General features: G+C 56.0%; 2 protein-coding genes across 5 annotated transcripts; both read right to left on the bottom strand.

Moving 5' to 3' along the window:
• On the bottom strand, nucleotides 1,857-122,273 carry LOC106503599 (monocyte to macrophage differentiation factor 2). Of its 4 annotated transcripts, XM_018040753.1 has the most exons (15): nucleotides 55,981-56,088; nucleotides 51,368-51,966; nucleotides 20,095-20,330; nucleotides 18,856-19,488; nucleotides 17,670-17,707; nucleotides 13,130-13,290; nucleotides 9,493-9,605; nucleotides 8,875-9,112; nucleotides 8,234-8,406; nucleotides 4,971-5,121; nucleotides 4,052-4,242; nucleotides 3,601-3,952; nucleotides 2,683-2,822; nucleotides 2,453-2,592; nucleotides 1,857-2,153 (listed from the first exon to the last, which is right to left on the bottom strand). In XM_018040753.1, exons 2-15 carry the CDS (start codon nucleotides 51,900-51,902, stop codon nucleotides 2,048-2,050), a joined length of 3,207 nt encoding a protein of 1,068 aa, XP_017896242.1. In that variant the 5' UTR covers nucleotides 51,903-51,966; nucleotides 55,981-56,088; the 3' UTR covers nucleotides 1,857-2,047. The 4 variants fall into 4 exon arrangements, with proteins under 4 accessions (XP_017896242.1, XP_017896245.1, XP_017896244.1 ...); XM_018040755.1 differs by lacking the exons at nucleotides 1,857-2,153; nucleotides 2,453-2,592; nucleotides 2,683-2,822; ... (10 more) ...; nucleotides 51,368-51,966; nucleotides 55,981-56,088 and adding exons at nucleotides 62,907-63,252; nucleotides 63,606-63,694; nucleotides 75,215-75,284; ... (3 more) ...; nucleotides 87,021-87,102; nucleotides 122,171-122,273; XM_018040756.1 differs by lacking the exons at nucleotides 1,857-2,153; nucleotides 2,453-2,592; nucleotides 2,683-2,822; ... (9 more) ...; nucleotides 20,095-20,330; nucleotides 55,981-56,088 and adding exons at nucleotides 75,215-75,284; nucleotides 76,290-76,391; nucleotides 81,427-81,501; ... (1 more) ...; nucleotides 87,021-87,102; nucleotides 122,171-122,273 and having other exon boundaries at nucleotides 51,812-51,966.
• Nucleotides 37,275-41,595, bottom strand: PAPOLB (poly(A) polymerase beta). Its single transcript, XM_013974792.2, has one exon. It carries the CDS (start codon nucleotides 41,406-41,408, stop codon nucleotides 39,489-39,491), a length of 1,920 nt encoding a protein of 639 aa, XP_013830246.2. The 5' UTR covers nucleotides 41,409-41,595; the 3' UTR covers nucleotides 37,275-39,488.

Genomic DNA, 123,196 nt, shown 5'->3' with positions numbered 1-123,196 from the left:
AGAACTAGTACATGGGTTTTGGGGGGATCTTGCTTCCTCACACTGAGCCAGGGCCCCTCCGCAGTGTCCCCTTAGCACTCTCTTCACAGGGTGGACTTTTGTGGCGGCTGAGTACTTGAATGACCAGAGTTCAGATCCTTACTGCCGCCCAGGTGGAGGTGGCGATTACGCCCCATCCTGCTCTGGCCTCGTGTGGGGAGCGTGCGCCCACTCATCGGCAGGGCCAGGCGGCCCGCAGGGCGGCTGCACCACCACAGGTGGACGCTGCGGGCCGGGGAGCCTGACCGAGCCACGGTGTGAGGTCAAGGTCGAGGTCTGCGTGCCCACAGAGCACTCACCTGAGGCTGTGCCCACGCGCAGAGAGGAGGGTGGTGGTGGCTTGCAGAGACTGGGTTCTGTGGGGTATCCCGTTATTCTGGCGCTCACTTGCCCAGACAGAAAAGCACAGCCCCACACACCCCACGTTCACCTGGAAGTGAAACGAGAACATGTTTGAGGGACTGTCGTGTCTGACTCTGCAATCCCATGGGCTCTGCCCGTGAAATTCTCTAGGCAAGAATACTAGAGTGAGCAGCCATTCCCTTCAGTGGGGTAATAGTACCCGCCTCAGAGAACGGCCTGAGAGTGACCTGGGCACTTCGCCACAGACAGGTGGCAGCTCCCACTCCCTGCGAGAAGAGGAGCCCCGAGGTCTAACCCCACACCCGCCTGACTGCGGTGTGCAGGCGCCCCCCAGCCAAGCAGCACCACGGAGGTGGGGGGAGGTCAGCAGGCCTCAGGCCTCATTTCAACCTGGGCTCTCAGAGTTCCTTCTGGGTTCAAGCATACGTTTCAAATGACTTTTTCTAAAAGCACGCTTCATCCGGGCACCCTGGTGGCTCGGTGCCCCTAGCGCCTGTGCTCCGCAACAAGACGCTGCCCCGGAAGCCCCTGCTCCCCGTGGAGAGCAGCCCGGGCAGCAGCCAGACAAATTCAGGGAAAAAAATGCATCTCACCCAGCACCTGCGGAGCTGCTTCAAGGCATCCAGAATCCGATGCCGACACAGAGCAGCCAGCAGGGCCACCCAGCCCACCCGCCCCACTCACCCCACTAACCAGGGTGTGGCTGGGAGTTCGTGGCACTTGAGCCCCAGGGCCTGGGACCCACCTGGGGCTGACCGGGCTGCTGCTCCCTGCAGGAGACTCCTTTCCACGTAGGCGGTGTCTGTAGCGGACTGGCCAGGACCCCTCGTCCCCAGAGTCTGTGTGCCCATCAGAGGAGGACACAGGCCCAGAGCCCGGCCCCAGGCTCTGAGCCTGGTGAGGACGCGGCCAAACCTGCTGAAGACGGTCAGCACCTCACCGTGACACCAGCACAGCCCTGTGTGTGGCCCCGCTGCTGGGGCAGGAGGCGGGCCGGACACCGGGCGGATGCCAGATGGAGAGCCCGGGGGGTGGCCAGGCTGGTGTTAGGGCCCAGCCACGGCAGAGAAGACACGGAGGGGCGTGAGGCCCTGGGAGGCCTGGGCACCCACAGTGGGTCAAGACTCCCACTTTATAGCCTCCCGAGGTTTCTAAGCCATTTCTTCGGGACTGCTGATCGCGGCACCCCGAGCGCAAAGCCCACTCTGAGGGGTGGGCAGCTCTCGCACTCTCCCTCCGTGGCAGGGGGCTGCCTGGCACGGCCTGCTCCTCGTCTGGGGCGGGGGGAGGGCAGACGCGGAGTTAGGCAGAGCCATCCCACCACCCCCAGGATCCCGTGTTGTCACCGGTCTCCCAGGGACAGTGCTGGCAGGGACGGGAGCAGATCCAGGAGCCCCTGTGGCCCCTCCAGGGACCAGCATGGTGCCCCCCAGATGCCATGCCCTGCCACCCTCTGGAATATGAAAGATAGTTTATTGAATCTATATTTTTCCATTAAAATCTCCAAACATAAAAGCTCTGTAACAAACATCACAACGTTATGTCATATAAATAGAACATACAGGAAGGGACTGCAGGGGGCGCACCCGCGAGGAACAGCCTGGCAGAAGAGACGTGCAGGCGGGCGGCCCACCGCCCAGGGCGCCTAGGGGGGCGGCGTGCGAAAGCGGACCTTCCTGGCCGTCTCCACGTCAGACTTGGCCACCAGAAACCGCATCTTCTTGCCCCCGTGTCGGATCAGATCCACCGCCCTGAAAGCAGCCAAGGGACGCGGCCGGTGTAGACGAGCCCGCCCAGGGAGGAGTAACCCTAAGCCGCCCGAGTGGGACGGAGCTCCAGGATCTCACAGCCAGGACGCCCGCTGCCACTCCAGAGCCTGAGGCACCTGAGCCCCTGGGTGGGGACTGCGGTGGCATCAGGGCGAGTGAGGGAAGGAAGGGTAGGAGGCGACGCTGCGCCTCACTTCCTCATCTCCAAAGCGGGTAGTGACAGGGCCGCTGCTGGGCTTTGAGGTGGCTGCCAGGCTCGTCCCCCGGGGCGGGGCGCGTACCTCGGGTAGCTCACGCCCGCCAGGCTGCTGCCGTTCACCTCCAGGATGCGGTCTCCCAGCGCCAGCCGCCCGTCGGCCGCGGCGGGGCTGCCCGGGAGCAGGGTCTGGATGTAGAGCCCAGGGGCGCCCAGGGGCGTGTGCTGCGGGAGAGGGGCAGCCTCAGGGCTCCGTGGGGCCCCCGGCACCAGCACCTCCACACCTCCCCAGCTGGGCCCGGGGCGGCCACTCACCATCCCGTCAATGAGGCCCATGCCCAGCCCCGAGGGGCCACGCTCCAGCTCCACCACGAACATGTAGCAGAAGTCATCGGTGCTGGAGCTGCGGCTAGACGGGGCCGGAGGGGGCCCGTCCTCTGGGGCCGCACAGTCTCCTGTAGAACGGGAAAGTGCCGCGGGCGGGTGAGGGGCGGCCACTCAGGCCTCTGTCCAGACTCCCCCCAAGTCCGGGACCCGCATCCAGCTCAGCTGCTCCAGAGGACACTTGCTCCCGAAGGTCCAGGGGAGGCCTGCTGGGGCCATCCGGGGGACGGGGACAGGCAGGCTGCCTGGTGCCGCCGCTGAGCTCCACCCTCTCAGGAGGCTGAGCAGGGCTCTGCTCGGTCTCACCCGCCTCCCTCCCCAGCCTCACACCCCTCAGCGGTTGAGGGGTGGCCCGGCCCCGGCCCCTCCGAGCTGGGGCCCTGCTGCTCCCCACCAGGATAGCCAGTCCTCCCCACAGGGCCAGCCGTGCTGCCCACCTGAGCGGTGTCCTGCCTCAGGCGCACCCACCCCAGTGACCCTGCCCGCGGGCCACCCACCCAGCTCGGCTGGACACCGAGGACTCGCCAAGGCTGCCCCTCAGTGCCCTCAGCCTGGCCAGCGCCCAAGGCTCCACCTCCCCCATCCTCCCAACCCGCAGGCCTTGCACCAGCTCCGGGGCAGAACGCACATCGGGAGCTGTCCATTCCCCCCCGAGCCCCCTCTCCGGACCCCCCACCCTGTGTTCCAGGGTGTTCCCCCCAACCCCAGGCCCAGCTAGGGCCCATTCTGGGTTCCAGGGTGACAGGCGCTCGGGGCAACTCTGACAGCCCAACCAGACATGCTGCCCTACTCCGCAGGGCAAGGACCCTGAGGGAGCCGCCGGGGCGCAGGGCAAGCTGGTGGGCTCACCTTCCCGGGAGGCGCCCCGTGGGCCGCCAGGTCCCGTCCTCCGCCCTTCCGGGAGCGCCCTCCCGCAGGCACTGCTGCCTTCGAGCCAGTCGGGGGCCGCAGGCTCCAGACCGAGTGGCGTGCCTGGGGGTGTGAGCAGGCATGAGGGGTCCCCATGTGGGTCTGCAGCGTAGGGGCCCCCGCGGCTCGGGCAGCCGGGTGGCCTTCCTGGGAGGCCCTGTGCCCAGGGACCCCCCACGGAAGGGAGAGGGTGCTCCAGGCCAGCCTCCTGGGCTCCCCCACCGGGGTCCCTGGAAGGCGGGGGGCAGCTCTGGGCCTCAGGGTGGCCCTCGGGACTGGTGTGGTGTAGGCCCTAGGGAGACGAGAGAGAACTCAGCCCCAGCGGCGGATGTGAGAGGGGGAGCAGGGGCCGCCCCGAGCCACGGGCTCCCCGCGGTGGCGTCCCCGGCACCTGGAGGCCCTCAGGCCGGGCGGGCGCTCCGCTGGGGCCGGGCTGGCTCCGCAGGCCACACAGGAAGTGGCGGAGGTAGAGGAGGTGCTGGGAGACGCGCTCGTCCGGGCACTCCGCGTCCAGATCCACCTGGAAGCCCTCGCTCGGCAAGACGATGGGCGGGGGGTTTTCGTAGGACTCCAGGACCTCCTCTGGGGGGGGCAAGGGGCTGTGACCTCGGCCAGGAGGCGCTGCCTGCGACCTGCCTGCCGCCACAGGACCCCAGGGACCGGGGGGCGGGTCCCAGGCCGGCCCAGCCCCAGGGGCCACCAGGATGACCCAAGCTCCGCCAGGGGGAACATGCGCCCCACGCCCTCCCCGGCACCCCCGGCCCAGCACCCGCCCACACTGGGGGGCGCCCTCAGCCATGCTGACAGCACTCCGCACTGTCACCCACGGGGCACGGCCCACCCGACCCCCAGACAGAGCCCCCCGCAGGCCTTGGACGTGACCCAGTACAAGGGGGGACTGTCCAGAGTCCAAGCCCAGGTGATGAGGGGGAGACGGGGCAAAGCCCCTTCTGTCTGCACCCCCACCCCACACTGTCTGTCTCTGTGTCACACGGCTCACGACGAGAGCTCGGCCAACTCATGAAGAGCGTGTGCACGTATGTGCATCTTTCCCCGTGTGCATGAGCGTGTGGGCACGGCAGGTGTGCCCAGGACCGCGCTGTGTCGAGCTGCCCAGTGTGGACAGCCTGCCCCTTCCCTGGTGGCCGAGCACTGGGCAAGGCCTCGAGGGGCAGCAGGGACCCGTTACCGAGCCCGGACCTCGGGGGCCAAGGGGAGCCCCAGCCCTGGGCCGCCTTCCTCCTCAGGGGTCCTGCCCTGCCCCCACGGGCGACGCCCCAGCTCCCAGTGCCCCCGCGGAGGGGCCTCACCTGACTTGAAGGCAGCAGGGCCGTCCTGGGCGCCCGGCTCCCAGGCGCTCATGGGACCCATGGCCGAGGCCAGCTGGTACTGAGTCAGCAGCCGGTGCAGCTGCGCGGGGCTCAGGGCGGGGAACGCGGCCCGCAGGCTCGCCCAGCTCATCTGCGACAAGAAGCGCTCCTGGTCAGAGGCCGCGGAGCCCACCCCATGCAAGGGGGGCCAGCCTGCCTTCCGGGGAGCCCCCGGGGGCCAGGCGGAGAGCGAGGTCCGTAAGGGGACCGGCTCTGGCTGTGATGGGGACCAGGGAGGGCTCCCGGAATGCTCAGACCACCCCTGCCTTCTGTGGGGGGAGCCCTTCCGAGGGCCGGGGGTGGGAAAGCACCCTCCGGCCACCAGGGCTCAGGACTCCAGGCGGGAGGCCCTCACGGGGAACCTGGGCGGCAGCTGTGCATCAGCTCCTGAGAAGCAGGCTCCTCCCTGAGAGCCCGCGGGGGCGCGTCCTGCGCAGGTCCTGGCCCCTTCTCTCTGCCTCCCTGGCCTCCTGCTGCTAGGAAGCAGGTGTCACTGCCTGTCCCCTACCGTCCTCCTCTCCCCCTTTGGCGCCTCACTTCCCTGCCAACATCAGAGGCCTGGGCGGGGTCACGGGGGTCCTGACCTGTGTTGGGGGCGGCCCCATCCTCACCGCACCCCGCACCCCACAAGGCCTTGGCTGCTTCTCCAGGGAGGGAGTCAACGGGCGCCCGACGGCCGGGCACCTCCTTCCCATCTCACGGGCTCTGCTTTCTGAGAAATTCCCTGAACTTCAACTTCCAACTCTGCGCCTCTGCTGTCGCAGCTTTAACTTCCAAGAAGTCTCGCTGTTCTCCCATACACAGCACCCGGTCATTACGTCATGGATGCTCTGCCTCCTCTTTACGAGGGTGTCGACGGTTTTTTAAACAAGCTGCTTCTCCCCAAACAGCCTGTCTCGAGGGTGGCCAACGACGGTGCCGGGCGGCGAGTGACAGCCCAGGGCAGGACGGCGGGTGGCAGGGAGCGAGCCCATGGGGCTGCTTCTGCCTTCTCTTCCTTTTACGGAAGCAGAGTTGACTGACAGTGCTGCTAATTGCCGGCACAGGTTTATACACACAGAATCACCCACCTGCGGCTCCTTCAGACTCTCCCATCGTGGTTTACTGCAGGGCATTCTATGGCCCCTTGCGCTGCATGGAGAATCCCTGTCTCCCTACTTCACGCAGAGGCGTTTGCACCTCTTAATCCCAAACCCCTAACCTCCCTCTTCTGCCTCCCCCTCTGGCAACCACGCGTGTGCTTCCTGTGTCTGCAAGCCTGCCTCTGCTTCGTGAACAAGCTCCTTTACGTCTTATTCTGGATTCTGCACACAAGCGACATCACACGGCAACCGTCCTCCTCTTTCCGACTTGCCTAGCATGATGCTCCCTGGCTGCACCCATGTCGCTGCAAATACCGTTATTCCATTCTTTCTAATGGCTCAGCAGCATCCCACTACACACAGGTACCGCGCCTCCCTTCCCATTCCTGTCTGTGGACGCTCAGGCTGATCCCACGTCTTGGATGTTGTAAATAGTGCTGCTGTGAACACTGAGGTGCGTGTCTTTCTGAATCAGAGTTTTCTCCAGCACCACAATTCAAATTCATCAATCCTTCAACACTAAATCTTTATGGTCCAACTCTCATATTCATACATGACTACTAGAAAGACCATAGGTTTGACTCTATGGACCTTTAGCTGGCAAAGTGATGTCTTTGCTTTTTAATATGCTGTCTAGGTTCGCCATAGCTCTTCTTCCTAAGAGCAAGCATCTTTTAATTTTGTGGCTGCAGTCACCATCCACAGTGCTTTTGAAGGCCAAGAAAATCTGCCACTATTTCCACTTTTTGCCCATCTATCTGCCACGAAGTGATGGAGCTGGATGCCATGATCTTAGCTTTTTGAATGTTGAGTGTTAAACCAACTTTTTTACTCTTCTCTTTCACCTTTAAGAGGCTCTTTAGTTCATCACTCTCTGCCATTAGGGGGGTGTCATCTGTGTGCCTGAGGTTGGTGGTCATTTCTCCCAGCAACCTTAATTCCAGCTTGTGATTCAGCCAGCCTGGCATTCTGCATGAGGTCTGCATACAAGCCAACAAGCAGAGGGACGATATACAGCCTTAACGTCCTCCAGTTAATTTCGAACCAGACTGTTGTTCCATGTCCAGTTCTAACTGTTGCTTCTTGACCTGTTTACAGATTTCTCAAGAGGCAGGTAAGGCGGTCTGGTATTCCCATCTCTTTCAGAATTTTCCAGAGTTTGTTGTGATCCACACAGTCGAAGATTTCAGCATAATCAATGAAGCAGAAGTTTTTCTGGAATTCCCTCACTTTTTTTTATGATCCAACGGATATTGGCAACTTGGTCTCTCTCTGGTTCCTTTGCCTTTTCTAAACCCAGCTTGAATATCTGAAGTTCTCAATTCATGTACTGTTGAAGTCTAGCTTGAAGGATTTTCAATATTACCTCACTACCATATGGATTAAGTGCTAATCGTATGGCAGCTCTGGTTTTGATCTTTGAGGATTCTCCACACTGTTCTCCAGAGTGGCTGCACCAGTTTACACTCCCACCAACAGAGGGCCCTCCACGCCCTCTCCAGCATTTCTTTGTTTGGGGCTTTTTAGCAATGGCCGTCCTGACAGGCGTGAGGTGATACCGCTTTATAGTTTTGATTTGCATTTTGCTAATAATTAGCAACGTCGAGTATTTTTTCGCGTGCCTTTGGCCATCTGGATGTCTTTTTTGGAGAACTGTCTATTTAGGTCTTCTGCGTACTTTTGATTGGGCTATTTTTTGATACTGAGCTTTATGACTTGTTTGTAGATTTTGGAAATGAAGCCCTTGTCGGTGACATCATTTGCAAATATTTTCCCAGATTTAAGGACTCATGAGCTTAGATGGAGCCACCAGGTGACTGGGGTGACCGCCCCACCTCAGGGTCCTTCACCTCCGCCTGTCAGCAGGGCGCCCCTGTGGGTCAGGGACGAGACACAGACGTGCTGGGCAGGGTGACAGCTGGGCATCAGGGGCTGCAGCTGGAGGAGGGCACGCAGTGCACTCCTGGATTCCTACCTAGAGAATCCCCATGGACAGGAGCCTGGTGGGCTATGGTCCACGGGGTTGCAAAGAGTTGGACAGGACTGAGGCGCGCTTTGCCTGCACGCAGGGACTGCAAGCTGCTGAGCCCAGAGCAACCACCACCCCCTAGCCCCTCTCACCTGGATGAGCTGGGCGCTGGGCGTGGCCAGCAGGTTGAGCGTGCAAGAAAGCTTCCGGAAGAAGCGCTCCCCTGCCTCTCCGAAGCCGGCACTCCTGACCCACTCCAGGAGCTGCTGCAGGCGGGCGCAGGCCTGGACGCCCCTGGGCCAGTGGAAGCAGCTCAAAGAGGGGCCTGCGGGAGGGATGGCGGGAGGGTGATGCGGAGCCCTCGCAGGGCGCCCCCAGGGGAGACAAGCCCGGCAGCGCCCCGGCCTCTGGACAGACAGGAGGCCTTCCATTACTTTCCCAGCTTCCCCACCTGCTTCCAGACCCCTGGGGGAGGCGGCAGGAGAACCCATGGGCCTGCCCCCCTCGCCCGGCCCTGTGCCCCAGCTCTGCCTCGGCCAGAGATCCCGGTGGCCCTGAGCCTGGGCCAGGTGACGGAAGAGATCTGGGCGCTGGTGAGGCCAGGTCAAAGGTCTCGCCAGTTCCCTGAGCCTGATCCTTCCTCTCAAGGGCCCGGGGCTGAGTGGGGATAGCAAGAGCCAGGAAAGGCCGGAGGGCCCCCTGCACACGCTGCTGGGGCGCCTGCCCGGGTCCAATGCAGCACGATGGCCTCCCCCGAGGACACGCGTGGCGCCGGGGGTGTACCCGCCCTCACCCTTGTCCAGCAGCTGGTTGAGCAGCAGCGTGCCAGAGAAGAAGAGGAGGTAGGCCAGCACCTGCGCGGCGACCTCGGGGTGCACGTGCAGCCGCCGCAGCAGGTCCAGGGTGGCCTGGTACACGGCCACCACGCGGCGCAGCTCCTCAGGCAGCAGGGGCCCCGTGCTCCAGCTCTCCCGGCACTCTGACTGGAACGGGGGGCACTCCAGGAGGGCTGGGAGGCAGACGTACAAGGCCTGGGAACCAGAGGAAAGCGCTGCCAGCAGAGGCCCAGGGCCCACCCCGGCCACACCACGTGTCAGCCCCACAGGAACCGCAGGGGTGTGGGAGGCTCAGGAAAGCTCCTGCGGAGGCGCAGAGGGCACGGGCGGCGGGGGGCCTGGCAAAGGGGTCAGGACGGGCAGGGCCGCTGTTTCCCAGAGCAGCGAAATGGAGGGCTGTCTATGGGAGGGACAGCGAGCAAGGGGACAGAGGGGACAGAGTGGGGCCGGGGGGCCGGAGGGGCCGGGGGCCGGGGAGACAGAGGGCGAGGCCGGGGTGGGGGGACCGAGTGTCGGGGCCGGGCCGGGGGGCCGGGGGGCGGGCGCTCAGGCCCCAGGCGCACGTGGCGCGGCACCTTGGAGACGTAGTAGACGCACTGCTGGAAGGCATACAGGACCACCTCCTCCAGCATCGCCATGGCCTCCTCGCTGGCCGTGAGGGCGCAGGAGAACAGGGACTCCTTGGAGCCTGCGGGGAGAGCGGCACTATCACCAGGGCGGGGGGTGCACGGTCGGGGATGCGGACATGAACCTTCCGGAACCGCCCCGTGGCCTGAGTGCTCCGCCCAACGCCTCCTCTTGGGCTTGGAGAATGAGATAACCCAAAGCCAGGGGGCGACCCACCCTCCCGGAACCGGCCCGCCACACCTCTCCAGGGCCCCGGCGTCCCGAGGAGCTGGCCGAGGCGGCCAGGACCCAGGCCCCACGCCTCCTGCCCGTGGACGCTGAGCCGCTGCGAGCGCAGCAGGCGCTCGTGAACGAGTCGATTCGGGACTCAGTCAGGACCCAGCGCCCGCGACGGCAGATCCGGTCCCAATCACTTCTCACTGGGACCCAGGTCAGAAGGCACGGGCCAACGCTCCTCCAGAGACCGTCACTCGGGAGAGCAGCGACGTTTTCCAAGAAGAGCCCACACAGCCCCCAGCGCCCCAGTCGCCCCGCAGGAGCTGCGCTGTCCCAGCACAGGGCAGAGGCCCCGGCCCTCGGCACCTGGGGGCTCGGGTCCAGTGGGCAGCAGGCAAGTGGTGGGCGGGGCTTCCAGGCTGGGCGGCGGCCAGGGTGGGGGTGTGAGCGGTTCTGGGCGACTCCCCCCAGGAGGGGCTCCGGTAGAGCCAAGAGCCAGGCTGGCCACGGGGTCCCCAAGAGCAGAGGCCCCAAAGGGTGGGGCCCCCGAGCGGCCGTTCAGACGAGGGCGCACGGTGCCCTGGGGGCAGAGCGGACCAGACGGGACCCCACCCCGGTCTGCACGCTCAGCCCCCGTCTCTCTACGAGGACAGAAGGCCGCCCGCACGGCTGTCCTCCCACTGTACGCCCTGCACCGCCTTCTAATTAGCACACATCGTGAACTCACGTCCGGGAATCTCCTCTCAGGCGGGAGGGGCCCAGGAATCAACCTGAGCCCTAAGCCGGGCCCCTGGGAGTACGGGGCTGGGGCTACCAGTCAAACGGAGAGCAAGCGGTTTGAGTCCATCAGAAACCCACCCAGCAGACCACGCCATCAAGGGCTTGGGCCCCAAGAACCCACCCGACCAGGAAGCCAGAGGCCAGCCTGCGGGGCCCCCCAGGGCCCATCCCAGAGTCTGGCCTGCAAGGTCTCATTTGAGAGCCTCCCTGGGCTTCGGGAGGGCCTGAAACGTCAGTACTCTGGCCACCTGACACGAAGAGCTGCCTCATTGGAAAAGACCCTGATGCTGGGAGAGACTGAAGGTGGGAGAAGGGGACGACAGAGAGCGAGATGGCTGGATGGCATCACCAACTCGATGGACACGGGTTTGGGTGGACTCCGGGAGACGGTGATGGACAGGGAGGCCTGGCATGCTGCAGGCCATAGGGTCGCAAAGAGTCAGACACGACTGAGTGACTGAACTGAACTGGGCTTCGGGGGAGAAGCCAGTGGGGCAATTTGAGGGCCCCAGGCCTGCATCCTGCAGCCTCGGATGCCGCCCGCTAGTCTTAGAAGATGGACCTACACCCCCTGCGTGGGCACCGGGGCTCCAGTGGGAGGAGCCAACAGAGAGGCGGCAGCTGGGGACCCACAGAGCACAACCCCAGGGTGGCCCCCAGCAGATGCCCAGGAACCCCCCGAAGCCCCGCCAGCCACAGCGCAGGCTCTGCCGGTGCTTCCGACTAAGCCAACGCCCCCACGAGCCTGTCGGAGGGCCAGGAGCCTCGGCTGCTCCCAGCTGCGTCCTGAGCCCCTGGGCCCTGAGGACACCCCTCCCATCTCGGATCTGAGGCACAGCCTCCAGGTCTCACAGGAGAACTTTAAATGACTAACATGAACACCCCCAGATAAGTTTTATCTGCCATGTGAACGGGCCTTCTGGGTAAGAGCTTCAAGCAGAAAAGGGTGTTTGGGGAAGAAAAACTCTTTCCAGCGCTCAGGACATGACGTCCTGCCCTAGCGCTCTTCCCACAGACGCTTCCTGCTGGCGGGCAGGTGGCCGGCACACCCTCAACCTGCCCTGGGCGCCTGGCTGGTGGTGCTCCCTGCTCCCTGCAGGCTGCACGCCCCCAGGCCGTGTTTCTGGGGCTCAGGCCCTGCTGTGGCTGCCCCGGTCCCCAGGGTGGGCGGAAGCTGGACCCCCTCTCCCAGCGTCGACTGGGCTACACAACATCTGGGCCTTGGATCAAAACTAACTCCCTCCTGAGAGCAGAGGCAGCGGCCGAGGGAGCGGAGCACCCCCGCCTCCCGCTTTATGAACGTCAGCCGGACTTGGGGTCCCTCTGCAGGTCACAGCGTCTGAAATGATCGGACAGGAAGGGGCGCCAGTGGGACTCGCCTGTGAACACCGCGCCCAGAGTCTGGGGGTCAGGTGCGGTCGGGGAGCCTGCCTCCAGGCTGGCGACCTGCAGCAGCCCGGCGGGGCGGGGTAGAGCGCCCAGGAACCACCGGGCAAGGCGCACGGTGTCCACGCAAGGAGGACACGGGCAGCGCACCAGGCCAGCGGGCCCAGACACAGACCAGCGGACACAAAGGAGCCACGGCTTCGTACCACGCGTCCACGCAGGCCCAGGACCCCCGGCCCCCAGAGCCTCAGGAACCAAGACGGCCACGGGAAGGAGACGCACCCACCTCCCCAGCCCTGGCGGGGTCCGCCCAGGGCCTGAGCCCCCACGGGCTCGGCTCGGCCAGGCCTCCAGCCCCACAACCGTCTCCACAGCCGGCTCCCTGCAGCCAGCTGAGCAGAGTGGACTGTGAAGCCTGCCCACGCCGCACACCATCGGCCACCACGAGCCTGTCCTCCAGGAGCTGGGCTGGTTGGCATCGGGCCTGGCAGCAGCATCGGGCCCAGAGCCTAAGGCCGACTGTGAGCCTGGGGCCATGTCCCGGGAAGCAGGAATGGGTCAGTCGCCCGGCACACCCTGTCCCATCAACCAGCCTCCCCACAGCCCTGCGCAGCCGGGTCTTGGGGCAGTGCCCCTGGGGAGCAGCAGCTCCAGGGAGGCTGGCAGGAGTGAGGGACGCGCGGTCCTGTCCAGGCCAAAACCGAGCTCTTGCGGCCCGGCCCGCACACGCAGCCCTGGCGGTGTGCCTGGAAGAGCTGGACATCACAAGTGAGCTGTGTGCCAGCCCCTGCCACGCGGCCCCGCTGAGCTCCGCTGCAGGAGCTGGGCTGCGCAGGGACCCAGGGTCAGCCTGCCACTGCGTCCCAGGACCCGCCAGGGCCCCCAGCCCCGGCAGACACACGTCCGCTGAAACCCCGCACGCCTCGGAGCCAGGCCGACCATCACCTTCCCGCTCGAAGCCCTCCCAGATGGCCCCCTCGGAGCCCCTTTCTCACTGAGCGTCTTCAGCACTTCACGCCAGCTTCATCAACTCTCCGACGCACGGTTTTGAGCCTCAGTCTCCAAGTTTCCCATCACACACTCTCACGGGCAGCACGCCTCTCTGAAACTCTGCCGCGTGTAGGAGGGGCCGTGGCCGGGGGCCGGCAGTGCCCGCAGCAAAGCTCAGCAGGGCCGCGTGGCAGGGGCCAGCACACAGCTCACCTGTCACGTCCAGCTCCTCCTCCAGGCTCTGCATGTAGAGCGGGCACCTCTGCTGGACAAAGTAGAGGAGCTCCACCGAGTTGGACATCCAGAAGAGGACGTGCTGCAGGTCGGGGGCCAGGCCGGCCAGGGAGAAGCTGGTTGCAGACGGCGGCTCGGGGCTGCCAGACAGAGAGACCCAGGGTCACCGGGAGGCTGGCCCGCCCCTCCGCTACCCCCGGGCCGCCACACCCCACCAACACCCCGCCTCGGGCTGGGCAGTTAAGACTCAGACCCCTGACGGCGAAAGGCACGTTGCCCACGAACCTCATGGGAGGAGTGCCTGCAGCCCCAGAGCAAAGGCCTCTGGCGGATTCGCCGTCTTCACGCCTTCTCTCAGAGTTAGGTTGCACGGGGAGGGGGCTGCGACCGATCAGATAAGCAGCAGGGGTCACACCCCTGGTGCTAAGGAGCCAGAGAGAAGCGCCGCGTTCTAAGCTCACAGTGGAGCTAACGGAACGACGGCGTGACTGCTCGGGGGGCGGGCAGACAGGGCCGGCTAAGCGCAGCAGGACCCGAAGATGGTGGGCAGTCAGTGGGCCAGGAGGAGGGGTCACAGGGGTCACTGGAAGATTTAACCATCAGGAAACACCACTGGCCCCAGGTCGCTGACACACGGCTCAGCTCGCGCAGAGGCACTCGAGTCCCCGGGGAGGCAACGCAGGCGGGGCCCCCAGGCAGGGAGCAGGGTCCCATCACTCTCCTTGGGGCCGGTCCCACGGGTGGGGAGACCCAGCACCTCTCCCTTCCCGGGGACACTGCGCACTGTGGGGCCCCCTGCCTCCGCGGTCAGGCGGCTTCCGCCCGTCTCGGGCCCTTCCTCCCCCACCTCCAGAGCCAGGACCTGGGGCCCAGGTGGCCCGCACTGTGACAAGCTCCCGTGCTGTCCTCGCCAGCCCCCGTGGCCCCTCGTGTAAACGGCACCCCAGCGTCCCTGTCTGGCTCCTGCCCCGCAGCAAGCCTGGCTGGGAGACATCTGTCCCAAGAGCATCCTACACTGGGTCCGACCACACCTGCCGAGGCTCCCACAGGCGAGCAGGGATCCTCGGACAAGCAAAGCAAGCCCCCCGGAGACACACTGGGTCTGTCTGCGGTGACCGCAGCTGTGCCTCTCGCTGGCGGGATTCCAGGGGCAAGGTAGGCGCTGCGGACATCATGCGAAGACAGGGCCGACACTGGCTCTTCATCCTGCCTGGGGGACTTCCAGGAACCCAGAGCAGCTCGCAGACTCCAGCTGTCGCGGTGACCGCCAAGCTGGGGGTCCTGGGGGTCAGACCACAGGCCCGGGCAGGAAGCGCCAGGAGGGCTGGGTCCCCCTTGAGCAGCGAGCCTGGGCCCGTGGCGCCTTCCCACGCCCAGCTCTCCTCGTCCCTCCTGCTGATCTGGCTCCTCTCGGCCGTCCTCCTCGCTGGTCTGAGTTGCACACACATCTGTGCGCAGGAACGGAGAGCGCTGCATCGTCGTTGCTGTTCAGCTACTCGGGGCTGTGTCCATGCACTGCAGCACGCCAGGCCTCCGTCCTTCACCACCTCCCGGACTTTGCTCAAACTCCTGTCCATAGAGTCGGTGATGCCATCCAACCATCTCATCCTGTCGTCCTCTTCTCCTCCTGCCTTCAATCTTTCTCAACATCAGAGTCTTTTCCAGTGAGCTGGCTTTTCAGAGCAGGTGGCCAAAGTACTGGAGCTTCAGCTTCAGTCCTTCTAGTGAGTATTCAGGGTTGATCTCCTTTATGATTGACTGGTTTGATCTCCTTTCAGGCCAAGAGACTCTCAAGGGTCTTCAACACCACAGTTCAAAAGCATCAATTCTTTGGTGCTCAGCCTTCTTTATGGTCCAACTCTCACATCCATACACGACCACTGGAAAAACCGTAGCATTGACTATACAGACCTTTATGCCACTACAAAAGGATTAATCTGTTTGTGTGTGCAGGCAAAGCTGCTTCAGTCATGTCCGACTCCGTGCGACCCCATGGACTGCAGCCCGCCAGGCTCCTCTGTCCACGGGATTCTCCAGGCAAGAACACTGGAGGGGTGGCCAAGCCGTCCTCCAGGGAATCCTCCCGACCCAGGGATTGAACCCAGGCCTCATGTCTCCTGCACTGGCAGGGGGGTTCTTTACCACTGAGCCACCTGGGAAGCCCATTAATCTGCTTGTCAGAACCCAACTCCATTTTGTTTCCACACGTATCGCCCTTCTCAGTCTCACCCAGAACTCAGCGGGACAGACACGCCTCCACGTAGGAACAATCCACCAGCTAAGCCACAGCCACCAGCAGGGCTCTGGTGTTGGGTCCTGGTGTGGTTGGCGCTGAGGTCTGTGCCCCGCCAGCCCGGGTGGCGCTCTGGGGCCCCAAGGAGGCGCTGCAGCCTGGCCCACCGTCCAGGAGAGCCTGAGTGGGGCCAGGGCCAGAAAGGCACCGGCCACAGAGCAGAGACCGACCAGTGGGGTCAGACCAACGGGGAGGCGACCGCTCACAGAACGAGAAGGCGGCCGACGGATGGGAGAGAGAATGTACAAGCCGCGTGCCCGCTGGATGGGGCGGGCCTCCAGTGCGCACAAGGGACCCGCACACTCCCGAAGCAAAAGCCCCAATAACCCGGTTCCGGACGGGCTAAACGTGAACAGGTGTGTCTCCAAGCAGACCAACAGCGGGGGCAGGAAAATCCTCAGCCTCCCTGAGCACCAGGGAGACACAGGTCAGACCACGGGGTGTGGCCACCTCACACCTGCCAGATGCCCGCAGCGGGAAGACAGAGACGGGACCTCCGGGGGCCCAGCGGTCAAGAACCCGCCCTGCATGGCAGGGGGCGCGGGCTCTATCCCCGGTCAGGGAACTAACCCCCACCTGCCGCAGAGCCACTGAGCCCCACACAACCAGGGCATCCGTGCGCCTCAACCAAGGATCCTGCCGGATGCGACGAGGACCCCGCGTGCAGCGCCTGAGCCCTGCTGCAGCCAAGCACATAAATCAGCACTTTTTAAAAAAGACCCAGTCCAGTGAGTGTCGCAGAGCACGTGGAGAAACCGCAACTCCTGCGCACCGCCAGTGGGGATGCAAACTGGCACAGCCGCTGTGGGACAAAGCACGGAGGTTCCCCAAAAAAATAAACCAGGGCTTCCTTATGACCCAGCAGTCCCATGTCCGGGCCAGCGCTGCTTGGATGCCCACAAGCCCCAGGGCGATTCTGTTCACCTCAGCCCAGCGGGAGCCTCGCTGATCAGACCCCGGCTCCCAGCTCCATCCCTCTAGGTCCCAACAGCAATGTAGGAAGGAGGGGGCGATGATGCTTCCTCCTGCTCCCCTTACAGGACCTACCGCAGGTGGACGGCACCCCGCAAGCACGACAGCAGGCATGCGCTTTATAAATGGACCCTCTTCACTCGACATCTTCACACGAACAGTTCAGTTCAGTTGCTCAGTCGGGTCTTTGCGACCCCATGAACTGCGGCACACCAGGCTTCCCTGTCCATCACCAACTCCCGGAACTCGCTCAAACTCATGTCCATCGCATCAGTGATGCCATCCAACCGTCTCATCCTCTGTCATCCCCTTCTCCTGCCTTCAATCTTTCCCAGCATCAGGGTCTTTTCCAGTGAGTCAGTTCTTTGCATCAGGTGGCCAAAATATTGGAGCTTCAGCCTCAGCATCAGTCCTTCCAGTGAACATTCAGGACCGATTTCCTTTAGGATAGACTGGTTGGATCTCCTTGCAGTCCAAGGGACTCTCAAGAGTCTTCTCCAACACCACAGTTCAAAAGCATCAATTCTTCAGCGCTCAGCTTTCTTCACAGTCCAACTCTCACATCCATGCACGACCACTGGAAAAACCATAGCCTTGACTAGACGGACCTTTGTCGGCAAAGTGATGTCTCTGCCTTTTAAATGCTGTCCAGGTTGTCACGTGAACGGGGATGAGGCAAACCCCTGCGGACCGCAGTGGGACTTGTGGCCTCAGGAGCCCCGCACCCCCGACGTGCGGCGGCCGCATGCAGCGCTCCTCCAGGGGGCGGGCAGCCACAGCTCAGGCATGTTTGCGAAGGCGGTTCCCTGCAGTGTCCACTCATCTCTACCGCCGATGCCAAATGGTTTTCCCAAGTCCTCCAGCGTCGAGTGAGAGTAGATCCAGTGCTGCTGGTTGGAGAGCCAAGACCGGCTGCCCCATCTGGACCCTGGAGGGGTCCGTTCCCCCGAAGAAGCCGGTTCACATTAACACGGTCATTACGGGAGCCAGCGAGGAGGTGGCTTCCGAGAGGGCCGCGCCCACTCTGTGTCACACACTCCCCTGACAGACAGTTCTGCAGGTGGTGACTGCAGACATGGAGAGAGCCCCCCAGAGACAGACACTTTAGGACGGGCCGGCTGGATCTCCTTGCAGTCCAAGGGACTCTCAAGAGTCTCCTCCAGCACCGCAGTTCACGGAAGCACAGAGCAGACCCCAGTGGGGGTGGGGGGAACCAGGGGCCAGGGGTGGGCACAGTGACGGGGCCATACTTACAGCTGCGCCTGCTTCTCTGCCAGTTCTTTGGTTTTCTCCTACAATCAGAAACGGAGAAAGCAAGATGAGATGAACGGGCCAGCACGGCTGTGCGCCGTCAGACCACCACCGGCTGCAGCTCCGCCCACGTGCGCACGCGGCCTCCCTGCCGGGGCGCCCTGTGCCCGCTGACCTGCTCTGAGCCACACCGGAACCTATCTTCCCATTTGGTCGGACCTCCCAGCACAGAAGGAACATTTCACACCCAGCTCTCTTACGTAACAACCGGCCAGGCAGGGATGAGGAAAGACAGGCCAAACCTTTGACAAGTCTCAGAATAAGGATTCCAGCAACTCCCTGATGGTGAAGCTTCATAATCGCACTTTTAAAAGCCAGCCCCCGGGAACAGCGAGCAGGTGCACGTGGGCTTGCGTTTGTACAAATACACTTCAACTTGCCCACAGGGATTCAGGTCTAGCCAACATTTTCTGTCCCCTTCAGTCAAGAAATCATTCTTGGACTCTCCTGCCAGTCCAGTGGTTAGGGCCCCTCACTTCCACGGCAGGGGGCTCATGTTCTGATCCCTGGTCTGGGAACTAAGATCCCACGTGCCTTGGGGACGGCCACACGTACATACAAATAAAAAAGGAAACCACTCCTGCTTTAGTGAAGGTGGCCCGGCGGGCCCTAACGGACCCCTCGCAGGCTCTTAGTCACTCCCGGCGCCTGAGCTGAGGAGACTTGTGAGCGCTGGGTGGCGGCAGGGTGAGGGACTGCTGATGCCCCCAGAAGAACAGACAGCAAAGGAGCCTCGGGAGCTCGAGACAGACCCATGCGAGACTTCTCACCCTCGGGGAAGCAGCTCGGGACCACCCAGCCCGGGACCCCGGGAGAGCGGTCCACCACCTCCACAAGCCTGCTCCACGCCCGCTCGGGGGCGGGGCCCTGGGGCCGGTGCTACGAGCTTTGGGGGGAAGCCAAGGGTCAGGCTCGGGCTCAGGAGACGCGGGTCTCTGCCCCAGTGCTCTCAGCTGGGACATGGGACTCCCACGCTGTCGGGGTGCTGTGAGAATGGAATCCAGCAGCGGCGGATGACTACACCCAGTGTCTGGCAGGGGGCAGACTCGGGAAAGGAGGGTCACTCGTGGGATTCGGGACCTCTGAGCATCTGGCCCCTCCACCCGCACGGCCCGGCCCCACCACTGACCCAGACGGTCTCGCGGATCAGCCGGGCTATCTTGAGCAGCAGCTGCCCGAAGGAGCCCGGCTCGAGGCGGGTGGCCGAATGCTGGATGCAGAGGCAGAGGAGGAAGGCGGGCGTCAGCTGGTGGTCATCGCTGCCTGGCTCGACCAGCGTCATGATCCGCTGCAGCAGCGCGTCCTCCACGTCGGGCTCGAACTCCAGCTGCAGCAGCCGCGGCCTGGGCAGGGCAGGCCGGGCCGGGGCGGGGGCGCCGCGGGCCCGCAGCAGGGCGCCGCACAGCCGGCAGCTCTGCGGCGCAGCCCGGAGGCGGGCCAGGGCCTGGGCGGGCAGCGGCTGGGCCTGCGCCGGGTCCTTAAACAGCAGCAGGTAGTAGAGGCCCAGAGACAGCAGGTCGCCATGCCTCAGCGCCACCGGGCGGGTGCCCACCTCCGCGAAGTTGACGGCGACGGGCGCCCCGGGCAGCGGCTCCAGCAGCAGCTGGGCCCCTGCCGGGCCCTGGCCCGAGGGCTGGTGCCGGCGCAGGGTGCAGTGCAGGGGAAGGATGTCGGGGGCCGAGAGGCTGATGCTGGGCTTGCTGGATGGGGTCCTCTGGCCCACCGTGTGGCGCTCTCGGTTGAGCACGTACACCAGGCTGTCCTGAAATGCAGATGCCAGAGCTCAGCAGCTGGCCGCCACGCCAGCAACTCCGTTCCCAGCAGCTGAGCTGCCCGGGGCACCCACCCTGGAGCGCGGCCTGACCCGCGGCCTGCCCCCAGCCTGCCCACCCTGGGCATCCACCCCGACTCCCAGAGACCAGGGCGACTCCAATGGGGACCTGAGAGGTGGCCCTGCACACACTTGAGGCCACAGGAGGCAGGGGCGTTGGCCCAGGGGAACCACTCCCTGGGACCCGCCAACCCCTCCACCGCGGGGAGGCGGCAGGTCCCCCCCAAAGCCAGGCAGGCAGCGGCCTAAGCGACAGGTGGGTGGGGCCCAGGATCAGGTGAGCCCTGGCTGGGGTCAGTCAGTGAGGAGCTGGGGGTCCCTCCCAGGGCCCTGCTGCCTCCTACTGCAGCCTGCACCAGAGAATGTTCTGGAAGCAGAGAACAGGGAAGCCTCTACTCTCCTCCAGAGTCCAGGACCGACCAAAGCCACCGCAGCCCCTGGCCCCAGCTAAGGCCAGCTGGAGGTGTCCACCTGAGAGCCCCTAGCCCCCCGCCCCCCTGGTCCATCTGAGAGCCCCCCACCCCAGTGAGGGCTCACGTGCTGCTGGCTGTAGCCCTGCAGGAGCAGCAGGTGGGGTGACTCGTAGAAGGAGCAGCGCATGGCGTCCTGGCCAGGCTCCTCGGGGTCCCGGGTGGAAGCCGAGCTCAGGCTGGCCTCGCTGACTGTGCGGCGCAGCAGCGGTGGTGGAGGAGGGCTCCGGGCGCCCCCTGCAGCCAGGGCCGGGGTTCCCTTGGCACGGCTCCGCTGCAGCCGCCGGGCTTGGGCGTTTATCCCTGAAAAGCAGCCGTGCGAGGTGAGCAGGGCCCGGGCTCAGGCCTCAGGAGCCACTCCCTCATGCCAATCACTGCTCCGTCCAGCAGGCCTGCAAGGAGCCACAGGACTCTGCCCACTGACCGCATCCTGGAAGGCTGGGCACCTTGGGGGCTCCCCCAGGAGCCAGGCAGCCCAGCCATCTTGAACCCCAAACACCCCCCAGGAGCCTGGCGGCACGCTGCAATCAGCCCCCTGAGGGATGCCAAGCCCACCTCCAAGCCCAACCCATCCACCCGACCCATCCTGGCACCCCGCATGAGTGTGTGCGCACTGGTTAGATGAGAACCGCTCATCCGCCCCACATTCCACAAGAAGGAAGCCACCAACTCGCCATGGCACCCCAGCCCACCTCCCGGAGCACAGCCGCGCCTTCTCAGGCCACCTCCAGCACGGCAGGTCAGAGGTGCGCTGTGCCCACTCATGCACACACCAGCACCCCCCAGGAAAGCCTTGGACAGACCTCTACGGGTGGGAAGCACTCTTTCCCAATAAAGCCACACGAAAGCTGAGAAGCCACCCCGAACTCGAGGCTGGTCTCCTGTCACGGCCGCATCCCCGGCCAGCCAGGGCTTCCGCTCTGAGCCCTCCGAGCGCCCTCCGCAGCCGCTGTCTGCAGCGTCCTGCCCACGACCACTCCAAACAGAAGCAGACACTGCGGGGGGAAGGGAGGGGGCAAGCGGGGCCAAGGGCGCGGCCTTACCAGGAGCTGGCAGCCAAGCGGGAGGGAGACGGACCTGCTTTTAGCAGGAGAGGAAAGCCGGCTCCTCTGCAGCCCACAGGGGGCCGGGGCTGCGGAAGGGAGGCTGCTCTGCTCAGCCCAGCCGCAGTGCGAGCGTCAGCCGGGACCGCGGCTGCCGCAGAGCCGGGTGAGGGGGCCAGGGGAGGGGCGCGGTGGGGGCAGGAGACAGGCATGAAGGAGGCAGCCCCCTCAGCCCTGTGTCCCGGCTGGGGCAGCGCCGCCTGAGCCCCGGGCCCCCCTCCTTCCATAGAGGACGCGCCCAGAACCGCCTTCCAGAAGTGGGCTCCCAGGCAGCAACAGAGCCCAGAGGGTCGTCCTTCCCTCCTGGACAAGGAACGAGGCCTGGGTGCCCGGAGCCAGGGTCCCCTGGGATGCACAAGACGGGCGTGGGCGCCAGCTCCCAGCCACCAGACCCTCAGCTGGGGTCCCGCCCCCAGGCCACACCAGGGCCTCTCACCCGCCCGCGCTCAGAATGGCCTGGAGTGTGGAACAGCGCCGCGGGCCTGGCTCCCAGGGCTCCTCCGAGGGCCCCCGGGGGGCGGGGCCAGGGCTGTTGGCGGCAGGGTGGGGTGGAGGCAGGGGCAGCTAGAGACCAGGGCCACTGGACTGCCGACACAGCACGGCCAGCACGCAAAGCCAACTCCAACGCTGCACACCCCACTGGGGCACAGCCAGGACGACCCTCGCATGCAGACACCAAGCAAGGACAGGCACTGGGCCCCCGTGAGCTCCACGGGGACCGTTCACCCGGCAGGATGGAGCCACGGCCGCTGCCCAAGGGAGGCCGGCCCTGAGCCTCACCGACAGCAGGCAGAAAGGCCAAAGGGGGCGGCGCAAGGGCAGGAGACCCTGTCCGCACGGCAGCCGTGCGGGAAGCACCCCTGCGTGTGCCCGCGGGTGGATCCACAGACACGCCAAGCTGCTTGCAAAAGCAGACAGGAAGCACGCAGCAGGTTCTAGAACTAGCCGGCTCACAGGTCGGGGGAGGGAGCCCAGGGCCGGCCAGCACACGTGGAACGCCACACGTGCACACACGAGGACACGCTTCACGGGCAGCTGTGTGTGCCGTCTACTCACTCATAAAAACTCAATAAACAAGGTTTTTCAAGTGTCAAGGTCAACTCTGGAAGGGAGGTACCCAGGTGTCAAGTATGTTATTGTCTATCCTTTGTATTTTAAAACTTTCTTAAAGTAAAAGTCGTAAACACCACTCGGTCCCCTCCTGCGTGAGGACTCTGAGCTGCCTCGAGGTGGGGGGACCGCCGGGCAGCCAGTAGCTCCGAGGAGGTCGTGGCTTTCGGGGCTGACGCACGCATCCCAGTGGCGTGCAAAACCAGGGCAGCTCTGACCCCCTGAGCAGACCCTCCTCGCTGAGCCTGGGACGGGGACGCGTGCCCGCACAGAGGGAGGCAGGACACAGGGGCAGCCTCGCTCCTGGACGGGGTGTCTCTGACGGGGAAGGGGGCCGCGTCTGCGGGAGGGGTCCTTGACGGACAGAGGGGCGGCGTGTCCTCCAAGCACAATGCTTGCGGCTCAGGGAAGGAGCGGGCTTCTCCTCTCACCGCAGCACTGCAGGGTGGGACCCGAGTCTCCCATTGGACGCTCCGGGGCAGGCAGCACGGGCCAGGGGGACGCCCCACCACACGGAGGTTCCTGTGCTGGCCCAGGCATCCCCATCCTCTCTGCCGGGAGAGAGCAGAGAACCCTGGACACGGGAGAGGGGACGTCTGCTGGAAGCAGCTGTCGTCAGGGCTCCAGAGCAGCCCTGGAAAGAACAACAAGGCCTTTCCTGCCTGTCAGGACGTTCCAACAGCAGACAGGCTGCAGGTCTGACCCTGGGCCCGTGTGAGCCTCTCTCCCCGGAGCCGGAGGGTCTGAAACAAGACACACAGCTCGGAGCAGCCCCTGCTGCCACCCCCACCACCGGGGCAGGGGCAGGACTCGGACTGATTGAGATGGGGGCTGACGAGGCCAACGAGCCTGCACGGGCGAGTTCTGCTGAGACGGGGCTGACTGAGCCGACTTCAGGGCCCTGACAACAGCTGGGGATGTGCTGCTGAGACACTCGGCCGTGGCCGTGGTGGAGTCCTGAGTCAGACCTGCCTTCAGCACGCCCGCTGGACTGGAATGCTGTTTCCAGGTCAGCAAAGGCTGCGTGACGAAGCTCCACGACAACCAAGCAACCCGTGAGCTTAACCTGAAGCTTTCGTGTATTTGAAATGTACAACAACAGAGACCTCAGGATCGTCCGGACAGCACCTGCCTCCTACACGGCTGGCCTTATTTCCACGCACTTTGCATTTAACTCCATTTCACTCTCGTATTATAATAAACGCTACATGGGACTGCAGTGAGATAAGAATATGCTACCTGGCTTTCCAGGCTCACTCTTCCCATGGGCAGACACAGTTCTAAACAGAAGCCTATGCGCAGGCCTGCCTCCCCGCGAGGAGCACACCCGAAGGCCTGCCGGCCACGTCGGTCACGCGGCACTGGGGTCCTGACCAGTATAGTCATGTCCGAAACAAACACGGGCTGCAGGAGAACTGGAAAGGGGAAGCTGTAATTATGTTACAGACGACGTGATTGTGTACAGAGAAAACGCAAAACAATCTATGGGCAAGCTCTGAGAAGAAATGAACTTGCTCAGCAAGGGGCCTATACACCGTAAGTAAAGAAATGCAACACTGTTTTTAAATACTAGGAACAAAGCAAAAGGGGCATGTCATTACAAATGGCGCCATTTACAGCAGCGCCAGGAAACACGAAAAGACTAAGGAATAAACCTTCCAGAAGCTGCGCAAGACCCACACCACTGAAAACCACGAAGTGCTGTTGGCAGAAATGAAGGAAACCGAAGTGGAAGAAGCACCATGCGCAAGCGAGGAGAGGGAACCGCCAGCCCCTCCGCACGCTGCCCGGCAAGGGAACCGCCCGCGCCCCGCACGCTGCCGGGCGGCGTGGGGGCCAACCAGCAAGCAGCTGGAAGACACTGTGGGGCCGCATCTCTACCACTGGCTGTCAAGGCCGCTCTGAGGTGGACGCGACAGGGACATGCACAGCAGGGCCACTGCAAACGGGCCCAAGCTGGAGCCTTTACTCACCTCCGCCAACAGCAGGATGACCAAGTCTGCTGCTCCACAACACGCCGAAACGACGCAGCAGGCGCTGACGCCACCGGAACGCACTTCAGCAGCGTGGACTCTGTTAAGCCAGTTTTATTTCCATTCTTTAAATCAGGCTTTACAGACCCTCATGTGAAAGGCAAGACCAGAAAGCTCGCCAAAGAGAACGAGGGGAACATCTTTATGACCCCGGAGACAAGGAAGGATGTGTTACCCAAAGCTGAAACAGAAAAACACTGACCGTAAAGAAGAGGATGAACAAATCCAACCACGTTCACGGATTTACTCATCAAAAGATGCTGCAAGTAGAATTCAGAGCATCAGCTCACAGATCTGGAGGAAATGATCATAACACGCATCGCTGACGAGAGGCAAGAGTAAAGGACGCCCGCAGAGCAATACAGGGCTTCCCCGACAGTCAGCTGGCAAAGACTCCGCCTGCAGTGCAGGAGACCCTGCTTCGATTCCTGGGTTGGGAAAAAATCCGCCAGCAATGTAGGACCCTTGGGTTCAATCCCTGGGTTGGGAAGACCCCCTGGAGAAGGGAACGGCTACCCAACTCCAGTATTCTGGCCTGGAGAATTCCATGGACTGTATAGTCCATGGGGTCGTGAAGAGTTGGACATGACAACCAACTTCCACTTTTCTCATTTCACAAATCAATAAGGACAAGATCAGACCATAGAAAATGCAGAAGAGCAGCCCACGCTCTTGAGGTGGCCAGTGGGTAGTGGACCAGGAAGCTGGCCTCATCAGGTAGAGTGAAAATGCACACACTCAGGGTCCAGCCAGTCCCCGCCAGGCGCACACCGCAGAGGGGCTGCACACGTGGGCACCAGGATGCTCACAGCAGCGTGGCTCCCAGACTCATTCGCGAGGGACAGGCCACGGCTGGGAGCAGCATGACGGAGGAGACGTAAATCCACGCGCGCAACTCAAAACAAGCAAAGCCAAACTCGCAGGCAGAAATACACGGGCGATAATGCTACGAGCAGAACTGAGAAGACAGCCGTTACAAAATCACGACAGCGGTTCCGGAGAGGGTGGCGCTCAGGGCGGCCCCGGGGGACAGCAAGCCGAGTCCACGTGCCCTCCTCAGCCTTGGGACCAACCTATGGGTCCACACAGGGTGCCTCCAACGGCCCCACACCCGACCGAAGCTTCAGGACCTGCCACCGTACCTGTCTGGGCGGAGGGCACCTGGAGGACACGGCGGGCACCAGAGCCCCACGTCTATCCCACCGAGGGCCCTGCCCCCTGCAAGCGGCCACAGGCTGCAGTAACCCGAGTTCCAACCAGCATCGAGGATGCGTCCTACACCAGCCGCTCCGGCAGTTGGATGCTGCCAACCCTGCGGCTCCATCTCTCCCCAGCCCCATGCCCAGCACGAATCTCCGCCCGCCACCCAAGGAGCTGACAGATGTCCGCCTTCCCGCCAGCAGCCCAGGGGCTCCAGTCCCAGGCGAAACGCAGACGTCCTGCACCTCCCAGCCTCCTCTCCAGGGCTCGGCGGAGAGCCAAGGACACCTCCCCGGGCCACGGCCCCGCCCCTCCCGCCGCACCCCAGCCAGGACGTCTCATTTCTGAAGCTGGGTCACGGGTGCACAAACAGGTCACTGCATTACCCTGGAACCAGTCCTCTGCTTAAAGTATTTCAAAACTAAGACGAGGAAAGCGACGGGAGGCGGGTACCGACTGTCAAGCACAGATGGCTTGTGTACAGTCTAAAATCTACTCCGTCTCACAAACTAACATCAGGAGTGTGCTTCCCTGTCCAGTCGGCAGAGACTCTAAGCCACATGAGAGCGAAGGCGAGGCGAGACGGGCACACGCAGAAACTGCCCGTGGGGGCGCCACCCAGCGTCGCCAAGGTCGAAACCAACCAGAGGCACGGCACCAACCACATCCTGTTAGACACGCACAGGCCTGCATTTAAAAACGCCTCTAGCTCTCCACGCTGAATCCCACCTTTAAGTTCCTATCCTCCAGAAATAATCAGAAAAGAATCAAAGATGCTTACATAAGCATTACTTACAGACAGAAGTGGGAAATATTCTGAAGCTTCACTAAGGACACAGTCAGGCAGACCACACCCCACTAAGCGCTAAACATGACGCTCACAGCATAAGTGAGTACACCGAGTTAAAAAGCGTAAAGAGCTCTGCGCACAGGTTGATTCGAATTACGCAAGAAAATAAACTTGATAGTAAGAAAAGGAAAGGCACCAAAATGTTAAAAGCAATTCTCTTTTGGAGGTAATTTCACAGACGATTTTTACTCTCTGTATACTTTGTCTTATTTTCCAAACTTTCAACAATAAAAGCATTTTAAAGTACCAAGGAGGGGCTCCCCTGGCGGCTCAGCGGTAAAGAATCCGCCTGCCAGCACAGGAGACACGGGTTCAAGCCCTGGTCCGGGAAGATCCCACCTGCCGCGGAGCAGCTCAGCCCCAGCACCTCGACACTGAGCCTGCGCTCTCAGCCCGGGAGCCGCAACTGGGGAAAAGCCGGAACGGCGATGAAGAACAGATTAATCAAATCTAAAACCTGGTTTTTTTTTTAAAAAGAACACCCTTAAAGTACCAAGGAGTATTATCTCCGTGGTAAAACCTAGACCTCCTCCTCCTAATTAGGGCCTTAATCAGGAAGAGCAGCGTCTCCGGGAGGGCTAATAACCTAATTAAGGTAATGGGTAACTGAGCAGATCAAATGCTTCGGCCACTCGTCAGCCCGTCACAGATGGAGACGGGCCTCCCAGAGCCGTGCCGGAGACAGATCGGCGCGGCAGAGGCTGGATTTTTCTTCAGCTGAAACCGAAGGCCCCGTCGGATTCCCCGGAGACTCCTCGAGCCCTCCCTGGAGGGGACCCTGGTAAACACAGCACCCGCCCAGCCGCGCCCCAGGCCTCGACGACCCACGGGAGGGGCTCGCCCACCGGCGGCGCTCAGCCGGGGACGCGCACTGCGCGGCCGAGCTCAGCGCCGGCTCCGCTGCTCCGCTAGGAGAGGCCTCCTTGCCCCGAGGCCACGCCTCCAGACGCCTGCACGGCTGCCCACGAGCACGCAGGCCGGAAGCCAGGAGGGGAAATCACTGTGAAAATCGAGCGAGCAGACAAAACAGAAGCTAGGAGAGAACACATCACGGGAAGACGGCCGCCCGGGAGGCACCGAGCCCGGGTAAGAGCAGGCCCGGCAGGGGCGATCCGAGGACCGGGGTGGTCCTTCAGAGAACGTGCGTTTTTAGGGTGAAATGCCCATTAAAAGTCGCTAAACACAGCAGAGATTAAAAATGCATAAAGGGCCAAAATCCGCAAACAGAAAACTTTAATAACCTTCATAAAATAAGAGAACATGGACTTTATAAACAAATGTGATAACTGATGCTGGAGTAGGAAGTGGCAACCCTCTCCAGTATCCTTACCTGGAAAGCCCCATGGACAGAGGAGCCTGGTTGGCTACGTGCATGGGGTCTCGGAGAGGGGGACAGCACTGAGTGACGGACAGACGGCGCAGGATGACTGATACAGCCGTCGTTTTTACATTTAAAAAAGAAACCTGACACAGAGGATGCAGACGCACGCTGAGCCTGTGGCAGGAGGCTGGGGGGAGACACTGTGTTTCCAGGGGAGAAGGCGGGGATTAAGTCCAAAGGAGCGAGAACCACGTGTCATAGCTTCTCCCGGAGGGAGAGTTAGAAGACGTGCAACAGAGGCCTCCAAAATGCTAGGAAACAAAGTATTTTCATCTAAAACTCTACATCCAGCTACACTATTAATCAAGCATTAAGGTAGAAAAAAGATCTTTTAAGCAACTTCACTTCCCATGGACACTCTCAGGAGGCCACTGGAGAAGCCAGTCCACCGAAGCCAGGCGTAAACCTGCAACCAGGAAGAAGGGGACAGGAGATGGGGCGGGGTGGGGGTCCCCTCTGCAGAGACACCAAGGAGGGGCGGTGAGAGCGGGCTGGAGAGCAGCCGCTCCCAACTGGATAAAACCCACACACACCTGAGCATCTTGAGGAGAGATAGCGGCAGAGGACCGAGGAATCCTGAGTGGGTGAAAAGTACCGAGGAAAAAGGGCAAACAAATATCAATGACAGCAGTTAACTTCAAAGAAAACAGAAGCTGGACAGGAAGAAAAGGTCCTCAGCTGTCGAACACCGTCTCTGGCCCTAAGAATGTAAACACTGATCACAAATCTAAACAAACTTATTTAGATTCTTGAGCGGACAGGGCTGAGGGGCTGATACTTTACATGAGCGAGAGCGAGCAGAGTAGCATTCTCACCCAGCGGTAGCGGGACACGTGTGTCACTGTAAGCTGTGGGATTACATGCCAACAAGGACCAGAGTTCACAGCCGAACCTGGTTCCCTCTGGGCAGGGCCAGCTGGGAAGCGGGGAAGGCGAGGGCAGCGACGGGCTGTTCTGGCTTCCGTGGTTTGCTTTGTTGATTTTAATTAGTGATGAGAAAGTATTGCTTTACCTGCTCACGGATGTAACTGGTGAAAACAAGCTTTTAAACGCACATGCTTTTCTACCTAGTGAACCAAGGAGTGAATGAATGCACGCACACATGGTATATGCTTCCTCAGTGCCGAGACACACGTTCACATCTCTGAACGCACCCTGAGTGCACACGGAAGTCCCAGGCAGCAGCTGTCACGAGAGAGCTGCCTGTTGCTCCTGGGGGGCCAGATTGTGCACCATTCCAGTCACTTAGGAACCACCTGAAGAATGGAGTTCTGGTTGCCGAGCACAAACGTGGCAGAACTTTGTGCCGGGGCCGAGAGACAATCCCAGGATAACAGTGAAGTGCCCCGAAGAGGCGTGGGCTCAGCGATGCTTTTTGCTTCTTTTCATTTTTGTTTATTTTTGGCTGTGCTGGGTACTCCCTGCTGCCCGGATTCTGCTCCAGCTGTGAAAGTGAGAGCCACCCTGTAGTTCCGGTGCTCGGGCTTCTCATTGCAGTGGCTTCTCTTGTTGCGGAGCACAGGCTCGGGGGCACACGGGCTTAGCTGCCCCACATGTGGGATCCTCCTGGACCAGGGATCAAACCTGTGTCTCTGGCAGAGGGATTCTTTACCACCGAGCCACCCAGGGAAGCCCAGCAACGTTCCTGAGGCCCAGAAAAGGGCACCTGTACGCAAATAAATAATAATATGAGGCACTGTGTCCTCGTTGACCTTGTAGTATTTTCTACGTCAGCGGTAAGGAGGCACTGGTGTTCTTTCGATCGATAGCATCTTTTATGTGGTGAAATGCTGTACATACCGGAATACCTACTGTAAGCTTTTCCTTAAATGATTCATCAGAAAAAAAAAAACAAAAACAAAAAACACTAAACTTAAATATACACAATGTTCTGACCAATGTTCTGACCCTGGAGTATTCCATAAGCCCTAAAATGAATGAATTAAAATGATAACAGATGACATGCGAAGATTTTCAAAACGAATTTGCTAAGACAAGATACAGAGGTCTTCCTTGGTGGGCTAGTGGTTGAGAATCTGCCTGTCAATGCAGGGGTCACGGGGTTGATCCCTGGCCTGGGAAGTTTCCACCTGGCACGTAACAGCAAAGCCCTGTGGGCCACAGCTACTGAGCCGCACTCGAGAGCCTGCGAGCCCTGCGCTGCCACTGCTAAAGCCCAGGCGCCTGCAGCCGAGCTCTGCAGCGAGAAGCCTCCGCAACGGGAAGGCTGCAACCAGCACGCAGGGCAGCCCCTGCTCGCGGCGACCAGAGAAAGCCCACGTGCAGCAAGACGACCCCACGTGACCGAGAGTAAAGCAATAAATCTTTAAATACAGAAAAATAAGTACGTGATCCTGTTTCTTTAAAAAAAACTTGATGACAATCCCACACAGGGACATGTTCACATAGATCTGTACAGCAGCATGGGCACACAGGGTAACTATGGAAGGCCGTGCGGGAGCAGAGTTCTAAGATGCCCGTGACCTCTGCCCCTGGGGTCTCTCCAGGAGTAGCCTCATGGGCAGGAGAGGTCCTGCAGGCATCATAAAGTTCCTGAGCAGCTGATCTGGAGAAACAGAGATTATTCGGCGGACCCAACCCAACACGCGAGCGGCCTCCAAGCGGAGTGTTCTCTGGCTGGTCACAGAAGAGAAGGTCTGAACAAGGGGCTTCCCTCGCTCGGATGGGAGGGGCCACAGAAAAAGGAGCTGAGAGTGGGCGCTGGTCCACAGCTAGCGAGGAAAAGGAAGAAATGAAACAAAACAGGGCAGTTTCAGTCCTACAGCCCCGAGGAGCAGAATGCTGCCTTGCACCAGCGACTCCTCCCCACCGTCTATTTTCCCCTTTCGACTCGAACACACGTGACGTTATCCTGCATCTGTCCCACCACTGGCTGCTGGGAGCGGGACGGGTAACTCGCCCCTGTACCCACGGGTCCATGGGGGAAGGACTGTGCCCCTCCACCCTCAGGGCTGTACTTAATGGACTAAACCCAGGGGCCTCCTCCACACCTGACTGAGGCTACTAGGATGATGAGGTTTGGACTTGACCTGATACTGTAAGGGGGTGAGATCTGGGGACCGGGAGATGAGCTTCGTGCATTTTGCACGTGGATGAGGGTCGCTGGGGCCAGAGGGCAGACTGCAGCCAGAATTCTGGATGAGCCCAACAACCGTGCCCGGTCTAACCTCCTCCCCAGGAGTGGGTGGTGCTCCCCAAGGGGTGGTGGGGAGAGGTGTCTGGGCATCAATAAGAACAGGGAGGGGAGAAGGAGAGAGTTCTAACCAACTTCACATGACCGGCTGGGGTGCAGGGCGGGTCCAAGGGACCTCGAGCTGCGGCCTCAGCTCCAAGGCCTTGGCTTTTCCAGGGCAACCAGTGCCTGCTCAGCAGGAGGCAGCACCGAGGAAGAGCCAGCAGGGACAGACAGGCGGTCTCCCCCAGGAGTGACCCAACAAGCACACCCCAAATCCAGGCGACGACGACAACGGTGTGCCTCGTAACAGCCTGAGACCTGAGCTGAGCAGGGACTGGCCCACAGCGGGCCCCACAATCAGAGCGCACGGCGCCCCCACGCTCAGTGCAGCGGGACCCACGGACGGAGCGCAGCGCCCACGGCAGGCGGAGCACCCGCGGTCAGTGCGCGTGGCGCCCACAAGCGCCTGCCTGAAGCTCGCAAGCAGGCTGAAAGGAGACACGAAAGCCCGCACATCCTCTGATTGAGCTCACAAAGTTCACACTGAGGCAAAACCGGGCCATCTGGAGAAAAGCAAAGCACGACCGTCACAGAGTCGGGATGTGGGCGCACCTCTGGCAGAGACCCCGGCCAGCCCGCCGAGGACCAGGAAGGCGGGGCCACAGTGCTTTATAACAACTGGTTCGGCTGCACAGACGCGGCTTTGTTGGCGACGGTCTTCGGTTGGTCACCTACTATTTTCTCTCCCTCTCTTTGCTCTGCGCCGGGCTCTCACTGCTGGGGGCTGGCTCTCTCTAGCTGCAGAGCATCCACGCGAGCGTGTGCCGGCTTCAGCAGCTGCGGCTGCCAGGCTCCCGGGCTCAGGCTCGGCCATGATGCGCGGGCTTACCGCTCCCTGGTCTGTGGGGTCCACGGGATCAGGGGTTGAGCCTGTGTCTCTTGCACTGGCAGGTGGATTCTTTACCTCTGAGCCACCAGGGAAGCCCTCGGATATGCTTCATATCCTCTTCTCTAAAAAGGAAAACGGTTCATCATGGTGGTCTAACGGGAGCTCGGGTCTCAATGACCTTTCCTCTCTGTATTTTCAAGAGTGGTTCGAAGTCTTTAAGATGAACGTGTGTTGCTATACGACCAGGATCGGGGGTGAGCAGACCTCCCCTAGCTCCCTGACAGTGGGCCCTGCCCTGGCACCCCACACGCTCTGGGCTCCCAGCCCTGCCTCCACCCACACCCGCGAGCCACAGGCGCCTCCCTCAGCCCTCCTTCTCAGCCAAACATTGTGGGAAAGCTGTCTGCACACAGGCTCCCTAGTCTGTCTGCTACTCACCCTCCTGGATGACAAGGCAACACTGCAGGCGCCTGAAAGGCTGGGAAGAACAGAAACACATGCCCCCTGCAAAGGACATTCTAGACATGGGTGAGAATTCTTCCTCCAGCCAGAGAGAAGAGCTATGCTGACCTGGGGTCATAACTCCTATGTGTGTATTTTTTCATGGATTAAGTATGGCTGGGATATTCTATACATACAGAGTAAGTATCTCTGGAAAAGCACATATTTCATCTGCACCGCACCGTATGACACTACAGCTTGTGCCTTGCACGCTCAGATCACATGCCGGGGTTAAAGTCAGCTGCCACGCCGTAAGTACCCTCCGTTAGCCTACGGAGAGCTGGGGCCTCCTGCCAACAGCCAGCATCAACCTACCAGCCGGCATCGCAAATGTTAAATTACCTTAGCCTTCTCGAGATCCATCAAATGTGCTCAGGATGGTTTGGTATACATTTCTGGTCTGGGTTTAGTTTTCGTATCCACATTCATAAGTGAATTTGGCTGATAACTTTTATAATGTTCTGCCTCTCTGGTTTTTACATAAAGGTTATATTTGTTGTATAGGAAAAAAAAAAAACGTGTCTTCTTTTCCTGTTTTCTGGCATAGTCTGATGTAAAATATTGAAATAAATCTTCTCATTGAACATCAGGTAGAATTGGCCTGTACAACCTTCTAGGTCTTACTTTTTTTAATTTTACTTTGGTTTTGGTTGAGGACATCTTCAAACTACTCAAGCCATTTCTTTTAAGGTGGTAAGTCCATTCAGGCTTCCTACCCTTCAGTAAGTCTGGGTAGGTTATCTCTGTGTAGGAGATCGCCCATTTCAACTAAGCTTTCAACTTTACCGGCATAAAGCTTTATAGTGTATCGCTTACGTGTATCATCTTTAGCTTTCCCCAGTCTTCCCAGTTTTGACTGTTTCTTAGTCTTTCCAGAGAACCTGCTCTTCGCTCGGGTGGCCCTCTGCACTGCCGGCATACACCTGTCTTTACTCTCTGCTCTATATTGCTTCTTTGAGTTTGTTGTGTCCTTTTCTAACCCAGCTCTGAAAGCACAGAGCACATCACTCTTCACTCTTCATTTTCTTCGAGGGCAGTGCTTACAGCCAGGCCCCTCTCCTCTAAACATCACGGCCGCATCTGTAAGCTGCACTCTCATCACGCTTCAGTTCTAATTCACGTTAAAGTGTCTTTTTTGATGCTTATTAGGAAGTGTCTTAGTGTCTAAATGTATGAGTGTGCAACACGCTCTATCACTGTATTTCAACACCCATTCTGTCCTGTTTTCCTCTCGCATAACAATGGGGATGGCGATGATGCGTCCAGCAGGCACAGACTGCGCCTTCTGGCCTCCCGTGCAGGTAGGCAGGGCCTTCTCGGGCTTCCCTAGTGGCTGGGGTGGCAAAGAATGCACCTGCAATGCAGGAGACCTGGGTTCAGTCCCTGGGTTGGGAAGATCCCCTGGAGAAAGGGACGACAACCCACTCCAGTACTCTTGCCTGGAGATCCCGTGGACAGAGGGGCCTGGTGGGGCACAGTCCATGGGGTCGCAGAGAGTCTGACGTGACCGAGTGACAAACACATGGGGCCTGATAAGTTCCACCAGCAAAAGACGAGGGCATGCCATCTTCCAGGACAGGGTCTGCAGGGACACCGTCTCCCCTCCCCGCTCCCTTCCTTCCTCCCGCCTTAAAGGAAGATGTGGCGGCAGTAGCCCTGCCGTCACCCTGCACCTGGAGGTGACCCTGGGGATGGAAGGCACGAACTACAACGGTGGGGCCGGCCCTGGAGAAGCCAGGGTCCCTGGGGACCAGGAAAGCGTCCCCACTGGCCCTGAACCGACTCCCTCTGGACGTGAAAGAGAATCTCCCTGTCCTGGGCTCAGTCACTGTCAAATGCAATGTCTGGTCAAATGCAATTCCTAACTGATGAAGACGAGTTTAAGACAACCCTCTGGAGGTGGCCCTGGGGCACGGTGGACAGCCCACTGGACTTCGGGAGATGACATCACCTTGGTGCTGGGTTTCCTGATCACAGAAGTCACACACACAGAAGCATTTACAACTTGGACTAACAATAAACCAACACCATCTCCTCCCCCAACCAACCTGCAAGAAGAGGAAGGCTTCCCGTCTGCCTTCCGGCCACTGCAGCTCCCCTCCCGCCCCTCTGGCCCCAGCTACTCTGGATTGTTCCACTTTCCCTGGTTTTTCCCTTAGAGTTACACCCCACAGTGGTTCTCTTTAAACCTCACACAGAATGGCCACACGGCGTATTTTCCTGCGCGTTTCTTTTCCCGTCAGCATTGAGATGCACCTATTAATACTATCTGGACACACGAGGCCTGGGTCCACGTTATTTACCGCATGACTACACCGCGCGGCCTCCACTCCGCGCTAATGGAGATGTGCATTTTTCCGGGCTTCAGGCTATTACAAAATGCTGCTGTTTTACTCTCCTACTCATCTCCTGGGGAGCGCGGGGCAGTCTCTCTAGCAAAGTGCTTCCTGAATTGGCACACGTGGGAGCCGAGGACATCCACATGGCACGTGGGAGGTAAGCTAGAGGGGTTGTGGTGTCTGCAGAGGCTGCAGCAGCGGCCCAGATTCTGGCCGCCTCGACAGACGAGGGAGCAGTCAGATGGAGGGCACCAGAGCCCCACAAGCGGGGTGGAGCCCTGGGGCACGTTGCCACACTAGCAGAGAGCCCCCACCTCCGGAAGGGACCAGTCTGCATTGTGGCCCCCTGGCCATCACATCAGCGTGCCCCCCTCCTCACCAAACCTCAGCACTGTCAGACTTCATTTTTGTTAAAAAAGAAAAAGGAAAACACAGCTCTGTGGTCTTAATTCCCATTTTTCTCACCACTAACAAGATGCAGCGTCCTTTCATGTTTACTGTCCACTCTTATTTCCTCTTCTGTGAAATACCTAAGCATCTCTTTTGCCCGTTTATTGGGTTGCTTCATCTTTTCAAAGACACCTTCTCCCCCCACGTTAATATCTCCTGGATTGGACTGTCTCATGTACTGTGAAGTCTCCGTGCTTACAGCCTGTTCTCCTCTTTCCACTGTTCATCGCTTGATAGAATAAGAGATTCTGTTTGTCAGCGTCTTCACGCCTTTAGCTCTCTTGCGTCTCCTTTAGGAAACTTTTCTCTGTGCTGTTTATCCTTCATTCCCAGCGTACCTGTTTTGCAGTCAGAGAACATGTCCCATGAATCAGGGAATTTAAAATTTGTTCAAGCAGAAAGTAAAGAGAGTTTCACTTCCTGCTTGAACACGAGGAGGGGGTGTGTGTGGTACATGCCCAGTGTTTATTCGACAATAAAATGCAATTTCTAATTGTTGAGTGGAAGGTTCTATAACAAACGCCCAACAGATGGAGACCACAAGTGCCGGTGGGGGATGGGTGGCAAACCCGGCCTGGGCGTCTGCTGACACACATCCTGCCCTGAGCTTCCTTAAAGGGCAGAGTTCCGCAGCCACGACGGAAACTGTAGAGCCTCACGAGGCTGAACACACTTCCTAGCCGGCCCTTTATGGGCTTCCCCAGTCGCTCAGGGGTAAAGAATCCGCCCGCCATGCAGGAGACGCAGGAGACTGCGGTTTGATCCCTGGCTGGGGAAAATCCCCTGGAAGAGGAACCTGCTACCCACTCCAGTACTCTTGCTTAAGAAGCCCCATGGACAGAGGAGCCTGGTGGGCTGCAGTCCCTGGGGTCGTAGAGTCAGACATGACTGAGCACCATTCCACCACCACCTAGCCCTTTACAAGAAATGTTCGCCAACTCCTACTGTGTGTTCAAAACTATTTCCTTTTTGTCTGCTTCACATGGATTAACGAAAAGAGCTGTGTGAAAGCCTGCGACGACGACACTTCGGACAGATGGTGGCCCTCTGCTCACGTTGAGGCTGTTCTATCAGACGTGAACGCTAAGCTGCGCCCCTCCTGCTGCCGCCCCTCTCCTCTCCCAGCACGGGGCCCTTTGCCCCCGGTAATTATTTCCAGTTTGAAGTGCTTGGATAGCACTGTCACCCTAAGCGTTTGGTGCCGGCCTTTCCTCCACTCCCTCGTGTCTTACGTTCTGGGTGTGCTGCTCGTGAACAAAGCACCAAAGCTGAGCGCCAGTTCCCACAGACTCCGTCTTCTAGCCAGGACGCTTAGTCCCTCACTGCGTACGCAGTGACAGACAGACTGGGTTTCACGTCCACCATCTTAGACGGTGCCTTCCTCCTGCACCTTCGGCCTGTGCCTCCCGCGCGCCTCGTCCCTGGCGTCCTGATTGACCCGCACTGAGCAGCTCGGCCGGCTCGCGGCTCTCTGTGCCCTGACCACGGATGGAACGCTCGGCCCTGCCTTAGAAGTGCTGAGGTGTAGGCACTGGGTCACCAGGCAAGTCCCCTACCTTCTTTTGAATTAGGAATTTTTTAACTCTATTCTTTAACCACTTCCCCCCAAAAGAAAGTGGTTTATTGCTTTTAGGACAAAAATGCTCTCAGAAATTTTTTTAGTGAAGAAATTTTTTTTGGAACTTTAAGACTTCTAAAATGCTATTTTTGTCTGCTTCAATACAGAGGCCACTGCCAGGGCTGGAAGGCGCAGTCTGCGGCTCTGGGTCCCCACCGCTGGCTGAAGCCGCCTGTTCAGAAGCAGGGCTGGTGCTGTTGGTGCCCCCCTGCCCCGCCGCCTGGGGCGCCCCTCTGCCGGCACCCACTCCAGCTCTTGCTCACCACCACCAGCCCCCTCCCCACCGCAGCATCCTGTACAGGAGCCTGGGGGGCAGGCAGGGGCCAAGCTGCTTCTGGTCAGGCTGGCTCAGAAGGAAAGCCAGAGGCCATGTGTCCACTGCTGCTGCTTAAGGCCCTAGTCTGGTTGGGGGGTCAGCATGCTTGAAATGAAGTGTGAATCTTTTCAGGCTTCTCCGTAACGCTGTAACATGAACTCTAGACTTCAAATACAGTGGACAGGTTCATCAGTGTCTCCCTGCTGGAGCACTGTAAAAACAGCTTAACCGTTATCCTCAGGTTTAAATCCCTCTGCTTGCTTCTTTCTCGTTTATTTTTATTGTTTTTTTTTTAATGGAGAAATACATCATCTCTTTTCAAAATAGCGCTTGAAAAATACAAGGAGTACAGATACTATAAAACAAAGCCAACTCCAGTCATGAGATACTACGCACACAGTATGAAAAAATAGTCCGATATTCAGGTAATGAAAACAAGAATTAAAAAGCTCCAACTTTCCAGCTTGGAAAAACAAGTACAATTACACGAAACATTTAATAAACTAATTTTCCCCCAATGTGTGAACAAAACGACAGGACTAAATTTGTGCCTGGCAATTTCAAGGACACAATAGCTATTCAAAATACACAGGTACTGTACACACGTCACCTGATTTTATTGTAGCAGAAGGGGAGAGGACCACACAGGGAGCAGGAACACCGTGTACTAGGCGTCAGGAAGTCACGGTGAACAGAGTCTCAATTACTGCACAGCCCACAACGGAAACGACGAGAATCCAACTTTGGGGAAATTATTCAAAAGGACAGGGAAGGAGTTTAAGAAGCTGCAGTCTGAGATGAAAAATGCACGTGTGGTAGAAAGGAACACTGTCGGGGGATGGGAAGAATCAGAACCAGGCTGTATGGGAAACCTGTTAGGTTTGCTACGTCCAGAATAAGACTGAGTTTTCATTCACCTACAAGCGCGGGCATTCCTGTTTTTCAGCACGAACGTTCTGTGGCTTAATTATGAGTGGCCTTTTTTTTTTTTAATTTAAAGAAAGGTATTTTGAATCTTTCGCAGGATAAACAAGAGTAGAAAGCTGACCAGATGGCAAGTGCTTGCTAGAAACTTTATGTCTCTACATGTAAATTTCACTAATGAATTTTACTAACTCATTACAAATAAAAGTTGACTTAAAATTCTAGAGAAAATGCTTTTGCTTACACGTTTAAATTAGAAATTAACTTTACCATAAGCAGGTATTCTGTGGAGTATACGCATCTTCTCTTACGTGGAGACTGTTAACGGCCATCCAAGATGGATAACATGCTTCACAGGAATTACTTTTAGTAAAACTTCGCTGCGATACTAGCCAGTTGGCCAGAGGACTGTTGGCTTCACATCATGGTTAAGGAAACACTAGCATATCGAGTGTTCTGTGAAACAATACACAAGCACGCCTTGTGCACACAAGCAGAGAGAAGGCAGTGGGGGTAGGGGTACGAAAAGCTTTTTCTTGTTTTAAGACAAATGATTAAGTTATGTATTAAGTAAATGTATTGTTAGCTCAATACAGTATCTGCTGTCTGACCGCTGATTGGTCGCACCCTGAAACAGTTCTACAGATAAAACCAGTGTCTCCTTTCTTGATCCTGTCCCATCAAAACCAAGCACTTACTAATTACTGTTCCAACGCCAAGCGCATATCCTAAGAGTTGATACTTCGTCTGAAAGGGTGGCCTCACAAGGCTGAGCCAGGTGGCCTTGATGCCACTGAAGCACAGTACACCGCTCGCCACACAATGGGAACTCACCGCAAGATTCATAATGAAAAACACCCTTCAGGAAAAAACTGAAACCCATCAAGCTGAAAAAGCTAAAATTAGTTCTACTTTCTAATAAAAATATACATAAAGTGCATCGTCAGCATAATGAATTCTGATAGCAGTGTGTATTGCAAGCTTCCCCCAACAATGCATCCAACATCAATCCCGTTCAGATGTCAGTCATGGGCACAAATATAGCTGGAGGGGTTTTTTCCTCACTTTTTCCTCCTAAAGGGCAGGAGTCCTTTGAAATAGCGTAACTGTGGCTAACACGTAAGTAAACCTGACACATTAGTAACAGTCCTTTCAGCTTCACATACTAACCTGGACTTCTGATCAAGATTAGCCCATAAGGGAAGTCACCAAATACACCTAATAGCCCTATCGGGAACCGTATCTAGTCTGGTGCCCCTCATTCTCCTCCATTAGCATGCGAAGACAGCAGGCTGAGTTGGCAGACACTGTTTATGGACCCTCGAGGTGTTTTTCTCAGTTCAATCTGTTTATTGAATCCTTGATAACAGGAATAGGGTCTGCGGGGAGAGCAGGGGTACTGGGAAGGCCTGCAGTGGATGTTCCCGTGAGGCCACCAGAAGCGGCTGTCTGAAGAGTCTTCACTCAAGCGACACTGGTCTCTCTCTGAGAACACTCCTCTTCCGTTCTGGCTGCCTTGGTCCTTTCTTCTTGGTGACGCGACGATGTCCTCTAGACTCCTACGATAGGATTAGCTATGCTTGTTGCTGCGCTCCCTGAAGGCCTGGGCGGATGGCTGACCAGCCGTGCTGAGGAAACGACTCTGGTGACCATGGGCTTGGGCGCTGGAGGCACAGCGGGCTGCGCAGCCGCCTGAGGGAGGCTTTCGCTGGCCACGCCCCCGGGGCTGTCGCTGGGATTCGCCTGCTGCGAGGAAGCCTCAGGAAACTGCACGACGCTCACAGACGCCGCCGGGGCAGGGCTGTTCCCGCCTGGAGCGCTGCCAGTCCCCGGGCCAGTCTGCGAAGCGGCAGGAAGTGACGACACAGGCGTGCTGCTCTCACTGCCGACAGACAAGTCACGGCTGCCGGCATCCAGGGCTGTCAATCGGACACCTTCTGTCGAAAGCGTTTTCTTTTTCTGCAGCACATGATTAGGCAGTAGTTGATGCAGCTCCTTTCTCTTCAAATGCATCGCAGCAATTTTCATGTCCACCTCAAACATTTTACTATTTATCGCTTGCCTATACACAGTGTCTGTGAAAGACTGGATATCGTAGGTGAGGTCGATACTGAGAACTTCAGAGTTTTCTGGCTTTTTTAACACTAACCCAATCACCCACATTGTACGAAATTCTTCCTTGTCAGGACTCTCCTTGGGTGCTGGAAATGACTGAGGATTCACATGAGCCAGTGTAATAAATTCATTCTTCTCCAAGCTTCCAACCAGGATTCGGATTTTTGATTCCACCAAACCCACCCACTCTAGATGTTGTTTCTCTGTTGGCGCACTTGCCAGAAGCACAATGTAATGTTTGTACTTCTGGAAGAAGCTGGGTGCTTCGAAAAGTTTGGACCACTCTGCCTTACTCAGCAAAATCTCATGTGTGATAGCAAGCCCTTGCTTAAACTCTTCAATCATGACCATCCGTGTTGAAACAGACACGTTGTACGTGGAGTTCTGCTGTGGGTATGCCGGTGTGATTATGGGCATGAGATGGTACCTATCACTGGGATTTACTCTTGGGTCCCAGACGGGCAAATTCAGATTCCGTTCTTCGGGCTCTTTCAGTAGCACTGGATTCGGCCATTCCCACTCAGAAAACACCAAGAAAAATTTACGGACAAGAGTGGATGCTATGGCATTTGGATAAAGCTGGCAAGTTCTTGCTACTAGCATCGCCCAGGAAACACCACCAAGGAAACCTAGTATATTAGAATAAATATTGTGGCATTTGGCCCACAGCTTGATGGCTCTCAGAGTTAATCTGAAGTTGTCAATGTTTGGTACTAGATGTAAAATCTCATCAGTTACCCGGCAACCATTAAGGCTTCTTATGCATCTTATATCTAAGTTTTTAAGCAGACTGTCATCTCTTAGGTCCAAATCTTCAGGAATAGTCTGCAGTGCTAATCTTGCAAACAAAATATCAATCTCTATCCCATCGAAACACAGTTTGATAACTGGTACAAATGCCTCCTCAACAGCCCTTAAATCCTTTACTTCTTCATGTAGTTTCAATTTATCATAGAAGGAGGTGAAAAAGTCGCTTCGATCAACGTGTCTCGGTGCCACGCACAACGCATCGATATCTGCACCTTTCGTATGCACCCCTAGCCTGTAAGAGCCAAATGTAAAGATTTTCCCTCCAACATTTTCAATTACAGCTTGTGGAAGACTCTTGCTTTCACTGATTTCTCGTATCCATTCCTTTACCAGATTATTTAATTTCTCCAAAATTAAAATCCTGCGCTGCAGTTCCTCTTCCTCTTCAAAAACCCCGAAGGGCTTCAGAGTTTCAATTAATTTCTGGGTAAGTATGCAGTCAGTCTCCCTGGGGGGTGCTAAACTGATGGGGGAAGAGATGCCGTAGTGCTTGGGCGGCGGCGGGGTCCGCTGTGGTCCCAGGGTGGTCACCGGAAACGGCATCATCTCTAGCGCTGGCCCCGCCACGCCGCGTCCCCCGCCACCGCGACCTCCGTGGCCGCCGCCCGGGTCATGATCCGCTGAGGCGGGAGGGGCGGGGCTCCTACCAGCCCAGGTCCGACCCGCTCCCGCTCCGCTCCCGCCGCTTCAAGCACCTCTCCGCGGTCCCCTCGGCCCCAACATGGCGCCGGGGCCCTCGCCGCTGCGTTCTAGAACGCCCACGCACGCCACGCCGCGCGCCACGCACGCCGCGCGCTGCGCCCGCCACGCCTGCCACGGCGCATGCGCGCGCGCAGAGCCTCATGGGGGCTGTAGTTCCGGGGGCTCCACCCCGGCATCCGGCCGGTCCGGGCGGGCAGGGGTGCACCCCGGTTCCGCCCGTGTCAAAGCCGTGTGGGACGTTTGCCCAGACCTACCGTCCCTCTGCTCGCTCGCCATTTCCTCCTCGCCGGGTCTCGTTGTCTCCCGCGGCACCTTCAGGGGGCTTCTGCCCTCAGGCCTGTCCTCGAGGACCCCTGCACAGAGGGGTCCGTTGTGGGGGAGCGGCTCTGTCGCATCCCCCGTGGTTGGCTACCTGGGTGGAGGGGCAGCCGCGACCGCAGCTCCGGGTTCTCGGTCCTGTCCTGTCCAGCTTCGAGCGTCCCATCTGCTGACCTCTGGTTTCTGCGGCTCCCGGTGCGGAGTCTGCAGCCGGCTAGCCTGCTGCTCGCCGGTCTTGTCTTTGTGACAGCTGTAAAGATCGGTCTGAAGTGTCCTGCGGCATCGCCACCAGGGAGCAAGGGGCGAACCTCTCGTTCATCTCACGCGACAAACGCCGAGTCACGCTCCCGGGTGCCTGTCGGACACGTCCGTGGGGTGCGTGCTTGGTCCATTCTCTTGGCCCTCTTCGTGGGGACGTGTGACAGACCTTCCCATCAGTTCCCCGTGACTCTCAGCCCGTTTCTGTCTGCACGATGCCGGGCCTACCTTGTTCTCTAGTCCTCTTCAGTCGTATTTAGTCTGCTGTTTAAACCATCACCAAAGTGTCCCTTTACAAACTTGCATTTTTATTACTAAAAGCATCTCTTCCTTTCCCAAACCCTCCCTGCCTTTTGGGACGACATTCTGTTCTTTCCTGCTTTCTTTCTACCTTTTATTTCATGAAATAGTTTAAATCTACTCACTCGATATTTTATAACTAACGGTTCCATCTCCCAGGCTCTTGAGAATTTGAGTCTACAGTTTTCTACTGACTCATTTCAAGCAGCATCACTTCATGTGTCTTGTTATTGGGGGTTGTGAGCTCATCTCTGGCCAGATTTGGGAGACCTGTGTGGAAGGACGTCCTTCCAAAGAGTACTTTGTTCTATCTGATGTCCTTGTACATCATCAAATTATGTACAATGTAATTTCTTATCCACATCACTTAAACAGTACAATTCTGAACTCCAAACATGTGAGAGGAAGAGTGGTTGTTCAATTCTAGAAAAGAGTATTTAGTTTTTCCCACCCAGAGCCCAGGTCAAGAGAGAGAACTCTGTTATCTCCTTTTACCAGGTAGCAAATTTTTCCTATTTTATCTTTTCATTGAGTGTGTCCACCTTTATAGTTTCCAAATATATATGAGGTCTCAGTTCCAACTCCCTACATCTTTCTTGGACAGCTATTAAACTTAAGTTTCTTGGTTAAGACTGGCAAACACCTGCAAGGCAACTGTAGCTTCATAATCAGTTCAGATTCTAAGGTCTTCATTTTGCCATTTTTTTTTCACCCCTAGGGATTCCTTTATTTTGGGAGGTTCTCAGCTATGCATCTGAAAGGAGAGTTGTTACAATTCATCCAGCACTTCCAGGTACTTTATACAGAAAGATCTTCCAGGCTAATTAATCCCACATATTGCCAGAAATATAAGCACCACTTTCTCAACCTACTTCAGCGTGGTATGCGTGCTAAACGTTCCAGCAACAAAGCTACCAGGAGGGCCTTTAGTGACCACCATGTTGCCTAACACAATGGCTTCACTGGTCTGCACCTCTTTTGACCTACAGTAGATTCACACAGGCCTCCACGGCATCACACGCTGTGTTGTCTTGTACATCTCTGGTCTCCCCTCAGTCTAATTTGCTCCTTCATTACTTTTCCTCTAAAGTTGGAGCTCTTCCAGTTTCCTTGTTAGGCCCTTGACTCTTCTCACTGTATATGTATTTATTACCTGGGTCATCTATCAATTTTCACAGCTTAAGCATCACCTATTAACAGCTTAAGTTTTTATAACCTGCTCTCTTCTAAGCTCCAGATCCACATCGTCTGACTGCCTTCCTGACACCTCCACTTGGGTGTCTCAAACTGAACGCAGCCTACAGAGAACTCTTACTCTTCCCTCCGTAACCTGTTCTCTCTGGGAAGTCACCACTTTGGTAAATGGCACCTCCATCTACGCAGCTGCTCTTATCAGAAATCTGGGCGTCATTCTCGACACCTCTTTCTCATCTTTGGAGTCCAGCTCATTTACAAATATTGGTGATTCTACCTCCAGAATATATCTGGCATTCATCAGCTTCTACCTATTTTTCCATAATTCTAGTCCAAGCTGCCATCAACTTTCACCTAGACTCCTACAATAAAGTAATTCATCTATTACTGACTTTTCAAAGTATTCTCTACCCAGTCAGTCTTTAACCCCTTCAGTGGCCTCCCATTAGACTTAGTCTAAAGTCCAAACTCCCTAACACCCCCTTACCGTCTCTCCAGCCTCACCTCTCACAGCCTCCCCGCCCTCTGACTGCCTTGCCTTCTGGTAACTCATATTTCTCTCATTCTCTCACATGTTAAAAAGCAGAGATGTCACTTTGCCAACAAAGGTCCGTCGAGTCAAAGCTATGATTTTTCCAGTAGTCATGTATGGATGTGAGTTGGACCATAAAGAAGGCTGAGTGTCAAAGAATTGACATTTTCAAACTGTGGTGCTGAAAAACACTCTTGAGAGTCCCTTGGACAGCAAGGAGATCAAACCAGTCAATCCTAAAGGAAATCAACCCCTAATATTCATCAGAGGGACTGATGGTGGAGCTCCAATATTTTGGCCACCTGATGCGAGCAGCCAACTCATTGGAAAAGACCCTGACACTGGAGGAGAAGAGGGTGACAGAAGATGAGATGGTTGGATGGCATCACTGACTCAACTCTGGGAGACAGTGAATGACAGGGAAGCCCAGCGTGCTGCAGTCCATGGGGTCGCAAAGACTCAGACACGACCGAGTGACTGAACACCAGCAACAACTCATTCCTGGGTCTCCGCACAGTGCTGTTCCCTCGGCCCAGAAGGTTCTTCCTGCCCCACCTACTGTCCACTCGGCTCACCTGCTTAGTGTTGTCAATTTTGAGACTGGCTTGAATTTCATCTCAGAACATCCCTCACCTCCCTGCTAAATTAGCACCTATACTCTTCTTTTATAGCACACAGAAGTCGTCATTCTGTGGTTTTCAAATCATCTTTTATTTCCCACTGTAGACTCTTAGCTCCATAAGAATATGATCTGTGTGTTAACTGCTGTATATCCAGTACCTAGTCAAGTACCTAACATAGTAGCACTCAACAAATATTTGCTGACAAATAAATGAATCTGCATAACAAAGAAAAACCCTTCAGGACTTCCCTTGGTCCAGTGGCTGAGACTCCGCACTCCTAACGCAGGAGGCCTGGATTTGATCCCCAGGCAGAGAACTGGATCCCACGGGCCACATCTAAGAGTCCGCACACTGTGAGTAAAGGCGCCACTGCTGCAACCAAGACCTGGCACAGCCGAGGAAGTGTCTGAAAAGGAAAGTTTCTTCACCTTCAAATCACTGGGTAATCAACATCCAGAAGGCCCATCTCTTGAGTTTTGTTTAGGCCGAGGGACCCTTTCAAAGTTACACTCTGACTCAGGAAAATCATCTCACGACTCAGTTCACAGCCGCTCACACCCGCCAGTAAGGGCGTCTCTCTGGCCACATGACTCCAGCACCCTGCCACCCTGCAGCACCTTCTGATTTTAACCTGTTTCTGGGAACATTTCCATGGGGCGGGGGCTCATACTCAATGCTTAAGGATGCGGAATGGCTATCCAAAAAAGCAGGCAGCCTGTCTGCAGAAGCTGCTGTCCCGCAGTAATCCAGAAGCGCCATGCCCTAGTGGGGACCCCCAGGGAACTTGGCACAGGCCCTGGAGAGGGTCATCGTGCCACGGTCTGTAGCAGGGAGAATCGGGTGCAACCTGAGTGCCCATGATCAGGAGAATGGACCGTGGAGAACAAAAGCAAGTGGTGGAGGCCATGCCTCAGCTAAGGCGATGCCGCGAAAATGAGCTGGGTTTCCAGCAGCTCCACGGGAGAACTGAATGCTGCATCTCATCACACACTGCGTAGTGCATAACGCCGGTAGGTGGAAAGAAAGCTTAAACGTCAACATAGTCAAATTTATCTGCCTTTCCCCCACGGTTTGTGTCCTATAAAGAAAGCTGAGCACTGAAGAATTGATGCTTTTGAACTGTGGTGCTGGAGAAGACTCTTGAGAGTCCCTTGGACTGCAAGGAGATCCAACCAGTCCATCCTAAAGGAGACCAGTCCTGAATACTCATTGACAGGACTGAGGCTGAAACTCCAATACTTTGGCCACCTGATGCAAAGAACTGACTCATTGGCAAACACCCTGATGCTGGGAAAGATTGAAGGCAGGAGGAGAAGGAGACGACAGAGGATGAGATGGTTGGATGGCATCACTGACTCGATGGACATGAGTTCTGAACAAACTCCAGGAGTTGGTGATGGACAGGGAGGCCTGACGTGCTGCAGTTCATGGGGTCGCAAAGAGTCAGTCACGACTGAGTGACTGAACTGAAGCCTTATTTATGAAATCTTCCTTTTAGCTCTATAACTTTATCTCTGATGTGTGGGTTTTTAAACTGTTTGGAGTGAGGATCCAACTTCACTTTTTCTTCCCTGCACCGTCCCTGGCCATACTTAAGCCAATTCCTCATACGTTTTGTGTCTTTCAAACATTCTGCACCAGTTCTTATCTCCCGCTGTGTCTTGTGTGTTAAGCGGTGAGCCTTTGAAGGCTTCTTAGATGAAGTGGCCTGAAGTGTCCAGGGGTGGCGGGGGACGGTGCTGCCAGCCAAGCCCCAGGTGGGCACATCCGGCTCGGGGGACAGGGCTTCTAGGCTTCCGTCCAACACCCCGCCTCTGTGAAACTAAAGGCTGTAATGTTTTTTTTTTTTTATCTAAGCAGTGAATCAAAGAATGAAACTGGTTTATTAGCTAACCAACTTTATGTTCTCTTTAAAAATCCTCAAGAACAGACTTCCCTCATGGTACAGTGGATAAGAATCCACCTGCCAACGCAGGGGACATGGGTCTGATCCATAATCTGGGAAGACACCACATTCCTCGGAGCAATTAAGCCAGTGTGCCTTAACTCCCGAGCCCGAGAGCCGCCGCTCCCGAGCCTGCGATCCTGAGGCCCATGTGCTCTGCAACGAGAAGCCACCGCAGTGAGAAGCTGAAGTGCCGCGCCACGACAGACGAGCCCCTTCGACACAGCTAGAGCAAAGCCCACACACACCGCGGCGGCGGCGGCCCAGCACGGCCACAGACAAGCAATGCACGTCCTCAAACGTGCCTTTCAGGCTCAGTCGGTTTCCTAGCTTTAGATGACGGGGAAAGCTGGCCATTGTTTTGCTTTTACTCAACCACGTGAACTAAAGCTTTCCCACAGTGACTGTCGCTGAGAACAGGCTCAAGGGGAGTCTTGCTCAAGACTCAAGAGGCAGCTACTCTTCAGTAAGAGAGAAAAGAATCCAGATCACCGCCTTCATCCTGAGAGAAGTGTTATGAAACGTGAGATTCGTGGCAGGAGAGAAAAAAGGTCAAAAGCAAACAGCACCGAGAAGCTGGGAGACGCAGGACAGAATTCACAGCACACAGCAGCTGAGACAGCAGCGGCCTCACCAGACGTCTGGACACCCCAGGTTAGTCAGGGCTCAGGCCTGTCCCCCACTCTGTGGACAGGGTGGGACGGCAAACACAACCCGAGTTGGCTGCTCATATGACAGGCCCGCCCCCGCCAGCCCCTCCAGCCGGCCTCGGAGGAGACAGGTGGCCGGCAGGTCCCGTGGTCGGTGCCGGAGCAGCGCGTTCCTCCTCACTCTAGCCCCAGCCCATGCTCGTGGGCACCCAAGCCCCGTGCAGGCCACCCCACCGCCCACACCCCACAGAGAAAACCAGTCCCAGCCCCGCAGCCTGGGGTGCACCTTGAAGCCCGGACCTACAGAGGAGCTCGCCCTTCTAGTTTGCATCAACCCTTAAACAGGCACTTAACGAGCACCTGCTGTATGCCAGACCACACAGACACTGCAGAACGATGGGGACAAGCCCAGGGCTGATGCAGAGACGTCCCTGCGGAGAGAACCTTGTGACGCGGCAGCTTTAGAAACCCTCTCAGCCACCCTCCGAAGAGGGCGCCCAGAGCTAAGGAGGCCCTGCCTCTCAGACAGGAGCAAGGCCAGGCAGGCCGCAAGGAAGGCACCCCAGTCCCTCAGGCAGGGCCCCAGTGCCCAGCCCGGCTGAGGGCCTGGGATACACGGCCTCGGGCGCCTGCAAGAGGCACAGGCGCAGCTGGCATGCTGAGTTCCTGCCTCCCAGGCCACTGCATCCAAACCAGCGGTTCCCACTCGAGGGTGAACTTGACCCCTGGCCACTCAGCCAGGCCCAGAGACATCTGTGGTTGTCACAACTGGGGGGCGAGGCTGGGACGAAGCTAAGCATCCTACTGGGCCCAGGGCAGCCCCCACAGCAGAGACCTGCTGGCCCGGAGTGCCCCAGAACTGCGGGTGAGAACCCAGCTCATGAGCTCGCCTCCGACCCGGGACACACAACAACCCCACGCTCTCGCCTTCCCTCGCCACTGACAAAAACCACATGGCCCACACCCCTCCCCGGGGTCAGCAGAAGTGACTGCCATATTTTCCCAGGGGACAGGCCCTCTGCACAGAGCACAAGCCCTAGATGCCAGCCTCTGGAAACAGGCGGGAGTGGCTCTGGCCCCCACCCGCGCCACACGGGGCTGCCATCCTCTGGAAATCGTGAGCAGGCTGGCAGCTGCGAAAAGGCAATATTTATGGAAAATACACGCTAGCTCTGCCCAAGGACACACTATGGGCGCGTGATGACAGCCGGACAGTCCCGGAGAGCCGGGTGGGGTCTTCTTCCAGCGCCCTCGGACAGCCCCTTCCGCCGCCTGGCCAGGAGGGGCGTCCCGGTCACCGGAGGGTGCCTTGGGGGCTCCTGGAGCCTCCAGGATGCACGAGGGAGCTTTTAACCTGAAACCAGGGCAACCAATGAGCCCCCGCGCACCATACAGGCGCTCTTCTGATGTGAGGACAAAGTGGGAAAAACCACTATCGCTGTGACTGTTCAGTAACATGACACCTAGGGAGGTGGCGCTTGTTCACAGCTGCACACACGTCCACGCGCACACATACACGTCCACACAGGCGGTCCATTCCTCTTGCACCCTTCTCCCGATGAGGTGGACCATCCACTCCCGGGGCCTAGAGACACCGTCACCCATCTGCAGGGAAGGAGGCAGGGAATCTGGTGTCTGGGTACCCACCGCAGCCCACACGGCCTCACAGCCTTTGGCGACACTCGGGAGACTCGGGGCGCCTACGCATCTCGGGGCTCATCACGGGCCACCCAGGAGGTGGGGCGCCCCTTCTCTGGACACGCAAGTGTTAGGAACAGGGGCAGAGGCCGCCAGGGAGGAGCTGCCAGAGGGGCTCATCGACCACCCTCCTAACAGCAACACCTTCACTCTTCAATCTCTCTGCAGGCCGCGCTGTCGCGAGGCAGGGGCCCCGGACCCCGAGGTGCACTAGGAGGTAAGGGCCCCTGGGGACCCAGGGGCCGCAGCGGACTCTACGCGGGGGAACAGTGCTGACTGAGTTCACGCGTGCGAGCGTATCCACACAGCTGGCTATCCCCAGGATCCCCAGACACCTGACACAGGGGTCCTGGGCTGTGGTGAAGCTCCACCGCCCATGCCCGGTGGAGCAGGGCTGGGTGGGGCGGGCCCGCCTGCAGGGTCCTCGGTGCTCGCTCTGCGGCGTGGTCACTGGCCGGGGGGACGGTCCAGCCAGGAGGCACAGGGCACCCAGGCCACACCCGAGTCAAGAGGCTGGCCAGAAAGGCCGACTCCCTGGGGCCCGGGAAGCCTGCTCCAGGCAGGTAACACAACCTGCTTCCAGCCCGGAGAAGTGTGTCAGTGAAACCCCACCCAGGTCAACAGACTCCTCTGAAAACCACCCCCAGAGTGAATAAGCCAAGCACCTTCTCCTGTCTCAACAGTGTAAAAGGAACAGGTCTAAATAGTGTCGCAGAACCAGAGACAAAACCCTGCGCGCCAGATGGTGTCCGGCCCCGGGGTTGCACTGCTCCCCCTCCGCTCAAGCAGTCACCCCTGTAACACAGCGCGGCCCCCAGGGCCCACCCGGGACCCACAGAACTGGCGGGGCTGGCCCAGCTCACATGCTCTCTGCTCTCCGTCCAGCAGAGGAAACACTGGGCAGGACGGTGACCGTGAGCCGAACACCCGCCCGCCGCCCACGTGCCGTGCCGTGGCCCCTTCCAGGCCTCCTAGAGCGAGGCGGGCAAGGAGCCGGAGCCTCGGGAGCGGGCAGGCCCCGCCCGGAATCCACAGCCTGCAGCCAGGCCTGCGGGTGGGGCGTTTGGGGCGCTGGTCCAAGGAGAACTAGAAACAATGACATTTAAATTAACACAACACTGTAAATCAACTCTACTTCGATAAAATTAATTTTTTAAAAAAACAACAAAAGAAACAGCCCAGTAACATCAGCTACTCATTGGGCAGCTTCTCATCTCCCAGGTGCCTGCAAATCTGCACATCATGATGGCACACCTGGCCTGTCAGAGAGGCCCCAAGCCCATCACAGGTCCCCGTCCGCTGTGAACTCGAAGAACAAACCCCAGACAAGACAGTCACAGTCGGGAACTCTGCACACATCCCTGCACCCTGGGGCCCCGAGAGGCGAGCACCCAACCTCCAGATCACAAGACCGAGGCCAGAAGGGGTAGCGGGCTCTGCTGCCGCCCACCACCACCCGTGGCAGCCCTGGAGCTGGCACCATGGCCCTGGCAGGCCCCAGGTCCCCGGCCATCAATCCGCCTGCCACACCCTCGTCCCCATACCCTGAGCGTGCAAGGCAGGCTCCACACCAGAGGAGGACCAGAGCACACGAGCGTTCGACACACCTGGGGACATGCACAGGATGTCAGTGAGGGCTCCAGCCTCCCGGCCCCGCAGGACCAAATGATGGGTCTCCCGAGGCCACCGGATGACCTCTGCTCTGAGCCACGTGAGACCACTCCATTTGCTCACATAAAGCCACCGTTTTCATGAGAAATGAAGGAGAAGTCAAATACAACCCGAGATATATTTAAGAGTCTTTTGGCATTTGGAAAAAACATCTATTTTTCATGGCGCTTACTATTAAGATAACCAGCTTCTTCCACCAAGTGAATAAAAGCCAGACACAAACCAGCGGCCCTGCCGACCCCAGAGGCTGCAGCCCCTAAGGGGCCTGGGCTGCCCCAGCGGAGCCTACGGCAGTGACCCACCGCCTCCAGGCCGGGCCTCCTCCGGCCCAGGCCCCGAGCCCTGGCACGTTCCCCCGTGCACCGCAGCTGAGACCCCTTCCTCCAGCAGCACACAGCCCCCTGCCCAAGAGGCCCCGGGAGCCTCAGACGCTGAGGGCCTTTCTGTACCACATCTGCCGCCTGCGCGGGCGAGGTCCTCTCTGCCCCACGACATCACAAGGTGGCAGGAGTCGGCACCAGCAGGCGCCCGCCGTGTGGACAGGACCCTCCATCTGTCCCCTCCAGACACCCCGCCTCCCTGCGTCCCCCGAACCCCTACCTTCACCGCCTCACCTGCCGTCATGGTGTCCACGTCCTTGGCAGCCAGCTCCTCCACCTCCGACCTCCTCCTCAGCTCAAATCTCCGGGACAAGCCTTCTCGGGGCTTCCATAACTCCTGGATCAGGAGAGGCTTCTCGTTGTCGCCGAACACCCGGAAACCCTGAGCCTGCCACGCGTTCCCGCCGCCGCCGGCCTGGCCCACCACGTCGCACAGCACGAACTGGGAGGCGCACTCGGGGCTCAGTGCATAGCGCTCCAGGGCCTCCCTCACCAGCTCCCGGGCGCTGGACGTGCCAGTGGCCAGGACGCTCTTGTAGTGGGTGCCTGAGCATACGCTGTCCCCAAACACCTTCAGGACCCCGGGGGCCGAGAGCTGCGTGGACAGCTCGGCAGGGTCATCACCGGCACCCAGGCCCGAGTAGGGGGCATCCAGGTCGCGGTACTTGTAGCTCAGGGTCCGGGACAGCACGCTGGACAGCAGCTGGCCCTGCCGCTTCAGCTTGCTCTTGGCGGGTGGGGACATGATGAAGTGGGTCCCATAGAACATGGTGGGCCCGTCTTCACTGACGAGCACCCAGGGCTCCGGCCAGCGGCAGGGAAGAGGCCGCGTCCTGGGAGAAAACGAAAGGCAGGTGAGAACCGACCAGCAGGAGCCACGAGGCTCAGGAGAACTTCACCAGACTGGACGGCTGCCCAGGGCCTGCTGCCCCAGCAGAGGCTGCACAGAGGCTGCGGACACGGCACCTCGGAGGGATCAAACAGGGAGGATACAGCCGAAGCCGGTGGGACTGTAGGGGACAGAGCAGGTCTGAAGCGGCTGGGGTTCCCTTCAAGGAAAGCCGTCACTAGGAACTCTGCGAGGTCACCCAAGGGCGGAAAAGAGACGCCCAGAGCCAGGGCAGAGTCCAGCATGCCTCCCCTAAACGCCACCTGTCCCACCTGTGCTCCGGGAGACTCAGTGCACAGGGCGACACAGCCAGCCAACAGGCAGAGCCGGCCACACAGGCCAAGCGGACAGCCGCCCGCCGTCAGCACACAAGCCCCCGACACGCTGCTCCAGGCGGACCAGGCCTGGTTTGGAGGAGCACTTCCGCAGACGGCAGCACTCGAATGGACATGTGACCACAACGGACACAAAAGGGCTCTTCCAGAAGCAGCGGAGGCATGGCTGGAATGCCGGTGTCCACCCACGGCGTCCAGCCTGGCGCGGGCCCTGGCCAAGCCAGAGGGGCCATCTTGCCGAGGAAATCAGAACACAGCGCTGAGATGCCGAGGAGTGTCCTATAGTCACGACTCTTGTGCACTTGGGGCCCCAGAGGCCTAGGGTTCCAGAGAGCAGAGTCCCGGGCCCTCTCCCCGCGAGCTCCGGATGGGCGGAGGGGAAGGAAGACATCCTCCTTCGCGACCACTGGGGGAGCCCGAACACCACCAGCTCCCAACTCTGCTCCCCCTCCAGGCAGGCAGACCAGAGAGGACAGGTCCGCTTTCTAGAAGGCTCTGGAAACCCAGGCCAGGCCCTGGTGAGAGCAGCTCTGGGCACCGGCCCCTGTGACCAGCATCAGCACGGGACTCTGCCGTGGTCACCGCCTCAGCCCTGACTCACAGGCGCTGGGAAGGGCTTCGGGGGGGGGTGGGGAAGGGGACTGCCCCAGGCAAGAGAAGTGACTAGGGAGCTCCCCAAAGACCCACGCCCACACCGCGGGACCCAAACCAGGCGAGGCCCCCGGCCCGGGCACCAACATCGAACCGCGTTCTTCCCGGCAGGCTGGCCCCTGAGCCTCGGTCCCGGCCAGTGAGGTCATCGCCCCCACCCCGACCCCAGGGCTGTGGGAAAGAAGGCTGAGCAGCAGGCCTGCCCTCACGTTCCTCCAAAACCATCCGCAGAGGACCCTGAACTCTTCAAAACGCTCCTGACAACATCACACCCCGAAGACGGGCTTCCGCACGCCCACGCGTGCCCACCAGGTGGGCTGGGCTCACAGCCCGCTTGCACAGAGCCCCGCGCTTGGACCAGCTTTCTGAAGCCCCAACCTGCTGAAAACAGCCAGGGGTCCTCAGCCAAGGCGCACACGAGGTCTCCGGGCTCGAGTCCGGCTGGAAAGGAGCGACTCCGTCCTCCCCGAGGAAAGCGCACCAGCCTCTCAGTTCAGAGGCCGCGGAGCCCAGAGCTGGCTTGGCTCCCCGGCTCAGACCCGTCCGAAGCCCCGACTGAACCTACCACGGAGGCGTCTCCGCTGGGCCTCACGTGACAAGCACACAGCTTTGGTTCGCACACCACACGAGTGCCTTCAAACCACCGCGCCTCCTGAGAGGCACACCACGCGCCTCAGAAAATTCCAACTCGTGCCTCTGGCCACCACCCATTCTCTGTGGACCTGACCCTCCACAGACGCACGGCTCACCTCGAGCACAGCCCCCACAGTCCTGACCCAGCCCCGCGGTCCGCCAGGGATGTCTGGCAGGGAAACCTCTGTCCAGAGATGATGTCCGAGTATAAGAGTAAACAAATACAATGCTGAAGATGGCAGAAGTCGTGTCTCAGCAGAAGGCCAACTCACAGAAAAGTCAGGAAGTAATAAATGCGGGGATTTAAAAGGCCCCAGATACAACAGAGGCCTTCCCAGGTGGCTCAGTGGTAAAGAACCCGCCTGCCAATGCAGGAGACACGCGTTCGATCCCTGGGTCGGGAAGATCCCCTGGAGGAAGGAAAGGCCACCCATTCCAGTATTCTTGCCTGGAGAATCCCATGGACAGAGGAGCCTGGCGCGCTACATTTCATGGGGTCAAAAAGGGTTGGACACGACTTAGCAACTGAGCAGAGCAGATACAACGAAGAAGTAAAAAGCTATTCTGCACCAGAGAGTGCATCTTTACAGGTTCTGTAAGGCTCTTACAGGTTCTAAAACTTATGCGACTCTACTTTAAGTAAAACCAGAGAATCACAGACACACAGCTACTACGTGTAGAGTCACAGAAGGGAGCCCTCCCTGCGCCGGGGCAAAGTCAGCAACATCAACGAAAAAGAGACGCTGACTCACTCCCTTCCAGCAACTGCTTCTTGAGCCCCAAGAAGTCCCAGTAAACACAGACCCTGATGGGCTGGACCCATTTTACCAGGAGACTCATGCCTCCTCATGGTCACTCCCCCTGTGGCCACCCTCAGGGAGGGACCACGGAGCGTGGCCACTTGCTCACAAGCACCCTTCCCCCACAACCACACACAGAATGCAGAGTATAGCCTGTTTGTCAAAATGGGACGCGTGAGTTCTTTGCAAAGGGCAAGAGGCGTGCAGGAGTTTCCTGTGGAGCGGAGCACGCCCGGGGTAGCCAGGTCTGGTTTTTGGAAGCGTGACCAGCCTTTCCCTCTTCTGCTCAGTCCCCTCCTCTCTCACACAAAAACTTGGGAAACAGGGGCCCAAGGCTGCAGGTCACCTGCTGCTGCTTCTCCTGGAGAATGTTTTTCTCTCGTTCCCAAGAAAAGAGTCCAATTTCTGATGAAAACAAGCTCAAGTCACAGCAGCGAGTGAGGTCAGTGCGGGGCTGACTGAATGGGTGGAGGGACCTGGCCGTTCCAACACTGCAATGTGGGATCCATTAGCATTTCCACCGGGGCAGGAAAGGAAGAGGGTGGATTCACAGGCTCTGTCTGATTCCGACCAGCCATAAATCCTACATTGACAGCTCCGGCCAGAGCCACACTTTTAAAGATGAAAATAATCTAATCAGATTTAATTCAGGCGTGCTAGCCTCCTGAGAGGGGTCTGACTTTTCTGTCTGTGGGATTAAGGACTGTCTCCTCTCTCCAGCATACTCCAGAGGCTGCTGGAGCTAGTGGGAGACACCTGTAACTAACCAGAGACGCCTGTAGTCACGGCTGGAAAATTCTTTCCAGCAATTCAGATTAATCAAACACTCGACCAGGTGCTGGGAGCCCGGGTGTCTGGGTCTGCAGCCCCGCCCTGGCCCCACCCACTGGCTCCGAAATGGGATAATCCTGTTTCTTCCGCAGGGGTCCCCAGGAGCCCCAGCCCTGCGTGTTTTCTTAACAGGCACTATTTTGTCGAGGGGCTGGAAATGGTACAGAAATAGCTAGGAGACAATGCTTTCAGCTGGCACACGAGCGAGGAACGTGCTACTGTGTGAGCAGGAAAACCAGAATAGGCTGTGGGCGTGGGGGGGGGGGAGTTGTCGCCCCGACCCTGGAGAAGAGGGTGACGGGCTCCAATGCTCTGTGCCCACCTGCAGGCGCCCCTATCCAAGAGGGCCGCCAGAGAGACTGAAGCTCGGGGGACGCCGCGGTTGGGGGGACTGGATTCGGAAGGCCGCAGGGGGCGGTGGTCGCAGGTGACCTCCTGGAACACTCAGGCTAGGCCGACCTCACCCCCTGCAGCTGGCCTGCGGGACCCGCCCCCCGAGACCGCGCCCGGGCCCCCGAGAGCCGCCTGTTTCCACGACAACCGGACAAGCCTGGCCTGGGCGGCCCGAGAGACGCCCCGTGCGGGCCCAGCCGCCTCTGCGCGCGCCCCCCGCCCCGGGGCCTCGCCGCCCACCCAACCTCCGCGACTCGGAGTCCCGGACGCCACAGAGCGACCCCAGCCGCAGCTCCTCGCGCAACCCTCACTCACCTCCAACGCTGCCTGCCGCCGCCGTCGCCGCATTCCCACGCGGCTCCCACCCCCGCCGTTGGCCCGAGCCCGTGTCCCGGACCCGCGCATGGCGCGACGCCTCCTGCCAGCCGCCCAACGGACGGGGGCGGTCCCTCGGGGGCGGGGCCCGGTGGGCGGGGCCTCGGGGCGGGGCCGGTGGCGGGAAGACAGGAGCGCGAGCTCCACCTGCGGCCAACCCGAGACACGGAGCGGGCCTCGGAAAGGGGCGGGGCCTCGGAGGGACGAGCCGCTGGCCCAATGGACGCGGGTGAGACCTGAGGGGGCGGGGGCCTCCGTGGGTAGGCGGGGCGACGAGAGATGGGCGGGGCCCAGGGTCCTCCCGCGGCCGCCCAATGAACGCACACAAGGCCTGGAAGGGGCGGGGCCTCGAAGGAGGGGTGGAGCCGATGGGGGCGTGCCGGGCTCCAGCACCACGTGCCGACCAATTAATAGGCACAGACGTGCCTCGAAGGCAGAGATGGGTGGGGCTGGCCGCAGAGAAGCGGGGGCTGGGCGTCGCACCACTATCTTCAGCTCAAGGGGACTATGCTGGAGAGGCCGGGCCAGTGCTAAGCTCTGGGGCCAAGCGTGGCCTCAGGCTGGGTGGGGGCGGGGGCTGGCAAACTATTTTGTCCTCACCTTCTAGTCCCTAGGTGGGCAAGGCCAAAGCAAAGAGGAAGCTAGGTTAAGACAAGCGCTGATGGAAAGCGGTTATGGCGGTACATAGCCGTTATTCTGATATATGAACATCCAAAACACGGAAAGAGGACGAGGGTGGCAAGTTCCCTCTCTTACAATCCGTCCCCCACCTAGCAGCCAGAGTCTTAAACGACAAATCAGATCATGGCTCTCTTCTGCTTAAAACGATGCAAAACGGGGTCAGCTCAGCTCCGGGGCTCCGGCCCAACCGCCCTCCTCGAGTAACTTGTTTTAAAAGAAGCTCCTGTCCTTAGAGCTCACTTTGGCACAAGTCCTCCTCCGGCTGGGGTTCCACCTTGGAGAAAGGCTTCTCACAGATAGCTGTCTTTGTACCGCCCTGTTCTTGGTCTAGACCTGGGGGATTCAGCTGGCCTCTGGATAAAAACATGCAGAATTCTGACCCTGCAAGTGAATCTTTCTGGTGACAGCCATTGGGGTATAAAGGGTTTCCCTGGTGGCTCAGACAGTAGAGAATCTGCCTGCAACACAGGAGACCCAGATTGGATCCCTAGGTCATGAAGATCCACTGGAGAAGGGAATGGCAATCCATTCCAGTATTCTTGCCTGGAGAATTCCATGGAGGAGCCTGGCAGGCTACAGTCCCTGGGGTCACAAAGAGTGGGACAAGACCAACTGACTAACACTTTCACTTTTTCACTGAGGTATAAAATTTTATGGTCATGACCCCAAATTTGCTAGGGAGAGACTGAGGAGGAGGGAACAGCAATCTACTGACCACCTACTGTATGCCGGACCCTGGGCCAGGGGCTTTATGTCAGTCACCTCATCTAAAGCTCACATCAACTCTTTGAGGCAGATGCTTTACACCCAGAGAGGTCAAACAGAAGTAGATCCAGAAACTGAGGCCAGGACTGTGTGATTAAATAATATCCTCGGCAAGACTCGCCGTATATCTGCACAGCCTTCCCCACTCTGACCCCGAAGAGGCAAATGTCAGCGCTGGAAGGAGAGCCTGGGTTTAAAACTGTGTTTTTCTCCTAAGGCATTCCTCACCATCATCCTGTCCAAAGGCTTACCCTTACCCGCTTCAGCAGGGTGGTAGGGGGCAAACTCCCACCTGTGAGCCAAATCTGAGCTGCTGGGTTTTGTAAATACGCTATATTGGAACCCAGCCACACCACTTTGTTTATATATCATCTAAAACTGCTTTCAGACAGCAAAGACTTTTCAGACCCCAAAGTCTAAAATATTTACTGTATGGCCCTTTATAGAAAAATCCACGGCCCCGCTCTTCAGGATCTAGTAATACCAACTATTTGTTATTTCTTAGCGTCCTTGGTGACTCAGTAAAGAAGTGCACGGGATCCCGAAGAGTTGCAAGTGACTGAGCAACTAACATCCACACACACACACCACACATACCTTTCACATCTCTGTCTTCGCTCAGCTCATCCCTGCTGCCTTGGTATACCTTACCCAATTGTAGCACTCTGCCCAGGTGCCCGTAATGAAATAATACAGACCACGGGGCTTAAACAGTGGAGATTTATTTTCTCACGGTTCTGGAGGCTGGAAGTCTGCGATCAAGGTGCCGGCAGAGAGGCTTTCTTCTGAGGCCGCTCCCCTTGGCTTGCAGATGCCAGCTTCTCCCTGTGTCCTCACGTCCTCCTGCAGTCTGTCCTAATCTCCTCTTGTAAGGACACCAGTCAGATTGGATTAGGGCCCACCCTAATGACCTCATTTTCACTTAATCACTTCTTTAAAGGCCCCAGCTCCAAATGCAGTCACATTCTGAGGTGCTGGGGGTTATAGCTTCAACATATGGATTTTTTCTTTACTGTATTTTTTCTGGCTGCACTGGGTCTTCGTTGCCCTCAGGCAGGCTTTCTCTCGTTGTGTGAGCAGGAGTTACTCTCTAGTTGGGGTGTACAGGCTTCCCATTGCAGCGGCTTCTCTTGTTGCGGTGTGCGGAATTTTCCGGGACCAAGGATCAATCCAGTCCACACACAGGTGGATTCTTAGCCATTGGGCCACCAGGGAAGCCCTCGATGCATGGATTCGAAAGGAACACAATTCAGTTCCTCATGCAGTCTTCATCATCTTGCTAATTTCCAGTCATCCTTTAAGACTCAGAGTGGGTGTTACTTACGTAGCTGCTGCCCTCCACGGTGGTCCCCAGTGATTCACACTTTCTGGTTTCACACCCCAGTGTAGCCCCCTCCCAGGCTGAAACAGATCGGAGCTGTGTAAACAGGAAGATGTTGCCAAAGTGACAGTGTGACTTCCGGGGCTAAATTATAAAAGCTGTGGCTTCCGCCCTTGCTGTCTCCAGGATCAGTCCCTCTGGAGGAAGAACATTCAAGCAACCCTGGAGGGGTCCACGTAGCGAGAAAACCAATGCCTCCCATCAAGACAGCACCAACTTGCCACCCGCATGAGCCATCCTGGATGTGGGTTCCCCAGCCCCAGGAACCGCCGTGGCTGCCACCCCAACCAATATCCTGGCCGCATTAATGAGGGACCCTCAGCCAGAAGTGGCTCAGACAGTAGAGAATCTGCCTGCAATGCAGGAGACCTGGGTTCAATCCCTGGGTTGGGAAGATCCCTGGAGGAGAAAATGGCTACCCACCCCAGTGTTCTTGCCTGGAGAATCCCATGGACAGAGGAGCCTGGCGGGCTGCAGTCCATGAGGTCGCAAAGTCGGACACAACTGAGTGACTAACACAGTCAGAATTACCCAGTAAAGCTGCTTCCGAATTCCCAGCCCTCAGAAACTACCTGAGATGATGAATGTTTACTCCCGACTCGTGCCCCTAAGTTTTGGGGCCATGGTTATGCAGCAATAGATCAATAGATCAGTGAGTGCCCCCTATCCAGAAAGGCCTCCCTGCCCCAGACCTGGCTGCACGCCCCTCCTCTGTGCCTCCACAGACTTTTTGGCCTTGCCACTCGGCTGGTGGGATCCTAGTTCCCAACTAGGGATTGAATCCGGGCCCTCGGCAGTGAGAGCATGGAGTCCTAACCACCGGACCCACCAGGAAATTCCCTCCCACAGACTTTTGTTTTCTACCTTTTTATTCACCAAGTCCAAGTTATATCAAACCACGTTCCTTAAATGCAAATCAGAGATTTCTCCTCCCCGTCCTGCAGTCCTCGAATCACTTCCCTTCAAGCTTAAAATCCACGCCCTCCTCCAGGGAGGCCCTGCTGACCCCTCCACCTGCTCCCTCCCTCCACCACGGAGCTCCAGCGACGCCAAGCTTCTGTCTTCAAACACACCAAGCTCCCTCTTCTGAAACCTTTCCCCTTGCTGCATCCTCTTCCTCAAATGCTCGTCCTGCTGTGCAGGCACAATGCCATCTCTCTCTCCCCGAAACCCAGCTCTGGAACTTCTCTGGTGGTCCAGCGGTAACAACTCCACTTCCACTGCAGGGCCACGGGTTCGAGCCCTGGTCGGGGAACTAAGATCCCACATACTGTATGCTGCAGCCAAAGGAAACAATTCTGTTATATGCTGACCATTCTCATAGTAGTCACCCCCGTGCTCATTTTCTGTCTCACAACCTGTTTAATTCATAGGCCTTTATCACTATTTCTATTTGTATTTGTGTTTATGTGTATTTGACACACACTAGGATTTGAGTTCTGTAAAGGCCGGCTCCTCATCTTCTTCACTGCTACACATGGCAGAGTAAGGGAAAAAGTGCTAATCAGTAAGTCACGTCTGACTCTTTTCGAACCCATGGACTGTAGCCCACCAGGATCCTCTGTCCATGGAATTTCCCAGGCAAGAACACTGGAGTGGGTTGTCATTTCCTTCTCCAGGGGATCTTCCACGGATTGAACTCACCTTTCTTGCATTGGCAGGTGGATTCTTCACCATCTGAGCCACCGGGGACGTCCCAGATTTAGGGCTGCATGAATGTTTGTTAAATGAATAAGCAACGGAATGAACAGATTTCCACCCAGTCTCAACCTCTCACCCCTGCCCTCACCTGGAAGCTTCTCAAGGGCAAGTGCTGGATTTTATTCAGCTTTGTATTCCTTCTGGGAAATTCACTCACCGATTCAGAATAAGGGCTTCCCAGGTGGTACCTGCCAATGCAGGAGACACAGGTTTGATCCCTGGGTCAGGAAGATCCCCTGGAGAAGGGAATGGCAACCCACTCCAGTGTTCTTGCCTGGAGAATCCCATGGGCAGAGGAGCCTGGCGGGCTGCAGTCCATGGGGCCGCAGAGAGCCAGGCACGACTAAGGGACTAACACCTGTATTCCTGCAACTGCTGCCATGGACTGGGGAGCACAATTTGGAGCTGTAGGTTAAATGGAGCGTTGAGCTGCCCTTTGTGGCCACCAGAGGGCAGCAGAGTCCTGGGGCTCAATCTAGGAAAAACTGAAAGGGGCCCAAAGGAAAAAACATCTTGTTAAGGTCAAAGGGCAGGTTCAGGGGCAGAGAGAGACTGGGCTCTCCAGAGGCCAGGAGAGGGGGAAGGAGGCAGCAGGCACAGGGAGGAAGTTACCTCTCCATCCCTAGAAGGGGCTGGAGAAACGAGCGGTTTCGGGCTCAGGTTCCATACCCCATGAGCTCAGCACCACGACCCGCAACAGCAGAGCTCGGGGCTCCCTGTAGACTCACCAGCCGACAGCTCTGCAGTTATCTGTCTTCCCACATCCTCTGCTAAACGGCTTTCGGCTGACAATTAGTACCCCCGGCAATGGTAAGGTACCGATGCCAGGACTTAGGTGCTGGGTCCTTGCACCCTTTAATCAACAGAGGCTGGTAAGAGGTCAGACAAGCAGTTCAGGCGAGGGAGGCTATCCCGGGATTCCTGCTAGCACGAAGGAGCAAACACAAGTAACAGGTGTCCTCGCTCGCTCTAAGGAGCGTGGGCTGCTTCCTTAAACGGGGTGAGGGTCGGGGAGCATCAGCGCATCTGGCGGGTGGTCTGCCCACCCCCTTGGTGGTGCTGCACGTGGGGATCAAGCCGAGGACCCTGCTCCCGCTCCGGAACCTCAGATGTGGCAGTTGGTTTGTAGCCTTTTTGTATCTTATTTTCCTAATTGGCCCCGCCTCCACATGTCTGCAGTTATTTTTAGCCCCTTTTAGTTTCTTTTTATGTCCTTGCTTGAGGAGATGTTTGTCCAAGGGCAAGCACTGCAGTTAAGGGTCCCAGGTCCCAGCAGAGCTCAGTATGGGGTGTCAGGAGTAGAGTAATGTCTGGAGTAACAGGACTACGAGAGTAAAAGACACTTGCTCCTTGGAAGAAAGGCTATGACAAACCTAGGTGCATTAAAAAACAAAGACATCACTTTGCCAACAAAGGTCCATCCAATCAAAGCTATGGTTCTTCCAGTCCTCATGTGTGGATGTGAGAGGTGAACAGTAAAGAAGGCTGAGCACCAAAGAATCGATACTTTTGAACTGTGGTGCTGGAGAAGACTCTCAAGAGTCCCTTGGACTGCAAGGAGATCAAACCAGTCACTCCTAAGGGAAATCAGTCCTGAATATTCATTGGAAAGACTGATGCTGAAGCTGAAGCTCCAATGCTTTGGCCACCTGATGGGAAGAGCTGACTCACTCTGAAGAAAACCCTGATGCCGGGAAAGACTGAGGGCAGGAGAAAGGGGTGACAGAGAGTGAGATGGTTGGATGGCATCACCAACTCAATGGACATAAAGTCTGAGCAAACTCTGGGAGACAGTGAAGGACAGGGAAGTCTGGTGTGCCACAGTCCATGGGTCACAAAGAATCAGACACGACTGAGCGACTGAATCACACCAAGAGGCCTACAGGATGATATGAGGGTACCATGCTGCTAAGCTGCTGCTAAGTTGCTTCAGTCGTGTCCGACTCTGTGCGACCCCGTAGACGGCAGCCCACCAGGCTCCCCCATCCCTGGGATTCTCCAGGGTACCACAGCTTCAGAGTAATGCGTAGGGCACCAGGACTACAGAGACACAGTACTTGATACTATTCAGTTTGAAGTTGGTGCATATATTCTGATGTAGACATCCAACATTCGGTGCTACGCATCTGTACCTCAGGTGAGCTATTTAGTTGGGAAATAGCAACTCAAAGTCATTAGCATAACCCACTATATAGTACAGGGAACTATACTCAATATCTTATACTAACCTATAATAGAAGAGAATGTTAAAGAGAAAAAAAAATATATATATATATATATATATATGGGCTTCCCACATGGTGCTGGTGGTAAAAAGCCTGCCTGCAATGTAGGAAACAACAAATTTCAAAAGTCATTAGCATGTTGACAGGAAATGAAGCCTGGGCAGTGTTTAATTGGAACCAACAGTAACGCTAACATTCTGCTATTGTTCAATTGCTAAATCGTGTCTGACTCTTTCAACCCCATGGACGGCAGCATGCCAGGCTCCCCTATCCTTCACTATCATCCCGGAGTTTGCTCAAACTCATGTCCATTGAGTCAGTGATGCCATCCAACCATCTCTCTCTGTCGCCCCCTTCTCCTTCTGCCCTCAGTTTTTCCTGGCATCAGGGTCTCTTCCAATGAGTTGGCTCTTCGCATCAGGCGGCCAAAGTATTGGAGCTGCACCTTAAGCATCAGTCCTTCCAATTAAAGTAGACCACGTCAAATTACTCTGGAGTATTGGGTCCGTCATAAACTTGAATCATATTAACCGTCAAAGATTTTAGGCTGGGGGGGGGGTGCTTTAAGAAATCCTCTACCCCAGTGATTATTAAATGGCTCATGTGGAGACGTCTCTGGAAGCTCTAGCGCTCTTGGGACTGGGAGTATGTCTCAGACCACACAGGAATCAGGATTAATTTCCTTAGCCAAAAATGGGACCTTGTGATAAACACAAGACCTGAGCACCTGTGGCCTCTAGAGGGCACACTGTTGAGCCGAAATGCTCGCCTGGGTCTGCCATTTCCGTGGAGATTAATTCTTTACTGCTTACTTGATTTGTTGCTGCCTGGGAGCATTTTGGGAGAGGTCCCGAGACAGGCTGGGACCCGAGACCCCTTGGTGCAATGCTTGCACTTCGACCTACACTATACAAGAAAATCATGAAGAACCAGAAGTAACCGCGTGCGCGCACAGCCGGGGCAAATTCTGGGCAAGAGGTGCGGAAAGACCAGGAGAGCCCTGCTGCTTCCTTCCCAGGGAAATCACAGCGAAGGCTGAGGTCCACGTTCCCCTGCTCCGTCTGTTTCCTGACCCACCTGGTGCTTCCCACGGTAGCCCTGCCTGGCAGTGCACACCTCCTTCTCTTGGGGTCTGTGAATAACTGTCTTTTCAGTGGCAGTCATCTCCTGATCCGTTGGTCTCACCATCCCTGAATAATAATAAAATCTACTTTAAAAAATATATATTTTGGCCACACCACTCAGCATCTGGGATCTTAGTTCTCCGACCACGGATTAAACCTGCACCCGCTCTGGACTGCCAGGGAAATCCCACGATCTACCTTTTAAAGCAGGGTGTTTGGCCAGCCTCCCCAGCTGACTCTCCCCACCAGCTGAAGCCGATTCTGAATTCCTGACCAACAGAAGCCAAAAGAGAGACTGATGGTTATTTGCTGTTTTAAGACTACATCACAGAATAACATCTTATACAGCAATACACAGTTTTTCCTTTATATTTTCCTAAATATTCCAAGTTTCCTACAATGAACAGCTTTTATTAAAAAAACTTTTGACCAATGTTATTTTGAAAAAGACAACTGGGCAAGAGTGAGGCATCTTGAATTTTTATTAAGTTCTTTCTACTCCACTGGAAACGACCACATTCGCCAGCAGGATTATTCTTCTTAATACAAATGTTTATCCAATAACGAGTTAATACAAAATGACAGTTTCACAACCACAGAAAATGTCCAGTACCAGCAGGACGGTTTTTAAAAGTCATGCCACAAATGTGCCAATCTGAAACACTGTAGACATGACGGATCTATAAAAACGAATAGGAAAGATAATCGGAGCTCCTGTTCACTGCTCCACCCTCCACCCCACCCCCCAGAAAGGGCTGAACAAGCCGCAGGGGCTACACCTGCACACAGGTGGGCAGATTCCTCGTGAAACCTGGCGGCGTAAACAGGACCGCTGGCCGAGCCATTCCCCAGGGTCAGAGCCTGAAATCTGAAATTGTTTACGGAGGCAAAGCTGCTCCTCCAAAACTCTGGATCCAAAACCTCTGGATGCCCCCCTCCCTCCCGCCTTCCCAACGCCTCCTTGTCTACAACCACTCAGCTCCATGGGCCCCTGAACATGGGAACACCACCAGGACAAGAGACCCCCAAAGTCTGACGCTGTATTTCCCTCAAGGGGGTCAGGGCTGGCAGTAACCAGATCCTCAGAGCTTCCCACATGGCCCTGGGACACCCAGGCTCCCGGGGCATGGCACCATGCTGACCCCGGCCGATCACGGCCAACTGGCACGAAGCCCCTAACACCCAGGCCCAGGGCTTTTCAGACAGTGCGCCCAGAGCAGTTCCCAGAACTGAGGATGCAGGCCCACCGGTGGGCCACAGAATCATTCCAGCTTGAAAGCAACGCCATAGGATAAGATAGAGCCGGGGGGTCGGAGCAGGTTAGGGGGTGTCACAGTGCGCCCCACCAGCAGGTCCTGTTTCAGGGCGGGACATATACAAACGGAGTCGCCGTGTAAAACGCATTTCTTATGATGGGCATTAAGAAGGCTTGGAAAACACGAACACCAGCTAACCCCTGCACCCTGCAGCCTGACCCATCGTCGCACGGGGCCAACCCCAGGACGCACAGGCCACCCTCCCGAAACGGGCTGCCGGGCCACCGCTGAGATGGCACCTCCCCCTGACCACCACGACGAGCGTAAACGTTGGTTCAAAAGCCCACCGTGAGGCCAGGTTTGCAGGGAGAAGGTGGGGGCGTGGTATAGGCAGAGATTCTGAGAGGACCTGAGATGGATTCATCCGTCACGGCCGTGCCAGGCCCAGCAGACCCCAAGCCCTCACCCGACAGGCCGGGTGGATGAGAGCGGTTGCTTCTCCATGCGTGGACCCATTAGAGCGTGTGTGCACCCTGCCTTTACCTTCTGGGGCTGGTGGGAAAGCCGTCGGCTGGACGCACGCGCCTTAAGAAGACAAGCACCACTGGGAGCAGGAAATACCCGCGGTCTCACCCTCAGACCTGCCGAGGCGCGGGCAAAACTGAAGGAATTCGGGGATTCAGCAGCCAAATCGGGAGCAACGCGGCCCCAGAAAGGACATTAAGATGATGCCTTCACCTGCGGCCCAGAGCTCAGCGCTTGGGAGCAAGACAGCCCAGCCCCTCGGGAGGAGGAAGGAGGCCTCAGCCAGGGACCGCGCCCTGGGTTCTGCCCGCTGGGCTGCCCCGGGCAAATCACTCGGCCTCTCTGAGCAGCCTCAGTCTCCCCAAGTAAGACACACAAACAGCAGTTTCGTCTCGCCAGGCTTTGTGGGGGAGATGCATGAGAACACGGGTGAGGATGAGCACTCGTCTGTAGCTGTGTGTGACTGTGTGCTCAGGTGCCCAGTCGTGCCCCGCTCTTGGTGGTCTCCTGAGCTGTAGCCCGCCAGGCTCCTCTGTCCATGGGACTCTTCCGGCAAGAATACTGGTGGAGGTTGCCTTTGTCTCCTCCAGCAGATCTTCCCGACCCCGGGATCGAATTGGTGTCTCTTATGTCTCCTGCACTGACGGGCGGGTTCTCTACCGCTGCGACACCTGGGAAGCCCCCCAAAAGGGTGTGCCTGACCTGCTAATCATGAAGAGGGGATGGAACAGAGAAGAGCCTGCCCGGGGCGCAGGCTCTGGCCCGCTGGTAAACAAGCTCCCCAAAGGGCAAAGCTCTGATGTGCGGGCTTTACCGATTTCCACAATTGTAGATACTCCACTCTGGCCAGATCCACACTAGCTGTGGTTTAAGGACTTTCCAAAGTTTCCTGAAAACTTGACAATTGGTCTCCACAGCACCACACATGTGTAAAGCACACCAGGAAGGGCTTCTCACCTCCCACCAGCAGCTGACAGCGTCAGCCAGGGTCAGCATGCACACCCAGCAACAGCCCGCCACAGCCTGCCAGCCTCTTCCTCTCGTGAGCCACCAGACCACCTGTTGTTGTTCAGTCGCTCAGTTGTGTCCCACTCTTTGCAGCCCCATTGACTGCAGCACGCCAGGCTTCCCTGTCCTTCACCATCTCCCAAAGCTTGCTCAAACTCATGTCCATTGAGTCGGTGATGCCGTCCAACCATCTCAGCCTGCGTCGCCCCCTTCTCCTCCTGCCCTCAGTCTACAGGCCACCTGGAGGACACACAGACACGTGCTCCCTTCCCCCTCCACCACTCACACCTCATGCCTCATGGGCTGACTTTTCCAAACCTCCCAGATAATCCAGCTCTCTGGCAGCAGCCAGGCAGAAGGTCCCCAGAAGCCCGGACTCCTTCAGGGATGAGGACGGTGGCCAGTTGTAGGAACAATCCGCCCAGTGTCCACAGGAATGGTGGTGGTCAGGATGCAGCAACCCACATAGCAGGAAGCAATTCCGCCTACCGTCTGCAAGGGGCCGAAAGCAAACACGCTACATACGAGGGGAAACTTGATGGCGAAAGATCCTCGTTACAGAGCAATCTATGCTTGTCTCCTGAATTAAAAGAATGATTAAAGAAATTGTGGTATGTCCACTTAATGGAGGCTTTTAAAAGAATGTTTACAAGGAGCTTGAGATAAGGAGAAATAGAACTCTTTTTTTTTTTTTTAAGTAGGCTGTAAAGGTGCCTATGGCAAGAGAAGAAAACATCAAAATTTAAAAGTACGCATCGAGGGACTTCATGGCGGTCCAGAGGTTAGGACTCTGCACTTTCACTGCAGGAGGGCCTGGGTTTAATTCATGGTCAGGGAACTAAGATCCCGCAGGTCTCCCAGCCAAAATGAACAAAAAACAGTACCCACTGAGTGAGGAGAATAGAAAGAAAAAAACTAGAAGTGGTTATCTGAGGCGCGCGCGTGTGTGTCTGTGTGTCTGTGTGTCTGTGTGTTAGCTGCTCAGTCGTGCCCGACTCCTTGTGACCCTATGGACTACAGGCTCCTCTGTCCACAGAATTCTCCAGGAAAGAATACTGGAGTGAGTTGCCATTCCCTTCTCCAGGGGATCTTTCTGACCCAGGGATTGAACCAGGGTCTCCCGCATTGCAGGCAGATTCTTTATGGTCTGAGCCACCGGGGTTATCTGAAGTAGGTGCTGGCAAATATTTTCTACCTTTCTAGCATTTTCTGAAAATGTTATAGTAAGTATTTATTATTATAATGAAAACATAAGAAAACCACCCCCCAGGGGAATTCCCTGGCGGGCCAGTGGTTAGGACTCCCAAGTTTCCACTGCCGTGGGCCCAGGTTTAATCCCTAATTGTGGAACTAAGATCCCACAAGCTCTGGTGCAGCCAAAAAGGAAAAGAAAGCAAGCCATCCCCTCCCAGTCACTAGGACACACGCTGCCACCCACAGGCGTCTCAGGGCCCCTCCAGACGGCCATCCCGACCCGTGCAGACCTTGTTTCCCTGTGGGGTCCTTTGTCCCTCATCCTGGGGTACCAGGGCTCCAGACCGACTTGGGGCAGAGCCAAAGCTCGTCCCAAACCTGAGTTGGAAAACAACAACCCTGAGGTGTCTTCCGATGAGCAGAGACACGAGAGCAAAGGCAGGGCAGTGTCCCACAGACCCTGGTCATGAGCCTGCCCCATCTGGCCCCAGACACCAAGGGGCCAAGACTCACACAGAACTCCTTGCCCAGTCTTCCGCCTCAGGGAGGAGGAGGTGGAGACCACGCCAGGCCACGCTCACCATCCCCCGTCCCTTCCGCACATTTGTCTGAGCGTTGGCAGGCGAGTTCTTTACCACTGAGCCACCAGGAAAGCCCTTTCATAATGATACTATGACAGTATCTGCCTCTTTCCCTCACCTGTACCCACACCTGTAACCTGTGGGTGCTCCTGAGCCGCTCCACCCGTGTGGAAGTGGCTGCTGGGGCTTCCCCGAACTCCTTCAGCACCCCACAAAGCCGTCCCCAGAGCCTGCATCTCAGCATCTGATCACACAGTTTGCGGTGGCACGTCTGACAGGTCCTTTCTGACCAGGTCACCAGGCCCAGTCAGCCTCTGAGCTCCACCTGCCCATCTCAGCACGCGGGGGCTGTGGGCAGCCTGAGCGCCACCCTGCCTTGTTCCTGGTGGAGGCCTGGATCGGCTGCAGGGGCCCGAGCAGGGTTACAGGAAAAACCTCAGAGCGCTTCAGCTTTCACAAATACAGAAAGCAGAGCTGGGAAGAGTTGAAAACCCCCAGAAGCCCCGGGACTGCAACCTTCTAAATGACCCCTCTGTGCGGGGCATCCACCCACAGCCGAGGTGGCTTTAGGGCTTCAGATCCAGGCCCACTGACAAGTCCCATCTCTGTTGGACCCCCTCCACTCCCGGTGCTTCCCTAGGATTCTTCCCCAGCCCGATCCGGAGGCTGATGGAAAGGGGGGTGCTCGGCCCTGCTCCCGCTGTACATGCAATTGCGACTGGAAAGACGGAAAGGCAGCTCTGGTCTGTGACAACAACAGAACCCTCCCCTGGGCTGAGGGGACAGCCTTGGGTGAGCTCTGCTCTGGGTCTTCCAGGGAAACCCCACCAACCGGCGGCCAGGCCTCCAGCAGCAAGCATGCCCGCTCGGGTTTGTCGTGACGATCGCCAGTGGACCAACTGAGCAGGTGGTCAACAGCAGGCCGGTCCACCAGCGCGGCATGCCATGGGGGGCACGCTGTTGAAATGTGAGCCCCACCCCCTCCGGCTCCTGCCTTCCTCCCCAACCTTCGCACCAGCTCCACCTCTCGCCCTGCCCTGGCAGTGCCCACCTAACTCAGGAGCGGTCACTGAAGTGCCCGGAATGTCCAACAGGCCACTCTGCTGCCAACTGCTCCCTCTCCCGGCTCCTTGGGACACAACAGCTGTCTTGCTGGGTCATCCTGGCACAGGATGGCCTCAAAGGAGGACAGGACGAGGGAGCTGGCAGGCATCTGAATTTCCAGTGTCCTGACCACCCCGCCCCTCGCCCCCAAGCACAGCCTAGGATGCTACCCGGAGAGAGTCTTACCTAACGAGGGACTAAGGAATGTCTTTTCCTTGCCTCCAATGTTTGTGATATATGTGAAGGAATGCCAGGGTCTTGGGTTAAATGGCATCCTGGGAAACTCACTCTCAGAATGATGCTGGGGAAGAAAGTTCATGGGAAGCAAGTCCTGAACGGGAGTTGGCGGGGGGGGGGGGGGTGCGGGGGCAGGGTGATCAAGGCTGCACAAACACCCTCCAGTGTCCTCACCAGCCTGTCCGTAGTCAGACATTCCACCATTGGTGGTTCATTCCAAAGGGGCACAGGCTTCGCCACACCTCTCATTATCACCACTGGGGACTGCTTTCCAACTCAGGGAGCTAACGAGGATACCAGGCCAAGGGGTTTGACATTCAGCCTCCTGCTGAGTCTTCAAACAAACCTGCGAGGTGTCGCCTTACCACACTCATCGTACAGCAGAGGAGACTGAGGCACAGAGAGGTTGAGGAGTTGGCCCAAGCCTTCCCAAAGAGGTGAGAGGACGCTCGAATTGGTCCCGAGTCTGGCAGACACAGTCCCTCCCTCCAGGAGCACGTGTGTTGGGCAGCAGGCACACGTACCAGGGGATGAAAGAACACGGGTGGGCAGGTGGGCAGGGGGGGTGTTGGGAAGCAGAGTGGGGGGAGCCCCTAAATCAGAGGAGGATCAGAATTCTGTGATAATGCCCGAGTGGGGCTTTGAAGGCTGTGTAGGAGTTGGGTGGATGAGGGGGTGAACAGAGTCCCCATCAGAGGAACAGGCACCTCAAAAGGTGTGGGGATAAAGGAGCAGGCTGTCTAGGCAGAAATGTCATACCCAGTACCCAGGAGAAGCATGAGGAAATGCAGGCATCACAAGAGCTCTGCAGAGGCTCGGGGACAGGAAGTCCCGGGTGAGCGTCTTGAGCGCTTGTGGCCCGGCCACTGGGCTTCAGTCCCCATCAGCCCCTCAACAACGGGACTGTCATCTCGGCCTGCCATGGTGCCATGCTTCGGGAGTTTTCCTAAACAGCATCCCAGGACCCACGTGGTCCCTCCCCCACCTCAGACCCCAGCAGAGGTTGGGTCACAGTGTCCCTGCCCTCAACCAGGGCGAGCCTGCCCTCCCCCTCAAAGTTCCCCTCCCCCCATCTCCAACCGTGACCCCCAACTGATAGGAAATCCTTGGTGGGCTCACAGGGCAGGTTTGCACAAACACACACACACACCCAGGCAAGAGAACAAAAATTCCCAAGCTCAGAAACCCGCCCGCCTGAAGATGTGTCAGAGGACTTAATATCGTCTCAAATGTGGGGTTCCAGATGCCTGAGCCCTGAAACACCCTGGAATGTGCGAGAACTCGGCGTAAGGCACCCTGTCTCTGCCCACTTGACCCTGGCTGGGAGTCTCAGAGTGAAGTCTGTCTAACCAGACGCAGATCCTGATGCAGTCTGAGACACCAGGTCAGACTCTGCAGGCGGTCTGGCTCCCTCCCCAGCAGATGCCCGTGTGCCAGTCCCAAGCACTGGCCCAGCCCTGCGAGAGGGCTGAGGACATTGGCTGAGGGTTGGTTAGTCAGGCTTCCACCTCTGGAAGCCTCCTGGTCTTGGGACTGCTGTAGGCTTCACAGGTTGGGGTTGTCCCGGACATTCTGCCCAGATCCTCATCAAACGACCCGAGGCCTTCCCTCCAGGGCTCATCTGAGGAGCATCCAAGGGCGGCTGATCAGCACCCATTGAAAGTCTGAATCACAAACCCTAAATCTGGAGCGAGCGAACAGAGTTCCTGGGGTCTGCTTGCCCCCACACCGCCCCACCCCAATGAACAGCTCTCGTAATGTCTCTGGGTTTGTTGGCAAGAGAAGAAAGGGCCAAGGGACAGGAGGCGTGTCCCCCGCCGCTCGCCCTCTGTGCTGAGAACCCACTGCAGCGGAGCAGGATGGCAGGCTGCTCTGGGTGCACCTCAGTCTCCCCCCACGGCCCCCAAATGCCCCCGCCAGGGAACCAAGCCCGCTCCCCAACACGGAGACGCCGAAGTGGTCTGGCCACGACCCCACCGCAGAGTGCACAGGGCGGGCAAGGCAAAGAAGGGGGCCCTCATGAGTGCTGACTCAATTAGCAGTGGCTGCCCAGAGAAGTCGCGGAAAGAATTCTGAAACCACACTGCGCGGCAGCTGACTGGGGATGCCTGCCACGGTCACAGATTCTCACCATCCCTGATCTACAAGCTGGGGGATGTCCCCCCGTGAGCAGAGGGTAATCCCCCAGCCAGGACTTTGGTAGCAGAGAAGGAGGCCCAGGCCACCCGGGGTGTCAATAACACCAGACTCCCCGACAGACTTCTCAGGGCCTTGAGAAGCACATGCGAGGCCCGTCATTCCTCAACTGGCCAGGACCGCGTCTGCCCCCTTTTCTGACGATGTGAACGTTGGTTGCTTCAGGAAATGTCTGTCTAGAATAGGAACGCACTGCAGGGTTCATTTTTCCTCTGAGAGAATGACTACATGCCTTCTCTCTCACCTAGAGCCCAAGGGATGGTCCGGCTTATCACCAGAAGTGATCTTGGACCCACTGAAAGCTTGACCCATGCGGGGGCAGACGGGCCTGGGCACTGTGCTCTGGGCTCAGGGTTGCAGGAACACTCCCCGTGATGCTCTGCTCCAAAGGCCTACATGTCCCCACACAGGCTGGGCCGTCTCACTTGGACACCCTGGCCTGCAGGGTGCTGGGCAGATACAAGTACCTCCAGATGGCATAGTAGTGGGTGCCAGCACCGAATGCCACAAAGAGATGCCAGATGGCATGGGCAAAGGGGATCCTCCCGTCGCTCTTGAAGAACACCATGCCCAAGCAGTAGAGGACCCCTCCAGCCACCAGCTCCCAGATGCCCTCGGTGTCAGGCTGTCGGCAAGGACAAGGGTGAGCACAGGTCAGATGAGCGGCCAGCAAGACCAGAGCCACCCAGCCACCCCCCACCACCACCCGCCCCGGACAAGAAGACACGTGGATGGCGGGCCCACCCAGAGTCCCAGGAGGGGCATCTCAACACACCCATGTCATCAATTCTCCATCCCACCCCCGCCCCACCGATTCATTCTCATGTATAACGCATTTCTGTCACAGTCTCAAAGGGTACCTCGAAGCTTTTTATCTTTCCTAAGAAGCAATACATTGAAGAAGGCAAAGCAGACACACACAGATACTTGTACAAGCAGCTTCCCTGCAACATCGCTTACTGCAGCCAAAGCGGGGAGGCAACCCAGCGTCCGCCAGGAGGAGAACGGATACGCAAAACGGAATCCGTGTTCGTTTACATGATGGGGTGTTACTCAGTCTTAAAAAAGGAGGAAACTCTGACACATGATACAACACAGAGGAAACCTCAAGGACGCTGTGCAAAGTGAAACAAACCAGCCGCAGAAGGACGGCGACCGTAGGCCTTGATGACCTGAACGAGTCAAATTCACGGTTGGGAAGCACAGTGGTCGCCTGGCTACCAGGGGCTGGGCTGGGGGGAACAGGAAGGGAGTGAGGTTTAATGGGGACAGTGTGGGAAGGTGAGACATCCCCGTGGATGGACAGTGGTGATGGCTGCACAAGATGAATGAACTTCACGCCCTTGAACTGTACACTTAAAGACGGCTAAAACCATAAACTGCATGTGTATTTCATCTCAGTTCTTAAAAAGTAATATGTATCCATGGGATGGATGTGAGAGTGGACTATAAAGAAAGCTGAGCGCCAAAGAACTGATGCTTTTGAACTGTGGTGTTGGAGAAGACTCTTGAGAGTCCCTTGGACTGCAAGGAGATCCAACCAGTCCATCCTAAAGGAGATCAATCCTGAATACTCACTGGAAGGACTGATGCTGAAATTCCAATCCTTTGGCCACCTGATGCAAAGAACTGACTCATTGCAAAAGACCCTGATGCTGGGAAAGATCGAAGGCGGGAGGAGAAGGGGATGACAGAGGATAAGATGGTTGGATGGCATCACCGACTCGATGGACATAGGTTTGGGTGGACTCCGGGAGTTGGTGATGGACAGGGAGGCCTGGCGTGCTGCAGTCCATGGAGTCACAAAGAGCTGGACACGACTGAGCAACTGAACTGAACTGAACTGAGCTGATCCACGGTGAAACATTTTAGAGAAAAATCAAAAGCAGTAAGAAGAGCGGCATTCACGGCCCTCTGAGGCGAGCGCAAGTGACACCTGGGTGGTTGTTATGGGGGCTCAAGGGGAACAGGAGGGACAGGGGAGTAAGAACCTCCCACCCCGTCTCCTGGGCCCCCTCCCACAGGTCTCACTGCTCACCACCAATAACCATGTCTGACGGTATCCTTCCAGACTCGCCTAAATGCACGCAACACACAGTACGCACTTCATAAGCATGTACGTGCCCAGAGGGACGGGTCACTTGAGATAAGCGGGCTCAGGCCATGCCTGTCATCCTGATACACCACTTCCACGACGCAGTCTCGTGGGGATTCATCTACCTCCCCATGTGGGGACCCACCTCAGTCTTCGGAACAGCTGGGCAGCTTTTCACTGGAGGTATGTACAAGCACACACCCAGCCCTCCAGAGGGTGATGCCTGACTATTGAAGACATATCACAGCAACACTCCTCAGCACGGACTGCTTGCCACACCCCGTCCTAAGGGCCTTACGTGAGTTATCCAATGCCATCTTCAAAGCAATCTCCCGAGGCAGGTACGGCTCTATGTCACAGGCCCCCGACATCACGCCAAGTGAGACAGGCGTGTTGCAGAACAGTTCATACAGCGTGATCCCATTTTTTTTGTAAAAGAACAAGTCATCATGTCTGCAGATTCACAGAGACTTGCTGTTAACCATCCTTAATGGTTTGCTGTGTATCTTTTCCATTTCTCATGAAGAGGCATTAGATAACTCACGTTACGGACTGAATGGACACGAATTTGAGCAAACTCCGGGAGACAGTGAAGAACTGGGAAGTGCTGCAATCCATAGGGGTCACTCAGCGACTGAACAACAAACTCACGTTTTCACAGGGAAAACGTTGAGTAGGGACGCCAAGGGGGCTGCCACAAGCTGGAGACTCGGCTCTGCCTCCACGGCCACCTGCGTTATTGTTATTATCATCATAGATGTAATTTAGCCAGCAGGTACTTACTCTGTTGCAGGCACCCTTCCGGTCCCTTTCCCTGAGTTTTCTTACCTGATCCCTAAATAAGCAGGAAAAACTGGAGCCCAGAGGGACTAATGAACCCGCTGAGGTGAAGCAGAGCGAGGAGGTGCCCTGCAACCGAGGAGGGGAGCCCAGGGTGACCTGCACGCCTCCTGCCTTGGCGGGTGAGTCAGGTGGACCCCCGGCCTGAGATCGCCATCTGCCAGAGCAGAAGGCTCAGCCTCACCATCTCCAGTACCACTCTGGGCCCCCTCCAGCCAGACGCGAGGCTCACACCGGGGTCAGGGCGGACGGGTGACTTACCATGGAAAGGACGACCAGGGCGGGGAAGAAGCCCATGATGACATAGCAGAGCAGCTCCACGAGCTTGTACCTGCCAGGAAGACAAGGCGTCATGGCCTCGGGGCGGCCTCCCCGTGGGCATCACCTCCCCCATTCGGGGTGGGAGGGGAAACCCCCAGCCGGGAGAGTAATGGAAGGGGACTCTGCCCTCTGCCCAGCAACCCTGAGCTCGGATTGGACCCAGCTGCACCCAGCAAGTGCTAGCAGAGCTGGGTGGCCGTGGGCGGGTCCCTTTCCCTCTCTGAGGCTGGGTTTCCACACCTGTGAACTGACATTCGAGGGTGGCAAATGCTAGGTGGGCATAGCATACCTGGGGGCTCCTCCCTTGCTCAACCCAGGGCAGGCATTACTGTTCGATCCCAGCACGTTTCACCCCAAGGCTCGAGCAATCGCTCTCTATCTACCCAAGCGGCACCAAGGGATACCCGTCCGCTGTCCTCGGACAGTCCGGGGTCTGTGGCTGCCTTTCACTTCTCCAGCTCTGCCTCCTTCCCCCTCGTCCTCACTTCCCTCCTGTCTCTCAGCAGGATGGAAGTGGGTGGGCGGCCCTGAGACCCTCTCCTCACCCACTAACACAGCTTAAGGAAGACCCCATTCAGCGGGTCGAAGCACCAACAATGACCTTTTTTTTTTTTAACTCTTCACATTGACCCTATGGACTGTGCTGGACACAGGGGTGCCAGGAGCGGCTGTGCCCACACGCTTCGGGAGACATGCTGAGGTCTCCTCCCGCCAGGGACAGAGAGGAGGCCCTGATGGAGGCACCCCGCCCCCTAAGACCCCGCCCCCCCACCCCTCTCCCTGAGACCCCGCCCCCTCTCCCCACCCCTCTCCCTGAGACCCCGCCCCCTCACCCTCGCTCCCCTGAGACCCCGCCCCCTCTCCCCACCCCTCTCCCTGAGACCCCGCCCCCTCTCCCCACCCCTCTCCCTGAGACCCCGCCCCCCTCACCCTCGCTCCCCTGAGACCCCGCCCCTCTCCCCACCCTGCTCCCCGAGACCCTGCCGCCTTCGCCCCACCCCCTCCCCCGGCTTACCGCTCATGAAAGAAGAAGACATAGACTGTGCCGACCGAGGCCATGATCCAGACCAGCCATCGCATGTGGGAGGCCCAGGGGCCCAGCTCGCGGAGGTTCAGCCTGGGAGGCAGGACGGGAGGGCACAGGGGCCTGAGGGGGTGGGGGCAGGCCTGGGACCTCGCCTTCCACGGCCAGCCCCTCCCAGGGACACGGACCCCACAGAAGCCCTGTCCCCTGTGGCTCCACGTCTGGGGTGTGGCCTTTCACGGAGGACACATGGAGAGACAGAAAAAGAAACCGAAACTATGCAATTATTCGAGCCAAGTCAGCAAAACTGAGGAGGTCCCAGCACGAAGGAAAAGGGCATCTCAAACCAGCGGGCGTTTCCTGGCGCCGGGCTTCCCGCGGCAGGCTGTATTTTCCGGGAGCAGGGATCGAACCCGAGTCCCCTGCACTGGCAGGGGGACTCCTACCCACTGGACCACCAGGGAAGTCCTGCCTGCTGGGTGACAGCTGAGCTGGCCTCGCGAACTCCTCCCTCTGCAGCCAGCAGAGCGTGGGGTTCAGCAGTAGACGGGACTTTGCAGGAGGAACTCTTTCCTTCCTTCCCCACTCCTGAGACTCTCTGCCCAGACTCCCAGAAAAGTGGATTTTTCTCTCCGCGGCTCGAGCCAGGTGGTGTCCCCTGGGCCAGGTGCCTGCGGGACCCAGCCTTTGGCTCCAGCTGCTGGCTTAGGTCAGTGGCCCCCGACCTTCAAGGGACCAGGGACAGGTTTCGTGGAAGACAATTTTTTCATGGACTGGGGAAGGGATGGTTTTGTGATGATTCAAGCACATTACATTCATTATACACTTTAGGTTTTATTATTATTATTACATCAGCTCCACCTCAGGTCATCAGACATTAGAGCTCGGAGGTTGGGGACCCCTGGCTTAGGAAATGGCTGCGGAGCCAGAGGCCCCGGGCAATGCAGGCCTGTGCCCCAGGCCAGGGGGCTGGTCCTGCACCCTCTCTCCAGCCCCGCATGCATGCATTCTGGCCTCCAGCCTATGCTGCTGTCTGTACAACCTGACTGCACAGAAACACGCTAGATTCCTGCAGGAGGGGCTCTGGTTCCGGAAGACGGTGACTTTTCTTTTGTCCACCTCAATATTTATGACTCGATTATTAATGGTTTTCCGAAGCACTGGGGAAAGGAAGGTTCTGTGTCACCCCTGACCCAGCTAGTTTTCTCCATCATTCGTGACACGGTCCTCCCTGCCTGATCGCGTCAATGGCGTCTGTGTGCGGGTCACCATCATCCCTCTTCAAGACAGCTGGGGGAGGGGGTACTATCGCTGCCTCCCTTTTAAAGGCCAGGAGACTGAGGCTCGGACAGACTCGGGAGTTATCCCAGGACCCGTGGCTCCGGAAAGGCTGATCAGGACCAGGGCCTCATGCGGTCTGATGCCACAACTGTTCTCTTTGAGCAACGCCGGAACCTTGCGACCACCTTTTAGACCCTTTCTTAAGAAAGGTGATATGCTGGAATCTTATATGTAAGCTTAATCCATCAAAAATGAAAATAAAGGGGCTTCCCTGGTGGCTCAGCGGTAAAGATGCTGCCTGCCAGTTCGGAAGACACGGGTTCGATCCCTGGGAAGATAGGTCTGGGAAGATAGCACGTGTCTCAGAACAACTAAGCCCGTGTGTCGCAACTACTGAGCCTGTGCTCGAGAGCCAGGGAGCCACGCCTGCTGAAGCCTGAGCACCCACAACAAGAGGAGCCGCCGCGAGGAGAAGGAGCCCTGCTCGCCGCAACCAGAGAAAACCTGCACAGCCACCAAGACCCAGCACAGCCAAAAGTAAATAAATAGAAACTTTTAACCAACGAAAATAAAACTAAACCACGGAGGTTTTTCAGATTGAGGCAGGGATGGGGGGACCCAGTCATTCACGCCTCTACCCGCTCAACCAGAGCACCGCGAAGAAAAATACCCACAAATCACTCCATGAACCCTTGTCTCCTGCCTCCCTTCCCCCATGCAGCCGGGTGTCCAGGTAGGACACTGTCATCACCCCTGATCCTCTCTCAACCCCACATCCAGTCAACCGCCAAGTTCTGTCAACCCTTTCCCCGCCGACACAGCTCGCAAACCCGGGCACTTCTCCCCTTCTCGGCTCCTGCGTCCCTCCTTCACAGCTTGGACCACGGTGGTGGTTCGATCTCTGTGTCGGTGTTGGGACAAAGTCCACATCCTCCGGGAGACGCTAAGTCCCACAAGGACAGAGGGCCTGTGTCTCTGTTCACAGCCACATCCTCAGACACCAGCACTCAACGGGCACAGAGCCAGTGCCCAGACCGTCAGCGTCAGGGATAAAGGACAGAAACCCAGGTGCTGCGTCAGCCAAGGCGGGGGGACAGTCAGAGGGCGGTTCCAGAAATCTCAGTCAAGGATAGTTACTGCAGCTGAGCACAAAACCTAGCTTTACTCTAATTGGCAACATCCAAAAAAGAAACCAGAGATCGCCCAACTCCTGAGAACTGCAGGTGGTGCCTGGGGGTGACCTGGGGCCATCGGGAGGCACCCTCCCATCGCTTCTGGCTTCTATCCCCTGCTCTCTGCATCACCAGGGGCCCCCACCTACCCACCCGAACAGCAGCCCCTCACCCGGGACTGACCGTTCTTTTCAGGGTCTCCATACACCAGCCCACTGGGCACCTGAGGACCAGAAGCACCCTGGGTTACACGTCCCCTCCTCCCACAAAGCTCAGCTGGGCACGGGCTGCCTCTGATTACGTCCCCAGGCTGACAGCAGCAAGAGCCGATTTCCTGGAGGAAGCCAGGAACCCGGGGATTCCTCCCCACCTTCAGTCACTCATAGTTTCCACTCCGTTTCCTGTAAATACATCTTCCATCCATCCATCCTCTCAACTCCAAGGCCAGTGCCCGGGCCCCGGCCACAACCATCTCTCTGCCAGCTCCTTGCATCAGCCTCCTTGCACCTCCTCGCTCCCAAGGCATCATCCTTCGGTCCAAAACATAAAACCAACGACTTCCCTAATGGTCCAGTGGTTAAGACTTTGCCTTCCGATGTAGGGGGGGGGATCAGATTCAATCCCTGATCAGGGAGCTGAGAAACCAAATGACTCACAGCCAAAAAACCAAAAGGTGAAACAGAAGTGATGTTGTAACAAATTCAATAAAGACTTTTAAAATGGTCCACAGAAAAAAAATAAAACCAAGTGAGTATTGCTTCAAGCCCCACCCACTCCTCAGTTCACAGCCACACCCACAGGAGAAGAACCGGAGGACCCCCCGTGGAGCCACAATCACCCGAATGTTGGGAACCCCGCAGAGAGCCTGTCACAGGGGATGGACGCCTCTGGCTCATGCGTCCAGAACGCTGTCCAGCAAGGAGACTGGACTGCGAGTCCTCCAACCGTGACTCTGTGACCCTCAGCACACAATGCTGCCCGAAAGCGAGACCGGAAAGAAGACGATTCCATCCACGTGAAAGAAGACATGGGGCAAAGCTGCCCCAAGACGGCGGAGCACGGGATGCGGACACCACCCCCGGGAGCCTCGGACCGGGGAGGGGCTGGACACCCGGGGGCCGGCCGTGGGATGTGGGAGTTCCCTGTGTGGACCCCCCAGGCATGTCTCAACAAAACGTGCTCCGAAGGCAATCACCTTTGTGTGCACCAACTAAACCCACTTATTAGCTGACAAAATGAAAAAGGACACTCCATTTACGATAGCCAGAGATTGGAATTCCCTGGGCAAGAGCGGGACAAACCTTTCCGTGCCTCCCACGCCTCGGAGGCCAACACGCACAGGCTCCGGGGTGGGCCGGCTTCCGTAGCTGTGGCTCCTGGGCTCCAGAGAGTGGTTCAGCAGCTGCACGAGCGCAGCCACACTGCAAAATATGAGATCTTCCCGGACCAGGGACGGAACCCACGCCCCCTGCACTGGCAGGCGGTTTCTCAACCGCCTAGTCCGCCAGAGAGATCCCTGCTGGGGGCGTTTAAGCTGGTGCAGTCTGTGCAAGGTGTCTTGGCAACAGTTAGCCAAAGAACTGAGGCCCACTCCTGCCACCGAGCCTCCAAGTTTGGCGTCTACCCCACAAAGATCAGGCTCGGCTTAAGAATCTGCGGCTTCTGTAGCTCAAAACATGTTGGCTCAGCAGTTTCACCTGTTTCCAGCAACCGGTCCAGGCACAAGGGGATGCATGACCCATCACCAAGGACTCTCACTGCAGGCCTGTGCATTACAGCAGAGCACGGGGAGCCCTGATGTCATAAATACTCATAAACAGGAGCGGCCAGGGAACGCTATGCTGCTATAAAAAAGGAATGGGGATATCCCCGAGGTGCCAATATGAAAAGAGGTCCCCCAGAACATGGCTAAGAGAATGAAGGCTGACTTCAGCGTCTGTACAGTATCCTTCCTTTTCTGCTCAAGAAGGAAAGGTGGCTCAGACAGTAAAGAATCCACCCCCAACGTGGGAGACCTGAGCTCGATCCCTGGGTGGGGAAGAGCCCCTGGAGGAGAGCACGGCTACCCACTCCAGTATCTTGCCTGGAGAATCCTCATGGACAGTGGAGCCTTGCGGGCTGCAGTCCATGGGGTCACAAGGACTCGGACACAACTGAGCAGCTGAGCCTAACGCAGGAAAGTATAGGGACTTCCCTAGCGGTCCACTGGTTAAGACGTCACCTTCCAATGCAGGGGGTGTCGGTTGGATCCCAGGTCAGGGAGCTAGGATCCCACATGCCTCGTGGCCAGAAAAAAAAAAAAAAAAAGGTAAAACAGAAGCAATATTGTAACAAGATCAATAAATACTTTAAAAAAATAGAGTAGGAAAGTGAAGTGTGAATATGTGTGTATTTGCATATATGCATATGCATGTATGCAAATGTGTGTCTATACATATACACATACATACACATTTGCTCTTTTCTACACAAAATCACCCTGGAAGGATACACAGGAAGCTGGCGCTAACTCATTGCTTCTAGGAAGGAGGATGCGTGGAGGGTGTCCTTTTACCTACATTCTTGTGCTGAAGTCACAGATCACCCAGCAAAACACGCAGGGAAACTCGAAGAAGGGAAGGAGAGGAAGCCAGCCCCAGCCCCCACCTCGCTCGGGGACCCGCAGCGATACTCACCAGGGCGCGTAGGAGGCCGCTATGAAGAAATAGATGACCATGCGGTCCGACATGTGCAGACAGTGCTCTACCGTCCTGCAGCAGAGAGGGCGGGTTACGGGGCCCAACCTGGATAAACGGGCTTCGTGGGGGGACCCTGGGCGCAGGGCTGATGAGCCTCCATCCAGCCACGACCCCTCGGGCCTCAGTGTCCCCCCATCTGTGAGTGATCAAGGCAGTGCTTTTCCAGCCAGGCTCCCTGTGACCCCAGGGGCTGAATGGAGACACCTCGGGGCTCCCGTCAAGGACCCTCCTCCCCCTGACATCCTACTTCTACAATCAAAGCAACTCTGCATTCTGTTTTACATTCTGGGCTTTTCAAAAGATTTCAAATGATAAAAAATTCAGTAGCTTAAAAAAACACAGACTCACAACAGACAGAGAGAAACAGTCTGCAAAACGCAGACTCACAGATACAGAGAAGAAACGAGCGGTCACCAGTGGGGAGAGGGAAGGGGAGGGGGCAAGACAGGGAAGGCAATGAAGAGATACAAACTGTTAACGTTTAAAACAAGCTACAAGGGGAGTTCCCTGGTGGTCCAGTGGGTAGGACTGGGTGCTTTCACTGCAGTGGCCTGGGTTCAATCCCTGGTCAGGGAACTAAGATCCCGCATGCCTTGAGATGTGGCTAAATAAATAAATATTGAGTAATAAAACGCAATAAAATAAGCTACAAGGACGTATCATACAATACGGGGAATATAGCCAGTGTTTTGCAGTAACTATAAATGGAATATAATCTTTAAAAAATTGTGAATCACTAATTGTACACCTGTAACTTATGTGGTACATCAATTATACTTAAACAGTGAAAAAATTCAACTATACTCTATTTTTAATAACCTATATGGGAAAAGAATCTGAAAAAGTATATGTGTGTGTGTGTGTGTAACTGAATCACTTTGCCGTACGCCTGAAACTAACACAAGATTATAAACCAACTATGCTTCAGTTAGAAAAAAAAAAAAAAAGAACTGAAAAATACACGCTCAACAGAAGCACAGGAAGCAGAAGAAAACATGGAAAATTAAACATGTATTAATTTTATTTCAGTCTCTTTTCATTAAACCAGCAAACCCAGGTGCCCCTGAAGACCCTCTGGGTTCTGGTATTCCGGTTCAGGTCCAAGTTCTGGAGCCAGAAGGCCTGGGTTCGGATCCCAACCCTACCACGGAGGAACGGTGACCCAGAGCAAGAACTTGCCTCCCCGGTCTCAGCTCCCTCACCTGTGAAACAGGGAGGAGTACTGGCATCCTCCCATGGGGTGAGGGTGAAGAGGGTCAGGACTCAGCACCACGCAAAACAGGAAGTGCTCATAAACGTCACCCGTTTCCATTGTGGCCTCACCTTCAAGAGCAGACTACATTCCTTAGTGCGTCTGGCCAGCGTGGTGCAGCCTCCAAAACGGTCCTCAAGGAGCCCCGGCTCCTGGTCCCCACACCCTCGTGCAGCCCTTCCCACAATGAGCACAGCAAACGTTTGGAGCCGACGCGAGATCGCACACGTGCCGGAGTGTGGTTTCTGAGGCTGACAACCTCCGCCTTGTTCTCTTGGATCAGTGACTATGGAGGGGAACAAGCCACGGGGCCGCGGAGAGGTCCACGTGGGAAGGACCAAGCACCCCCAAGGATCCAGCACCGATGCGCCAGCCCTGCAAGGCAGCAGCCTCGGAAGTGGCTTCTCCAGTCCCTGGAAGCCCCAGCAGCATCTTGACCACATCAGCAACCCTGGACCGGAGCCACACAGCAAAGCTCCGCAATTCCTGCCTCTCTGAAGCTTAGAGAGAGAGGATTGGAGTTCATCATTATTTGAAGTCTCCATGATTCAGAGTAATTTGTTACTCGGCAGTAGATAACTAATACAAACTGTGATTCAGTCTGGCCACTGCAGCCCTCATTAAATGTGGCCAGCGTTTCTATCTGACGCTGGGCTAACTACGTGTCTCCCTAGAAATACAGGGACAAACAACAGCTAACATGTACAGAGAACATTCCGTAATCAGAGCACAGTGCAAAGCTCTTAAGCATGACCTCTTTAACCCCACCTAGGGGGGCAGGGGCCACGGTTTCATCCACCACATCACACAGAAGGGCAGCATGGTCACACCGCTGACAAGTGGGCTCCACACCCAGGGACTGGTGTCTTTAGAAGGAAAAGGAGAGGGGGCCTGGGACACACAGATGACCAGAAGGAAGGCCTATGGGGAGAGGCGGAGACTGGAGTGACGCTGCCCCAAGCAGGGAGCCGGGGAGCCACCAGAAACTGGAGAAGGAAATACAGGGTCCTCCCCTGGAGACATGGCCCCACTGACTCGCTCATCTCAGAGTCTGGCCTCCTAGACCATGAGTGGCTAAGCTCCTATTGTTTCAGGATGCTCCGGTGTGTGGTAATTTGTTACAGCAGCCACAGGACTCTCATACAGTGGGGTCCACCAGGACCCACGGAAAGAACGGGGACAGGACCGGTGGGATACAGCAGAGTCACAGGGCTTCTGGGGAGCAGGAGGGGCACTGGACATGGGGACGCGCTGTGATCACTGCAGCTGCTACAATGGACCAGAGTCCCCTCACTCTGTGGGGGGCCTGGAGTCCTGGAATCAGTTCTGGCCTGGCCACAACCAGCGATGTAACCTTAAGCATGTCCTGTCACCTTCCAAATTCAGAGTCGTCATCCACAAAAACCGGGATTCTGTAAGCTGCCACGTGGATGAGCCCCGGGATGTCTCAAAGAAGCCCGTGACAAAGGGCAGAAGCACCCCAAGTGTCCGTAACAGCTGAATGGATAAACAAAGCGCGGTCCAACCGCATAGTGAGACACGCTCCAGCCTCGAGAAGGAAGGCGATTCTGACACCTGCTGTGATGAGGATGAGCTCTGAGGATGCTGCGCTCACAAAAGGCTAAGTAGTAAATGGTCCCACTTACACGGGGCGCACAGAGCAGACAACTCAGAGACAGAAAGCAGAAGGGCGGTGCCGGGGGCCGGGAGGAGATGGGGCGTTAGTGTTTAATGCAGACAGGGCCTCGGTTTGGGAAGATGGAAATATCCAGCAGATGGATGGTGGTGACGGTTGTACAACAGCGTTAATGTGTTTAATGCCACTGGATGGTACACTTGGAAACGGTCAAGATGGTAAATTTTACATCATGCTTATTTACCACAAAACAAATCGAAATTAAAATCCAGGATGCTAGTCCCTACACGGCAGAATTTTTGGAGAGATCCACAGTGACAGCTGCAGAGTGCCCGGAACCTAGGGGTGCCCAGGAATGGGCAGCTACTGTGACAGTTAAGGGTCCCTCCTGACGGCCTCAGAGTGAGGGGCTTGCTCTTCCGGCTGCTCAGAGGGGAGCACACGAGGCTTCTGAGGGTGAAGGGGTTCCCTGGGGGGGCTCTACCCCGCTGGCCGGAAGCAAATGTGGCGCAAGGCCTTCCATCCTGGGCCCCTCTCTGCCCAGCCAAGCACAGCCCGAGGCATCTCGCCTCCCCTCGGCCCGCCGTGGGTCCCAGCCCTGGTGACCCCGCCACACACACAACCCCACCCGTGGGCTGGGCGGCAGGCACCTGAGGTGGCTCTTCTTCCAGGAGATGGTGTGGAACACGGTGGACACCACGAAGAGCCCGCAGAGCCCGAGGCCGTAGATCCAGGCGGAGATGGCCTCCCAGTCGTCATCCGACAGGAAGTAGAGGTTGGAGCTGCCGAGGATGCTGGGGATGATCCAGAGCTGGAGGCAGGGAGGGGGCGGTGCTGCAAGGCCGGCCTCTGGAGCAGGGGCCAGGCAAGTGCAGAGCCCCCAAGCGACCCCCATGCGTTTTCTCCAGACCTGCACTGCCCGACAGAACTCCCGTCGTGGAGGGAAGGTTCTCGACCTGCACTGCCCCACAGAACTTCCACAGTGGGGGAAAATTTCTAGACCTGCACTGTCCAGTATGGAAGCCTCCAAGCCCACACAGCTACCGAGCACATGAAATGTGGCTTGTACCACTAAGGACTTGCCGTTTTCATTTTCTTTCATCTTAACTGGCTTCAACTTTGAATCTAACAGCTACACCAGGACAGTGCCAACCATACTGGACAGCACAGCTCTAGACGATATGGCGGTAAGACAGGAAGCCCAGGCCTCCCGTCTTCAGGACGCGTCTGGCCACCGCCCCCATCCTCCATGTCTGCTGCTAACCCGGCCTCGAGCACCCTAGGCTGGCCATGATGCTTCACACTGCTGCACTGATGCCCACAGGGTTCTCCCCAAAGACGTCCCTCCCCACAGTGCCTACCTGGAAAACTTAATCTTCAAATCTTGGTTTATCCATTCACTCCTCTGAGAAGTCTCAGAGTTCTGCAGAGCAATGGGCGGGGGGCGGGAGTACAGGGTCTCCAAAAGAGTCTGTCTAATTCTGTGTGTTGGGAGCACTTATTTTGGAGAGAGACTCAACAGCAGCTCCAGCCGACAAAAGTACTTAACACAATGCAGGTGGCGCAGCAAATTTTAGTTTTAATTAGTTTTTAATTTATTTACGTGCCTGTGCCGAGTCTTAGTCACAGCACTTGGTATCTTCAATCCTCACTGCCATGTGCAGGATGTCTAGGTGCAGAGTGCAAACTCTTAGTGGCGGCATGTGGGATCTAGCTCCCCGACCAGGGATCGAACCCGGGGCTCCCTGCGCTGAGAGGACACAGTCTTAGCCACCAGACCACCAGGAAGTCCCAGCACAGGTAATTTTAGATTTTCCAGTAGCCACATTTTAAAAATGAAAAAATACATTTGTTAATATATTTTGCTTTATTAATAAATGTTTTATTAATAAATATATTAATTTATCTATATAAATTATATTTATTTAAATATTATAGTAATTATTGATATATTTGACTTTATTAATGTATTTTGCTTAGTCTGATATATCCAAAGTATCCTTTCAACACGTCATTAATATAAAAAGAACTAAGAGATCTTGCATTCTTTTTTTCACGCTGAGTCTTCAAAAGCTGCTGTGTAGTCTGTACTCAGCGCACCTCAGTTCAGACGTGCCGTATTTCAGCTGCGTGAGGCCAGTGGCTATGAAGCTGGACAGCGTAGGTCCGGATCTTCGTAAGATCCTCAAAGGGGCCCAAAGGCTTAAGGACCGCTGCCCAGAGCAGGATTTCGTGGGGGAGATGAGAAGTATTCCAAGCCCCGGGAACAGCATGTGCAAAGACACTGGGTCGTGCCTTCTAGTTTGGAAACAACGGGTGGGCTTCAGGGTAAGATCACGGCAGGGGGAAGTGGGCCGACATTCAGGCTAAGACCTGTATCTGGGAGCTTCTACCGAGCCCGGACGCTGTGCCGGGTACTAGGGAGCCACTGAAGGCTCTTAAGGCCAAAGAGAAGCATGCTCAGAGCCACAGTCCCATTTACCCACATGACCTTCCCTCGGGATCCCACTGACTTCCAGGGCCACGGAAGAAGGCCTGAGGGGCAGGCCCCTCGGGTCACCGCCCTGGGATGAGAACACTGACTCCGAGGGCAACAGGCTGCCTCCCGGCCCCTCTTGTGCCGCTCAGCTCCCCGAGACTCACAGCGTGGGTGGCACAGTTGGCAGCATGCTCATACTCCGTGGGCTGGTACCTCTTGTGGGCGGGAACCCGGTGGTTCATGAACCTGGGGGGAGACACACAACCCTGGGGAGCTGGGCCGAGGCAGCTGGCAGCAGCCCCGGTCACAGAGCCCAGGCGCCCTCGGCCCTGCTGGTGGGGAGGGCCCGCCTCCGCTCTCCCCACTCCCCTCACTCTCTCTATTACACCTTTTTTGAACTATCCAGCATTTTGAGCCAAATCCCCAAAGTCACCTTTGCTAAATTTCAGGTTGCAGGGAATTCCCTGACAGTCCAGTGATTAGGACTCTTTGCTCTCACTGCCGAGGGCCCAGGTTCAATCCATGGTCAGGGAACTAAGATCCTGCAAGTCGTGAAGTATGGCTAAAATATTAATAAACAAATCCTGGGGCACAGCATGCTGTTGCATTTCCTGTTTTTAATTTTCTTTATGCGTCACAGATACACGGTCTATAGCTCCCCAGGGTGCAGTTCCATGGATTTTACACAGACACACACCCACGTGCCCACCACCCAGAGCACCCAGAGCTCCTTTCCCACGCCCTAGAAAGTGCCTTCAGGCCCCTTCCTCGGAGCACCACCCCTCAAGGAACCCGCCCCCAAACCACACACCCTGCCACTGTAGACTAGTCTCGCCGGTTCCCGATTTTCCCATCTGTGGGATCACACAGCACACACGCTCCGGGTCTGGCTCCTTGCGCTCAGCGAGACTTTTGTCGGATGCAGTAATTGGTTGCTTTCATTGCAAAAGAGTATTTTGCCAGGTGAGCAAACCACAATTCATTCATCCCATCTCCTGGAGGCGGACGTTCCACCTTGGGGCTGTTATGGTGACTCTGCTGTGAGCACTCATGGTAGGGAGCATATGCTCTCATTTCTGCTGGGCATTGATCCACAGGTGGAACGGCCAGGTGACTTTATCTTGGCAGTAAACATTCCTTTCTATAAAACATTTTTGGCCACATCCGGGATCTTACTTCCCCAACCAGGGATCGAACCTGCGGCCCCTGCAGTGATTGTGCAGAGTCCTAATCATCGCACCACCAGGAAAAGTGGAAGTGAAAGTCGCTCAGTCGTGTCCGACTCTTTGTAACCCCATGGACTACACAGTCCGTGGAATTCTCCAGGCCAGAATACTGGAGCGGGTAGCCATTCCCTTCTCCAGGGGATCTTCCCAACCCAGGGATTGAACCCAGGTCTCCCAGAAGTTCCAACGAGAAACATTCCTGATGTTCTGGTGTCTTTCAAGAATCTTCCAAGCCCCACCCCCCGCCTCTGTCCGCCCCAGTCTCTCTCCTCCTTACAGGAGCTCCACCGGCCCACAGAGCCATCACGACCCCTGCTTTCCAGAGGGGGACGCTCCAGGGCAGAGTCAGGAAGCGACATCACCCAGGTGGGACGGGACGGTGCACCTGACCGACAGGACTCCCTGCAGGCGTCTCCAGGTCAGGCTGGCAGGGGGGTGGGGGCTGGGGGATGAGAGCTGCCAACACCTGGCTCTCGGGCGGTGGGCAGCGCCTCACCGCTCAGAGTCGGGCAAGTGGGCAGTTCACCTTGGACTCTGCCAGGATTCATCCACCAGGTGGGGTTAAACTCCACTTAAACACCGAAAACGACCCCCCACCCCAGGAACCCGATTATTACCAGAAAGACCCACTAACATGAGAAATGGGGGTATGGCTCAGAACAAAGGGCTCAATGCAGTACCGTGCACAGAGCATTTATAAAGCACCACTGTACGCTGTGTCCACGCCAGGTGTGGGAGGCTTCCCTGCGCTCCAGCGGTTAAGACTCTGCGCTCCCAATGCGTGCTGTGTGTGGTCCATTTAGCATTTGTTGAGTACCTCCTATATGCCGGATCTACACCACTAAAGCAAATAAAACAGCAAAAAATAGCGTTTCAACAGCTGAATTGTGTCCTCCCAAAATTCCTGCGCTAAAGCCCTGACCCCCCAGGACCTCGGACTCTGACTTATTTGTAAAGAGCTGCAGATGTAATCAGCTGAGATGAGGTCACACTGAAGAGGGGTGAGCCCCTCATCCAACACGACAGGTGTCCTTGTAAGCAGAGGAGAGCCACAGAGTGCAGACGCGGCGGAGACAGGCCTGGGGCAGCTTCGCGCTGAGCGCGCCAGCAGGCAGCCGGCAGAAGCTGGGAGGGAGGCCCGGAGCAGGAGCATCCGCAAGCCTCCAGAGGGAGCCAAACCAGGGCCCGATTTCCATTGCTTTAAGCCACTGACTCGGAGAAGGCGATGGCACCCCACTCCAGCACTCTTGCCTGGAAAATCCCGTGGATGGAGGAGCCTGGTGGGCTACGGTCCATGGGGTCGCTAAGAGTCGGACACAACTGAGCGACTTCACTTTCACTTTTCACTCTCATGCATTGGATAAGGAAACGGCTACCTATTCCAGTGTTCTTGCCTGGAGAATCCCAGGGACGGGGGAGCCTGGTGGGCTGCCGTCTATGGGGTCGCACAGAGCCGGACACGACTGAAGCGACTTAGCAGCCACTAACTGTGGGGACTTCCCTGGCGGTCCCCTGGTTAAGACTGTGCTTCCACGGCAGGAGGCACAGGTTCAGTGCCTGGTTGGGGAACTAAGATCACGTATGTAGCACGACATGGCAAGAAAAAATAAGATAATGTAACAATTAAGCCACAAAGTGTGTGCTCATCCGTTCCCAGAGACACTAACCCAGGGACACACAGTGTTCCCTTTGACGGATCCTGCCCCAGAGCCCCCAGAGAGGCGGTGCTAGTTCACATCCTGCTGTTATTGGGCTGGGGGCCAGGACTCCGAGGCGAGCCGTGAAGGGGAGAGCTGACACCTTTCTCTCGAGCGGGAAACCAAGTCTCCCCGACCTGTAGCCGTGACTGCCCTCTCCCTTGCCCCTTTAACAAACACCAAGCCCCCCGAGGTGCCAGCCACTTGGTCTGAGGGTGATGTCACGGTTGCCAGGGCGACCAGGATGGGGCAGTTTATTTATTTATTTCTGGGCTCCACAAAACTTTCCTTGTCTTTCACCCGGAGCTGCCGCTATTGAACGAGGTCGGGAGAGTGGAGAGGGGCCAGGGGCAAAGACCCAAGTAACAGAGTTCCCACAGCCCGCAAGAATCGAGAACGTTTTCTTTAACTCCTTGTGGTGTCCTTGTTCTTCCTCCATAAACCTCTAGGCAGGCAGTTTGAAGAGGACAATGTATCCACTGTTGGTTTTTCATTTTCCTTTCCATTTACATTCAGCAGAAGTTCCCCTTTCCGCAGCACATCTTTCTATAAGTTTAGGTGAATGAAGAGAGTTGCATAACCACCACCATAACCAAGAGAAACCAAGAGAAACAAGAGGTCCGTGACCCATCCCCTCGAACGCCCTCCCGCCTCCGGCCGCCCTGCCCCTTTCTGCAGTCCTGTAGCCGAGGCTCTGCCCTCTGACCCCTCACAGCTTTCCCATTTCCAGAACCTCATACACATGGGATCATAAGAAGCCCTGCAGGCATTTTTTTTTTTTTTACTGTCTAAAAAGAATTGATTGCTTAAAGTCAAGCGTATTCTTAGATGAAAAGAAACTGCACTTGGAGTGCCAAACAGGGATTTACTTCTTTTCTGCTTCAACTGTATCTAAGACAAGCTTGTTTCCTATGAAAAGCAAACAGACCCTGCTAACATTACTATTCTTGGCCGTCACCTCAACCCTTCCAGCCTCTTTTCTTCTTTCCCCCTGGCACAGTCTTTTGAGTTTGGCTTTCTTCACTCAGCTTAAAGCAGGTTAGCTTCATCCATGCTGTTGCCTGGGTCAATGGTTCTTTCCTTTTCATTGCTGAGAACTAGTCCTTCGTATGGACGTGCCATGGCTTGTCTGTTTCCCCAGTACGGGGACGAGGGAGTCATTTTTAACAGCTGAAATGCAGAGAAAATTTAGAATGTTCTGGAACAGAGCTGGCAGCCTTCAAGACTATAGGAAATTTCAGAGTCAGCATTTCTAGCTAGTTGCTGCTCGTTCAAATAAAGGGGGGAAATGGGCCTTCTGCCTCCTTTCTGGAGAAGGGAATCCGCGTTCTGGGCCAGCCTGGCCACTTAGATGACCACGTGGCCGCAGCACATCATGGGGGTAGAGAGGCTACCTCCTTGTGGAGGGCTCCCAAACTGAGCTGCCAGGAGACCAGGACCGAAGGTCGACTCCCACCCTGAGCTGGTGGGGGCAGGGCTTTGGAGCCAGACACACAGCTGGGTGGAAAGTCCCTGCCTGGTCACGTCGCTGCTGTGTGACACAGAGGAAACATCTTAACGTCTCTGGGCTGCCACACAACTTCCTGTGTCCATAGCATCCCACCGCAGGCCCCTCAAATGTACGTTCTTCTTGAACGTAAAATACATTTGTTCCATCCCAACAACCCCAAAAGTCTCAACTCAACCCAGCATTACTCCTAAAGCCCAAAATTCAAAGTCTCATCGAAACATCATCTAGGGGCTTCCCTGATGGCTCAGTGGTAAAGAAAACGCTTGCAATGCAGGAGAGGCGAGTTCAATCCCTGCATCCATCCCCTGTGTCGGGAAGATCCCCTGGAGGAAGAAATGCAACCCACTCCAGTATTCTTGCCTGGAGAATCCCATGGACAGAGGAGCCTCCACGGGGTCACAAAGAGTCAGACCCGACCGAGAGAGCGAGCAAGTCAAGTGGAGCAAAACATCTAACACAGGCATGGGTGAGACACGGAAGTACAGTTCATTCAGGCAAAATTCCTCTCCAGCTGTGAGTCTGGGAAGCCAAATACGATGGTAGGACAGGCGCAGGACAGACATTCCCATTAAAAAAAGAAAAGATAGCAAAAAGAAGGAAGGGATTCCAAGCTCTGCAACAAGAGCTGCTGCTGCTGCTGCTGCTGCTAAGTTACATCAGTCGTGTCCGACTCTGTGCGACCCCTTGGACGGCAGCCCACCAGGCTCCTCTGTCCCTGGGATTTTCCAGGCAAGAATACTGGAGTGGGTTGCCATTTCCTTCTCCAATGCATGCATGCATGCATGCTAAGTTGCTTCAGTCGTGTCCGACTCTGTGTGACCCCATGGACAGCAGCCCACCAGACTCCCCTGTCCATGGGATTCTCCAGGAGAAGCCCCCGTAATGAGAAGCCCAAACACTGCAACTAGAGAAAGCCTTCGCGCAGCAATGAAGACTCAGCACAGCCAAGACTAAGTCAATGAAAGCAAGGGATCTGCTAAGAGCTGGAAGAAATGGAGGCAGGGGTGACGGGGCCCCAGCAGGTCCAAAGGGGAGCGAGGCAAGCTCCTTGAGACCGTCAGGCTGGAGCACGTCTTCTCCGGTCCCAGGCTCTGCCCTCCGGGGGCCTGGGGTGACAGCATCACCCCCACAGCTCAGCAGGTCACCCCACCCCTGAGACGCCCCCACCTTTGGAAACAGGAGCAGCCGGTCCCGCCCCAAGATCTCTGAACCTCCTCTGCTCGTGGCTCTTCCCTTTTTCCGAACAACGGCGCCGGTGTGCAGCCCTCCTCCACGCCTTCGCCCCAGCTGGGAGGACTCTGTCCCAGGCTTCAGGGCAGAGGCAGATGGGCCCACAGTCCCCACTGACACTAACCTCCTCAAGAATGGTCCGTGGGCCACATCCGCAGTGTTCCCTTCTAAACACGTGCCCGCTATTTAACTAACGTACGGACAGGCAGAGAATTCTCCAAATATTTACGTCCTGGCTGCTTTTCGCGTCACAATTCTTTCTTCGTCTCATTTCTCTCCTCCCGTATCTCACTACGAGCAGCTGGGAGGACCAAGCCACTCCATCAACACTGGGCTCGGGGACCGCCTCTGCTCGACGTCCAAGGACACCACGTACGAGACCCGCACTACCCAGAACACAAACACAAAGACAACTCAGGCAAAGGTCTCAGCTACTTTACAGTGAGGACCTTCTGTCCATTATCCAGTAACATGCCCCTCACCCCACCTGAGACCACGCCACACTGGCCTCAGAATCCCCCAGGAGCGGGGAGGGTGCTGATAACATCCCCATTGCTCAGATGAAAAAAGTGAGGGCCCGAATTTCTGCCAACATCCTAGTCACGACTGTCATGAATTCTCCCAGCGGACGGAGGCTTTCTCTACCACTCTCTTTCCTTGGTGGGTTCACACCGGAATTACCTTTAAAAGTCCCTTCTCACGGGACCTCCCTGGCGGTCCAGTGATTAAGAACCTGCCTTGCAATGCATGGGATACAGGTTCGATCCCTGGTTGGGGAACTAAGATCCCACATGCTGTGGAGCAACTAAGCCCGAGAGCCCCAACTAGAGAGTCCGTGCCCCATGACAAAAGATCTCACGGGATGCAACTAAGACCCGCCACAGCAAATAAGTAAATACATTTCTTTAAAAAGTCCCTTCTTGTGTTTTACTTCCATGAACTTCAAAACCCTTCCAGTCCCTACTCCTTCAACCCCAGCCCCAGCCCTTATCAGCCCGCGTGTCTGTGGGCAAGTTACTCAAGCCTTCTGGGCCTCACTTTTCTCATCTGAGCAATGGGGGTGTTATCAGCACCCACCCTGGAGGATCCCAAAGGGATGGAATGGGTTAATACGTGCACAGCACTCAGTACACATTGACCCATGACTGATACTGATGATTCTCTTACTATAAATCCTCCATGGTTTTACTGAACCCACTTTACAGCTGAGAAAACTGAGGTCCAGAAAATCAAATCACCTTCCTGATGCAATCCTCTGGCCACCTGATACGGAGAACTGACTCATTCGAAAAGACCCTGATGCTGAGAAAGATTGAAGGCGGGAGAAGGGGATGACAGAGGATGAGATGGTGGGATGGCATCACTGACTCGATGGACATGAGTTTGAGCCAGCTCCAGGAGTTGGTGATGGACAGAGAGGCCTGGTGTGCTGCAGTCTGTGGGATCACAAACAGTCAGACACGACTGAGCGCCTGAACTGAAGTGATTCAAGACAGCTAGGAAAGGATGGAGCCAGGATTTCAGCCTGGGATTGTCCAACCTCAAGACCTGGGCTACAGGAGGGTAGCGAGACACAGCGTGTGAAGTGACCCGCGCACAGGAGGCATGTATGCACGCTGACTCCTCTCCGCCTCCTATCAGCTCTGGAAGAGGTGCTCTAATGTGTCTAAGTAAGGAAAGAAGAAGCTTTGCACAGACAAAGACCCTCTGTTAACAGGCCAGCATGGAGGTGACATGAGCTGAGTCTCCACTGAGCCATCACCGCTCCCCTCCCCGGAACCCGACACCATCTGGGACAACAGCGTCATCATCCCTCGCCTAGCAGGCTGGAGGAAGGGCCCAGGGCTAGCCTTGCTGCCCTTAACAATCATCGGGGAGATCTGAAAAGTCCTGGACAAAACAGAATCAATGGGGTGGGGGGGGGGGAATGTTTTTTAAAACTTCCCACACGATTCCAGTGCAGGGGCACGGCTGAGGAGCATGGGCCAGAGGCAGAGGCCAGCAGGCAGGGGCTGAGGGGCATGGGCTGGAGGCAGAGGCCGGCAGGCAGGGGCTGAGGAGCAGAGGCTGGAGGCAGAGGCCAGCAGGCAGGGGGTGGCCCCGGACCCCAGGACCACGGAACGAATGCCGGGTCCAGCAGAGGCAGCACACGGACTTCAGCTCACACGCCAGCTCTGACCAACGGATAAGAGCCTGCCTGGAGCGCTGTGCTGAAAGAATTCTGAGAACGAACCTAGGTGATGAGTCAGCAATGTCTGCCACGGGTGCCGGGCAGGCGAGAGGCAGCCGTCGCTGGTGTTAAGAGTTCCCTGCAAAGCTTCCACTCCCTCCCCTTTCTCCCAGCCTCACAAGGACGCTGTAAACTGAGCAGGGCAGAGATGATGCTTGCTATGTTATACAGGGATTCTGAGACGCAACTCAGAAGTGGTGCGGCTGACTGCAACCCAGACAGGTTTAGACAATCCACTCACCGCCTCTTTCAGCCCTGTCCATGGTCCTGATGGGAAAGGTTTTGCCATCAGTCTTTCACACCGTAGGATGAAGTATCTGGTCATCGCCTCCTGGATGGAGGACTGGCCGTGGAGCCAGAGGTGAGGGGAGAGGAGGAGCAGAGCCCTTTCCTAGCTCCTGAAAGCCCCACCTCACTGGCCAGGGATCACAGCAGCCCTGGCCACAAGTTATCCATGACCCCCAGGCCCCCTAAACTCTGGCTGTGTCAACCCCTCCCATGCTGGACTGGCCTCACCAAGACTCCTTCCCAGGCCCCACTGGCCAGAGTAAAGCCCTGGAGGACCCAGAGCATAAACACCTGTGCCAAGGCCAAGAACAGAAATCACCAGGCAGCTCCTGCATGGGCTAGAAGGCCCTGTGTTCCAGGGCGTCTGCTTCCTTCGTTTTCTATCCCTGACTCACTCCCTGAAATTTCTCCTCACCCCAGGAAAGCTCTCTCCATAGTCCACAGTCATCACGCCTCTTGGCCTTGCACACATTGTTCCTTCTGCTTAAAAATCCCTTTCCCTCTTTTCTAGCTGGTGAACTCCTATTCAGCCTTCAGAACCCAGGTCAAAAAGCCCTTCACCTGAAAAAGCCTTCCTTGAGCCCTACTATCACACCCCATCCAGACTGGATTGTAAACTGCCCCCTCTCACCTCAAAGCCACTGCTTAGGTTGCCTGTTTGGAATCTCCTTCCCCCTCTTGTCTTCCCAGAGCATTCCCAGGGGGAGGTGGCTCTTTCCTCAGGACCCCCACAGCAGCCCGTGTGACCCCTACTGTAGCACGGATGATCCGTATTTGGGTGCTTCTGGGTCTGCCTCGGCCCCAAGACTGCAAACCAGGGGACTGGCCCTGATTCCTCTTCACCTACCTGGGCCCAGTGCAGAACCTGCACACAACAGGTAATGCTCGCACGCAACCAAATAACAATCATCTCTGAGCATTTACGACGTTGTTCAGACTCCACGTGACCAGTCAGGAACAGCCAGTGTCTTTTAAAAACCTTCAGAGCTTTTGTATTAGATGGATTCCAGAGACACGGGTTAATCCAGCCAGGACCTTGGCTGCCCAAGGTCACACAGTTCCAGCAGTGGGAGACAACTTGCTGGTTCAGAAAAGCAGGAGGTAAGAAAGGAAACCCCAGTGAGGGCCTGGGGAGAAGAGGGGAAATGCTACTTCTTTTCTTTCTATTTCTGGGCTGCTTGACCGGCTACAATGTTCAGTCACTAGAAAAACATTTTGTTAAAATCTAATAAAATATTTTAAATATGGAAGTCTATGTCTGAAATCAATATTTGAAACTCTATGTTCTCCAACCTACAGCATTAGAGTTGGAAGAGGAGAGAGGCTGGTCCCAAAGAGAGTTCTGGAAACCATCCAACCGCCCATCCGGAGTACCTTGGAAATACACAGCAGAGGGTCCCAAGCAGAACCAGACTGCAGAGAGAACCAGTCAGAGAATACCTCGCACTCAGAGATGCGGGCACATCACAGTCATGGTGCCAAACAGGACGGGCTCTTACATGAACTTCAAGAACCGGCAACAGCAGTCCTTGCGGATAAACACCAGGACAGTGGCTACCCTTGGAATCATTGAGGGATTTGATCTGGGTGCTGGCCCCATGGGTGTGCTGTTTCCCAGCCTTAAAGGAAAGGCGCACTATTTGCTGTTTTTAAGTTGCTGAGTCGTGTCTCTGCGGCTGCATGGACAGCAGCATGCCAGGCTTCCCTGTTCTTCACTCTTTTCTGGAGTTCGCTCAGATTCATGTCCGCTGAATCAGTGATGTTACCTAACCATCTCATCCTCTGCCATGCCCTTTGCCTTTTGCCTTCAATCTTTCCCAGCATCAGGGTCTTTTCCAATGAGTCAGTTCTTTGCATCAGGTGGCCGAAGTATTGGAGCTTCAGCCTCAGCATCAGTCCTTCCAATGAATATTCAAGGTTGATTTCCTTTAGGATCAACTGGTTTGATCTCCTTCCAATCGGAGGGACTCTCAAGAGTCTTCTCCAGCACCACAGTTCAAAACCATCAGTTCTCTGGCGCTCAGCCTTCTATATGGTCCAACTCCCACATCCATATGTGACCACTGGAAAAAACCATAGCTTTCCCTATATGGACTTCTATCAGCAAAATGATGTCTCTGCTTTTTAATATGCTCTCTGGATTTATCATAGCTTTCCTTCCAAGGAGCAAGTGTCTTTTAATTTCATGGCTGCAGTCACCATCCGCAGTGATTCAGGAGCCCTAGAAAATAAAATCTGTCACTGTTTCCAATTTTTTCCCTTCCTTTGCCATGAAATGATGGGACCAGATGCCATGATCTTAGTTTCTTGAATGTTGAGTTTTAAGCCAGCTTTTTCACTCTCCCCTTTCACCCTCATCAAGAGGCTCTTTAGTTCCTTTTCACTTTCGTCCATTAGAGTGGTATCTTCTATATATCTGAGGTTATTGATATTTCTCCTGGCAATCTTGAATACAGCTTGTGATTCATCCAGCCCAGCATTCTGCATGATGTACTCTGCATGTAAGTTAAATAAAGCAGGATGATAAGATACAGCCTTGTCGTATTCCTTTCCCAATTTTGATCTGGTCAGTTCAGTTGCTCAGTCATGTCCTACTCTTTGCGACCCCGTGAATCATAGCACGCCAGGCCTCCCTGTCCATCATCAACTCCCAGAGTTCACTCAAACTCATGTCCATCAAGTCGGTGATGCCATCCAGCCATCTCATCCTCTGTCGTCCCCTTCTCCTCCTGCCCCCAATCCCTCCCAGCATCAGGGTCTTTTCCAATGAGTCAACACTTCGCATGACGTGGCCAAAGTACTGGAGTTTCAGCTTCAGCAGCAGTCCTTCCAGTGAACACCCGGGACTGATCTCCTTTAGGATGGACTGGTTGGATCTCCTTGCAGTCCAAGGAACTCTCAAGAGTCTTCTCTGTCACCACAGATCAAAAGCGGTAGTTACACTCTAATAAAGGGTTAAAGATGGAGTAGCCTCAGGGTTCTACCAGCCAGGTCTGGGCGAGGTGTGCTTTCTAACCACCACCCTGGGATCTATGCGGGCAGCCCTGGTCAGGGGGCCTAAGCTTGCTGACCACCTGCCCTGTGCCCACCACCTGGGCCCCCATCCAGGCCTGGGCACGCCAGCGACTGGCTCTCCCCTCCGCCCTCTCCCCGCCTGCAGTCTGAAGCAGCCAGGCCCAGGCTCAGAGTTCCACAATGTCTCCCTCCCCTCCTGGCCTGGGCCCAGTTGGGGTCCGCAGCCCCAAGAGAGAAGCGGGTCTCCTCCTCAGAATGAGCCCGGGGCCCAGGGAAACTGCTGCAGCCGCCTCTTCCAGGCCAGGCTGGTGCCTGGCGGTGGCAGCCTTGAATCCCCAGGACAGAGGACTAAAGGGAATTGTCCAGGAGACAAAGCAGGGTCTGTCTGTCTGTCCCTCTGGCCCCAGGCCCTCTGGGCTGCTCCCTTTGTCCAGCTGGGTCCCAGGCTACTTCTTTGTGCCCATTCAGGAATTCACAGCTCCTCCCGGATGGCAGAGAGCAGCTTGGCGTGGTCTCTGGGAAACAGAGTTGGGGAGAACAGACCATGGGCTGCCGCCAGCTCGGAACTGTTGTGAGATGGAAACCCCAGCGAGGAGACAGTGGAACCAGCAGGGCAGGCCGAGAAAGGAGGGAAAGGGCCGGGGTCTCTGGAAGGCCTGCAGCAGAGAAAATGTGGAGTTCCACGTGAACGGTGCCCCCTGGAGGTGTGCAGCCGGCAGTCCTGACCCAACACAGAGGAGGCCAGAGCCCAGCCCTGCACCCTCCCCGGGGGCTCCCTGCAGGATCTGGCTTAATGAGGGTCCACGCCTCTGAAGCAGGAACCACCCCATCCTCCTGATCTCACTGGAAGCTCCCAGAAGATAACAGCAGGTGCCACAGGAACCCAGACATTCTGGACCAGAAACCCGGGGTGGGCCTCCACCCTCTGGAATCTCCATAACGGAGAGCTGATAGAAGCCGAGTGGTCAACTGTCCGCCTCGAAGCTGGGGATGCCCAGCCCCCTCCCCACAGCATCCAGACCCCAGGCCAAGACCTCTGAAATTTGCACCAAAGCTTCAGGAGCCTGGGAACAAATGCTCGGAGGAATCAGCCTCCCCAGGGACTCCTCGGGCTGACGGAGACCCCACTCCTCTGCCCTCAGTGGAGACAACTCCCAGCCTCGATCCCCACGGTCTCCCGTGCAGGACCAAGCTCTGGGCGCCTACAGGGCAACCTGCTTCCTTTTTGTGGCTGCGTGCCCTCCCGTCCTCACTCCCACTCCCTCCTGCTGCTGCACCTTGGGGTCACCTCCCAAATACACCCTTTGCCCCTGTATCCTCATCCCTGGGTTTAGCTTCCGGGTAAGCCCACACGAAGGCAGATTCTTGGCAGCTAAGAGCAAAACCCCAAAAATGCAGCCACAGGCGCTCTGGACAAGAAGCAAGACTGCAGATGTCCCTGGTGGTCCAGTGGTTAGGACTCCTTGTTTCCACTGCAGGCTGGGGCCCAAGCTGGGGAATGAAGATCCCACATGCTGCACAGCACTGCCTGCAGCCAACAAGCAACAAATACGAAGCGGCACCGCCTCTCACAGATTCCAGTCCCGGCTGCTGCTGCTGCTGCTGCTGCTGATCCCAGGAGGCTTGTCTGCACAGCACCGCACAGTCCACCCTCCGGTTTCCACCGCCTCGGGAAGGGACAGGCCACCACCCTGCCCATCCCCGCTCCCCTAGGCCCACCACATCCCAACTCTGCCGCTTCCCCCTCCTGGAAGCCAGGATGGGATCGCAACCACCTCCCTTCTCCTCGCAGGGGCCACACCCGAAACACGCCTCCTAAGAGGCACATCCCAAACCAGAATCCACTGGGAGGAACTTGGAGAAACTCAGTAAGGGACTTCCCCTGGTGGTCGAGTGACTGAGACTGCAGGCTCCCAATGCAGGGGCCCAGGCGTGATCCCTGGTCAGGGAACTAGATCCCACATGCTGCAGTTGAGACCCGGCACAGCCAAAATAAGTAAATAAATACTCACATAAAAAGAAACTCAACAAATATCTCCCCCTACTCCATCCACATCAGCCTCAGGGGACCTGTCGCCACCCTGGGCTCACCTTAAGTGGCAAAAGCAGCCCTAACTCCAGAGACCGGGGCAGCCACCTTCCAACAGGTAGGCTGCACTATCCTCCCACCAGAACCACAGGGGCATCCTGGGATGGCTGATCCTGCCACAGAAAATAGTTTTCTCCCCTCTCATACTAGTCCCCGTGAAAGGAGGGGCCACCCCGGGGCCTGTGGAACAGGCAGAGGCCTGGGCACGCCCCATCCCCGCCGACACAGCATCACTGGCCCTGGCTTAGCCCAGCCCCGCCCACGCCCAAGTGTCCAGGACACCATCCTGGGTGGAGCCACGGAAACTCCAAAGCAGAGGGCCCTGGGCTGTCCCCTCCCCCCGAAGCTGGTTCCCGGACAACTCTACCCCTTACGACCAGGATTCAGGCACCAACTGCTGAGCAGAGCAGCTGCCTTCAGGGAGAAAGAGCTTTCCTCAGACACCTACGCCTTTCTGGAGCAAAATACACCTATGTGCATGCGCACACACCCACACGCACACAGGCCTGCGTACACACACACACACACACACACACACACACTCTCTCTGCACACAACCCCAGGGGGCTCACAGAGCCTGAGGTAGCATCCACACATCCTGAGAACGTCTCCACTTCGAAAGGGACTGATTCATTCCTTCTACCTGAGGCCTTTCTTCGAAAGAAATGAAGGCTCGGTTTTGTCTTAGATAATAACAAAGATCCCCCCACTTCGACACACTGAGTGCAGAGGTGTTTGAAGTGAGGGTCTTTTTCCCTGGAGAGAGGCTCCTGAAAAATCACAAAACTGCAACCCCTAATGAAAGCATGGATTCAGGCAAGGGTGACCAACAGATGCAGAGAAGGTTGATGAGAGGTTGCTAAGCAATGGGATGGTCCAACGCGGGGAACCCAGCATCACCTCGCTGGCCCCGAGATAAACCCCAGCATCACCAGAGACAGGGCAGTCAGGCACCCCCTGCCTCCCTGGGAGACGCAAAGAGACACTTCTCGCCTGTCTTGCCAAGGACGTCGATCCTGAATATAAGAAGCCTCTACAGCTGTGTGGGCCACTGTGGCAGCCTCGGGCCATGTGTGGCCAAGCCAACAAGAACTCACTCAAAATAATTAAAAGGCACAGCTCAGTTCCTCAGCTGTGCTAGGGCTCAGCGGTGCCAGGGGGTAGTGCCCTCGCTGTTGGTGTGCTGGGCGTCTTGTGGTCACGGAAGTAACCCTCACCAGTTAGGAACGTGGACTGAAACAGTCGCATCACCAGGGCTTTGCCTTCACCTGTCCACAGAGAAAAAGCAAAGCGATGAAGCAAGGCTGGCAAGTCGTCCGTTAATTAGTAAATTTTAGTTAGGCTGTGGGGTCCATCATAACTCTCCGCTCTACTTTTCGAATGGAAGTTTTCGTAATAGGAGGAATGGAATATTTGCAAGCTCTCAAGCACTTCCCCTCCCTCTGCAACGGCATCATCACGGAAGGAAACGGTAACTTTACAGAGGCAACCTGGTGGATTCCAGCTGAACCAAGGGTCAAGGTCGTGTGTGCGCACTCAGGCGCAAGGGTCAAGGTTAAGACACCACAACGACAGGACGGGCATCCTGCTGCTGGGAGGCGGTCACTGAAACACTGATGTGGCAACTGGGGAAGTCTGTGGGCCTCACTGAATAACACTGCGTCAGGGACTTCCTGGCGGCTCCGTGGTTGAGCCTTCACCTCCCAAGGCAGGGGTTATGGGTTCCGTCCCTGGTCCGGGAGCTAAGATCCTACATGCCTCGAGGCCAAAAAAAAACAGACAGAAAACTGAAGCAACACTGAAACAACTTCAACAACGATTTTTTTGAAAAATAAATAAATAATACTGCATTAAGGCCAATGTTCCTTTTTTTCCTCTCACGTTTAATAAACAACCTGCGTATGTCACCATTTTCAACTGAGCTTTATTTTTCATAAATTTTCTAATTGTGGTAAGACACAACATAAAATTCGCCGTTTTAACCATTTTGAAGGGTGTCCTTCTGCAGCATCAGCTCAGTTCAGCTCAGTCACTCAGTCGTGTCTGACTCTTTGCGACCCCATGAGTCATAGTACGCCAGGCCTCCCTGTCCATCACCAACTCCCGTAGTTCACTCAAACTCAAGTCCATCGAGCCAGTGATGCCACCCAGCCATCTCATCCTCTGTCGTCCCCTTCTTCTCCTACCCCCAATCCCTCCCAACATCAGAGTCTTTTCCAATGAGTCAACTCTTCGCATGAGGTGGCCAAAGTACTGGAGTTTCAGCTTTAGCATCATTCCTTCCAAAGAAATCCCAGGGCTGATCTCCTTTAGAATGGACTGGTTGGATCTCCTTGCAGTGCAAGGGACTCTCAAGAGTCTTCTCCAACACCACAGTTCGAAAGCATCAATTCTTCGGCACTCAGCTTTCTTCACAGTCCAACTCTCACATCCATACATGACCACTGGAAAAACCATAGCCTTGACTAGACAGACCTTTGTTGGCAAAGCAATGTCTCTGCTTTTGAATATGCTCTCTAGGTTGGTCATAATTTTCCTTCCACGAAGTAAGCGTCTTTTAATTTCATGGCTGCAATCACCATCTGCAATGATTGCCGGGGGCCAGCATGAGGAACCCCGCCCATGGCAAAGGTCATGAGGAAGGAGGCTTGGCATACGCAAAGGCGTGATCAAGCCTCAGGAAACCCCCTGTTCCCGAGCATCTACCCTCAAAACCAGAGTCTGTTTTATGCTCTCACCTACACCTCTGACTTCACGGGGGGTTCTCCCCCATAACCGTTTCTCTTGGAGGAGTAAATGTGCAGCTCCAAGGCAACAAAAATTCCTGGGCGTGACAAGAGTGTTTCAGCTTACGGACTCCTCTGAAGGTTATCTAGCCCGCCTGTATAGGTTCATCTGGCCACATGTGATTGTTTACAGCCTCCCAACCTGAGAGGCACGAGATGTTTTAGACTTACTGAAGGCAAATTCTTTTGGGAAATTGTCAGTATAATGGGTTGGCTAGGAATTATACTGGTGAAGGGTTTTTCACTTGTTGTGCCAATAATTGCTGCTAATTCCCTGCCCTGGGTGTGAAGGGTGTCTCAGGTCAAACCTCTCTGCTGACAGACTAGCTTGTGTGACAGGATTATCCATACTCCTGCCACTAGGCACATGATTGCTTACTACCTCTCAACCATAAACAGCACAGAGAGTTTTGGAGTATTTTGAGAGTCTTAATTAGCATAGGGCTTTTTCTTCTCGTTGAGTCAATGATTGCCGCCAGGCCTCCATATCCTTAGGCACCTGGGAATATATTAATCAATGTATTTGGAATATAGAAAAGGAAATATAGTAGTTTTTAAGGTTAGCAATACCAGACTTTTTGAGTTAATGAATTTTCTCTTTTGTAATAGATCACTGTACTTTGTTATAAATCACTGTGTCCTTGCTATGTAAAAATGTAACTTTATCATTATCTTAAGACTAAATAGATCTTAAGGGGAACATTGGTGAAGGATTTTCATTTGTTGGGCTGATGTTTGCTGCTAAATCTCCATATTCCCTGCCCTTATAATGAATATAACTAACATATAGGAGAAATAAGTATTAACCTTTAAGCATATAGGAGAAATAAGTATTAACCTTTAAGATTAATCATGTTAACCTTGGGTTAAATAAATTCCTTTCTTGATTGTAACTCACTATACCCTCACCCTATAGGACTGTAACTTTATTTGGAGGGTGGTGCCTGGTTTAAGAAAAAACACCCTTGGAAGAAATAAGTTTTTTGGTTATCAGAAAGAAAGGGTCGTAAAATGTCAGCAGGTCTCAAGGCCAGAAGATGATGTAAAATCCCTAAGACCTTTTTACGTGAAGCACCTGATTTTGATAAAGGTCAGGACTGCTGACCCCCGCGTGACTCTGTATTCATCCCTATGTGTAACAAAAGGTATATAAGCAAACCCAAAAATAAAGAAATGGGATCAGTTTCTGGAAAGAGTGATTCCCTCATGTCGTTCTTTCTTGCTCCCCGTTTTTCTGGCTGAATTCCCATCTGGAGCGTGGGTGCTCGCCATGTCTGCTTACTTGCCCCAGGTTTCAAGCCCACGCGAGAAGGAGCCCAAGGAGGGGCACCTTCCGATATTCACATGGCACTGGTGGCCCAACATAGATGGTGCAAATTCCTTGTCTTGGAATTTTATTGGTATCCCACGTAAACCAAGTTATTCAGCCTCTTTTTCTCTGCTAATTTTCTAATCCCTCTCTATCTGTAATTAAATAAGTTATTTCCAAGGACACCGACTCCGTCTCCACCTTCAAATCACCCTGGATCCACCGGGGCTGGACCCCGGCAAATGATTTTGGAGCCCCCCAAAATAAAGTCTGACACTGTTTCCACTGTTTCCCCATCTATTTCCCATGTAGTGATGGGACCAGATGCCATGATCTTAGTTTTCTGAATGTTGAGCTTTAAGCCAACTTTTTCACTCTCCTCCTTCACTTCCATCAAGAGGCTTTTTAGTTCCTCTTCACTTTCTGCCATCAGGGTGGTGTCACCTGCATATCTGAGGTTATTGATATTTCTCCCGGCAACCTTGATGCCAGCTTGTGCTTCTTCCAGCATAAGCACATTCATACTGTCGCACAAACACCATAGCATTCCACCTCCAGAACCTCTCCATCTTCCCAAACTAAGGTTCTGACTGCACGAAACACTAACTCCCCTCCCACCCCCAGCCCCTGGCACGCTGCCTTCTACCTTCTGTCTCTATGATGCTGATGACTCTAAGGACCTCGTGTAAGTGGAATCACACAGGATGTGTCTTTTCCTTTGTTAGCTTATTAGCAGAAGGCAACAGCAGCATTCTGTTCACTACGTTTATAGCAGAATGCCCTCAAGGTTCATCCATGGTACAGCCTGTATCAGAATGCCCTTCCTTTTCAAGGCTAGGTTTCATTTTTTAAATCTCATGTCATAAGACAGTGCCCTGGGACTGAGCAAATACACACTGCAGGCTTTGAGGCCAAGGGGGACATCGGCAAGGAACCCTCCTGTAGCCAGTCGAGTAGCCCTTTTCAGTGAGCTCCGGCAGCCCTGGTCCCTTGGGGGTCCCAAGAAGCCCCCCACTTTTCATCACCAACAGGTCTGAGAATGGGCATGAAATCCAAGCCAGGACAAGAAGACTCGGTTGCAGGGCCGTGGTGCTCCTGGAGGAGTTTGCAGGATGTTCTCCACCCATAAGGGCTGTGAGCTGTCCAGAGAATGAGAGGCCAGCAGAGACAGAGCCCAGGGACGGGCAGAGGCAGCCCGGTCCCCTTGGAGACTCTGGGTCCAGCTGGACCTGAACCTACAACCTTTCCATTTCCGAAGATCAACCTGCTTTCCCTTCTTTTCCCTCCTCCTCTTTCTCCTTCCTCTTCCCTCCCTCCTCGCCCTCCGCCACTTTCTCTCTCTCTCTTAAGCCAGTTCAAACTGAAACTTCTCTTACTTATAACTGAAAGGCCCGAAGTCACCCTCAAAACCCTCCTCACCCAGGCACTCAAGCAGAAACCATACCTACATTTCCAGCATATGTATCGATATCTCAATTATGCATTTGTTCACATACTATGAGCAGATCAAGCCCTCCCCTAAACTATGAGCATCAGAAGGGGAGGGGGCAAGCTTTGCACGGGGTTCATTCTCCTGCCCCAGGCTTGGTCCTCAAACAAGGTTTTCAAGTGAGTCAGTGAACCAACTGGCCAACTGTGGGTGCCCAACCAGTGGACAAGTCAGTCACGCCCACCACACGCCAGACCATGCTGGCCCCTCACGGGACAAAACGGGGGATCTGAATAGCCCCCAACCCACCCCTGCTCCAGGGAGCTTGCAGTCTGGCTGGGGAACAGTGGCCAAAGACACAAGGCCTGCCATGCTGGCCCCTGCCTGAGACGAGGGCTTGGGAGGAACCTGGAAGTGCGGGGGGGCTGTGTCGGGATGGATCTGAGGTGCGAGTCTGCACTGCCAGTGGCGCGGGGTCTCCAGACAACTGTCACTTCCCAGGACCCCCTGCACGTCTGTCAGCTCAGGTCTGCAGGCACAGGGCACTGAGCTGAGACCTGCTGGTGCTGAAAGGACAGCTCCCCGGGGCGCCCAGCCCTGCAGCAAGCACCCCATCCCTGCGGAGCCAGTCCAGCGCTTAACGCACACCCCCTGTACGCAGGTGTACGTACATTTCCTCCAAACAGTCCCACAAGAGTTAATTTCAATGCACCCTGCACCTCACATTCTTGTCTGGCCAGTTACCCCTTGAAATCCCATCACATAGTCATCCATCTGTAGTCCGTTTCTCACACCAGGACGTGAGCTCCAGGAGGTCAGGGAGCTTGTCTTGGAGCTTGTCCTGTGTCCCTCGAAACCTCGCCACGTGTGGTGATTATTGCTGAATTTATGAACAAATGAAACACAGATGCAACTGTGTGGTGCAGCTATGTGTCCACGTCGAGGGCGGGGAACGTGTTCCTGGTTGTCCTCTCCGCAGTCCGCCAACACACGTGGCGCAGACCCACCCTCTCGCCCCTCCATCTCCTGCCCCACCCCCACCTAAAGACTTCAACCCCAGCAGTAATTATTAAAGTCGGGGGGACTTTCCTGGCGGTCCAGTGATTAAGACTCTGCGCTTCTAATGCAGGGGGCACGGGTTCAATCCCTGGTTGGAGAACAAAGATCCCACACGCTGCACAGATGATTGATAGATAAAAAAACAGCTGCAGAATCCCCAGGGCTCCTGCCTTCTGAGTGGTGATATCTGCTCATATGGCAGAGACTCAGGGGCATCCCAACAACCCCAATCCAGATGCCCTCACGCCCCTGATGACTCCTTCAGCTGGACTTTCTGGGAGGAAGGGAAACTTCACCATCGGGCGGAAGAAGGGAGCCCAAGGGCAGAGCCCCCACCCAGGCCTGAAGATCACAGCTTTGCAGCTCAGGTCCCCTGAAAAGCAGGACCTGAGGGTGCAGGGACCTGGTCCCAAGACGAGTCACTCCTGGAGTGACCCTAAGGACTCTGCTTCATTCAGGGTTACTCACTGTCCAGTCTGCGGCCAGAGGGACACACCCCACCCGCTGATACGTGTATGTGCCGGGCCCACACCTCATGCAGTGATGGAGGACCTGAGTCCCGGGGAAGCTGAGTGACCAGCCCAAGAGCCCCCAGTTGGGGAGTGACGGGACCAAGACGGACGACACAACACAAGAGCACTCACTGCATGCCGAACGTGGGCCAAGCACGGGCCAAGGTCAGCATTTAGTCTTCCAAATGTCTCACAACGGGGCCCAATTATTTTGTCCATTTTACAGATGAGGACACTGATGTTCAGAGACTCAATCGACCCTGTGAGATTAGTGCTACTATTATTCCCCATCTCTCAGAAGAGGAAACCAAGGCACACAGAGGCCAAGTAAACGTGCCCAAGATCACAGCCGTGCCCAAGACCACAGCCATTCACTGGAGGGGCTCCCCGAGGCACACACGGGAGGTCTGACGCCAGAAGCCACCACGGTGAAATCCTACTTCCGTTTCTCAAGCACAGTAAGTCCCAAGTTGCAAACTTCCAAAGATTCGAACGTGCTACTACCCAGACATCACTGGGTCTTTCTTTTTTTTCCAAGAAGGTAGATAGAATTTAATCCAGCAAGGAACCAGAGCTGTGCCATTAGCATCAGCGTGCCCCATGTCTCCTACTGCTGGAGACCCTTCAGTTCTGCCATCTCTCACCTCCTCTCCCTTCTCCGGTCAGTAACTCTTCTTGCCTGTTGATCCGATGCCCGCCCCTGTATGCCAGCTGTTGTACTGGACTGCTGGACTTTTCAAGGAACTGTTCTATAACATTTAGAATGTTTTCTTTGTGTGTGTGTGTGTTTATGTATTATCTGTGTGAAAAAGTATTATAAACCTGCAACAGTACACTCCTGTGTTAGTTGGGTACCTAGGCTAACTTTGTCGGACTTACAAACTGGACTCATGAATGCATTCTCGGAACAGACCTCAATCTGCTGGGGACTTGCTGCATTTACTGTGTACCATTCACTCGCGGGTAAAGAGAGGACACACCCCCAAGCTCGTGGGGGAGACAGCCAAGGAAGGAAGTCAAATACAGAACAGGATGGAGGCCGCAAGCAGCAGAGGTGGAGAGCTGAGGCTACGAGAAAGCAGAAACTGTGAGGAGAAGGCAGGGGCACCAACAGAGTCCAGGGTGATGGAGGGAGACGGTGGGAAAGTGGAGAGCAGGGAAAAGCCCTGGAGAGGGGCTGAGGCCTCTGTGGGCACCGGGCCTCCAGCTCCAGGCCCCACGGAGCCCTGAACACACCAAAGTCTGCAACGAGCTCAGACGCTCTGCTGTTTAAGAAGTGACTTCCCTTAGTCAAGGATTCCCTGGTGGCTCAGATGGTAAAGAATCTGCCTGCAATTCCGGAGGCCCAGGTTCGATCCCTGGGTTGGGAAGCTCCTCTGGAGAAGGGACCGGCAACCCACACCAGTATTCTTGTCTGGAGAATTCCACGGACAGAGGGGCCTGTGGGGTACAGTCCATGCAGTCACAAAGAGTTGGACACGACTGAGCAACTAAGACTTTCACTTTCTTTCATTTTCACTTAGTCACAGCAAACCACTGTCCACAGTGACACTGAGAACTAAGCCAGCACTCCAGGGTCAACTCCAGCGGCCCTTCCGCTCATCTGGCTAGGGGTTCCCAGACCCCCGCCCCCCAGGGAGGGGCTGCAGGCGTCTGGGCCTCAGCCGGGAGCTCTGGCGGCTTGGGGATCCTCTGGGCCTCAGCCAGGAGCTCTGGCGGCTTGGGGATCCCTGGAGGGAGGGTTGGCAAAAGCTCAAACTTGAGGTTAGATGGAGCTGGGGTTAGAGCTGGCCGCCCCTCTGCCTGGCCACCGGGCCAGCCTCCCCGGCACCTCATCTGTAACTCGGGGCCAAGGACACTGGTCTGGCAGGACCCGGGATGGGTAAGAATCAAAGCACACAGTACTGGAAGCAGAGCCTGGAATGTGCAAAACACTTGGGAAATGGTGCAGGTCTTTACTGTGGCGGCAATTAACATGGAAAACAATAGAGGCAGAGAGGCAGTCTGGGACACTGGGAATTAATTTACCCAGATCTCGATCCACTTTCTTCTTTTGGCTGTGCTGGGTCTTCACAGTCGCACAGGCTTTCTCTAGCTGCGGCGAGCGAGCGGGGGCTACCTTTGGTTGCGATCCACAGGCTCCTCACCGGGGTGGCTTCCCTCGCCTCGTTGCGGAGCCCGGGCTTTAGCGCTCACGGGCTCCGCAGTTGTGGCTCCCCTACTCGAGAGCGCAGGCTCAACAGCTGTGATGCGCGGGCTTAGCTGCTCTGCCACTGGTGGGATCTTTCCAGACCAGGGAATCCACACCTCCCGCACTGGCAGGTGGATTCTCACCCAGGGAGCCCCCAGGGAAGCCCCCAACCCACACGTCCTCTTGCACCCACCTGGCCACGCCCCTGATCTTGTCTCTGCTGGTCAAGGGCGCTGGGTTGAGGAACCCGAGGCTCCCTCTGCTCAGTGGGAAGGATGATTTTGAATTCCGTGGTCGATTAGTGATGTCTGTCCTGGGCACAAGGGAAGGAGGGCAGTCGGGGCTCTACTGTCCTACTCTAGCAATCCTATCAGGACGTGAGAGCTGGACCATAAAAAAAGCTGAAAAAAAAGTGAAGTCGCTCAGTCGTGTCCGACTCTCTGCGACCCGTGGACGGTAGCCCACCAAATTCCTCCGTCCATGGGATTCTCCAGGCAAGAATACTGGAGTGGATTGCCATTTCCTTCTCCAGGGGATCTTCCCGACCCAGGGATTGAACCCAGGTCTCCCACACTGCAGGCAGATGCTTTAACCTCTGCGCCACCAGGGAAGCCCATAAAAAAGGCTGAGTGCCAAAGAATTGATGCTTTTGAACTGTGATGTTGGAGAAGACTCTTGAGAGTCCCTCCGACTGCAAGGAGATCAAATGAGTCAATCCTAAAGGAAATCAACCCATTCATTGGAAAGACTGATGTTGAAGCTTAAAGTCCAATACTTTGGTCACCTGATGCAAAGAGCCAACTCACTGGAAAAGACCCTGATGCTGGAAAAGACTGAAGGCGGGAGAAGAAGGGGACGACAGAGGATGACATGATTGGATGGCATCACTGACTCGATGGACACGAACTTGAGCAAAGTGTGGGAGATGAAGGACATGAAGCCTGGGGGCTGCAGACCATGGGGTTGCAAAGAGTCGGACACGACTCAGAGACTGAGCAGTAACGAGAACCCCGTGAGAGCTGCACGCAGGCAGCACCACCCTGAAACAGGAGGGCCTCTGTCCCTAACCCTGTCCTTTAGATCTGTGCTTCTCCAACTTTCATGCACACCCCATCACTGAAGGACCCTATGACAGTGAAGAGTCGGATTCCACAGGCCTGCAGCGGGTTTCTAACGAGTGCTAGCTGACACCAAGGCAATGGATCTCTGGAGTGTGCTGCAGGCCAGGGTTAAGGGGGCCCTGCTCACACAAACACAGGCTGCTCTGTTAACGAGACGTCGAGCACCTTGGTCACGGGGGATCCGGCGCTCGTGGTCAGCAGTGTGAGCTCTGACCCTGGACGTCCGCTTTGTGAACAATACTGGCAGGCCCCAGACAAGTCCGCAGTCACATCTCCTGTCCTGTGTCCTCTGAGCAACACATGGGTACAGATCCATACAATGGAGTGTCATTCAGCCTTCAAAAGGGAGATATACAATGAGACACCACCTCACACCAGTCAGAACTGCTACCATAAGAGTCTGCAAATGACAGGGACTTCACTGGTGGTCCAGTGGCTAAGACTCCGAGCTCCCAATGCAGGGGGCCCGGGTTTGATCCCTGGTGAGGGAGCTAGGTCCCACATGCTGCAACTAAGACCTAGCACAGCTAAATAAAATAAACATTGCTGAAACGGCAAAGTTTACATTATGCATATTTTACCACAATTACAAAAAACGATTACATCCAAATGCCGTGGAGCTTTGTGGATGACGCCACGTGTGGCACTGGGAACAAGAAGGATGTGAGCAGCAGAAAGACCTGGGTAAGAGAAAGACAAACTCCAGTCGGCCCTCCCCACCAGAGGTTACACATCTCAGGGATCCACCAACCGCAGGTGGAAACCACTAGCGACCGGCAGCTGGCTCAATCTACAGATGCGGAACACAAGGATACAGAGGCGCATCCGCTCCACAGACTCTGGGAGTCGAGGGAGTCCTGGAACTAACCCCTCACCCAGGGGGGTACCGAGGGAGGACCTCGATTCATCCTCGAAAGCCTTCCTCTCAAGGCAACAATCTCCAGCATCCAGTTTGTCTCTCTTCCCGTTTCGGTTCCAGGTTTCAAAGACACTCGTGAATTGCCCTGGAATTCCCAGTAGGTGCGCGTGGCAGCTGAAGGACACATGAAATACTAATACATTTGTGTCAGTCCTGAACTTCTACACGTGCAGGACTAGAGGCACCTTGCATAAGACAGAAGTCCTGTTCTTTCTTTAATGGAAGTATAGTTGATTTAGAACGTTGTGCCAATCTCTGCTGTACAGCAAAGTGATTTGGTTTTACATATATTAATATTCACATTATTTTTTAATATTCCTTTCTGGACTTCCCTGGTGAGCCAGTGGTTAAGAATCCACCTGCCAAGGCAGGGGACGGGTTCGATCCCGGTCTGTGCAGCTTGCTTCCCCGCGCCATGGGGCAGCTGAGCCCGTGGGCCACAACTCCTGAGCCTGAGCTCCAGAGCCCGTGAGAAGCCCCCTCGAACTGCAACTAGAGAGGAGCCCCTGCTTGCCACAAATACAGACAGCCCACATGCAGCAATGAAGACTCAGCACTGCCAAAACATACAGATAAAATATTCTTTTCCATGATGGTTTAGGGGCTTCCCTGTGGCTCAGCTGGTAAAGAATCCGCCTGCAGTGCAGGAGACCCCGGTTCGATCCCTGGGTTGGGAAGATCCCCTGGAGAAGGGAAAGACTACCCACTCCAGTATTCTGGCCTGGAGACTTCCATGGACTGTACAGTCCGTGGGGTCACAAAGAGTCGGACACAACTGAGCGACTTTCACTCACATTCACACGGTGGTTTATCCCTGGACCCTGGACAGTTCCTGTGCTACACAACAGGACCGTTCCATCCATTCTCTGTATGACAGTTGGCGTCCACCAACCCCAAATTCTCAGTCCACTCCTCTCCTTCCTCCTCCCCTTGGCAACCATAAGCCTGATCCCCACCTAGACCTTATGTTGGCAACGAGCTGGACGTTGGACTTGAGGCGTGAGCAATTTCATTTCCATAAGATGGGTTTCAATTACATTTTCCAAAAACTCAAATAAAATATCTCAGCTTTAACTTAAATACTGCTTGACGTTAAAATGTTATACTCACCCATCTTAATTGAATTTTGCCTTTTCAATTTAATAGGAATTTTTGAATACTTTAGAATTAAGAGTCACATAAACGGTTTCAGTTTCTGACATTTGCTTTAATTTACATTTGTGGAGTCTTTTAATTACATTTTCCACTTGAACCTTGTAGGCCAGTGCTCTCCCAGAGGAATTTCTGCAGTGATGGAAATGTTAAATGTCTGTGTTCTCCCGTAGAGCGGCTGCTGGCCCCTTGTGACAATGGAGCAAACGTTTGAAGTGTGGCTGGAACTAGCTTGTTCGTTTTGTTTTACCTTAATGAATTTAGATGTACTTTTTGGTTTTGGCCACAGAGTATGTCGGGTCTTAGTTTGATCTGGTGCCCCATGCACTGGGAGCATGGAGTTTTAACCAATGGACGGCCAGGGAAGTCCCAAAATTTACTTTTAAATAAGCCACATGTGGCTAGGCCTACAGCCCTGAACAGAGCACCTTTAGATTACCACTGTTACCAAAACCCAAAAACAAGTGAAAATCTTGACTATAAAAACGATTCTGCTGTGATAGTCAATAAAAATAAATCATATGACATTAATAATAAACTGCATCTGTCTTCATTACTCATCCAAGCAAGGCTGCCCAGCAACAAATGTCAAAGACGTGTGTAAAAGTTAACTACGTTCCGCTGTCTTTCTACGTATTTCCTTGGCCATGCCCCATGGGATCTTAGCTCCCAGACCAAGGATCAAACCTGTGCCCCCTTCACTGGGAGCATGGAGTCTTAGCCCTGGGCCACCAGGGAAGCCCCACCTTAAGCTGTCTTTGAAACCATCCAGTCTTCAATCATATGGAGGCCGCCGTTTTACAGTGTTCAGTTCTGTCTCTATAGAAGCACAGCTGTCGAAAGGACAGAACCCATTTTGTCGAGAAGCTTGTCAGCTTGACTTTTAACTTGAGATTATCCAGACGTAGAGCAAGCGGGCTTCACGGGGACACTGCTTCGGCCCCACAGCGCTGGGGGCGGGCCCGTCAGTGAATGAATGAAGGAGGCCGATGATGGTGTGTTCCGGGAGCCCTGCCAGGCCCGGCCAGGGTGTGGGCAGTGGGGAGGACTAATTCCCTGCATCCGGCAGGGAGCAGATGATCCTATAACATGCCGCGTGTGAGACTCTCACCCTGCAGCCGCTGGTGACAGTGACTGCTGTCAGCCCCCAGGTCTGCACAGGAGGCAGAAAGGCAGAGCAGAGGCCAGGCGAACCCAGGTGTGAATCCTACCGACTGCGCTACGACCCCTGGGCAAAGCAGGCAGGAATGAAAACTGCAGCCACTCCCAGCACGGCCAAGGGTCAGAGGAGATGATGTACAGAAACCGAGGGTCGGGACTTCCCTGGTGCTCCCAACGCAGGGGGCCTGGGTTCGACCCCTGGTCAGGGAACTAGATTCCACTTGCCGCAACAAGGAGTTAAGGAGTTCGCATGCTGCAACTGAAAAGGTGCTGCTTACCGCAACTAAGGTCAAAGATTTTGAGTGCCGCAACTAACACCTGGGGCAGGTGGTCCGGTGGGTAAGAGTCAGCCTGCCACTGCGGGGGATCCGGGTTCGATCTCTGGGCTGGAAAGATTTCACACGCACTGCAGCTACTAGGCCCTCGGGCCCCAACGGCTGAAGCCCTTGGGCCTAGAGCCCGTGCTCCACAGCAAGAGAAGCCCCTGCTCAACGCAACCAAGAAAGCCCGCTCGCAGCAGTTAAGACCCAGTGCAGTTGAAAATAAAGAAATACATTTAAAAAAATAAACTTGGTGCAGCCAAGTAAATAATTTTTAAGTATGGGTCACCTCCCTCTACTCCATGAAGCCCTGTCCCCAGGTTAGTCCAGCAAGACAGACGCAACCATGAACCTCACCTCCCCACCCACCCTTTCTCCATCCACCCGGCCACCTGCTGAAGTCAGAGAAAGCTTCGCCAAGATGGAAGGGTTTCTCTGACAGCCCCTGGATCTTCAGGAACTTGCTTTGTACAAACTGCCTCCAAGCTTCTCTGGAAAGAGACACCCCGGATCAGAGTCACCATGACAAACAGCCATGCTCCGAAGCACCACCTGTAGGCCAGGCACCTCGCCAGCTGCTTCACGCACCTCATCTTAATCGCCTTAAGGACCGCCAAGGTTTAGGGAAACTGTGACCTCCAGAAATCGGAGTCCCGGCTGAAGCAGGACAAAGCAGCTTTGAAGGGACTTCAGGCAGCAAGACAGGACTAAACCTACAGAAGGCCTCCCAGGGCCAGCACAAGAGTCAGCACCCCCTCCTGTCAACCTCCCTTGCAAAGGGGAAAGCGGGGCTCAGGGAAAAGCCCCCTGCCCGTGAGAAGGAGCAGAGAGGAGGGCAGGGTCACAGCACCGGCCCCAGGCTCCTCCTCCTTCCCCAGGAAGCTGCCATGGAAGGAGTGAGAACCCATCTCGGAGCTTAGGAGCAACTCCAAACACCACGGCAGGACCTGCGCTGAGAAGGGGGTGGGGGTCCCCAGCCTGGTCACTGTCGTCTTGGCAGCCGGCGATCCTCACATGGACCTGGTGACCAGGGCAACACCCTGAATGGACAAAGGATGGAGCGTGCGCTGCAGAGACGCTCCCGCAGCGTGACTGCCCAGAAGCAGAACCCAGAAAACAACCTGCATGTCCAACAGAGGGAAAAAGTGAAATAAAACAGGGTGTGATGGCGAGTTGGGACACACGCAAAAGCCCATGTCGAACTGCGGCTGCAAGCAGTTAGGAAAGAGGAAGGAGAAGGGAGTATAGCAAGTCAATTTTTACCAATCAGGGGTGCTAGCTGCAAGGTATCCACAGGAGAAAAAGACTAGAGGAAAAATCAACACATTTAAAAGCGATGATCTCGGGACCATGGGATTGAGGGTCTGCTGCTTTTTTATACCTACTTCCCAGGATTTAAAAACTTTTCTCCAAGGAGCATGAGCTACCTCTATAACCACATTGCTATTTTATAATGACCCCCCCCCCCAAGTTAAGGTCACACTGCATTAAGCCAAAGAGGACACTGGTGTCTGCACAGCTTGATTCAATCATCTAAAGTCACACAGCCAGGATCCACGCAACAGATCTTGACTGGTCACTACTCAGGTGCCAGGTGTTGTTCTGGGCACAGACAGACAGATGGGACTTCACTCCCCAGTCTCCCTGCAGTGAGGTGTGGCCTCATGGGGCTCGCCCAGGAAATGTGAGACCTTGTTGCCTTCCAGGACACATAGAACCAAATTTATTTTTATTCTCAAGACCCTGGACTTCCCTGGTGGTCCAACAATTAAGAATCCACCTGCCAATGCAGGGGTCACAGGTTTGAACCCTGGTCTGGGAAGATCTCACCAGCTGTGGAGCAACTAAGCCGACACACTGCAATTGCTGAGCCCTAGAACCCATGCCCTACAAGGGAAGCCATCACGATGAGAGGCCCGTACACTACCAGAGAGAAGCCCCCGCTTGGCAACGAAGACCAGCACAGCCAAAAATAAATCAAAATATGTTTCAAAGAATTACAAACACCCAGAAGCACCCTGTGTACCTTTCCTTCCCTCCCTTAGAGGTGACCACTAACCTGACCTTGTAATCACCACTTTCTCACTTTCTGCATACCGTTCTCTGCATTCCTAAACCACACAGCTGGTGTGCAGGGCTTTGTGTGTTACACGATTGGAGTCGTGCTTTCTTCCGTGTTTTACTATCATTCAACACATCCGTGCGTTCTAGCCATACACTCTTTGCAACTGGAGTTTGTTTTCATTGCAGGATTACTATTCCACTATATAAGGACACCCTGTTCAATCAGCGTGGACCTCTGGGCTGCCTCCAGGTCTTGCTTATCATGAACAATGCTGCTGAGAAGTTTCTGGGCCATCTTCCCCTGGTGCACACGCGTGCAGAGTTTCTCTAGGGCAGACACCCAGACAAAAATGGCTGTGCCCAGGTTCACATGATAATTTGTTTTCCAAAGCAATTATAATAGTTTTGTCAGACTTCCAACATACTGGATACAAGCACGGCATCCCGAGGACTCTTACTTTGCATTTCCTTGCGCTAACACAAGTGAGCAGTTTTCACATGCTTGCCGCTCATCTGTGTTCTCCCTTCCAGAAATGACTCTTTTCCCATTTTGTACTGGGTTGTCTTTTCCTTATTGCAATTCTTTATAGATTCTGGATATTAAACTTTTTTGGTCATGCTGTGTGGCTTGTGGGATTTTAGCTCCCCAAACAGGAATTGAACCCAGGCCACAACAGTGAAAGCGTATAGTCTTACCCACTGGCGGTGGCGGTGGTTTTAGTCGCTAACACGTGTTTGACTCTTTTGCGAGCCCGTGGACAGTGGCCCGCCAGGTTCCTCTGTCCACGGACTTTCCCAGGCAAGAATATTGGAGTGTGTTGTCATTTCTTTCTCCAGGGGACCTTTTTGACCTACGATCAAACCCAAGTCTCCTGTGTCTCCTGCACTGGAGCCACCAGGGGAAGCCCCTGAACCACTGGACCACCATGGAATTCCGGATTCTGGGTATGAATTACTTGTTGGTTAAACGTGCTGCTAAGTCCTCCAAGTTTGTGGCTTGTCTTCTCTTGTTTTCTTGGCATTTTTTTATTTTTGGCGAATAAACATGTAAAATTTTCTACTGTAGTTGAGTTTATCAACCTTTTATAGTTTGGACATCTCTGTGCTTCAGAAATCTCTACCTAGCATGAGGGCCAAAAGATATTGTTTTAAGTTTTCAAAAGGTCTCCAATTTTAAAAAACAATTTCACTTGTAAATGTTTTTTCATGCTTAAAGGCAAATGCATTCAGTTCCTTTCCATGCAGAACATCCAGTATCTTACATGCTTGTTCTTTCTTTTGCAAATCAAGTTTGGGACAACCTTTGAGGGCCCACTCATCCTCCACAGAGGGCCACCTCGTACCATGTTCTGGTCAGTGTCTTCTGAAGGAGAGAAAGGAATATTCTTGCTGACCTACAGATTAGTCCAAGTGACGTGTGCTAGAAAAGGTAATGGCTACTGTTTGTCCACTTGTGGTCAAGCTCACAGTACGGTCGTTATCCAGGTGAACCAACAGATGCCTACAGAAGCCATTCAGATACACCATAGCAGGTAGGGAGCCACAGGAGAAGAAGGGGAGAGACGTGCTGGTCTAGGGTGAAGTCACGAGACTGCTGGCTCAAAAAAACAGGAAAAATGGAAGTGCAGAAAGCCTCCAAAAAATCCACCAGCCGCTAGAAGATTTTTCTTCACAAACGACACCAGCTCCTCCGCTTTGCTGCTGGCCTGCAGCTTCCCTGGCGGCTCGGTCAGTAAAGTCCACCCACAACACAGGAGACCCAGGTTCGATCCCTGGGTCGGGAAGATACCCCGGCAATGGAAATGGCAACCACTCCGGCATTCTTGCCTGGAAAATTCCATGGACAGAGGAGCCTGGTGGGCTACAGTCTATGGGGCCACAAAGAGTCCGACACAGCTAAGTGACTTTCTTTCTTCTCTCTGTGCAGGCATCCGCTGTTCTTTCGGATCTGCAGCTGCTCCTTGGCTTTCTCCTGTGCCCTTCTCTACCCACTGCCAGTCCACTTCGATGGACCTAGTATGGTTCACAAGCTAAAGGGAAGAAACTCACCTCCCAAAGCCGTCGCAGCCAACTTTCCCACCTTCTGGAATATGAAACTATCCAGGTGGTGTTCAGTCGCTCAGTCGTGTCCGACCCTTTGCGACCCCATGGACCGCAGCACACCAGGCTTCCCTGTCCTTCACCAAATGACATCAATTAACAGCTGGGATGCCACGCTCTACATTTTTGGCTGAAGGTTCAGATTCCTGCCTAAACAGCATTTGCCACCATGGCTGCTTTTTAGCGAGTTCTGCAAGGTCCAGGGACTCAAAATTTTCCTCACAGTTCCCCTGACCGGCTGCCGCCATTCCGTCGAGCTCATCTCGCGATGACACCTGCCTCGACTCCGAGAAGGCAGGCGCGCGGCGGAGCGCAGGCGCGAGCTGGGTTGCCGCACGTAGGGTAGACGTGGCCACCCCCACTGCGAGACGGAAAGGACCAGGCAGGGCTGGGGCGTCCACTCCTCTTCCGCCCGCACCCAAGTCCGCCTGGAAAATCCCCTGGACGGAGGAGCGTGGTAGGCTACAGTCCATGGGGTCGCAAAGAGTCGGGCACGACTGAGCGACTTCACTTTCACTTTTCACTTTCATGCATTGGAGAAGGAAATGGCAACCCACTCCAGTGTTCTTGCCTGGAGAATCCCAGGGACGGGGGAGCCTGGTGGGCTGCCGTCTCTGGGGTCGCACAGAGCCGGACACGACTGAAGTGACTTAGCAGCATTAGCATACCGTCATTGCAGCACGAAAACTTCTGTTTTCGGCATGTGGGATCTAGTCCCTGACCAGCAATGGAACCTCCGTCCCCTGCATTGGGAGTGCAGAGTCTCAGCTCGGGCCACCAGGGAAATCCTCCACTTGTTAATCTGTAACCCATCTACGAATGCTTTTTCTGTAAGGTGTGAGGTAGGGCTCCAGTTTTCTTGCTTCCATCTGATTAACTGTCTCAGTACCATTGATTCACTAAACCATCCCTGCCTGGTCAGCAATGCCGCCTCTGTCAAAAGCCAAATGTCTTTATATGCACGAATCTGTTTCTGAGCTCTCTATTCTGTTGCATTGGCCAATTCGCTGAGCTCTGCGCCCCGTCTTTAATTCCTATAGCTCTGCAATAAGTGTGTTCCTGGATGTAGATAAGTCATTCAAGGACTTGAGGTTAGAACCTTAAAGATAACTGGTCCAATCAGCCACTGAGAAACAGAGGCTCAGAGAAGGAAAGCATCTTTTGCACTGCATTTAACTAAAAGCACTGTTAAGAACTGGATGTTTGTGTTCCCACCTACGAAAAAAATTCACATGTTGAAATCCAACCCCCCATGTGATGGCATTTGGAAGTAGAACACTTGAGACGTGATTAGATCACGATGGTGGAGCCTTCATGAATGGAATTAGTGCCGTTATCTGAAGAGGCCAAAGAGCTGACCCGGTGTCTTTCTAACATATGAAGAGATCAGTAGTCTGAAACTTGAAAGAGGGCCTTCACCAGACCCAGACCATGCTGGCACCATGACCTCAGACCTCCAGCCTGTAGAACTGTGAGGAATAATTTTCTGCTGTTTATAAGGCACCCAGTCTATGGTACTTTATTATGGTAGCCTAAATGGATTAACATCCATATCTCACCCTGGAGGATGGTCTTGTCCTGTCCAATATGGCAGTCACTGACCACCTGTGTGTCGTTACTGAGCACTTGAATAATTTGTTTATATTGATTACGTATTGAACGTCCTTTAGATAGAGTTAACTAAAATATATTCTCATAATTAACTTCACCTGTTTCTTTTTACCTTTTTATGACACTGAGTTGGGACATAAGCCACACATTAAATTGAATGCCCACTCATTCTAACATGTATACTATCATGTAAGAATTGAATCGTCAGTCTATGTCTGACGCAGGATACAGCATGCTTGGGGCTGGTGCATGGGGATGACCCACAGAGATGTTATGGGGAGGGAGGTGGGAGGGGGGTTCATGTTTGGGAACGCATGTAAGAATTAAAGATTTTAAAATTAAAAAAATAAAAAACTAAAAATCAACCTAAAAAAATAAATAAATAAATTGAATGCCCACTAGGAAATTTAAAACTTCCTCTACGACTTGTACGGTATCTCTACTGGAGAGAACTCACTTATACTACTGAATCCACTCAATCACAAAGCCTTGATTACGGCCCTAATACGTGGACTGGACGGTAAAAAGGGCCGCACCAGGAGGAAAAGAACAGAAACAATCGATGCACTCCGTCTCCTCACTGGGCTCATTACCCGGAGAAGAGTCATCAGTCGCAGCAGGAAAGAAAGGGCTCACGGTCCAGCCCTCAGCCCAGCTGGAGCTCTATTCCAGTAAGGGAGCGGGCAGCACCAGTGCCTAAATCTAGCCATCATTTACACCAACCCCCCTGTCTTATAGATTAACCAGCAGAGGTCCAGAGGGGTTGAGACACCTACCCAAGATCACACAGCAGGTATGGGACAGAGCTCCTTCCCCCAGTGTCTGCATGTGTAGCCTCCAGTCCTGGGCATTCCCCTTCCCTTTGAGTGAACACTCCACCAACTTAGATCTCACACAAGCACACCGGACCCTTGAGAAAAGCCTAAGAAAGTCCGAGTGTCCACACCAGAGGAGACCTCACAGATCTGTGCAGCCAGCCCCTCCCACCTTCGTCCCAAGAGAAACTCCACAGGAATTTCCACTGGTATCCCCTTCCCAGGGGGACTCCCCAACTTTATGAAGGAGACAGAACACGTCTCCCTCCAGGGGAAACCGAGATGAGACCGAGGGGGAAAGGACCCACTCTCCCTGCCCCCAGCCCTGCTCAGGCCGGCCTCTGGGGCCAAGCTGTGCTCCCTCTGATGGGAACTTGCAGAGACGTGGTGGGACCAGGGCCCTCAACGACTGCTGGGAGACAATGAGCCGTGTTGTGCCACAGCAAAAAAGACGCCCACCCAGCTCAACTCACCGCCTGGCCCCTCCACCCCTGTAGGCGGGAGGCGTGGGGGGAGGGCAGGGGCAGGGCAGGGCAAGTGTCCTCTCCCACATCAGGCTCCCCCCAGGGCAGGAGGCAGAAGCCAGGGCTGCATGCCCAGAGTGGCCTGTCCTCCCCGAGACCCCTGCGGGCCAAGGGCCAACCCTAGAAAAGGGTTTTCATCCACCTTGCAGGCAAGCCCACGCTCCCAAAATCTTAGGGCCATTTAATATTCCCTCCCCTCCCCCAGCCCCTTAATTGGGAATCTGAGCCACAGGACCTTGGCTTCCACTCAGCAATCTGAAATCACCACTTTAGAAGAGGAAACCAAGGCCCAGGAGGGGCCACGGATTTCATGTTATGAAAAGGCCAAGACGCACAGGTCCTGGCCCTGAGCCTCAGTTTACCCACCCTAAAAGAGCACTTACCCATTCGTCCTGCTTGCTGTGAGGGCGGTCAGGGGTGGTGAGAGGACAGGGCCAGTCAGGGGGAACAGGGGTGGCCAAGGAGGACAGGGTGATGGGGGGGGGGACAGGGGTGGCTGGGGGGATGGGGCGGCGCGGGGACAGCGTGGTCAGGGGGGACAGGGGAGGTGCTAGCCAACGCCTTTTATCATTAACAAAAGCTCCAGGTAGCGACTGAGCCCGTACAAAGTGCTTTCAGGGGATCCTCTCACTTAACCATCGCGAGGGGGGGCCCCAAGGGTGGCGGCGCTCGTTATCCCCGCCTTGCAGAACTGAAAATCAAGGTTCCGAGAGGTGAAGCGACTGGCCCCAGGGCACCCCGCTAAGTGTGTCTGAGGCGCTGGGAACCCGCGCGCCTCCCGGGTCCAGGGCGCAGAGCTCACAAAGACCGCGACGTCTCGCGTCCGGGTTCTTCCGGCCCAGGGACAGGGTCCATTGGTCACCCCGAATTCTCTGGGAGTCGTGGGGGCGGGGGGCGCGCTGGCCGTGCGAGTAGCCGGACCCGCGCCCCCGCGCCCGCGCCCCCCCGCCACTCACCTCGCGTACTTGGTTTTCTGAAAATCCAGGAGCCGCGGGGCGAACATCGCGGCGGTTCCATCGGCCTCCAGCCGGGGGCTCCCAACTCGGAGAGGCCGCGGGGCGGGAGCAGCAGGTCGGCGGGCGGGGGGCGGGGGCGGCCGGGGGCGGCTGGGGGCGCGCGGAGCCGAGCTGGAGCTGAGCCGGGAGCCGCCGACGCCAAATCCGAGCAGATGGTGGCGGGCGGGGCGGGGGGGCTCCGGGCCAATCGCCTGAGTCCCCGCGGCCCCGGCCCCCTCCCCGCGCGGGGCGGACCCCTCCCGGCCTTGCTAGGGGGCGGGGGCCCTGGAGGAGGGGTGGGGGCTCCGGGGGGAGCTTCCGAATGCAGCCCCTTCCCCCTCATTCCCCGGGCCCCCTCCTCCCGTAGTTCTTCCAGCCAGAAGACGGCCTGTTAGACGGAGCCACGCTGCCCTCGCCTTACTGTTCCCCACCCTGCGCCCTCCACCCCGCCGGGGCTGGGCTGCAAGGCGTGGGGAGCCTGCAGGCGAGGCCGCCCTGCAGCCCCTCGCGTGCCCGGCCCCAGAGGGTACTTGTAGCTCGCGAACCCCCACCGCCTTGACGCCCCTTCGAAGCTCGACGGCCCCAAGGGGATGGCCGCAGACTCTGGGGAACCCCCCCAACTCCCAGAGGCTATGATTCTGGGGACCCTCGTGATCCCTAGATAGGGGCGCAAGCGTCTGGACGTACCCAGGATCTGCCCACCTCCACCCTGAGTCTGTACAAGATGCAGCTTTCTCCTTTAGAGGGGCTCAGCTGGGTGATGGGCTCCGTGAAACTACCCACTGGAAGAGGCGACACCCTGAGGGGCTGCTGGAGGGCAGGCCAGCCTCCGGCAAGGAAGGACAAGTCCTCAAATAGAAGGACAGGCCATCCCTTCGCACCCACACACCTCTGCCTCCTCCCCTCCCTTCCCAAGCCCCAGCTCCCCGCTACTTTTTATAACCAGCTTTATTTGAGATCTTACTACACAGTCAGAGAATAATCCCA

Source organism: Capra hircus, chromosome 25, assembly GCF_001704415.2.
Source record: "Capra hircus breed San Clemente chromosome 25, ASM170441v1, whole genome shotgun sequence".
NCBI lineage: Eukaryota > Metazoa > Chordata > Mammalia > Artiodactyla > Bovidae > Capra > Capra hircus.
The sequence above is the reverse complement of the archived record's forward strand: the minus strand, read 5'-3'. Positions and strand labels throughout refer to the sequence as shown.

What these genes read in the sequence shown, in the direction of transcription:
- PAPOLB (XM_013974792.2), bottom strand. Translation starts at nt 41,408, where the DNA reads ATGATGCCGTTTCCGGTGACCACCCTGGGACCACAGCGGACCCCGCCG.
- LOC106503599 (XM_018040753.1), bottom strand. Translation starts at nt 51,902, where the DNA reads ATGTTCTATGGGACCCACTTCATCATGTCCCCACCCGCCAAGAGCAAG. An exon ending in GCAGAGAAGCAGGCGCAGCT is followed by an intron (nt 13,291 to 17,669) that starts GTAAGTATGGCC and finishes TCTGTCTGGCAG; the next exon opens with CCCCGAGCCGCCGTCTGCAA. An exon ending in CAACCAGCTGCTGGACAAGG is followed by an intron (nt 8,407 to 8,874) that starts GTGAGGGCGGGT and finishes TCCCTCCCGCAG; the next exon opens with GCCCCTCTTTGAGCTGCTTC.